A 144179-nucleotide genomic window follows, 5' to 3' on the forward strand; every position below is an offset into this window, starting at 1 on the left:
CTTGGGGGCACTTACGCGCCACTTAAAACAATAAATTTTCACCTGATTTGTATTAGATTGCATTGTATCGTGCTGAATTGTGTTGTGCCTCATTGCATTTTCCTGCTTCTGATGTACTCGTATAGTAAACTCCCAATTATATAGGTATCACCCTCAGTAAGCAAGTGAAGAACAATAGTGTTAGTGGAGGTGAAGGTTCGCAATGAGATGCTTCTTCAAGAGCTCCGTTGCCACGCGTGCGGCATCTCACGCAACAAGTCCCCTGTGCACTGAAACATTACACAAAGTGAAAAGCCTTCTTAGAGAAGAGAGCGGACAATAATATAGACAACAGTATGGAATGTAGCTAGAGCTCAAAAATATTCAATAATTATTTTGACTCAAGTTTTCTGAAGGTCAACGCAAGCCTACAAAGAACCTCTGGGGAAAAAAAAAGTGGAATGAAAAGATGTCGTGCCAATTAAGGAAGCATTGCGAAAAATGCCACTCTCGAGGAGGGGTACATCTTTACTATGATTACCTTGAGGAAATGAGGGGCGGGAGGAGAACGGAGGAGAAGGGAGGGAGGCAAACAATATAGCGCAAATTTATTCTTTGCACATATACGTGAACAGAGCCGCAAGATACACGTATTTGTTTCTTTTCGCTTTAACGCAACGCGTCATGCTTAGATTATGTTGCAGAACAGCAGAGTTCTTCGTCACCAGTAAAATATTTATGATAGTTTTTTTCGTATACAAACTATACCAACGCGTCCAGAATAGCTCAAAAAGTGATCTCGCGCCAGCCTCGATCATTTCGCACTATAAGCCTGAAATTACTGAAAAGGATTTGTAAGGCAAGGCGGGCGTACTTTGCCGCCTAAAAATGGATCTTCGCGCCATGGAATACCAGTGCAGTACAGTCGAACCCGGATATAACGAATTATCGCGTGTAACGAACATCTGTAAAATCCCCTTGAAATTTTGTGTATCAAATTTTTTTTTATATATCGAACTATTTCGCGATCCCCGTCGAGTTCGATATACCCGGGGTCGATATATCCGGGTTCGACGAATCTTGTTAAGTGCAGTCTTCGACCACTTTCGCTGATCGGCCACTGCAAAGCGCCATCAATTTCTCTTGATTTCATCAAGCGATGCGCGCTCCCTCTGATCAGAAGACGGCGACGTCCGCGCCTCGCTAGTAAGTGTCACCACACTTGTACGAGGCTCCGTATAGCGAGGCGAGGCCCGGCGCGTCGGGCTCGCATCCTAAACGCGCGGCATGCAGTCAGGCACGCAGACCGCGGCAGAGACCATCTAGCAGCGACAGCATGCGGGACTCCTTCTCCTTGGAGGCGCGACAGCGCTCATTGTGCGAAGCAGTAGCAGCGCAGAAACCTCCGTCGCCGCCGATGCAGCGGCAGCAGTCGTCAGAGCATCATTAGCCCAGCGACGGTGGTCGCGGCTGGACGAAGCCTGACAGAAAAACAATCATCGCCGGGAGAGTGCTGGCGCGTACCCATACACGAACGCGCCTACATCGCTGTCGGTGCGCGTGCGGTGAGGAACGTATATGTATAAAGCGAGGGGAAGGCAAGCACTACTATATGGAGAAAAGAAAGACACGCGTGTGGACGGCGGCCAGGAAAAAGAAAGAAAAGGTCGCGCGGCAGCCTGGGTGAGAAGCGCTCGTATAGTGGAATAAAGGAAATCCGCTAATGGAGACGACCTCCGTATAATACCCTGCCACTGGCTACTTTCCACTGTGTGATAGTTATGGCCTAGAGGGCGGACCGCGCGCTACTGTGTGGTCCTTTTGTGGGGCGCTGTTTTCCAGTCTCCTGCCTCCGGTCTTGCTGCTTGCTGCTGCTGCTGCTGCACTATGCGCCTCCACCGCTTGCGCAGAATGTGCTTGGGCTGACTTTCTTTATCATCGCCTCTCTGAACGATCGCCGCGTACCAAGTCGCGCGCAAGATACTCATAAACCTGGCAGAAGGGGACGAATTGAAAAAAAAAAAAAGATGGAGAGAAAGCTGAGAAGCTGGAGAAAAAAATACGTGTGGCGCTGCGCGAAGTGCGAGAGCTCTTTTGATTGAAACGTTTTTAAACAGGAAGCGGTCATCTATGCTGGAATGGCCTCGCTTCGTTAATAGCTTGACGCTATATTGTTGCGCGAGCTTTTCTTTCCTCGACGTAGGGATCTTTAACCACGCCTTCTATCGCTCACACCGCGAAGGTAGCTTATCCAAGGTTTGGGGTACTATATACATAGCTGCCAACTCTCCTTAATTGATTGTGAAGTTTACGATTTTGCGAATGTTGCGTCGAGTTAAAAAAAATGTAACCTTGTTTGCGAAAATGCATCGCATGTCGGTTCCCGTACGTTCCCTTGCAAGTCTTCTAATGGTGAAAGAATGCAAGAGGGATCGATGCTTGCTTCTAGCAAGTTTATACAAACACGTTCTTGAAGCAGGTGAAATTGGCGATAGCCTATAGTTGCTGAGAAAGTCAGTTATGTACAAACTGTTTGTCGCTTGTCAAAATTTGCTGTTTAAAGTTTTCTACTGCTCGGTGTGCTGCATCTATATGGTAAATCATCATTACTCAAGTGCATATGTACCCCTGAAAAGATGCGTGCTCAGGGCAAGCTTTAAAAAAAATCCGCCCTGTCTTCCCTCCATGCTCTCTACCTGCTAATTACCTACCTATTCGTACGCTTGTTTCTTTTAAGAAATTAGGAATTAGGAAGAAGCACAGACAGGAAATAAGTTTCTGTTCGTTTGTTTTTGTTGTTGTTGTTGTTGTTGTTGTTGTTGTTGTTGTTGTTGTTGTTGTTGTTGTTGTTGTTGTTGTTGTTGTTGTTGTTGTTGTTGTTGTTGTTGTTGTTGTTGTTGTTGTTGTTGTTGTTGTTGTTGTTGTTGTTGTTGTTGTTGTTGTTGTTGTTGTTGTTGTTGTTGTTGTTGTTGTTGTTGTTGTTGTTGTTGTTGTTGCTTTTTAGGCTCCACAGATCTTAAATAAAAAGACTATGAGTACAGCGACTGTGGCATTACTGAAAAGGAGTTGTAAGGCGAGGCGGGCGTACTTTGCCGCTGATATCGTCTGTCTGAAAATATTAATTAGCAAAAATTTGTTATGTAGCTTTTACGTTCGAACGTTGGGGGCAGTTTCTAATGTGGCATACTTGGAGGCAGTCACATCTCAATACACTGCAATTTTTTTTATCTGGAAAATCGCACCTAACGTGAAATAATATTCTTTGAATTTCAACTGCTTCAATCCAGGCAATATTGAAACTAAGCGCGTGGAGCACAGAAAAGGTAGCCCGTTGTTACGTCAGACCGAAACGCGCCATGACGACAAACGCGACTAAGTTTGAATTAATTCACTTCGCGGCATTTATTGATACATACGTTTTCCCTGTGGAAAGCATCTGCCGCGATGTGCTGTATCAATATTTGACGCGACATTCCATCATTCAAAACATTGTAATGCACTTCCTCACGGGGCGTTTCCGTTAGAGTTAATAGCGGTGCCGCCGTTTCTGCGCACCAAGCGCGCTCAGATATTGCCGGGCTTCAAAAGTTTATTCAAAATAAAAATGTACAAAAAGAAGTAGTAGAACCAAGGGATAAAGCCAAACTATTCAGCTTGCTGGCGTTCCACTCACCACACTTCAAAGCAGAAGACAGTGGTATGTGAAAACGTTATTTAAGCTGAGTATTTAAAGACAATCGCTATGATATATATATATATATATATATATATATATATATATATATATATATACAAGTTTTAATGATATGCCTAGATGTTCGCCTGACATGCTACTCTAGGTGCTGGGTGATGATTATGATATATACAGTGACAAACACTTAACAGCACACAGTCGGTATGATCGATGCACAAAGTCTAGGGGAAACGGGGAGTTACCGATCTAAGTAACAAAGAGTTAAGATCTAACAAAGATCTAAGTTGAATTTCCATCATTAATATTTCGAATTAGCTGCGTTTTTCTCAAGAGAGAGAGAGAGCAAGGAGAGGAAAGGCAGGGAGGTCAACCAGGAGAGCATTCGGTTTGCTACCCTGCGCTAGGGGTAAGAGAAAGGGGAAATAGAAAGAGAAAAATAGGGAGAGAATGAGCACTGAGTACACGTGGGACGATGTACAGGGACACGATAGGCGGTCTCTTAAACTGGTGCACTTCAAATACTGTACTAATTCACGCAACGCAACGCAACGCGTTTTTCTCAAGATATTTCATGTTTAAATAGGGGTGCATTGAAACTGTGGCTGCCTCCAAATTTGCCATGTAAACAACTGCCCCCATAAACACGTATTTGATAATTAGTCTCCTGAAACTTACGCTATTAGTGGCAAAGTTTATCTACTCCGCCCTAAACCCCTTTGCACAAACTCCATGCTTGCTAAGCTCATAGCCGTTTTATAAGAAATACGTACAGTCTAAAAACACCTTGTATATCGCTCGGGCTTGCGCCCTTTACACACCATGGTTCAACCCAGTGCTATAATGCCATAGGTACGGAGCTCTCGTATGACACGCCTTAACTACAAACTCCGTGAAAACGCTCACCAATGTTGTGCATCGAACGAAAAGCCGTTCCATAGTTAGCGCTGCTTCATGCATCACAAGGAAGCGCTAAATTCTCGAGCACTCCCGCCTTTCCACCGACGTCTCGTGCGCTGCTTCTGCGTGCGCCAGTTCTTTTCGGACATTGCGTCCAAAGCTTCGTGGCTACAGGCTGCGCGAAACAACCAGGAATACAACGAAGACGACACGGGCGCTATATATAGCGGGCAGAGCAATTGCCGCCATGCCTCTGCAAGGGTAGATTATATCCGTCCTAGATAGCACCACCCTACACATCCCCCTCGCTAAATAGTGTGCCAAAACCACAACCTGATTGTGAGGCACGCCGTAATGAGGAATGTTCACCACCTGGTGGTTCTTTAACGAGTACCCAATGTACGGCACATGAGCGGTTTTGCACTCAGACCCCCATCAGAACGCGGCCGCCGCGCCGGCCATGCTGATTTGCAAATTTGACGATCAGTCGCAATGCTGCCAAAGGTCTTTGCGGGAGATAAACAGTTTTATGGCATTTTATTAACCGCTTCACGGAAGTTTCGCTTTGGATCTGCATAAATTTTTGTCTTCTTTTTATGTATGTGATAGCCTGTTATGGGATCTTGAAGGTACTCGTAAATCTTAATCACCGTCTGTAATCGAGCCATTAGAAGTCGAAAAGAAGAAAAGATAGCAGATATCTCTAAGCTTTTGGCCCTGGGTCCGCGACATGAAAGCAAAGCGCGCTTACTGCTACGAGGCAAAGACAATTGCTCTTCACCCGCCGCGGTATCCTACTGGATATATGCCGTTGCACTGCTGGGTTCGAGGTTGCGGGTACGATCCCGGCCACGGAGGCTGCATTTAGATGGGAGAAAAATGCAAAACCGCTCGTGCACTAAATTTAGGCGCACGTTAAAGTGAGAAATGCCGGTGGTCAGAATTAATCCGGAATCCCCCACTATGGCGTGCCTCATAATCAGATCATAGTTTTGGCAAGTAAAACTCGAGAATTGATTATTTTTAACAATCTTTCTTCACATCTGCCCCACATTTTGACCTCACACAGATGTGCATCTGTCTTGTATTAAGCAAGGAAAGCTTCACCTAAAAAACAAGGTAGTAGCGTCTTCCTTTGTGAGGATCAAGCTGCCTGCCATAAGGACAAGAACATAAAGCAGCAAATATTCGCAACAGGGTGGGACCTCTGTCTGCTGCATAAGAAATCCGGACTGCACATTGCAATGTAATGCAAACATATCCATCCAGCACCGCACGGAACTTGCACAGCGCTGCGGATCAAAGCTGAGGAGAGCGTTAACTGGTTATGATAATCAAGGGATAATCAAGAGACGATTGGAGAGTTCGGGAGAACAAAGCAGGGAAGGAGATGGAGGAAGGATCTGCTCAGGCATAGGTATAACTTTACGAGATAAAGCAGAGATAGGACGCTAGATTATGACATACATGGTAACCCGTAAATAGCTAGCACAGACTACAAGTGCAATGGTCACCACCACATTTCACGTGGTATGCCGTTAGAGATCATCATCAGTGTCTGGCTTCATCTTCGTGTGCTGCCATTGAGCGGTAATGGTTTTGTGGAGGTTGTGTTCTACAAGATGTCCACGCCCATGTATGTCACTAGACAAAACGGCAAGCTATCGCTGTTCTACTGCTTTAAACTTTCGAGGAGACCGACCATTCTTTTCTTTTTCGTTTGCACCTTTCCTCAGTAGCGGAAGCAATATTTAATGTTTTCCGCAAATTCACACGAGTTAATGAAACAGGCGACATCTGTGCCGTGACGTTTACAAGTGGTATCGCATTTATCGTTGCATTGTTGCCCCGACTAAATGCATATAACGCAATTAGATATCCTTGTCAGCGCGTCGAATCGCTCGACGCAGGACATCTGTGCTTCAGCGAGGGTGATCACTAATCGCATATAAGGCGTTGCTGCAATCACGCTTATCCGCCCACACTCGTCACCACAAGTTTCTCACCCAGAGCAGCATGCTGGTTTCTTCGGTCGGCTTTCGCGTTCTCCATGAAGGTTTTTCATGTTGCTTGGTAGCGGCGACATAAGTGACAGGAACCGTCGTAGTCTCACAAACTGGCACGCGATTGCCTCCAGACGCTCTTTGAACATCAATAACTCTCTCCCTTCCCTCTCTCTCTCTCTCTCTCTCTCTCTCTATTTTTTCTTGTTTACTTCTAATCCACCTATCAAAACCCATTCACAGCAGCCCTCCAAGTGAGCAAAAAAACACGGAAACGTATTAACAACTATAACGTATAAACAGCAAAAAGTCTCCCTTGCGCTAAATTGCATAGCGGAATTCTCCATTTCGTCCGCGAACTTCACCTGCCGTCCCGACATAAAGAGGCCGAACCCGGGTATTATGACATCCTGGCTCAAAATATTCAGACAAATTACTAGCTGCACCGCGAGAGGACAAACTCAATGCCAATCCTATTGTACAATGGTTATGGTTCGCCATCCCAGGCTTACGCTGCGACACCGCAGCTGCCACATCCATGTAACAACGGCAGCGCGTGGGCGCTGGAGGCAGCGACGAATCGATGTTCTGGCCCTTAAATTCGAGTAGCCACAATTGAATATTTGCGTCACAAAACTCTGGGATAGTACGAGAGACGCTGTAATAGAAGGTTGCGAATGAATTTCGACCGCGTGTGTCTCTTTAGCCTGCCGCAAGGTCTTAATACACGAATGTCTTTGCATTCCGACTCCAGGGAAATGCCAGCGCCATTGGTCGCGAGTACCGAACCCCGTGTTCTTATGTTCACAACGAAACCTTACAGCCACTTAGGAACTGCGGCTGTTTAAATGCTCTATAGAGTGGTGGAGAATAACGACGGTATTGTCAAATGGTGGGCGAAAAGAATCCTAATGGGGGGAATGGTATTGGAGTCGTTTTTATTACGCAGGTATTTTATTTTATTTTTTTTTTTCACTTATCGCCCTACGTGCGCGGCGTTTGGGAAAGTGCAAACGAGACAACAGCGCGCTTCGCCACGCGCGGGCGGCCAGCACGCGCACATGGTGCCCCGTAGGAGCGCCAGACGGCGTTGACGACGACGACGTGCTTGTCCGCTTGTCCATCATTATGGGCGTGACGGAGCGAACAAGCGGTGCCAACGACAGGCCGCCGAGCCGAGACAGCCCGCCGAGAGGAAGAGAAAAGAAGAGAAAACGGCCCAAGAGGAGGCTGAAGAAAAAAGAAAAGTGTAATAAAGGTGTATCGGCAACAGCAGCGAGGGGCAGTCGCGGGATCGGCGACCATTACCGCGAGCCAGGGCTCACTAATGGCTGGCTTCGACATCCTTTAACGCGCAGTGGTGGGGGCGCCGATTTCTCTCTTTCCTCGCGTCCCTATATACGCGCTCACATTACGCACAGACGCTCAAAGAAGGCGCCGGTGTATCGGTGGTCGTCCCGACGGTCTGCGGGTGGCGAAAGGAAAGATAAAACGGCGCGGCTCAACAGACCCAACAGACGCACGCCCTCATGCACCGCCGAAGTGCACCGTGTAGTACATGCAAGGTCTCGATGAGGAGGCGGCCTTATCGCGCTTTTTGACTCCGCTGCTCCTCGCATGTGTCTCTCTCTTTACTTGCTCGACACGTCTCATGCTGCGGTCTTCTATACAGCGTACGCTCAGGGGCGACCGCGGCGCGCGATCGCGGGAGCTCATGGAGGCGCAGGGAGGTTGTTTCTGGTGTTGGCTGCTGGCAGTTATTGATGAGGAAAGGAAGGTGGGTATCGTCGTTACGCGCCAGGAACAAGCTCAGCACTGGTGACGAGGCTGAAGCCTTTCTCTCTCTCTCGCTTCTTACCCCTCCCCCCCTTCCCGTTACATCCTCCCCCACCCTTTTTTTTTTTTGGTCGCCGCTGCTTGCTGTGGAGGAGGTCGCGCGCCGTTCCTATCGGAGGAAATAGGCCGACACAGAGAGCCATGATCGATGGACACGCGTTACGTGTAGCGGAGTTCCTGCCAGCTTGGGCCGTCGCGTTGTTCGTGCATGCATACACTACACACCGAGCTTGGGTGAGCGCGCGCGCGGTATCGCGCTCGCTGCCTCTACGCACGTATACACACACCGTACACTCGCGGCGTTGTTTGGGCGATCGCCTATATAGCGGCTCTCCGTCATTGTGTAATCTGCTCTGATGGTAGACGGCTCGGTGCGTGCGGCGACTCTATTCAACGTCTGTTTGGGCGTGAAAGAGCGGCCGGCTGAATGAGTTGTTAATCTCTCCCGTTCCGACGGCGCTCGCTCTGTGGCGCTTGACGCGTTTTGCTGGAGGCCGCACGTGTGTCTGCGGGCCTATTTGCGTCCGCACAAGAGCTCATTAGCATCGGCAATGTTTCTCAATGACGCCGACTTGCGGCGACGGCACGCGGTACTTTCATGTGTGATTAGTGGTCGCACGGTGTCGTTGTTACGTGCTTTGTCTGCCTACAAAAGCGGGGCCCGGTAATTCGGACGCAAAGCCGCGAAACAAAGCCGTCCTGTGCATGGCTATGTGTGCGAAGCGCAGCGGTCCTTTGCGATTGTCAAGATCAGCTTCGTTACAAAAGTTCCTCTTCTTTTTTATTATTATTCGTAATCATATCTCTGGTATAATCTTTATTTTCAGATATGTAACATGAGGCATGAAAATAACTTCGCACAATGAAACGACCACACTCAGTCGAATAATGTACCTAACCATGCAGGTACGTTGACCTACTTTGGATGTCACTCATTGTGAAAAATGGATCACAGTTCTATGTACAATGCACAATGTATCCACAGGGCTCAATGGATGTATAGTCGTACATAAGAGGTATTCCGTGAGAAGTCCAGGAGCAGGCGCAAAAAAGAAAGGATAGATAGATAGATAGATAGATAGATAGATAGATAGATAGATAGATAGATAGATAGATAGATAGATAGATAGATAGATAGATAGATAGATAGATAGATAGATAGATAGATAGATAGATAGATAGATTAGATAGATAGATAGATAGATAGATAGATAGATAGATAGATAGATAGATAGATAGATAGATAGATAGATAGATAGATAGATAGATAGATAGATAGATAGATAGATAGATAGATAGATAGATAGATAAACAATGTAAACACAGGCTTCCTTGAGTCCGAAATAATGGTTTCTTAAGAGTATGTTTCTAACTAGGCCTTTCTGCTCTTGAGAAACTCACTGTTACTCGGTTTACGTTTGTAAACCAAGTTCCAATAACAATAATTGTTCACCCGTTTATGCTGCTGTCCTTGTCTCCGAACAGTAAGTTCATTTGCAACTTCAGCGCTCACGGGCGTTCTCTCGGGGAGCGTCAACAGGCGTATACTTTGCACTGTGTTTTCTTTTCTTTTTTTCTTTTTTTTTTCTCTTGCGCACTGCCTTTAAGCACACTGCTCACGTACTTGCAGTTCACGACCTCCCCTTTATACAGTGCATGCATTCGAATGAACTCACCCGTGCGACTGCAAGAACCAATTAACCGTCCCTTCAGAAGAAAAAAAAATACTCGCTCAGACGGGCAGCAATTTATTATTCCCTGCTGCCACACGCGGTCTTTTATACACAGGACACGCGCAGCTATGGTATCGCCGTAGAACGTGCAACCGTTGGTCACGACTAGTTAATTGCCTTCCTGAAACAAAAGCACGCACATCATACGCGGACTGCAGACGTGTTCGGCTCTATTGTAAAGCACGGGGCGAACATTATTTCGCGTAACACATATGCCGATTCGTTCGTGCGCCTACACTTGATGGCCTGGGGCCACCCTCGTCGGACCACCGTGGTCTCATTAGCGCGGCAAACAATGTGAGCCACAAATAAGGAGTATGCAATCACGGGCTCAGGTATACACATTGTGAAAGCTTACTTGCTGAAAAGCATGTCGTGATTTCTAACTCCCACGAAGCGCAGAAGCGCTGTGCCTCAGTTGACCGAGATGCGCTGCTTCTGTTCTGCTAAGTCCTCGTTGCGATAGCAATTATACGAACGCTGGATGCAGGTTTCACCCGTCGCCGTCGACGCCGTTGTTGCCGCCATGCTGCCACAGTATCGACGGCGCATGCGCGGTCAACGTGCAGGTGGCTAGCAGCAGTATGCTATAGATAGGAACACCGTGGCTGGAAGCTCTATACAGAGACGCGACAGAACCCCAGTGCATTTGCCTGCCAAAACGAGGATGTCAAGTGGACACATCGCCACGCTCTGCTCAATCGGCTCTGCAGGGGAGCTGTGTTCCGCCTTCCGCTGCAAGCATTAGCGTTATGGGCGCAAACACAATAGCGTCCCTGTTGTGCAGCTGCGTGCATACCAGACCGGGATGCATACACTGGTCTCTCTCTCTCCTCCCCATCTTTCATTCCCCCTCATCCCGCTCCCATGTGTAGGGTAGCAAACCGGTTGTGCTGAACGGGTTAACGTCCCTGCCTTTCCTTCTCCACTCTTTCCTTCCTGGTCTGAGCGAAATCAACAGTGAACTTTAACTTACAAGCCCCGACGGTTTTCATTCGGTTTCATCTCGTACGCCATGGAGCGTGGAGATAAACTACGGAGGGAGCATTACGTCAATGCACTCAGACTTGGCAAGCCAACTCTCCGTGAAGCCATTCCATTCGCCTTTTTCCGTCCAAGTGTCGGCCCAACACATGACCTCTGAGACTCACCGTATTGGCCGGAATTGCTTGGTTTGTGAAAGTTTTTCAATCGGTGCGCACTTGTTCGGCTGCCATGTCGCATGGCTCGGAGCGGAAGCACTAAATCCTGCAGCTCTCCTTTTGGCCTTTCAGGTGTTCCTTTCCAAACCATCTGTTTCTTGGACCCGTTGCCTAAGCAGGCGATCAACAAGTCAGTGCTTGTCCTTGTCGAGTGCTCATACCAAGTTTGGTTAGCGCGCGGTGATGCGGTTTTCGGGGGGACGGCCGCAGGGCCTTCATAAGGTGCTTGCAAAAGCGCCGTTGTTCATCTCGCCCGCGGGAGCGGCATCAATTAGGAGAGCAGTTTGTCGCCCTGCTGCGATTTTTAATGAGTCAGGAGGACAGCTCTCCATCAAGCTGTAATGGATGCGTTTAAGGCCACTCTGCTTGTCCGCGTGTTTGTTTTCTCCTGTCTTCATCCTCGTGTTTCGTTTGTGTGTGCGCTGCCCAAGAATGGATCATAGGTTCCAACTTGCTCGCATTTCAGTCCTTCTGCAGTTCCTCCATGTCGTACACCATCGAGTTTCGACGCCTGCAGCCCCGCTGGCGGATCTTCTCCTCATGACAACGTTGCGAGGCACCTGGCGTCAACCAGGGCACATTTCCTGTTAGTAGTCTCGCATTCTGCACCACGTCAGCGTGTCGTCTCCTCGTGTTGTTATAACACCGTCCGAGAAGCTCCAGCACAACACTTTCTATCGCTTTCAACGCTTCGCCCGTGGGGTGAAACTGGCCAATTATTTTACTCGTTCTTTTTTGGGGGGACGCGCATTTGATTATAGAGGAACTGTTCTCATCGGCGGCTTCTCTGGTGGAGCTTTCCCAAGCAATATGTGGGAATCATAAATAGAACGCTTGAAAGCTAGCTCCTCGATACCCGACCAAATTGAACAGAACTGTGTATTTGTCCTATATATACGATTACATAGTAAAATATGTCGGGCACGTATAGCAGCGAAGCTTTGACGATGAGACAAAGGCATTCTTCAAATCACGATCCCTCATTGTATTACGTCAGCGCTTACGTACATTTTACCTACAACTATACACTTGCTGCTATACATTCTTTGTGCTGGAGGTATTATGTGGGGTCTAAACTTTGTGCACTTCGTGCTCTTTAGTATCCCATCTCTCCCCTCTATGAAATGACTTTCTCGAAGGTATAACAACAGAACGCCCGACAGTCTCGTTCACTTTAACGGTTAAGACGCGTCTCTTTTGAGTAACTCGTTATAATGACACCAATAGAACAAGCAGGCGAAATACATTAAGTGGATAACTTATAGCTGGCTTCAGAAGCTGTCACCCCCGCTCTTTTATATAGCCCCGAGCGCGGGACGACTTCGCCGCTTTCTCAAAGATACGTGATAATTACAAAACGAGCAAAATCGCCTGATGCAGGTGTTGACCTCCTTTTCGATTTGTTCTTCTGTGGTTTTTTTTTTTTTTCCTTTTCTCTCGGCAGCAGTTTGTAAACAGCAGGACATTGTACGGATGCGCGGGCGTGCCTTTGTATAGGCGGCGGCAGCGGCATCAGGGGCTTTTTTCCAAGGCGGCGTTCACACAGGGGCGCGACAGAGGACCTCACGCGGTGAACGCGCATATCTGGCGCGGACGACGCGGTGCGACGCAGGTCGGTCGGTCGCGCGCGCGCGTGAAGTCGTCGCAGACAAAGGGCGCCGCGCGCTTCATCCTTCACGAAGGAAAAGCGAGGACGCTCTTACCATTCACAATGGGCTCCATTAAAGGAGAGCTGCAAATCCCCGACACGCGCTGCCGCCGCCGCGCCCACTCGAAGCACGCGCGGCTCGGCCCCGCGCGCTCGCAGCCGAGCCAAGTCGAGTGTTTTGCCGATCATTTGGGCGTGTGTACCGCCTCAACGCGACGTCTATGCAGGAGTCACGCTGTGAGGCTGACCACGACACGGAGCCTCTGTCCCCCAGCTGTAAAGGCATTGCGAAGGGCCCCGACGAGTGACAGACATCGGGCGAGCATGACGGGGAGGGTGTGCTATACAATGACTCGCTTCTTGTCGCTTGTGAGTAAGTGGCGGTGTTTCTCTCTGGGGACGAATGGCTAAGGGCGTTCGAAAAAAGAAAAAAAAAACGAAGTGTCGCGCACGTATATAGCCAGCGCGTTGCTCGTCCTGGTATATCCACATGAGACCCAAAAGCGGCTCAGGGGCGTAATCACTTTTCCAGTCCATTCTTAACACAAACTAGCCTGTTACAAACGCGAAAACCCCCACTTTCAATTGAATACCACGTTTTGATGCTGAAAGATGCGTCTCCGTGCCCGTGGTGAAAGTAGCTGGTTTCCTCACGTTTGGTATAGTATCAACCCCTTTCATAATACCTAAACGCAGAGACGAAACGAAATTCAACAAAAATGCAACACCGGGTGGTGAGTTGGCATGTTTGGAAACTGGCAACACCACACTGCAGTGGCTGCCATTTTAAGACACACTGGTGATTGTCATGGTCACCAGCAGAATGTTTTAACAGCGTCGAATTGGCCGGGAAAAGGAGAAACTTGTGTCACCTGAGCCATTAAGTGGTGAAAAACGGAAAGATAGTCCTCCTTGCAACAAGATGGACAGACGGGCTGGTTAGCTGATATTCAACTTTCAATAACTTTTTTTTAGAGCGCAACAAAACTACGAGGCTCAGATAAACGACAGGACAAGGCACCAGGATAAGCGCCCTTGTCCTGTCGTTTCTGTGTGTCTCGTCTTTTCGTTGCGCTTTATTAAAGTTCGTAAAGCCTCTTTATAGACTGGCTATCCCTGTTTCGTCAGCCGCTGACCTCTATTCTAACTACTATAATCACGTATTCGAACGTATAGCCGACATTATGAATAGCTGCGTGTGAAGCCTTTAATTCGTTAACGCCGTCAGTGCACTGGCCAAAACTGAAGGTGCGCACGACAGTTTTCGAGACAACGTTTAAGACTCTCCACTCGTTCGCAAGCATGTGATCGTGCTCAGCCGGGAACGCTCGATCGTGCCCTGACTCGCATCCTACGACAAAAACAAACAACCTAAATAAAGCAAACAGCATGCGGAAGAACGACAGGCAGCAAATATACTGCCAATAGCCAACCAACGCCAGAAAAAAAAAAAAAGATGAAAAGAAACGCACGCTTCTTCCTATGCATTAGGACAACAAATTGCGTGCTCGCATTACCACGCGCACCCGAAAATCGCCCCTTTCTATTCAGTAGGCGGGGCCACGCTTGAGCACGTACAATACTTAAAGAGCCGTGCGCGCTCCTGCAGCGCTGGCATTAAAGGGCGCTGGCATTCGCTTACGCTATACTATGACGGTAATCACGGGGCGGGCCCTAGCGCGAAACCGCCAAGTAAACTCCAAACGTTCGGTCTCTTTGTCCACGACAAGTGCGGAACGGCTGGCCAGGTGAAGCCCTTCTTGAGCGCATCTCTGCAGCGAGATCCACCGCAGAACAGCGCGGCGTGCGGTCGCGTCTTCGAGTCGCTCACCCTGGGTGGCCGATACGCCCTTCTGAAAAAAAAAAAAAAAAGGGCGAACGCTTAAGCATATACAGGAAGCGGTTGAATGGAACACCTTCTTGAAAGCAAACGAGTCCTCTTCGCTCTCTTGCGGAACTGCTTTCTTTCTTTCTTGAGCTCCGTAAAAGGTTGCGCCTTCGTTGCGCAGTGAAGTCTATGAAAAGATAATAGGCCGTTCGATGACTGTGATCGCTGGCACATTTCGACAATGGGCATTGGAGGCGTTCACATCTTCCCAACCGTACACGGATGGACGAAATAAGGGGTCCAAAGTAAATCCAAGTGTGCTTCAGAGTTCGGGTGATTTGACTAGCAATCGCGCGTCCACTGCACTCGAAGAGGGCCTCGATAGCTTCCTGTTTACTCAAGGAACGCTCAGGAGTATATTTCAAATGCGACGGCATTTGTTGGTCACCTTATCTGGACATTTACGAGTAGTTCGCCTGGAACGTTGCGCCAATCGCTGCACTAAGTAGACATAGTGACAAATGAGCAAATAAATTTCGACTAAATTTATCCGACTGTACCGAGGAGCACATACTAAGGAGCACGGCTACTCAGGAGCACGGCTGCTGGGAGTGTCTTGGTGTGAGAACATTGTTGGGACTCGGGTAGCGTTTAGGCCGGTGATCCTTCAGCCAAAGGGATGAGTACGTCCGGGAGAAAGAGCGATAGAAAAAAAAAGGTTTATTCTACATATTTACAGTGGCTCCAAATGTGGAAGCCCATTCCATTGGAGAGCACTTTGAAAGTGTCAGCTCACTACATGTCTGAGCACATATCAGAACACGTCAGGACACACCACTTAACCAAATGTGTCTGCTTATAAAACATTCGTCTTCCCTAGTTGACCCGACTAGGGAATCGGATGACCTTGGTGCGGCCAATCAGAGGCGTCGTTTTGTTTACACAACTCCGCCTCTAATGTTGCACCTTCGAAGCAAGGACCATGCAATCTGGAAACAGGGGATTCACACTGCTTCCACGAAAGTCGTCGACTTGCTTCTATCTCTCAGTGACGTTTGTCTTGCCAGGGTCGGGAGAGGGACCTTCGCGCTGGTCCCCGCTTCCACGAAAGGTGGCGGTTGTGGTCCCTTCGTGAGCTTCTTTGTCATCGGTGTCCCAACCGGTATCGCGCCGTGTCGCCAGGTAGGTGGCCGCTGATGAAGGGGGTGGCTTCGGGGGAAACACACAAACGATGCGCACTGCCGATTTGTGGTGCTTGTTTGCCCGTCAACGTCGGTGTCGCGCACTGTCGCCGTCTGGGCGACGCTGATGAAAGGGCCTGCCTCCATGGAAACAACCAAAGAATGCGCCCGGCCGATTCTGGACGCAACAACATCCCCGACAGATATTGTGTAAACCTTACAAAAACTACTTCCTAATAGGGACCCGTTACAAAGAGGCCGAAAACATGCTTCAATATGAAGTCCGGTGACGGCACTAGTTGTATATGCTAGAGTCACCATAGCTGCCGACGAAGTTCTGACATTTAGCAGGCATCGCCAGCGTGCTATAGTTGGCACGAATTCATAGCCGAGTTTATACGAGCGCGGCAAACAAGGAAGACAGCACAAGACTCGACCTTTCGTCTCTTCGTTGCCTCGTCCCTGTTTTCGTTTGCGCTCATGCAGCTCAGCTATAAAGTACTGACAACTGCGCTTCGTGGTGAGAGGAGATTATGTGGGAGGTAGCATAAAAGCAGATGCATGCATCCCTGAGGTAAAGGTAATTTCGCGAGTGCGTGCCGATACAATTTCCGCCTGCAACAGACTGTCTATTATGAGTTTAGAGTGATTACTGAAAGCGTATGCTGCACTATCAAGCCTCAATCTTGCCGAGCGACAAGAGGCGGAATGTCTAGCAAGGTATATATATATATATATATATATATATATATATATATATATATATATATATATATATATATATATAGGACACTGTGGAATATTCAGCCCCCGACTTTGTCGTTTTACTGGGCTACGTGGTACTAGGCAAGAGAGAGAGAGAGAGGACGAGAAGAGGGAGGGAGGTGGACCTTCAAGCAGACTCACTAATTCATGAGAGTGAGAAGATAAGTGTCGCTAAAGAGACCTTCACCGGCATGAAACATGAACGCAGCAAAATGCGCGCAACGGTCTTGGTCACGGACCGGACTCCTGGTACTCCTCTCCTCCGGTTAAGTGCTAGCCTTCCATCTCTTCAAAAAAAGAAAGTTCCTGGCTACGCCACTGGTTAGCGATGTCACCTTGAACACCTAGAATTCCGTTACGCAGCTTAATTTAGCCTAAACTAGTCTGTCTTAGCTTCGTTAATTTTAACCTAGATTCACTTTAATTTAGTAAACTATGCATGCTTCGTGAATGGCACAGATCGATGAGCTGCACGAGCGTAGCCACCAGGCCGGCAATTACATCAAAAACTATACCACTGTCGAGAGGTTCACTGCGCGGCAGTAATACTGCACTGTTACGCTTCACAACTACATCTTCAGCATTTCGTGTTGTGGCGTAATATTGTCGAAAATACCCAAAGCGCTACCGAGGTATATACAATTCAGGAAAGTTGTCCAAGCGCGGTAGTAGCCAGCTGGACGAAATTTGTTACACAGGGATTCTTGTGATACCTTGCTGCCACGTTAATTATTGCAAAAAGAGAAACGAAACAAGAAGAAAGCGACAGTTTTCTTTCTGATCAGTTTATAAAGTCGCGGATTGTTCTAGCGTGGCGACGACGTCGGTTATTATGTAGGAAACGTTTCTCACTGTTACTATAGTTTCCTGCAACGAGGAAACGTGCACGTTGCTGCAAAAGCACTGCAACAGCCAGGGACATGAAGAAACACGAATTCAGCACGTGAAAGGCAGTTGGTAAAACCATTTATTGAGAACTATGTATTATGAAGAAAGAAAACTAAAAATAATAATAACACACGCCAGAGAGTTCAACAGATGCACTAATAGAACTGTACAACAAAGGTAATCTCTCAAACTATTTGCCTTTCTTTTATTGTTCTCTTTATTGAAATAAAAGTGACGGATATTCCACGAAATAATGACTCAAATGCACGTGCTTGCTCAACGAGAAACAACTTTTAACGCGAAAATGAAGGCGAACTATTCACCATTGGAATGAATGGCACTTTTGAGCCTTTGGCAAGCAGTGTGGCGATACAATCACAGCAAAAACATGAGCCGACCACATGACTGCATTCGATTCATTTCGAGTCGAGCTGATGGTAATGACTACTCGTTGAGATGACTTTCGCTAGCTGACGCAAGCTTGATAGAATGGTACAGCGTAAATAACCTTACAGCACAAACCGGCCTATTAAAAAAATTGACGCTTTTAGGTCATATTACCCATTTAAAAGGCAGACAGGTAAACGCTGACTTACTCTGTACATTATATATATATATATATATATATATATATATATATATATATATATATATATATATCCCTGTAATTCCCAATGTATCATATAAGCTAAACTAAGTTTTATACCTTAAAATTTAGATTTAAGCACGGGAAAGGTAATATATAGCATACAGTAGCGTTTTGCTTCGCCTGAGAGAGCTTTCAGTTGTAGATAGTTCCCCAAACCAATACCTAAATAGACAATTATTAAACTAATTAAGTTTTAATTCAAATACGATTTGACTGTGTTTTTTTTTCTACAAAAGCATTCTGTGTGGCCCGAAATGAACGGGAATAAAAACTTCTCATTTTCATTGATGTGAAACCGTATTTGAGTATTACCGGGACATTCATATATATTAACGTTGACCTATGCTAATAAAATAAGATAGCAGCACAGCAGTAAGTTCTTATAATGATCCACGTGGTTTTCTGGACCAAACGATGTTAATTGTTGCAGTTATTTGCACAAGTGACAGCAGTTACTCTCAGTGAATGAATAATTGGCGTTCTGACCTTAACAAATAAAATCGCGACATGTTGCCTTGCGGCAATGCATACACTTTATACATCTATATGGGCAACAATCAACTTCAGCATGAGTTATCTGTCAAACCTTTATTTATTGTGTCCCGCACACAGCAATTTTGTAAAAGTGGTGAGTGGATACATCGCTTTTTGCACAGGAGTTAAACAATCCACATTCATAATATGCTTGATTTTTTTGCACAGTTACTCACAACAACTGAAAAAATATATTATGACCATATCACTCGCTTCCCTCTACTTAAAGGCCTGGCTCGGAGTTCAAGTTTCAACGTAAGCCATTTCGGTAAACCGCGATGGACCTCAACAATCGACAGTTGTTGGGCGGTTAATGGCATTATGCGGTACATGAGATAAAGCGGCCGCAATGTCAGCTGTTTCGAAAGTCTTTTGCTTCTGCTCAATAAATCCTGCGAAAAGCTATCGTTAACGCCACTCACTAATTGTTTTTTTTTCTTCCTTTTTTTCTGCGACATCACACGTGTGCTATTGTAAAGAGTGCAACGCAGAGCATACCGCCAAATGTGTGAAATTGACATTCATGTTGAAGAGATAAAGAAACGCCGGCTATTCTAAGCACTATTGCCATAGGCCTGGTGTGGTTGCCAGCGGTTTGAGTCGCATACATTTATGCAAGCATTTACAGCGACTTTCCCGTTCGCTTGTGCAGGAACAAGAGTCACTACGGAAGTTCCGATTGTCCTTTGTCGCTGCTCGTATACACAATGATCTCGTATCCTGTATGGTAACATTAAGTGCGTCTTAACAGTTCGCAGATGGACAGCACTAACTCCTCAAGACCGAATGTGGGCGTGGTGACGTTCTGAATTCTGTCAAGCTTGCGTTAGCGTAAAACCAAATTTAACTTCTCTCATTCTTCTTTAATTGCATGCACACGCACTCGCACGAAAGTCAGTACCTACGTGAGGCGAACAGGAATTATGATAACTAAAACAAACACACACTTCCAAACCCTATAGGTGGGTTTTGATTGCGTGCCGCGAAATGCTGACTAGAAAGTTGACCTCTGACTCGAAGGCGTGGCCTAAGTCAGACCACGTTACACTTCTGGCTTGAAATCTTTTGATGTTGGCATGCGGATGCAAAGTTGGCTCTCACACGTAAACGTTATGTGCGGGAGAATGACTGCGACAAGCCCGTGAGTCAAGAATGGTTACCTCTCAAGAATGACCAATGATAAGCGCAATACGATGATCGGCAAATAAATAACAAATAAAAATCAACACACGCAACATTCGAGCACGCGTGTTTACACAGCCAAAACTGAACCGCAACACACTCTAGCGTTGTCAACGACACGCATCCAAAAGCATTTCTGTCGAAGTTTCTCCATCATATAGATCGAACAAAATTTTCCAACTCCCAATGTACAACCTCTGCATGGCCGGACAGTGAATCGGGCGAGACGCTATAGCACAATGATTACTAGCAAACTTTCACGCAATGAAGCACTTTTCGCCGTCTTTACCAAAACGAAAAAAAAAAGAGAGAGGTTAGGAGGACACTAAGCAACAGACATATGTACTTTTTTTTTTCAGCTTGAGCCACCACTAGCCACTGTCAAGCACGTCGTCTCGGTTTTATACAGACGGCACAAGTTTCAAGCATATCCCGACTTATCTCATTGCTACGTACATGTACAGGAATCTTAAATTAGCCGCTACTTCCAGGCGCAGTTGAAACAATTCATTGCGTGAAACACTGTCTGCCAAAAACACGACGCATGCGCTTATGATCGTATACAGGTCACACCACTCCTCATCCTCCCTATCCTAAGAAGTTCTGTACAGGCTTGCCGACTCTAAGACACGGCTTTGACTTGACTCAACGCGTCGGTACTCAGCGCTCCCTTGATCCAAGCCTCGTCGCGGATTTCGCGTCTCGAAGGTGGAATGTGAACGATAACGTAAAATAAAACGCGCGCACCACCGTATGTGTCGCACACTTATGTGAAGGTGTTCACTGTCTCTTTGTCACCGTGTCCGTCGCGCGGCTGTGGCACATCCGGGGATCTGTCGCCGTGACGATGCCGCTGCGGTTTCCGCGCTGGCTTGCAGGCAGCGCGCTCATTGCGTGGCAACCGCTAGGCCTGCGAACAGGAAAAAAAAAGATACAAAAATAGGTATGAGGTAAATAATTATACACGCAGACAACATATTTAATGTCTTACTTCATGAATAATAAGCAATCGTCATTTTCACTGTCTTTTCCGATGGCGCATTCATTGACTCTATAATGTCCAAACTGCCTCGAAATCTTCTCGGTATGTATTATCTCTGGACGAGTTCGTTTAGAGCGAGTGAAATTCAAGACAATGTTGTGAATGTAAGTAATATTTGACGCAAGTACGATGCTGCGAACGTGAGCAATATGACTCACTTTTTCGCGACACTTTCGTTTGACACTTTCTTGCGACGCTTTCTGCTGACAACGGGAGCAAGTGCGTCAGGGGCAGGATGCCGACGCCATTTCACCCTCAATTTAGCCCCTATCAGAAGCAAAGTATCCCACTGGTATAGAAGCGTTCACACAGGCATGGGCAAACCCTGTTCGTGTTCTCTGAAAGCTGTGTACAACACAGGCAGGCTTCGAAAAGCAAGAAATTTAAGATTAATATCCTTGAAAAGAATTTGATGCTATTGGATGCACGATGACCCCTTTATGACCGTGCGACTACCGTGGTTCTGGCACCAGAAATCCCAGCATTTCATTTCTTCAGCCCCCTATAAATACTTAACACCCTCTACAGCCTCTATTTGAAGAAGTAAAAGTTAGTTAGTTAGTTGATTAGTTAGTTAGTTAGTTAGTTAGTTAGTTAGATAGATAGATAGATAGATAGATAGATAGATAGATAGATAGATAGATAGATAGATAGATAGATAGATAGATAGATAGATAGATAGATAGATAGATAGATAGATAGATAGATAGATAGATAGATAGATAGATAGATAGTTAGTTAGTTAGTTAGTTAGTTAGTTAGTTAGTTAGTTAGTTAGTTAGTTAGTTAGTTAGTTAGTTAGTTAGTTAGTTAGTTAGTTAGTTAGTTAGTTAGTTAGTTAGTTAGTTGGGTTAGTTAGTTAGTGATGTGCCTTTTTGCCCAAATACAACCAAGGTTACGATGCGCCACACATGATATAAAACAAAAAAGAAACCGCACACAACTTTCAAATCCTACAAAACTAAATTTTTTTCAACCTATATCCATTACAGCCATTGCACTCAAAGAGGGAATGTAAATATAATTCCACATAATCACATGAATACAATGTACAAAGACCAATACAAATCTGTATATAGATCACATAAAACTACTGGATACGGTCCTTGATCAAGAGTGGTCGAACAAGGAATGTTGCTGGAACCAACATTCTCCTCATTCTCCCCACTGAGGTCGGGGAGATAGGATAGGATATGATAGGGTAGGATAGAATAGGATATGTTGAGGTGATGGCTAAAGGCACGCCAACCCGTGCCACAAAAGTATAACGGTAAGGGGGCTAGTGAGCTACGGGTAGATATACGGTGCCAACATAGTGGGTGACGCTTCAACGATTATACCGCGAGGGAACTTACAGAACCAAGTTCGCAATTATTATCAGCATCAAGCAGTGGACTATCGTTAAGCGTCCCACTGTCTTTTACCTGGCTCACCCAGTTTATTTTCCTGTTGAGTCAATTGATTCTGTTCCATTTTGGCTGCGAAAACGACATTCACCAAATGGCGCTGAATGAAACCCTAAGGAAAGCCCTGAAGTCACACAGATCTGTAACAGCATGAACACGCCTTTTACCGAGAGCGAACGCCTGGGCATTTGCCGGGAAACGAAATAAATGTGAAAAGTCGGTAACGCGACACCACTACGAAATTCTTAACGCAATTCCCTGTGACGTCACAGAGTACGGCAACAAGGAAAGAAGAATAATCTACCTATGAACACCTGATGGGGCATCTGTCCTCAATTTTAATTTTAGCTTATTCAGACATAAGTACAACATGCCCACGAGATGCGACAAACGGAGGCAAGCGCTGCATTACTTCTGACAAAGGTAAACATCCTGCGTATCACATCGGACCCGTCAGTGGTATAAGCAAAACAGGATTATTAAAAAGAAAGCTCACTGGTATAGTGTGACAAGCAGGATACTAGCAAAACCAAACTAGTCGTTAATGGTCTAAAGCAAGTTTAATGGAAAAACCTCGTGCAAACGCAGTCAGCTATACAAATGCCAATGACTGGGCGCGCGCGCGTCTGACATCCGTGAGACAACTGCTCTCTGCCGACTGTGGCTTGGAGTATCTTTTACGAATGCGTTTGCTTGCCGCATCGGAATGGCTGACAGTGCTACCTGTGATAGTTGCGGCAGCGAGGAAACAATCGAACATATCTTGTGTCATTGTCCCCGCTAGAGCTCCCAGAGACAGACGCTCGTGACGACGCTGGCGCGCCTCGACGACCGGCCGCTTTCTGAGAAGACGATCCTTGAGTGCCGGCTGACGCGGTCTTCACACCAGAAGGCAATGAGCGCGCTGCTGAGGTTCCTCCGGACAAGCGACCTGCTTGAACGGCTGTGACACTGCTGAGTTCCTTTGTGTGTGTGTATGTGTGTGTGTGTGTGTGTGTGTGTGTGTGTGTGTGTGTGTGTGTGTGTGTGTGTGTGTGTGTGTGTGTGTGTGCGTGTGTGTGTGTGTGGTGTGTGTGTGTGTGTGTGTGTGTGTGTGTGTGTGTGTGTTGGGTGTGTGTGTGTGTGTGTGTGTGTGTGGTGTGTGCGTGTGTGTGTGGTGTGTGTGTGTGTGTGTGTGTGTGTGTGTGTGTGTGTGTGTGTGTGTGTGTGTGTGTGTGTGTGTGTGTGTGTGGTGTGTGTGTGGGTGGGTGGGTGGGTGTGTGTGTGTGTGTTTTCTGATCTTCCTCTCTTTCTATGTGTGTGCATTTTTCTTTATCTTTCTGTCTGCCCTTATCCCTTCCCCAGTGCAGGTTAGCAATCTGGATATTTACCTTCCTGTTAACCTCCCTGCCTTTCCCATCTCATTTATCTCTGTCTCTATAGCGAAGCTATTGTCTCAGCGACATAGCCATCCTACGCCATGTAATAAATCTTCCCGACAAGAACATGATGATTAAACTTAACGCTTAGCCTCGGCATTTGTAGCGACGTGAATTCAGCGAGTCAGGACAGCACAAGGCATTCTGGTGCAACGCCTGGGTCACAATTCACGCACATACTGCAGTGTCAAGCGCAAGCGATGACGCGCGCAATCGGCAGAGTGATTAGTCTAACATGCTTACAAAGAAACGAGGCAGCACTGATATTCTTTTTTTTTCTTTTTTGCTAACTTGACGCACAGCAGTGGCTCTTATATAAAAAAAAAACACCTGTAGCGTCACTATCGCTGCCGATATATCTGAAAACCAGCCGACTTATGTATGATGGGCCGGGTCACCTCGACCACGAGCAATAGCCGAGCAGCGGCTTCTGCGTGTGTTTAAGACAGAATTGGACCACATTTCGGAACATATTCTCCGTTTTGTCGTCGACCCGGCATCGAGGCGTTACTTTGGCGTTGCGCGATGTAACTCCTGTATCCTATAGGCCCGTATTCGCAAAAAAGCTCTTTTCGCTAAAATTATTCGTAAGAGAAAATTTCAGACAATACTGATGTTGGACATATCGTTAGCGAAGGCGGCTGGTCAGTGGCAACAAGCACTTACGAGAGGAAAGCTTTGTGAATTCGGCTTCAGGTCTGTTCTACGTGATTACCAGGGAGAGCGTATGACCCATAATTCACGCTTTTACACTCTCATTTTCCCCTCCCTTAATGCAGGGTAGCAAACCGAATATTTCGACCTGGTTAGCCTCCATGCCTTTACTTTATTCCTCTCTCTACGTCTTGGTTGTGAAAATAGAAAGTTGAAGCACGGTATACGAAACGAATGCGCCAGTCGATGCCACCTCAAAAAAAAAAAAAAAAGCGATGCAGATGAATTGCACGCATGTAGTTGCCGCTTAGGCGCTCTGTGCAACCGAAAATACCGCTTGCGTTGCAAAACAGACTGGTTCAAAAATCTGCGGACTCCTCATCACTTGAGTGAAATGTTATACGATAGCACCTGAAGGATTCCATCTATCGATGATCGCCCACTATAGATTCGTATGGAATGAACCTCAAGTTTTGAAGCCTTCATTACGCTACCTCGGGCAGCCGTCGGCGACTCAACAGTTTTCACCTTGAGAGCTAGAGGTCGAACCACAAGAGAGCATTAAGGCGCGTTTACAGTCCGACGTTATTGGCACGCGGGCGAGCGTCATCAGACGCCGGGCACGTCGGAGCGCATTGGCCGCGCGTACGGTTACGTTGGCGGCGCCAGTACGTCGAACCATCGGTCGAACTATAGCCGCTGTTGTTCTCGCCAACGTGACATAACGTGTGCGCGCGTTCACGCTACGTCGGACTATATTTAGGCCTCTACGGAGCCCTGAAAGGAGACATTGCCGCCGTTGCCCGAGTAGAGTTGAGCCCGGCTGCGAGTTGCAACCAAGTCTCACTACTTTACTGATCACCGCATGTGTCTTCATAGGCATAAAAATGATAAATAAACACTGCATTCATTGCAAACATGTCTGTATATCATTGCGAAACCACACATCGGCCATAGCTCGTCAATGGCCCTCGCCAGGGCAATGAAGCTTTCGCTATACACCAGTGTTAACCAAAGCTAAACCACACCAATTTTTTCATGGTATACACACCAATGAACTTTTCCTGCGAGAATCTCACATAGGTTTCGTTCATATCACCCTCCTGGTAGTTTTACATTCTTCCTGCGTATAGTATTTACATTCACTTTTATGAGTGCCACATTCTCTCTCGGATATACAGCAGGCGTGCCCCAAGTTGTTGCCCACTAAACAACGAATTAAACCATTTGTGCATAACAGATGCAAACTGATGAAGGGTTATTTTACTTTTAATTTTGTTCCTTTGCCTCCTCGCGGCTCGTAACCCTTTAAGTATAATTTCGCACTGCTTCGGTGTCTCGCGTTGACGCCGCTCTTTCTCCTCCGTTTACCTTGTCTCGAATAGGATGCTGCGATGTCACGTGATGCTGACGTAATCACCTGCGACCACCTTCCGCCTACTGTTCTCCAGCGACACGCTCCTTCTGACCCCATAACCTAATTTTCCCTCCCACCTTAAATATTTTCTTTCCTTATATTCGCCTCCACACGCCTTTGCCTGATAAGACACAACACCGAGCGCCATTGAATGAACCTCATAATGCTATTTCATTAAAATCTTGCACCTCACCATACTACTCCGCAGGCTGAATTGAAATCAAAAAGAACTTTGTTTCTTGAGTCACCGTCTCGTACGATAAAACGATTCAGGTCTAGTTACTGTCAGCGTTGATTAATGCGCGCATCATCGCTCCCGATCAATGAAGTACTTAATATCTGACTTGGACCTGACAGCCTGTGTTGATGTCGAGTGTTTGACAGCCGTTTACAAGCATGAAATTCCAGATTGGCCAGCTGTCAGAAGTTTCCGAGAAGTAATCCACAAACAAGAAAATGACTGTGGCAATCAACAACGGAAGCCACAGAACAATTAGCCCTTCCATTGTCAAATTAGGATCTGACTATACATGCGATTTAGAGAATCGAACCTGAGTACGCATGTAACGGGCAGGATGTAACGGGATGCAATGCACAAGCCCCAGTTGCGAAGCAACTACACACACAGCGAAATTTCATGCGCTGGCCCCGAGTCACATCTCCCACGTGTGTCTCTCGGAAGCAATAGCAACCAGTATTGAGTGAGGCGTCTTGGCGGCCGTATTAACGCGAAAGCATCAAGGGCCCCGTGTCGCAGAAAATCCGGCGTCGGCATCGGCGTCGGCGTAAGCACCGGCGTTCGTGGCAAAGAAAAACATCCCGAACCACCCCGACTACGCAGGCCCTCCGCATGGCGTAGAGGCGTTCGTGAACTAATTGGATTTCTCAAAGTAAAATACGTCGGAAAATCGTAAAAAAAGTACATTTTTTCATTATATGGTATTTAGGAGATGTCGCCTTTAATTGGCGCCGGCTACTGCTTTTCACGTAGAGATAAGGAAATAAAAAAGAATTAACCTACACGCATTAAAACTAAAATTCGACTCCAAATCACAATAACACAAAGTCCGGTCACATAAGTACACTAATTCCACGCTAATACTGAAAGTCAACTTAAAAACACAGCAACATAAGGTTCAGTGACAAAGGCGCATTAAAGTAAACACAAAATCCAGTCACATAAGTACACTAATGCCACACTGAAACTGAAAGTCAACTCAGAAAAACCGCACGAAAAGTTCAGTCACATAGGTGTACTAAAGTAAACATAAAGTCCGGTCACGTAACTGTACTAAAATCAGGGCACATAAGAAAGCACTGATTACGTTCAAATGACGGTACATGAACCCAGGTGTTGACCAAAATCAGATAAAATAAAAAATCCCATAGAGTGAGCTTATTACAAATAAACACTCCTATCAATAGTTTCCGAGAATATGTCTCGCTTCTAGAAATTTTTGGAGGGCCATTAACGCTCGTCTTTGCAATGAATGTGTTGGTCAAGGACCTAAGATCTTCCCGAGGCTGAAGGGTCTACGGTCTAATGCCAGTAAATCACGTGCTAAATGTTGTTTGTGTGTGTCGTGTTGCGGACATTTTAACAGAAGATGTTGTACATCATCATCCGCGTGGCCACAAGTACATTCCGGACTATCAGCTTTTGAAAATTTTTTGTAGAAAATGTTTTGTGTACGCGGTACCGAGCCGCAGACGGTGAATGAGCGTTTCAAAGGCTCTGGTTGTATGCAATGTGGACCGGATTTTGAATTGAAGCACAGGGTCAATGTAAAATAAATCTGAAAATTTCGAGTTCTGATCAAAACCATGTCGCTTTACAACCACGGAATGAGATCTGTCTTAGTATGTGCCGCAATTCGCCTTGCATTAGAAGTAGACCGTATGTGGCGTTATTAATATGCACTTGTCCAGCTGCCTTGTCTGCTGCAACATTCCCAGGGATATTGCAGTGGCCACGTATCCACTGGAACATTATTGTGTGATTTTTTTTTTCACTTATCTTTGTGAGTTCCTTTAGTGTCTCATAAACTAACGCCATGTTTTGAGAATTGCTGATATGCCACCATAATTGACGACAAAGCTGCCTGTGAGTCACAAAGGATGACCCATTGGTTCCCTTTTTGCATTAAATTTATGTATCGTAACAAAGGCAATATTGCAAAAAGCTCTGCTGTAGTTGATGATGTCGTGTGACACAGTTTAAATGTCTGTATTCGGTTCCATTCTGGAATGACAAAAGGCAGCTGTAGAAGAATTTGTGTGACAATAACCATCTGTCTACGCTTGAATAATCCAGGGTACCGAAAGTACTCGTATATCTGTTATAACGCGGGTTGTTGTGCTGCTAGCATAAACATGTCGCGTTTGCCAATAATTCCGTCAACCGAAAATTCAATTGTTGGGGCGACAAGTCGCCATGGAGGGTAGGAAATATCTGAGATCCGAAATTCGTGATGTGGTAGTAGATTCATGTGCACCTGAATCACAGTATTGAATTCGAGGGTTGCAATGTGGGCTTGTTGGTAACGCATCTTGGAGGGTTTACGGTGGCGTTAATAAAATACAGGACAAGAGAGAGAAAAAAGGTAAAGGAAAGACAGGGAGATTAACCAGAGGTTATCTCCGGTTGGCTACCCTGTACCGGGGGAGGGGTAAAGGGATGCGAAAGGAGAGAGAAATAAGTAAAAGTAAAAAGAAAAGAAAAGAAAATCACACACACACACACACACACACACACACACACACACACACACACACACACACACACACACACACACACACACACAAGCGCGCGCGCGCGCAGGATAAAAGCAGGCACACAGGTACATACACTAACAGGAGCATCAATACTGACAGTATTGATGTTCGCCCTGTCTCTCTTAATAAGTGTAATTGCTAGAGGGTGCCTTTTGTGCTGCACTGAAATGCGAAAGTAGGGTCGACAGGTTTCAACCGTCCTCATAATAGGGAATAGAGGATGACGTGCCTCTGCAATTTTAAAGGAACTTGAGGTTGCTGGAGGAACATCTAAGCATACTCTAAGGCTCCTAGCTATTAATCGTTGAAGTCGCTCTTCAGATGAACGGGAGATTTCATGCAAAACAGGTGAAGAATAAGCTATCTTTTGCTTTATAAGTGCATTATGTACTTTCAGTAGTGATGAAACCAACCCTCGCCATGTCGTGCCTGCTACACGGCGAAGAACATTTATTGTTGAGTTTATTTGTTCTTCGAGGGCTTTAAAGTAAGAATTTCAAGAAAGTTGTCTGTCTAGTATAACCCCCAGTAATTTGTGTTGATTTGCTATGCCTAAACGTTGTCCCTCAAGGCACAGCTCAAAGTCTTTTAGGTATCCTGTGGTGAAGCGTAGCACAGCCGTCTTACTGTAAGACAGCTCCATTCCTCATTCCTTTAAAAATTTGCCCACAATGTTTAGGCCTTCCTGCAAAATTGATTGAACAAGCCTGACACATGAACCAGAAACCCAAATACAAACATAATCCGCATATATGGAGTATTGTAGTGCAGGTGAAAGTCTCCGCGGTAAATCCGCCATTACACAATTAAAGAGAAACGGGCTTAAGACACTGCCTTGTGGAACTCCTTGAATAAGATTGTGAGAGGAACTTTTTCCGCTGCTTGTTTGAATAAATATTGATCTTCCAATGAAGTAGTTGGATAATCCACCGTAGCGCCCTTCCAGAGACTCCCAGTTCTAGCAGACCACACAATATATGAGCATGACTGACTGTGTCGAAGGCTCGATTAATGTCTAAAAAAACGCTATTGTGACATTTCCCCTAGCTCATTCATGTTCAACATAGGTGACGATATTAAAAATTGCATCGATGGTGCATCGCCGTCTTCGAAATCCGGTCATGTAATCTGGAAGTGCTTCTGTTTGCTCACACCACCATTGCAGCCTAGTGTCAATCATTTTCTCCATGACCTTGCATAAACAGCTCGTCGGGCTCACAGGACAAAAAGATTCAAGAGAGAGATTAGTTTTACCGGGCTTCAATATAGGTATCACACGTGCTGATTTCCAAGAGTCAGGGACATACTCCTTTTCCACACGTCATTCAGTAACTCCAAAAGTGCCAATCGACCATTAGGTCCCATGTTTTGAAACATACTGCATGTAATGGAATCTGGACTTGCAGCAGTATTTGTCTTGCAAGACGCAAGTGCACATTTTACCTTAATCATAGAGAATTCGTAGTCTAATTGCACATGCTGTCACTGAAAACACGCAAGAATTTTTTTTTTCTTTTGCCTTTTGAACTGAATATTGAAACTCAGCACAAGTAATACAAACGCTTATTCTAGTTATAACCTTGCAGAATTCTTCAGCAATGACTAATTCTGAAGTATCCTTGACTATTGAGAGAGCACGAAATAGTTGTGTTTGAACAACAGCGCCGCTTAATGCGCGAATAGTCACCCATACTCGGGAAACTGGCGTCAGGGGAGACGACGTATTGCAATGTTCACGCCACTCACTCATGCGTCTTCGCATGAGTGAGTGGACTTGCTGCGAATTTCTGTACGCTTCTATATTTCCACTGCAGCGGTAAGCTCTTTCTGCTCTTCTTCTTATAGCTCTCAAATGTTCATATTCTCCATCAACTGGTGGCTACTCATCAGGAATGGGCACTTGTTTCGTACACATTTTCATCGTTTCTGGTATCACTGATGTGAGTTTCTCTACGTCAGTTTCGCGATTCCGTAAACTGGACAAGTGTTGACGCAAGAGCTGCCAGTTTGTTATATCCACGTATCTTCGCTTCACAGTGCTTTTTAATCCTGGATGTGATATAAGATTGGTAAATGATTACTTCCACATGTTTCTGCGTCTGTTGTCCACCCAGCATCGGTAACAAGATCATTATGAGCACAGTGTTACGTCTATATGACTGGCATAGCGATATCCACGCATAAAAGTCACAAATCCATCATTCAATACTGACAGATTGCACATTTCCACGGCGCATTGAACGATATTCCCACGGGCATCTCAGTGATTACTCCCCCATGTTACGATGTGTGCGTTAAAAGTCCCCACATATGATAATATTAGATCTTGTGAGTGCTAAAAATATTAATCAAATTGTCAGTCGTAATACGTCTCGATGTTTGCAGGTACATGCTTACGATTGCTACATATTTTATTGCGAGATATACTTTGCAGGCTACATATTCAGGAAAATCCGAACTGCTTGATTGAATAAGGTGAGGGGGCAAATCTTTTCGAACGCAGAGCATTATTCTACTGTTTCCCGATGGATGAGACGATTTATATATTATGTAATTAGAAATACTAAAATCAGCACGTACACCAGCCTATTGTATGCACAATACAGGGAAGCTGTATTGTACAACTAACTTGCGAAAATCAGCAGATTTGGATCGAAGGCTATTAGCATTCCACTGAAATATTACATTTTCATAACGGCTATTCAGGATTACCATCCGGTAGCACTGATGTGGGCAGCTGACTCATTAATGGCACCATAGACAACAGTGTCTTTACCTCTGGAAGCTTGTTCGCCTGAGGTGTATAGAGCTGTGACAATTGCTCGAACTGCAGCAAACAGCATGGGTAGAATCCCATGCCGAGTCCAACACTGAGTGACGTGGTGTTATCTTGGAATTGCGATCTTCCGGCCGCCATTTGCGGTCATCGCTCAGGGGTGTTCTGAGAGGATTGGTTCTGCCCAGCTGCGTGGCATTTGCGTATTTTTAACGTTTGGTGCATGACGGTTGGGACACCCTATATATATATTCGAGACGCACTAACTTAAGTCCCAGCTGCATTTCAATGCAAATTCCTAAAGCATCAAAGCGTACGTAAAAGTGGCAGAGAGGAAAATTCCGAGACAGGAACATTAATACAGCCACATGCCTTGAAGAACGAAGGTGCATCAATTGTTTGCGAAAGGATATAGAAACACTCGGTTGACGTACGTGCGAGCCAATAACCTTTTCGTTTGACGCACAGCGTCGATTTAAATTTCCATCTATCTACTTCCCGGTATTTCTTTTCGTTCTAGCATACATTTCACGAAGAAAACGAAGGTTTATGATCTTTGATCTTTTATTGTCATGTGCTCTCACGGCGTTGTCGCTGAATAGATGTGTTATCTTCTCAATAAAACTGTTATACATTCGCAATAAAATCTTCCCAATAAAACTGTTATATCGCTTGTCGGGCGTCTCTCGTACCGTACCCCGCCGTCGTTATGGCTTTCTCCTGCTCACCACGATGACCCGAACTCGAGTCCCTGCCGAGGAAGCCGCGTTGCGATGAAGGCACAATGATGCGAGAACGTTCGTGTACCGCGCTTTCGGTGCACGTTAAAGAAACCCAAGCAGTCGAAACCAATACAGCGTCATTCACTTTACGGCGTATTTCACAGGCCGCGTTTATGCTTTGAGATGTTAATCATCATCAACATCATCATTGGTCATCATAATCATCAATATCATCGGCTTCATCATCATCGCCATCATCGAAGTCATCTCCACTAACACCAACACCAAAATTAATCCGGAGCCCTCCACTACGGCGTGTCTCATAATCAGAACTGGTTTTGGCACATAGAACCCCAGAAAGAAGAAGAACACCAACACCACACCACCGAGCAGCCTACTTACTATGCACGCGTGTACTAATATTCACCGCAACCTCAAGATTGTTTGGGCGATTATGGCTCGGAGGAAAGGAAAAAAAATATTGCCCGCGTATCTGCGTGCTTCACTGCAAATGACGTGTAAGCGCGTGAGCGTGAAGGTGCCACGTCAGTGCACGGTATGGGGAAAAAAATTACTGAAGGTATTTTACATTGTTGTCATGAAGTGGCACACTGTTTTGAAAGAAAGAGAAACGCGGTGGGAAAGGCAGCGAGGTTAACCCGAAAAGATTCTGGTTTGCTACCCTGCACTCGGGGAAGGGTAAGGAGATATGAAAGGCGGTTTTACACTGCAGCTACATTCTAGGGTCCTGCGCCCATCTTCCGCACAATTCGAATAAGGTTCCGCGTCAGTCTCGGCACTTCATTGTTGTACAAACTTGTTTTGCATATGGAGCAGTCCAAACTTGTTTTGCATATGGAGCAATGTACATGTACAAACGTGCTGGCGTCTTTTTCTGTGAATCTGGCTCCAAGCAGGAGACTTTGATTTAGCATAACAACTTGAACTGCGACATCATTCTAGCTTGAGTGCATTGACTTCATTATTTAGAAATTTCAATACAAGCTTAGAAGTAAGCTTAAACGAGAATTTTGTTGATTATTTAAATATTACAAACAAAAAATGTTGCAGTTTCGCCCGAAAGGCGAAGCATCAGTTGCAATAGCAAATCAGTAGAGAGCTATTCGGAGTAGGGATAGTAGTTTTATCGGCTGCATAAACTTGGACACATTCGCTTACTAACTGAATTAACAAGTGTGCACATGGTCACATGTCGCGCGCGCAAATTTCAAACAACTCCTCACATACGGGCAAGAGCTAAGCGAGCCACTTGTGGTAGAGAACTAACGGCGTTTGATTGCTCGTCGTGACTGGTGGTGAATGGACGGCGCCAAAGCAACCGGTGCTCTCACAAAGCGGACGGCGACGCGCAGTCATTTGCGTAAGAAGGGAGCTATATGATGCACTCGCTGAGGCGCCCACTCACTTCAATCTAACGCAGGCGTTTTCAGTGGCTGCAGGTGCCTCGTGAGCCCAGGGAGGCGTCTCCACGGAGGCGGCCAAAATCCTGAACAGCAGAGCAGCAGACTTCAAGAACGGCAAAATCACACCCAAATATCTCAAATGGATCCCGGCACGCATGGGGGAAATAACCACAGAAGATCCGAGCACCCCTCGCAACCTCCACGAGAAGGCCCACCGAGTCGCGCGAGAACTAGTCCGCCGTGGCTCGTACAGTGCCAGCCCGACACCCCGCACCCCCCGCGGAGGGGGTGAGGACTGCGGCGGAGGCGATGGGGAAGACAGAGGAGGCGACGACGACGAAGTAGCGATACAGGACGACAGAGACAGACTATTCACGTACCACGACATACTGACACACTATAAGAAACAAAGATAAGCATACCCACAACCGCACAAACAACTAGACAGATCTCAAGAAACAGATTGGAGAAGGATGCAAACCAGAACCTTCAGAAACCCAGTACACTTAACCAGAGTAAATTCCACACAATACCCAGAAGCGAGCTGCAAGCTCTGCAAGCACGAACACGCAGACATGGCACACGTCTTATGGAAATGCACAGAGATCAGACCAATATACAGAAAGGACAACATAGAACTGGACCTTCTCGAGGAGCGATGGCTAAGCGCTCTGACTAGCTCAGATCTACACGACCAATTATGGGCAATCCAGTGGGCCCGGGCAGCGGTGGAAAGGCTATGCATCACTGCACATAATGCCCGGGTGGCCGAGCCCGGGCCGGCAACCTCGCAGGTGCTTCAATCAATAAAGTTTTTTTTTTTTCCGTCCGTCCGTCCCAGGGCGAAAACCGCGAGCTTTGATTTAGACACGCTTTCCGGAGTTCCTTAGCGGAGAATGTGGATGAATGGCATGGAAGGAAAATAATGTAGTTTTGGCGTTTACTGAAAGAGCCAAGCCGCCTGAGTAGACAGTGTGTTTTAAATGCGATTATGGGGGGAGGGGGTGTAAACGTTGAATTTGTCTTTATTTTCTTGGGGCATGCACAGCGCTTTCGCGTATGTCTTCCCTTATTTCCCCTTTCTTCGTTCATTACAGACTCCCACGTCGCCGTTGACGTCATTGCTGGTAAACGGAGAGTCACGTTATAAATAACTTGTACGAAGAAGAAGAGGTAGGAGATGAACTCGCAAAGATGAAGAAGCGGAGGCTTATCTGGTCTGATCTCTCAATTACACATTAATTGTTTGCTCCCCGTTTTACCTTTTCACATTCTTTATTCGTTCGTGCACTTATTATTATCTACGCATAAAAACCACCCGATTCCAGGCCCGTCTATCATTGTAAGTAGGTGCCATGTTTTAAAGCCTGATCCTCATTATCATAATCATCATCCTTTCCGGACAAAAATAAACGTAATGGCTGCGGCGGTGAACTGGTCACTTTCGATTATGCAACATGATATCATTTAGGAAACCTGGAAAACGTGACACATAACTTGATCCTGTCATTTCGGTTGCGTTTGGAACTCTGCAGTATATATGGACACGGCCCCTCTATATTGCGGTCTCTAACACTGGCTACCAGAGCCAAGGAAGTGCTCTACAGAGATAAGGAAGGTTCCCGGGAACTGATCTAGTGACACGTCAACGACAAGCATCGCTCATATTTTGAAGAGCCAGATATACTTCTGGCTAGACAATTTTGTGACAATCAACGATACTTCTACGATACTTCTGTGTGAGCAACATCCTTCTTGGTGATTTCCGACTACATCGAAAATAAGAAACATGCTGGCAGATGAATCTAACTGCAGGCTTCGACTGTCCTCAGCCAAACCTGACCCACCATCTTCGTTTTCTGCATGCGCTGCTATGCTCCTATTATTCGCACATATGCCCAGTGACGTAAAAAGCATTTAAAGTGCGATTCTTGCAGCTGCGAATGTAAGGGGTTTATTTAGTTATTGTGACTCCAGCATTGACGCCAGTTTTCTGATTACACTTGCGTATAGAAGACAAAGCACTCAAGATAGTAAGTAGCACTTAAGGAGAAGATTTGCGTTGTATAGGTACAATATGAAGCTTTTTTTCATTGCGTTTTTTTTTTTTTTTTGCAGATATGAAGTGTTATATTCTGTGTTGACGTGTTACTTGTCGTTGAAGTGACATTTATTTTACTGTTCTCCAATTTAGAGTACTGCAACAGAGTAGCCTATTATCTATTCGCGGCTCTATATATACATTTGGTCGAAAGTACCGAACAACTTTTATTGAGGTCAGGAACCTAGAAAGGTGGCATGGGCACCTTTAGTCCTGTACCCTTTGGTGTTCGTGAGACGCAGTAAAACCAAGGACTCTCGTAAAAAAAAAGAGTAAGGTTAATAAGTCTATGTACTTGACGGCAAAATGTTTGAGTGCCGCTCTATAGAGCAATAGCCTTCTTCCCTGATGACGATAGTTAAAAGGGAGAAACGGAAAGGCAGGTAAGAACAACCGAACGGAGGGCGGACGGACTAATGATCTGAAGTTTTGAACAATAAACAGGGTGTGAACCAGGCACACGGTGGTGGTCGATCCGGCGAGCTGGCCTGATTTTAACTTCTTCGTTCTCGGTAACCCTGGCCTCTGTTTCACTCGCCACCAGTTATCAGCGCGGATTATTCAGTACTGCCCGTATATACTTTGAGCTTGCCTTCTAGTCGCGGGGTACTTCAGGTGACCGTAGCTCTTCGACGCCCTTCGCTGGCCATGGCGATACCTTTTCGCACTTTCTTTATCCTTGCGTGTGTAAACAAACAACCAGCTACTATTTGGGAAAGTTGGACGAAGACCCCACAGAACACTCGGAAAACAGGAAAGAGCCTGATTCAAATACGCCGGACTCAAGTCTTATCGATTTGATTATAAAGTTTACGTTCTTCTCTTCTTCCTTGATTCCCTGCATGCTGCTATACAATGCGTCCTACAAGTGTGACCTCGCAAATGGGTTATACGAGTATATTGCGACTCAAAGGCAGCCCTACAGAGTTTGCAATTAGCCACTAGACCAAAGAGCAACTGGTACAGGAGATAAGAAATGATCACCACCAAACTCTCGAGAAAGGGCACGACACAATATTTGAGTGGATTCCAGGACATACTGGTATTACTGGCATCGACTTCGACGACGAGGCTGCCCGGTCCGCCCATGAAGGAACCCGAGTGGTTCCGATCAGCCTATCGAGAACCAACGCCGCCAGTAAACTTGATTTCCTGGCTCAGACTATCACGCACACTTATTGGTCGTCTCCTAGTTCCTTGAAGTGTCGCCTGCTTAAACGTGATCCTTCTTTAAGGCTGCGAATGCCACAAACTTGTACGTAACGAAAAGATGCAATTAATTACTTGTAATCATGCAACTACATTTTCTTTAATTTTGTAATTTAACGAGTATTGTTATTCAACTACTTTTTCAAGTAACCAATTACATGTGATCAGTTATACTTTATTGACGAGACAAGCTGTATCAAGCGATGCAGCCTTGAGAACTTGAATTTGGTTGATAACTACAGTAGAACGCCCGAGATCGTGCCACGCAGCAGCCTCGCGAATGCGCATGCTCAGACAGGCAAACCCGGGGTTGCAGTATTTGTTTTCTCATCTTAACGCTTCACCAGGGGCGGTATTCTGTAAGAGTCCAATTAGTGGACTGTCCATTTCGGCTGTCGCCGATTGGCTGCTGCTTCACGTGCAGGAAGGAGACTGGCTGGCACCTTCCTGCACGTGAAGCAGCAGCCAATCAGCGACAGCCGAAATGGACATACCACTAATTGTACTCTTACAGAATACCGCCCCAGATGTTGGCCGACGAATTGAACAGGTGCTGGTATGTGTCGAAAGCAATGACCATATAGGACGTAACTTCCAGGAAATAACAAACGGACGATTCTTTTTTCAGTTTGTCATTGGCCCAACCAAGAGCGTCCCAACTACAAGCGTCCCAAGTCCCAGCTACAATGAAGCGCTGCGCTTCACAGAGCACCCAGATGCTGATTAACCACAATCTTGTGCGAAAGATCCGTATACGTTGCAACACCTCTATAACCCACAGCGCACGCACCGAGATAACTCGCTAACATCCCTGTCTTTCCTTCTCTTTTTCCTCCTCGGGCAAGTTTTCAGTGTCGCCGCTGATCTCTTCCCAACAAAAGCGCGGGACGATGACTTACAAAATATTAAAAGCAATTGCTAGTGCAGATAAGCAATCTGTAAAAAGCTGCGGAGGACGGAGTGAAAGTGCCAGGCGAGCTCGTCCTGTTTACTGTATCTACGCAATGTGAATAAAAGTTGAGAGGAAAGTAACGTAGAAGTAATTCATTACTGTTGAGTACTTCCTCAGTTACTTTCGTGGAACAGTAATTGTTTACTGTAATCAATTACATTTTCGGATTAAGTAATCGTAATTGTAATCTGTTACTTTTTTATCTGTGACGTGTACAAGTGTGAACTGCCATCACAAATTTCCCGCTCCAATGCAACTTCGTTATGCCCCCTCTGGATCGGGGTGGCACACTCACGAAAGCTTACTCGTTCCGCATTTGAATGGACGACACACGTATGCGCAACTCCTGCGGGACTGAATAAACTACTGAACACATCTTGTCCTTTTGTTCCCGTTATGATGTCCATTGTCCAGCGCCGCCCTCTCCGGGCAGCATGAAACTGGCTGGACTCAAGGCCGTTTTCAGAAGGCAATATCCTTGGTCCATGGCAGTGCGCGTCCCTTGCGCAGAAAGCAACGAGGGCGCTGCTCCAGTACTTGAAATTAACAGGTCTCTGCGACCGTTTATAGATTTGCTGTGCACATAGAAGGGTGCACGCAACTCTCTCTCTCTCTCTCACTCACTTCTCTCCTTTATCTCTTTTCGTCCCTTTATCCGCTTCTCCCAGTGCAGGGTAACAATAACAAATCAGTCGTGGGTCTGTTTCTTCCTTCCTTTGCTTCCTTTTCTCTATATGTACATTCAAGGGACCAGGCCGCGCACCTTACCACCGGCATCTTCATCATCACCGGTTGTATACAGAACGGTGAGTCGGATGAAGTACCGCAACCATGGAGGAAGGAAACAAAACAGGAGAGGCCCTGACGTCACTTTTTTTAAGCCGGAAGTGCAGTCATGTTGGTGTGTCACCTCTCTTTGCGCCTCCAATCAGGGGTTTTGCAGCTCGCCGGAGCAGATGGGCGCGAACTTTGAACTTGCATTGTTACGACCCGCCGGAAGTCTGTGCTCCTGACGCGCGTCAAAAGAAAGCCTACAAAACTTCTGTAGCAGTTTTAGTGAAGCAGACGCGCTCCTGTGTTTTTCCGTGGCACGTTGAAGACGACGAAGACCCGCGCCGTGATTGTTTGAGTGTATCTGTTGCTGGCCGACGCTCACACTCGCAGACCCAAAACACAACTTTCAAGCTTACGCACCACACTCCTAAGTCAGCTTTTCTCGCGAACAAAAGGTGCTGCGGGAAAGACACCGACGGAAAAATCTCATCTCACTTTTCAGAGACCGAGAGCAGCAGCAAAAGCTTCAGGAGCGCGGTTTCCATGGCAACGTTGACATTTGGGGTACCCGTCCCAGTGCTCCTTTGCGAAAAACAGCACGTGACTTCCGCCACACCTTCTCCAATACGTTCGTGCTGGTCAGGGCCTCTCCTGCGGTTTCCTTCCTCCATGCGCAACCAATAAATGGTTATCTCTCTCTCTCTCTCTCGCTCTCTAATACAAGTAACTTCTTGTCGGCTCTTTTCTCGTTTTTGGCCTGTCAGAAATAATGATCAGTTATTATGGCAAAAGCTTAATATGTCTCATCGTTCAGCCGACGAAGTTGAGCGAAAACACGTAGACGACACGAAAGGTACAAAAACTAGTATCATCAATGGCATCACCCCCGTAAGCAAGCAAGATGAATGATAAAGATTAAGTGGATGACTAAGCGAATTAAGAAGGGTGACTCAGTGAATTAAGAGGATGAGTAAGCAAATTAAGAGAATGACTCAGCGAATTAAGAGGGATGACTAAGCGAAGTAGACTAAACTAATTAAGGGGGATGACTAAGCGAATTAAAAGGGATGAATTAGCCAAGTAGACTAAGCGGATTAAGAGAGATGTGTACGTCATGTATCCGTCTTTAATGCATAGGCACTTGGGCTTTCGCCTTCAAGTCGTCTTAGGGATAACATACGAGACCCTGTGATTTTTTTTTTATATTTCTACCTGCCTCTCTGCCTTACTCGAACCCTTTTGCTCGACCTTTCTCTCTTTACCGAATCGCGAATTCTACGCAGGGCGCTGCGAATATGTTAAGCTTTGCAACTGCTAAGACTTCAGCCGATAGACATTAAAATGAAATCGAGATAAGCTTGCAGGCCCTCTATTCATGACGACACAACGACGCACGTGGCTGTGCGTCTCTCTTTACCTTTGCCAGGGACAACTATATATGGAAGACGTGACGTCAATGGCATGCGCACGCCGCTTGCTTCGGCGTTCGTGCTTTGCGTCAATTAGGGACAACGTTCGCTCGTGTAGCCGGCTGCGCCGCGATCGCTCCGGACTAGAGGAGTCAAACTTCTGCTCCGGCCACCTTGTCTTTGCGCTGCACAAGTCCTCTGGCACTGCTAAAATGCTTGTTAAACGCAATCTTAACACCCCAAGTCACCAACCTGGTTGTTCAAGCGCTTGCTCTTTGGTGTAGTACTCCGCACTGGGCTTTTTTTTTTTTTAGGACATAGGACATCAAGGCAGGATTAGGCCGGGATAACTTGCGTTTGTTTTACTTTACGTACTGTGAATGGATTATCTTACAACTGTCTTCCCCAAGGTTTCTTTATATATCCTCTGAACTTCCTTTGCGTGTTTCTAATTAGGTGCGGTTGGTTCGCGTCAGTCGGCTTTTATTAGATTGCGGTTACTTCCATTTGAGCAACTCGGCAACAAGAGCGTCATACCTAAATAAACAGCAAGAAGAAAACAGCTAATCTGGCTACACAAGTAGACATATAACTCGTTTAATATTATGTCCACGGGTGTTATATAGTTAACTGTGTTCTTCTCTGGCATTAAGTCCCTGTTGGAACATTCAAATTTTATTTCAGGACCTGGTGGACAGTTGGATAAAGTGTAGAGTGCGTCGAGCGTATAGTGGATGATCAAATATGAAGGAACGAAACGGTTAGGAACTTTTTCACTTGAATCACGCTCCATAGGAGCAGGAAGCAAGTGCAATGTCAGACGGAAGTATATGGACGAAACATGAATAATTGATCAAATGCCACCGAATTTTTCATTAGTTACTCTGCGAGTTATCACAGGCTTCTTCTGTCCCTTCTTTTTTTTTTTTTTTCGCGAGATCGCAGGTTTCTGCCCCTCGAGTGGTCGATTCAATTCACCCTATACGTCGTCCCTGTGCTAGCCTCCTGCAGTCAATCGAGTTGTTAAAGCGAGTGTTCTGTAGAGGCGGTGGTATTGAGTTGATCTTCAGAATGGGGAGTGTTTCTCTGAAATTTCGAGGGTCTCTGACTGCGGAATTCAACAGCAGTATGGGTTTCCTTTGTTCATTCGTGCAAATTTCATGTGGATGACATTTTTAAATGCGTAAGCATTTCTATCGTTACCCAACGATAAAACTGGCCGTGCGTCCGTCCTTCGCGTAAGACTATCGCTTTCAAGATAGAGCCAGCCAGCTGTGGAAGACGACGACGACGAACGCGCGAGCAGTGGCACGAGCGCCTCTGTGACTACGTGAAGTGTGCAATCAGGCACGCACTAGGCACACCTAGTAAGCCAGAACTGTGGAGCAGCCGTGACTTCGGATCGGAACGTCATCAGCGCAACTTAACAGTTCGGTGTTGTAACCACGCTTCTCCGTTTCACGATTATTTCATAGTCGTTCTCGCAATTATACCAAACACACAAGCGCTCGACCACTATACGCCACGTCGTTACTATACGAAGTGCTTACGTATCATTTACGGCGATTTTTTCCCCTTTCATTACACTTTTTTTTTCAATTGTATATAGACTCCGAATATCTAGTTTGGTTAACAAACCAGCCAAGGCATGTTTCGGAGTAAGAGTACCATTTCGCAAAGTAAGATCACAAACGGGAGTCTCCACGTGATTGATGGCATCTTCGTGTGATTCGCGAAATCTTCATGTAATTGAACCATTTCCCCCCCAAAAGTGTTCACAAAGAATTGCAGTAAGAATCTTTGCTCAATTTCGAACGCAATTTAACTTTCTTCTAGTGATAAGGAATGAGCTATCCCTGTGGTCAGACGCCACCAATGTTTCCGGCCTCGATGGAAAAACATGCGGAAAACTTAAGGTGGCGCCACCATGTCGCCTTTTTTTTCGTCTTTCCTGGATTACGAAGCCTCTGCTCACAGTAAATTGTGATTCACATTGTATACCAGACGTGTAACATACACACATAGCCTTACTTTCTGTTTCCTTAGTGTTGATTCTTTATTGATGCGATAGCATCAAATGGCCCATTAAGCGAAAAAGCCGGCGTCTGTAGCAGCGAAATGGCACCAAAATTCCCATTCGCTGCGACGACACGTCATAAGCGTGCCTCGTCGGAGCAGAGCGGGTGAAACGGTGTTGCGTGAGCGGAGAGGGCATAGGCCCGATGCCGCGGGGCGAGACGGCTTCTCGTAGGCGAGGCGTCACGTGACACACGCGTGCGGTTCACGCCGGCTCGCTCTCGGAAGCCGGCGCGCAGTCCGTATCTCTCTCTATCACCCTCACTCGGCTGAGCTGCTGCGCGCGCCTGCCGGCCTTGGTAGCCGCTGCTGATTCCTCGGTCTATCGTCGCGCAGGACGTCGGTGGAATGCGGCGTTGGCACCGCAGGCTGCTGTTGCGTCCTGGCTCGGGCAGCACGTACCGCTATGGTACATTACTCGCAGCGCAAAATTCGAAGGACCGCTCAGCGGCGTTCATCATCATCATCAGCCTATATTTATGTCCACGGCAGGACGAAGGCCCCTCCCTGTGATCTCCAATTACCTTTTCTTGCACTAGCTGATTCCAACTTGCGCCTGCAAATTTCCTAACTTCGTCACCCCACCTAGTTTTCTGCCATCCTCGACTACGCTTCCCTTCTCTTGGTATCCATTCTGTAACTCTAATGGTCCACCGGGGATCCATCCTCGTATTGCATGGCCTGCCCAGGTCCATTTTTCCCGCTTAATGTCAACTAGAATATTGGTTATCCCTGTTTGCTCTCTGATCCACACCGCTCTCTTCCTGTCTCTTAACGTTAGGCCTAACATTTTTAGTTCCATCGCTCTTTGTGTGGTCCTTAACTTGTTCTCGAGCTTCTTTGTTAACCTCCTAGTTTCTGCCCCATATATTAGCACCGGTAGAATGCAATGATTGTACACTTTTCTTTTCAACGACAGTGGTAATCTCCCAGTCAGTATTTGGCAATGCCTGCCATATGCACTCCTACCTAATTTTATTGTTCTGTAAACTTCTTTCTCGTGATCAGTGTCCCCTGTGAGTAATTGACCTAGATAAACGTACTCCTTTACAGACTCTAGAGGCTGAATGGCGATCCTGAATTCTTGTTCCCTTACCAGGCTATTGAATATTATCTTTGTCTTCTGCATATTAATCTTCAACCTCACTCTTAGACTTTCTCGGTTAAAGTCCTCAATCATTTGCTGTAATTCGCCCCCATTGTTGCTGAATAGGACAATGTCATCTGCAAACCGAAGGTTGCCGAGATATTCGCCGTATGGAGTGGCGCCTGACACCGGCAAAAAAAAAAATATCGCTGAGAGCTAGTGGGGCTATACTAGTCCAGGTGCCACCAAATTAGGAAGGCCCACTAAGGTTGAACAAAGTCACTCCCTCACCAGAACTGTAATTGACCTCCCTGGTGCAGTATTCGGCCACTACCTCCCTCATGATTAGCGGCGTTCAATTTGACATTAATGCTTTCGCATTCACAACTCATAAGGAGTGCTTAGGTGTCCTCGGATTTTTATATCAGCGCATGGATGTCGTTGTGAAAACGCAGTCACTGGGCCCTCAGCGCTGTACGCTTGTGACCTTGTGCCCGGCCGCACATCGTGTATAGCTTTTGAGCCACCGTATGCGTACGTGCGTATGTGTCCTTGTGGTCAAGCAAAGGACTTCAACCTTCCTCGTCTTTTTGGACTTGCGAAGCGTCAGTGAGCATCGAGTCAATCGTCTGAAACTCTGCTATAGGTTTTCTATCATTGTTTTCTCACGCGGACCATGGACGGCTTTTCTTCTTTCCCTTGTACGTGTGCACGAAATGGATACACACGTACAGTGCGAACAGCAACAACAATGAGTCGTTACTGCCACGATCGAGGGCAGGAATTTGGAAGACGCACGAAGCAACAACAGTGCCCGTATATATATATGCCACGTGTCTCACGACTTTACGGTCTTACGGTGTGAATGTGGCACGCGGCTTATGTGTGCACAGACCCACCGTTCAGAATTTCATGTAGAGTAAATATGACTTGTAAGACCGTTTATCTGATAAGTATACGCATTATTAAGCGCTCGATAGAAAATGAACAGGTGACGGGGAATTAGATTGTCCGGTCGAGCAAGTAAGGAAAGAGTCAAGTTATCTTCGAAGTTATCGGGCTTTCGCGCGCATATACCATACGCGCAGAAATTAACACAGAGTGCACGAAAGTACGGCCTGCATCTTATAGGGCACGTTATGTAGAGCGCGACGGGTTAACTGAACATGCCAATATGGCCCACGACAAAACTTTTCTCCCGGGGACATTTTGCGAGCTCAAAGTTCTTCGTGTGGCGCGGGTTTGACTCAAAATGGTTTACTAAACTAAACCCGTTTAGCCATTTTTTGTATAGACTCAACGACAGACCGCGGACAGCAACGCGCATGTGCATGGACACGTATCAAATATTCCGCACTATATACTACAGTCCGTTGGATAAACACACTCAAATGCTTATTTTCTACGCTTTGCGGACTATCTACAGCTGTGCATTATACAACGGCCTCATTCTTGTTGTCATCTTCAAGCTTTCTAAACTGGCACGCACAGCGCAGTGCTCACTGTCATGGCGCTATACAAGCTCATACTGACGATACATATGATGTGCTTACTTCCGCAGTGCGTGCAGTTACTTCTGAAAGCACGAATGGCAATCGCCGTATGTAGTTGTGGATGATATACACCACTTTTGCGCAGTACGTAAGATGAGATTTTATGCCTTCTCACTATAGGTACCACGTTGAAATAGTTTAACAGATACGTTTTATTATATTCACCAAAATTCAGCCCTGAGGACAACACATTAAGCTCGCTATAGTGTGGGAATTGCGGTAGTTAAAGACAAATGCAGTTATTATATTAGGGCGTGGAGCCTGGATTGAACTGAAAAAAAAAATCAGCTCTTTTTTGCGCGAACCTGAAGTGAACGGGAACGCTACGAACCGAAAATAAAGTATAACAGTTTTTGGTTCAGCCTGGCCCCCTCACCCGGAGCTTTTCCTCCGTGTTTTGGCTGCACTTGTGGCCCAACCATGCTACCTCATTTGTATATGCACACCAGCTTGATGTCAGGGCAGAAGTATACCAGCATGGTTAGTGCGGTTTTCAACGTGCCGCGTCGAGAGCCAGGCACGTTAGCAGTGCAGTCGTAAGCGTTTACATTTGGTGACCGTCGGATAGTTATCCGGTGGTGGGAGACATCAAATAAAATCGGTGAATCGCGGTCTCTTTTCTTCCCACTGTTGTGTAAACCGAAGTACACGTGATAGAGACGACGTATTGCTTTAGATATATTATTTCTGGCTGTGCCTTCAGCAACGTGACCTTCTTTTGGAACTACTTGCGGCCTGAAGAACAACACGAATGCCTCTTCTCCAGTCTTTCCAATGCAGCTCAACAGCGCCGTCGGGTTTTTTTTTTTGTACAGAATAATTTCGTGCATGCAGTTTCCTATTCTTAGGCTATGCAAACAAACATAGACCAGTTGATACCAGTTTGAGTCGTTATTTTTCGGTGCTGGAGTTGAACCGAAACTGAACGGTTTTTCGTTGAACCGAAGAAAATACCGGGGGGGGGGGGGGGGGGGGGGGGGGGGGGGATAGCTTTGACAAACTGATTGACACTACTACTGAGTTGTCTACACATTTCTGTATTCAGCCGCCTTTTGTGCAGACATATTGTACATGAAGCACAGACTCGACTATATACTTTTAATGGATATTTGTTAATTCTTTATTTATTGTTTGCGCTTGCCTGAAAGAAAGGAAATATATTCCTTCTTTTAAGGCAAGCGAACACAATACATAAAGAATTCACAAATATCCTTTAAAGGTATAGCTATACGCGGTGAGAAGCGTCGAGTCTGTGCTTCATGTAATATATATATATATATATATATATATATATATATATATATATATATATTATATGAAGCACAGACTCGACGCTTCTCACCGCGTATAGCTATACCTTTAAGCAAAAAACACAATATATATATATATATATATGTACATATATATATATATATATATATATCACTCGGCGAAAAATTGGGAGTAATCGTTTTCTTCCTCGTGCAGTATATGAATCGCTGAATCGATGTCACACTGTAGTAAACTCTAAATCGTTCCTTCATGGTGAGAGTCAGGAACAATGGCTGCATCGTCGAAACTCAAAGGGCAGCACGGTAGCATGTAGTCGTCAAAGGGCACGTCTTCCAAGATAAGTTCGCGTACAGCTGCCGGTCGCCTTTTAGGTGGCAGCAACTATATACTTGAGCATAGTAGTTTGCCCGTTTGGCAATATAATCGAGCGAGTCAAGATTTCTCTCTCTCTCTTTCTTCTCTTTTTCTGTGAGCCAGAGGACGGTGAAAAGCAACAAAAGGGTCGCTATTCTAGAATAACCTTCTTTCGCCCGTATACCACGTCTTTTGAGCGACCGCATAACAATTTATTGTCATGCAGAAGTCTTCGATTCACCTTGCAAACGCTGTTTGATTTCATCAAGAATAAAATAGCACTTAAGACGCACTGCGCACCTCCCCCCCCCCCCCCCAAAAAAAAAGAAAAACTTGGAGGACACTTAAGATTTGTCGTTAAGAGTGGAACGCGATAGCATTCAAAGATCCCTGAATGCTTGTCATGCTTCCCGGCAACTGCAGCTTTCTTTTTTCTCCACCTTCGCCTCTGCGCGCTGCTATCGTTTTACGCTGCCGAGGCCATCTGAATGGCGCCATCTGAATGGTGTTTACGCAAGTAACCTACCCGGGCGCGCCGCTGTTGGTATGGTAGAAATGCTGGAAAAGGGGTTTGTGTTTGAGTTTCCTCGTAACTTTCTCATGCATTCAAATTACAATCCGACGCTATCATGTGTGTATGTTCTAGTTAAGTCGTACTTTACCATTTTTCTGACGGATTTTGCTTTGAAAAACTCAATTTTTTTCACTGACGCCTCTGCGCCACGCGGAAAGCCTGCGTGGTCGGGGTGGCTCGGAAATGTTTTCTCCGCCACTGACGCCGGCGCTTAGACCGACGCGGACGCCGGATTTTCTGCGACACGGGGCCCTTAACGCTCTCGCGTTAACAAGAGAAAAGAGAACATAAAAAAAATCAAAGACCACCCTCTTAGATGCATTTGGCCTCCTCAAGTCATTTATGCAGGGCATATAAAGTTGTGTGGTGTAATTTTGCAGTTCCACAAAGTTTTGAATCTGTGAACAATTTGTAGGTATTATTTTTACTTTTAACCCGTTTATTTCTAGTATCCCATCGCTAATATATATATATATATATATATATATATATATATATATATATATATATATATATATATATCAGCAGCAGCAGCAGCAACCTATGTTTATGTCCACTGCAGCACGAAGGCCTCTCCTGTATTACCCCTGTATTGCGCTAGCTGATTCCAACTTGCGCCTGCAAATTTCCTAACTTCATCACCCCACCTAGTTTTCTGCCGTCCTCGACTACGCTTCCCTTCTCTTGGTATCCATTCTGTAACTCTAATGGTCCACCGGTTATAGCACACCTCATCGTTTTGATCTGTATATAATCGTCATCGTCCCAGATACTCACGGCGAGTGCTATCTTCGACCTCGCATAATAAAAGCGGTCGTTTGCCTCCGTCCTATGAATATATATATATATATATATATATATTCATAGGACGGAGGCAAACAGTCATTGCATTTTCGCCGATGACTGTATAATATACCGACCAATCACCAGCTTTGAGGACCACCTTATGCTTCAAGGCGACCTTCAACACATTAGCGACTGGTGCAACGCCTGGAAAATGACACTTAACTCATCTATATGCAAGGTAATGACTTTCACACGCAAACACTTTAACTCAAGTTTTTTCTTATTATATAAATGCGGATCTAGTATCCGAAGCTTCACTGTACAAAAATCTAGGCGTTCATCTCGCACCAAATCTTTCCTGGGCCTCTCATATAACAAACATATGCGCTAGTGGTTCAAAAACACTAGGGTACATTCGTCGCAACCTACGAAATTCTCCATCTGACATCCGCAAGTTAGCCTTCCTGACGTTCGTCCGTCCACAGCTCGAGTTCGCGTCCCCGATTTGGTCTCCTCATCACGAGTACCTAATCTGCATGTTAGAAGCCATCCAAAACCGAGCTAGTCGTTTCATTTCCCGCAATTACAATAGGCATAACTCGAATCAAACTTGACCTTTCGCTTCCTGCACTAAGCAGTCGTCGTGACGTGGCATTGCTGTCCTTGTTCCATAAATGTGTTCATCAATTGAAGTCATCGTCTTTGCTGCTGGAACGTGCAAGTTGCGTATCACGACGACTGGATAATGATTTAAGTTTCACTCGCATCTACGGAAACACTGATGAATTTAATTTGTCGGCTTTGCCACGAGCCATCCGCTTGTGGAATTGCCTCCCTGACAGCGCTGTGATGCAAACGGACAGAGATAAATTTAGGAAACTCCTGAACTTGCAGTTTCTGTCCTAAAAGTGTGTCATTCTGTATGCCATGCTCTCTATTTGTATGTACCGTCACGCTGACTATTGTTTCCCATTCATGCTTTAAAGTAAACTTTTCTTGCACAATGTTTGATTATATGCGTGAACAATGTGCTTGGTAATATTTATCTGGTATTTTGTACGCTACCTTGAACTGTTATTTCTGTTTATCTACGTATTGTTTGTATTGTTGTTGTTTTTTTTCTTTCATACTTTGAAATACACATTTTACACGATATTCGATATGTGCGCGAGCAATATGCGTGATAATATTTGGCTGATGTTTTGTACGCTAACGCGTCTTGACGATGATTTCTGCTCATTTTTGTGGTCCTCGAGTTTTGTAATTCACGTGTAAAACTGTCTTGCAGTAATGCCTCCCTTACTGTAAGGTATTTTGAAATAAATAAATAAATATAATCATATCACAAGAAGCCAACAAACAATGACACCAAGGACAACATAGGGGAAATCACTTGTACTTACTAATTCATTTAAAGAAAACGCTCGTGACACCTGCGGCAGAAAGGATGTTCCGCATCCGCCCCTAGGTTTGTGAGTGGTGGCGCTGGCTAACACTCCCAGGGTGAGTTCTAGCTGTGAAACATAAATACCCCAGAAAGTGAATGGGAAAACGGCTCCGCGGTCAGTTGCAGACAGTTGTTTCAGTTGGTTGGACAGTTGGTCAGTCAGGTTCAGTTGGACGGTTGGTCAGTTGCGGACCTGCGGACAGTTGTTTTTTCATCCACTTTAATTTCTGTTAATTTATCATTTTCTTTAATTGAATTAGTAAGTACAAGTGATTTCCCTTATGTTGTCCTTGGTGTCATTGTTTGTTGGCTTCTTATGATATGATTGATAAAAAAATCGAGCCCCTCGGTTCCCTTTCTTCTCGTTCATTTATATATATATATATATATATATATAGAGAGAGAGAGAGAGAGAGAGAGAGAGGTGGTGTTTCTGGCTCCATTCTCCCTCTTCCTGCACCTACGAGCAGGCTCCATGGTAGCAAATACCAGATTAACCTTTCTCTCTCTCTCTCTCTCTCTCTCTCCATAAATTACAGTAATTGGGAACACAGCTGTCGTTTCCGGTTTCGACATTAACTCACATTCACCATTTCGCTTTTCGGTGTTCGGGATGTTGACTTTGCTACAGATTTGGCTCGGAGCTCTTCCGGAACGACTTTGTAAAGCAGTTAAGGGGGAAATGAACTCTAGATTCGTCTGCCAAGCCGACGAAATAAAACTCGTTGCATGATCACGAAATTCGCAGCATTTTTCATGCGGCATAACTACTCTATTACTGCGAGCCTAAAATTTAGATACACTGATGCTCACTTTACAATAAAATATGAACCGCTGCGACGTTGACGCGTGCGACTTTTCTTTACCGAAAAGAAAATTACATCGTTCTGTCACGCTGGCAGCTATATGACATTCGATGGCATGTCCTTTATGTGATAGTAGTTAGCGTTGGAACTAATGATATGTATTGTTATGGTGGTGACGTCACTGTCGCCATGAGCCCCCTCGCTCGGCAGCATAGTACCTTTGTACACGGAGCTTCACACATTTTGCTTGGAGGCAAAGGCCGCGCTGGCTTCGTGCATTCTTTCCTTCTCTTTCTTTTTAATTTCAGAGTGCCCGTTGAAAAGACAGCGAGGATATATCCGCAAAATAAAAAACAAGATGTAGGAACGCCAAGCATTCTTTGTCACTGTCATCGAACATTTCATCGATGCAAACATAAAGCGAAATATAATGAATGCAGCTGTAAGCTCTTTATCCCATTGTCGACAACGATGTAATGAATGCAATAGTGCTCATCTTCCGAACAACGCCTACCGGAAAAACCGTGGCATTTGTCTATGTTATCTGCTCGTCCGGACGCACAAGTTACGTGAAGCAAAGGTCCATATGTACTGTATATAGTTTCTTTCAAAGTCCTCGAAACCGCATCGCCGGCACCGACAGCGTTTATTTTCGTCACATTACTGCCCCGACTAAGGTGTACCGTGGCTCTCCCTTTCCTCGTCTTAATACTCCTGTTCTTCCCTTCATTTCAAAACAGGTTGGAATTGTCTATACAATTAAACCATCAACAGGGTAATCAAATCTCAATGTGTTCAGCCTATTTGAACATTGGCTCCTCTCACACGTAACTTCCCGCAGACTTCCACAGGTAACCTCACTCATAGTACTTTGAATAATGAGGCCAGTCTATGAGCACTATATGTGGCCATGTCCTCGGCTGCCTAAGTCCAACTGGTCAGTATGTTGTGGTTTTGTAGCGTTAGCTACACTGGCCTAGCCAAGCCCGTTTCGCGCGGCACATCAAGAGCCGTGCTGCGCATGCGCAAGGATCAGTGATGTCACACGGCTTGCGCACCGGAGCCACCGGAGCCGGCACCTCTCGCGCACTCCGCCGCCGCCGCGCGCGACTCACCGCCGCCGGTCTGCGCATTCCAGAGGAGTGACGTCGTAGCCGTGGTAGACGCACTGGCGCCGGCGCGCGCTCGCTGTGCAGTCGCCGTCTGACACTGCGCTGGAGCCGCTGCGCTTCTGACTGGCGTTTGCCAGTGTGGTATAGCCATGGAGAAGGAGAGCGCAAATGCTGCTCAACAGCGCAGAAGAACGGAGAAGCTTGACTCATCGGATCCCGAAGTAGTTGCCTGGCAATTAGCGGTTGAGCGTAGGAGACAACCAGGAAAGCTAAGAATAATCAGCTGAACCTTTGCTAACGCTACGTATATCCTGGCATAGCCGAGCTAAGCCACTGCAACTTTTTTGATCGAACCATCGCCGCGTATAAAAGTGGTGTAGAGTTCATACGGCACAAAGAGAAATGGGACTCCCGCTCGTTTATTTAGTACAGGTTTCGGTGCTGCAAGAGCGTGTCGATGGAGGCTAGCAGCTAGAACCTATGAAAAGGTTGCGGTCCGACGTATGTCCTTGTAGGCAACACGGGTCACATGATCAGGCCGGAGGAATAGCCACACCGGTGGAACAGGCATGTTCTTATATACGCCTTGGCACGCTGGTATGGTGTGAACGCACAGAACCGGTCGCGTACATGGACGCTCATGCGTGACCGCACATACCCCGATGAAATCTGGCGCTGTACGGCAGGAATACCGCGGGATGCACGATCTGGTGCAGTGCTTATAAAAGCGGTTCAGGAACGTTCTCTTGCACCACTGTTTCAGAAGTTTCCTCAAGAGGAAAGTTCTCAATGCAATGGCGCAAGTGCTACATCAATGACCGCTACGCCATCAAAGTTGGTCTCTTCGAGCCTTAGTGGTGCCACGGAAGATCGAGGCTCCGAGTCTTCAGCTTGGTGCGGTGTGAGTACCTGGACGCCAATTGGAGACAGATGCGGAAGGATGTTACGGCATCCACACTGCTGAGAACTACTTCAGCAGGTCGGCAGTCAACTGCCAAGATGTGTTGATGTCGGTATGTAAGTCAGTGATAAACGAGATATGACGGACCTCGTGTGGCGTGTGTGGGCGCGTTGATCACGTGTTCGTGATGCGTGCCTGCGGTAACGTTTCAGTTTTTGAGGACCTGCCTGAAATGAGAGACATGCAAGGTGGCATGTATAGCAACGCTGGAACGAAAGCGCTGCAGAGAGCCAGGTTAGCTGGAGGGAGCCAACGCACGCACTCCGTAAAGCCTCTTGAAACAGAAAGCAAGTGGTTGCCACAAATGGCAAATGCGTTGCTGTATAGGGCCACCATGACATCCAGGCTTGACGGTCGTCTGTCATGAGGGCTAGTGGCACCTAAGGTTCAGATGCGCTGGATATGCGCCATCGGCTGAGACACTGTCGATAGCTTCTTTGGCAGCGGCATTCAAAGGCATGGAGAGCAAGTAATGGAGAGCAAGCAATGTGATGGCATTATTTGCCTTGCTTGAGAGGGTATAACAAGCTGAATGCTGCTAACGGCGTAACCAACCCCTAAATTTATTTTGAAGAGAAGCTTTCTTTCCTACCCACAACAGAAGAAGAAGTGAAGCGAAAATATTTCAGTAAAAATCAAATAAAGCGTCTTTAATCCCGGATTTTCGACATGTGCGTGAGATCCGACAATTTCTTTTTTGTTGCAATGCGGTCAGAAAGCGTTTCCTCGCTTCAAGTACGTACATATGGATACGGACCGTTTCTTGAATTTGCACTAGAGAAGCTCATGCTACAGTTCCCATACAAAACTGTAGATAAGAAACAAGATGACGGATGAAATTTTTATTTCATAGAAGCCCATTTATCTTGCGAATTTCTACAGAGCTCGTTTATTAAAGTGCTGCCTGCTTGGTTCTGTGGTTGGCATGGTATGATCTCCAATAGTATGTGCTCTTCAGCATTTCCAACTAATTGGGTGGGTCCTCGTTACGGAAATTTCCAAACTGCGAACAGATCCATTTCGTTCGTACTAAGTATAGCGCGCTAGAAAAATCGCTGCGCTGACGTAAGCATAGGGGGCGACGATTCCACAACTCCGGAATCCTAGCTCGCCACCTGTCGAACCACGCTCGCGACAAACAGGGCAGCTTTTCGGGACGGCCTTATCCGAAAAAAAATTGTTCAGTAACCACTTTGTGGAAACCTTTTCATGCATATCTACAACGCTCGACAGGCATCGCATAAAGAAAGCAAATATATTGATGAAACTTCACCAAAGGCGTGGTTCAGTAACCAGTTTGTCGAAACACTTCTGCATCCACAATCTTCTCGCCCACCATATGAACCCGTATGAAGTTAGCAAATATCGGAAATTTTCACGGTGACATTGCCCCAAAGGTTGGTGGTTCATTGACTCCACGTCATACAGAGACGACTCTGATGATTTTCTCCCGTGCGATTCACCTGTGTGCATGAACCATAGTGTTAAACGTTCAGAACTAACCTAGCTACTAAAATGCCTTCGTGAAGCAGCTGGTTGCTGCGGCCTACAGCGTCCCTTTCAAAAGCTGCTCGACAGTCGACGAACTGTTTTAACACACGCGTTCACTACAGTTAAAGAAAACCATTCCGACGGCATTACGGGCGGCCTTTGCCAAGCGTTCACAACAGACATTTTTACAAAGAAAATCTTTGTTCTTTGAGACGTCCGAAGGAACTTGTCTCGAGCACAAAGAAACAATGGACTCTCCGAGGTATCAAGCGCGCGAGCGAGTCTGCGACATTACATCAAAATGGCTTCGGCGAAAGCGAATTATCATTGTGGTATTCGTTTACTAAAGTGTAGAGAAATATATTTGCGATTAGAATCGGGAGAAGAATTTCTAAACGGCAAGCATGTTGCTTCTCAAGCTCTTTAAATAATTCACCATCTGAATGGTACGCCAAGATTTTGAAAGAGTGCTGCTCACGCACTTCCCGATTACAAGGAATTTCGAGATTTTTTTTTTCTTCTTTTCTTTTCTTTTTTAGGTTCACAGTGCCCATTTTCTTTTTCAACACTCAGTCGTTGCTCCTTTGTTCTCTCTGACATTCCTGCCAGATATTTCCAAAGTATTCCGATCTCTAAAAACCTCCTGCGTGCACAGCGCCAGATGTATGACGCATATATACCGCGGCAAATATTCTAATCAGGCTTCTCCAGAAAAGAGCGTCAGAACTAAATTGAGAGAAAGGAGAGTGGAAGTGAGAGAATGTTCGGTGTGACACATGACGCACGAAACTGCCGTTTTCAACGAGCGTCAATGATGACAGTGAAGCGTTTGCAGCAAGCTCTCGTTGAACTCAAGTTTGAATTATCTACGAATAGCGGCGAAGAATACAACGCTTACACAGAAAGACAACTATGAGGAGAGTTGGAATAGTCATTAAAGCATGCATGTAGTTTAAAAATACGCGTCTTAGCAACAAGCGTCTTGACATACGCAGATAGAGCAGCTGTCGACGTGCGTGAAAAGTTTTACCTCTTGAGCGAAGCTTTCGGCATCGCAGTGGACAACTCGAGCGCGCAAACGGGGCTGAATTGACGCATGGTCGGTGTTTACTTGTGGAATGTGCACAGTGCGACCTTTATTGAACCGCTATAGATAGACAGCTTTTGGCAGTGGGAGCATTTACTTTCGTCCTTGCCTTTGAAAGTACTGATCTACGCGATGTATCGCTGGAATGACACCTCATGCACGAACCCACAAGATATGCGGACGGTTGAGCAGTGATCTACACGTATTCACAAAGGCAGCGCTTAACGGCCGAAACTCTGCTTAGGTAGAAGAAGAAAGGAATTACTGCATTTCTATTAAAAGAGCTGCGGAGATTTCAAGCCTTCCGTGAAGCAGTTTGCTTGGTCTCCCATAGAACGACCTCGAACGTGGACATTGTCCGGTTCGGCGGTGGTATAGTCAACTTTTCGAAACTACATAGAAAACTACATTTATCTAAGCAAATAGTTGCAGGTGACCTGGATCGCGAAAAGAAAGTTTCACACGAATAAGCTCGAGTAGCGGCTCACGTCACTATTCAAAGCGCACTGGGATGCATTGGGAGGCGAGGACATGTTCTGATGGGTTGGAATCGCAGATTATGGAGTCCGCGGATGCTTGTGCAAGTATTCCCCAGCGCGGGTAACCTGTGACGTAGCAGGCTCAAAAATAGGGCGTTGTATGACTGCAATAGTTACTGTAATTAAGCGCCCGAGGATTTCCCAAATGCGAGAAGGTCCGCAATAGCCGGCAATCAAATTGTCAAGTAAGAGACATAAGGAATCCAAGAATGCATGTGTAAATCGATTATAACGCCAAGAAATCGGTTCATTGGCCTGCTGGGTGCTATTTGGTGACTAATTTGCGAAGCATACGGTGTGATCGCTTTGCGAGCAAGAAACGACAAGGGAATGTTTTTCAGGTGAACGCTCCAGGCATTACCATCGTATACGTACTTCGATACTGCCTTCGAAGCCAGGTTGCCAGGTTGTAACGGAACAGAGGCCAAATGCACAAAGCTTTTTCGTTCGGAAGTAGTTGTTTCCTTCCTTCTTTCTTTCTCCCCCCCCCCCCCCCCCCCAATGACCGACCTTCTTCGCTAACGATATGTCCAGCATCATGAATGGCTGAAATTTTCTTTTAAGAACAATTCTAGCGTCATGCAACTACGTCATTTCCTTCTTTACGGAAGCTCTAATTTAAGCAATAGCAGTGCATTATTTTTTTCACTGAAGCTGTTAGCCTCTAGTTGGTCGGGATTTTTCGTGGCGTGCTCACCCAAAAAACGGCAGCCGCAAAAGCGGATTGTGTTTGAGTTACCGCGTTACAGAATTAAGTTTCCTCGTATATTATAATCACAATGCGATGCTATCATGTCCGTAGGTTGAGCGCAAGTCGTACTTTAGAGAATTTTCTGACACATTTTAATCTGAGAAATTCAATCAATTCAATAACGCACTTGCGCCAGGAGGGGCCTACAAGTAATGAGGATGTATGATGCGCTGACCGTAACGCCGCCTAGCGGCAGTGGCCACTCTGGCAGACCTCAAACGGCAGCTGGAAAAAGGGGCTTTGTGTTCCAGTTTCCGCGTAAGAGATTTGTGTTTTGTCGTATATTCGAATAACAGTCCGAAGCTATAATGTATGCAGATTGCGTGTAAGTCGTACTTTACGCATTTTGTAACGCAGTTTACTTTTAAACATTCATTTAGTTCAGTAAGGCACTTGCGCTTGGCGGACGGCTTCGAAGCACGAAGATGTATGCTGCACTTCCGCACACGTGCGTGCGCGCGTGATGTATACTACGTCGCTTGTGGTGGTGGTACGTGCTTGTGTAGCGGTCGTCTAACGCTTGCACCATGCGGCTTCGGTGGAATGGAGGCGGATATTTTTTTCTTTATTGGAACGCAAACTTTTCAGATTTAGCGCGACTACAGTTTTTGCGTTTATAGTACTTTTTCTTTAATATTTTCGCTGCCACTAAATTCTCACTTCTACTGCCATATAGAGCACGCCGTTCTAATAATACTCTCTCAGTCGAGGCAGTACAACCGAATAAATGACGAGTTGTGAATTTCCTTACGATTCTCCGAGTTAAAATCTTTCTTTCTAAGCGACAGTATATTAGAAACTTATCACGCTAACGCGACGTGGCGTCAAAACGCTACACATAAAGCTCTTTTCAAAGAGGCAAGAATGCGTCTCCTTCGCACATATACTTCCACAGCCTTCAAACAAATGACAATGGGCTGGCTATGCCGACGCTATGAAATGTAATTATTCAAAAATTAAAAAAGAAATACCCGCATCATGCGTTGTAGCAGTCTATAGAGAAATGGCTCGGCGTTCGTTTTAACGTTTATAGCGTGCTGTTGCTATCGCCGCATCGCTGAAAGCTTTGCTATGCAAGGAATGCTAATTCAAACGCTTGCTCCTGTGCATGCATTTACTAACCGAACAGCTGTAATGTGACGCTCTTGAGGGTGATTCTCCATACCACTCGCGAGAATTGAGAAGGCGACGCTAAAGGCATTTCGGGCAGTACCTTTACACAATCCCGTTAACCGTTCATGTGACACCAACGCGGCATTCGCAGAGCGATTTGACAAAATTTTGAAACACCGTTGCGACCCTTGGAACTTTCTTCCCTCGACTTTCGTTCTTCGCACACTTCGTCTGTCGACGTCACACATCTGACTTCAGCTTCGCTTCGTCGTCTCAACTTCACCGATTCAACTTCACCCTGCTGACTTCGCCGCGACGAAGTTCAGCGAGCGTGCACAGCGTGCCAAAGCTGCAGGCAACATGCCCACGTAGTCGCTCTTCGGGGCGTTGCGGTCGCGAACGCCGACGAGTGTTTGAGGTCAGCCACGCCCAGTGAACTCTCCTAAGTTGTTTTCCTCGGAAGGCCTAAGCACTCCGTCTGCTTGCTGCTAATGCATAAAAGCCAGAAAAAAAAAACAGTTTACTTGCTGGTTCTCTCGCGTAAGCGTGTTGAGCAAACGCGTTCGTCAACTACCCGGGCACCGTCAAATACACCACGTGTTAAGCGAGGAGCTTATCACCCGTGTGTTCTTTTGAACAACTTCTGAAGGCTTAGCACGTCGGCGCGACAAAAAATTAAAAAAAAAAGACGTTCGTAGTTTGGTCCCAAGGAGAATCATCGAAAGCGATAGCCAGGTTTAACGTCGTGCTCGTACTTCTCACGGTGTTGTTCTAAGACCGAAGGAAAACCATCGGCTATTGTCAGTGTCAAACGAAAGGAATAGATATACTGCGCTTGACGCGTATATTGTCCGTTCCGCTCAGACCAGTAATCGACCCGGTATGATATGCACACCGCAGGAACGCTAGTGTTTGTGTGCCGCGCTGGCTAAGTCAGGTAAGGCGTTGCGCTGCTGAGCACGAGTTCGCGCATCGAATCCCGGCCGCCGCGGCCGCATTTCGATGGAGGCGAAATGAAAAAACGCCCATGTGCTTGCGTTGTAGTGCACGCTAAAGAACCCCAGGTGGTCAAAATTAATCCGGAGCCCTCCGCTACGGCGTGCCTCATAATCAGAACTGGTTTTGGCATGTAAAACCCCCAGAAAGAAGAAGCGTAACGCTCATCATTCCAGCAGCGTATAAGGCTGGTAAGGCCAAATTACATGTACGCTTGCCGGCACGCGAAAGCTCGCGCACGCGCGCCAGCACATGCGCAGACGGTGAGGGACAGATCGTACGCGTCGAAGAGCAGCGCAAGCACAGATATCTTCTCCAGGCAAATGTGGCTGCTCCGGCTGCCTCACAAAAATAAGGAACGATATTTACCGAGGCGAAAATAGTGAGCTAATTAGGACACGCGCTGGCACGCGTCTTGTATATAGTTTCAAACCGCCATTCCTCACGAGGCACAACAAACGCTGGGCGCTATAGGGCGCGAGCTCTCGCGCGCCGGCAAGCGTACGTGTAGTTTGGCCTTTAGGCAGAACGCTGCCCTGGCGCCGCCTCACAGCCGATTGAGCAGAGCGTGCGGATGCATTCGGCCACATGTGCTCCGTCGCTTTTGCAGTCAAGCTCACTGCGCGTCTTTCGCGTCTCTGAATCGAGACCTAACCCACCACGCGCTGGCCGCACATGCGCCGTCGATGACCGGACATCACGACGGCGCCAACGGAGCGTTTTCCCCCCTAGTGTCTGCACAAAAGCTGAAAATTAAAAACCTAGAGAAAAAAAAAGGAAAAGCTACGCTGTCAGAGCATGTCTCAAGAAGCTCCGTCAGTGAAAGACGTACGTATGAGAGGCAGACAATAAGAGGCGGCTGAATGGCTGCTTCTTACTGAGTGTCCGCAGAGCTATAGAATGAATAAGCGTACGATTCCTACGACTCGAGCGCGCTAAGAAAAAAAAAAGGAGATACACATCGACTTTCGCATTTGAAATGCAGGAATAAGAAACGAAGAACAGAATCAGAGGCATGAAGACGCACTGCACGGCTTGTAGAAGCTAGGCAATGCTCTAAACCAGACATTCGGATAGCCAGACAAGCTCTCGGACGACAACAAGAGACGTCCTGAACTTTTCGCTAAGGAAAATTAAGTCCCGTCTACTCGCAGTTACGCGCAGCGCCGCCTACGATCTCTGTATATAAGTCTTATCTGGAGCCCGGCTGTGCGACTGATCTATACAGCACTTGTGGCAACGTCCTCGAATAAGCCATGAATGACGCAGTGATATTCTTAGCGGAAAAACGCCAACAGTTCGAAGTGCCGCTAGTGAATTCATTAATATGTATGCGTACATCTGTTATTTCTTGATGTTTGAATCATTCGCCGTTTCGCTGTATATGTATAGAAGATACGATTGCTTTAATTCTTTCTTTATTCCAGTTGTGTCAAAGTGTTCTTTCGCCTCGCATAATGTATTTTCCTCTCTCTTTTCATCTCTCTTTCATACTCACTCACCGACTCAACCTCTCGTATCGTTTTATCGGTGAGCCGAGAAGGAAATAATAGACAGCTTCGTGCTTCCTGTCTTACTTTACACGGCGGCACATCCACAATGGAGCAAACGTTAGTGCGCCCGTTTGATAAATGTTAAAAAGACATCCTGCCATTCTCACGGATAATAAGGGACGGTGGACAATGTTTTCCTCTGGAAATTGTGAACGCCAGTGTTCGTTACGAAAGGAAAAGTAAGCTCAGCCGGCAGGCATATATCATGTCGGAGAGTAATATTGTTGTAAATATTAATTCGGTGTATACCTGAAGAATACGGGTATATAGAGCTCCGTGCACATTGACTTTTGACCACGTATTGAGAGCCAACACATATTGTCTTGGTCGTCGTCCTCATCAATATTTTTTAGAGAAACAAAGAGAGAGAAGGGATAGGCGAGGAGGTTAACCAGGCGCAACTCACCAATCTGCTACCCGGCAAGGGAATTGAGGAAAAGGGGGTTAGGAAGAAGGGAGGTGGAAAGGAAACGCCTTATCAGTATTTATGAAAAACTGGTAACGGGGTATATAAATTTACGGACATTGATTATACGCACTCACACAGAAAACCATCTGAATGTAATCATATTAAATAAATAATGAAAAGGTACTCCGGTGAAGCACTGTAATGAATACCAAAGTAACAGTGCACCTATGTAATATGAATTCTCTAGATTTTAAGCGTGCTGGCCCATCGTTTATTTTATTTTCTTAGCTTTTTTTTGTGTGTGTGTGTGTGTGTGTGTGTGTGTGTGTGTGTGTGTGTGTGTGTGTGTGTGTGTGTGTGTGTGTGTGTGTGTGTGTGTGTGTGTGTGTGTGTGTGTGTGTGTGTGTGTGTGTGTGTGTGTGTGTGTGTGTGTGTGTGTGTGTGTGTGTGTGTGTGTGTGTGTGTGTGTGTGTGTGTGTGTGTGTGTGTGTGTGTGTGTGTTTTTCGAGCGTGAAAGAAGCCTGCGAATACACGCAAAATTGCCAAGCGATTGGCCACTCGAGGCACTTTGCGTGCATTCGCGGGCTTCTGTCACGCTCGGAAAAACACAGTTATGTAGCACGTATTGAGCAACAGAAAGCTGTGTCGGAAGGTTTTCATGTCGCTCTACAACTTTCTCATTGACACTTTTATAATTAGGACCGTACTTCTCGAGTTAGGTAATTAATTACAATTATCTAATTAAAACTCCGTAACGAAAAAAATTACTGGCGTTTTGGTTCACTGCAATGGAAACAATATGCGGTAGGTTTTCGTCGAGTAACGTAATTTTCCCTTTTTTGAAATCTTGGTGCATTTATTATTATTATTATTTCGCAGTTATACAGGTCACACAAGCAGCAGTTCCACATTTCTTTCAAAAGAGGTGAGAGAATTCGCAGCGCAAGGTTGCCGGGGTTTAAGATTATTCCAGTTTACAATTGTTCTAATTAGAAAGGAGTATTTAAACACTTCAACTCCGGGCGAGTAAGGCATACACAAATTAGGACGATTTGTACGCCTAGAAACTCTGCCAAAGAGCCGTATAGGTACAGGCTGGGATCCAAACTTACATTTCTTGCATGCGATTGGTAGAAACATTTTAATCCAGCAATTTTTTTTTTTTACGCTTAGCACGACTCGAGAGATGTTCTCTGGTAAGTAGCGTTGCGACGCATAGTTTTCTGCCATATTTCGAATAGAGAAACCTTACAGCTAGACGCTAAAGCTCCTAATGTTTTGCGCAACTTAGATATACCACGCAAAACACTGAAAGGTTCGCTGCACCGTATATACAGAATCGACTCGCAGTTTAGGTGGAACTGTGCCATCTTTTTTAAAAACAAGGTTAATAGCATTTTCTCCCATTTTGTGACCACGTTGCGCCGCTTCGCATCCACGTTGCTTCCGTCTTGTATTTCGTTCAATTTTCGAACCCCACACAATTTGCTCTGTCTTTCCGGAGCATTCATCCTGGAGTTTCCTTCATTCGATACCCCTGCCTCTTGCTGCGTTACGCTTCTCGCATTTCGTACGCACAGTTCTGCGGCACGTCGGTGTTTCCTGTGCTCGTGCAGCCAGGAGGCAGCGCGATGTGTCAGAGCATGTCACGAAGCCCCGTTAAACGACTACGACAGAATAATTAAATGGCATGGGGTGAGATGTAAAAGCAAATGCAACCGCTTAATAAATCATAGCCGCCCCCTTCTGATACTTTTCATTAGCGAGATCATATTCACAAGTGCCGAGTGATGCTGCCTGCTCTTTTGCTCTTGTGCAAATCTTTTGTTTGGACCATATGTGCAGAACATTCATCAATAATTAGTTTACGCACGCTTGCTTTCGTGCAAAACACACGGCGATTCAAGAGGCACCATGTGCGTAACATCAGAATACGACGGGTAAGTGATAGGTAGCGGGAATCGAGCCATCAACAATGTGATTCCGGGGGCGTACGAAGAAAAACTGCGTATAGGCGGTGGACAATGGCACTTCAACATGAAAGTGACAAGCGCGGCACTGGGAAGAGGGAAGACAAAAGTGAGATCTGTTTGACAGTCCAGTGTGGCAGCAACGTCCGGCCGTAATGCACTTACAAGAGAGAGAGAGAGAGAGAGATAGAAACACAACACTTTTTTTTTTACCCACAATTCATAAAGGGTGTGACGTCAAATTTCGTGAATTTTATTGCGACTGTGTGATCTACACAGCGTTTGCGCGCGTTTTTGGATGCAACGCGATACATTTCATCCTCGCTTAGCCATATCGTTGCCTCTTCTTTTGCTTATATGCCATCAAATGAACTGCGTTCCGAAATGTCTTACGTAATACGCTCCTTTGTTTACGTTATATCACCCAGTAGTGAGAATATGATGATGATGATGATGATGATGATGATGATGATGATGATGATGATGATGATGATGATGTATATGATGCTGATGAAGAAAGAGAAGGCTGTTCACATTCGGGCTTTTGCTGCGCCACTTCGTCAGACAAGACTAATGGCCGTCCTCTTTCGTGCAAGCTCTATTGCATCCTGCAGCTTCGATTCCACACAGCGGGTGACGGCTAGGCTAAGTTTAGGCGCTGCTTTCGTATGTTCGTGGCTTCGCAACAAGAATCGCCGAGTGAAACGAATGGGCGGGTGGTGGCTAAATTATTTCGGTTTAATTAGCTACCATGCCTGTAGTGACTAGGGAAAAAGAAAGGACAGCTGACTATCAGAGGCAACGATCAATTTTAAACACAAGATATCTGGTTGTCCTTTAAAGAAACTGCACGAATAACCGCACAACTCTAGAACCTGGTTGTAAACGAGATTTTCGAAAAAGAATGGCTGCTGTATGACTATAGCTTTCCAAAACCGGCTATAAATAAACGGTTATGAAGAAAGGTCAGAAGCTGCTTTAAAAATGTCGCAGTTTCACCCGAAAAGCGAAGCATCAATTGCGATAGCAAATTACTAGAGAGCTATACCGAGTAAGGATAGTAGTTTTACCAGCTGTATAAACTTGGACATGCAGCAGCACCAGCAACGCACAGAACTGTTGTCGACGCCGTCGGCGTTTTGCCCGCGTTCGCACCGAACGCGGGCGGCGTTGGTGACTGTTGCCGGTGCCTCTGGGGGCGGCTCGGAGGTTTTCGACGAGATCAGAACGGGACACTCGTCGAGCAGCGCCGGAAGTCTTTACCACCTTCTCGCCTCACAACGTTTTTATATAAATATGCATTTGGTGCCGCAGCTAAACGTCGCCTCCCCTCCCTCTCTCCCATCCCCCCACGGCCTTTCGCGCGACGGAAGAAGTCGCATTTGCTCTCCGCCGTGCGTTCGCTCCCCGTGAAAGCACGCGTCCCCCGCGCGCTTTCACTCGCACATTCAGCATACGCGCGCGGCGACGTTTTCATCACCGTTGGACTCTATACGGAACGTCACGGCAACGGCTACGGCGACGCCGACGGCAAAAATCCGCTTGGAGTGTCCATATAATTGATATCGCAATAAATATAATTGCTATCGCAAAAAGGAAAAGGAAAAACTGCTGAAGCACATGTGTGCGTAGACACGTGTAAAACGGCCAGTTGCGAGGAAAACATCACAGGTTGTAGAATAAAAGATAAAACTGAGGCATGACGAGACTGCCAGAAACACAAAGTGACAGACGACAAGCAAAAGTAATAGGTTGCATTGCAGGTTTCCGCCGCGACACCGAGAACAAAGCTAACATTACCCATTTCGCTTTAGCATTGGTTCGAAAAGTTTTGTCGTTTTCTCGCTTCTGATAATTTGCATACCTGCCAGCTCACCCAATGTTTTCGTAATGCTTACAAATTCTGTACCGCTCTACAAATTTTGAGTCCCACTTTACAGAAAACAAAATTAGTTGGCGAAAAATACCTGCTCGCCGGTCTTCGAACTTTCCTTTGGAAGTCTGGATGGTGAAATGACGCAAGAGAGGCACCTGCTTGGAGCAAGTTTATTCAGACAAGTTGCGGAGGCAGGTGAAATTGGCAACAGCAAAGTCGCTGGGAAAGTCAGTGCGATCTAAATGCAATCTGTTTCTTGACAGTCTCTGTTGTTCTAAGCTAGCTGCTGCTTGTATGTCCAGGGCAAGCTGAAAGAAATGCGTGCTAAAGACCACAACCGCGAAAATTGCGGAGAGATATACCGACCTGCACTTGTCAGGTATGTAATAACAGGGCCAGCAACCCTAATTCACCTCTACCAACTGCATTTTCAAATGCATCATCACTATACCCTTGTAATTTGGACTAGTAGCGGCCACTACAAGCGTAGGCGTCTGCCCTGAGCAGCTAGTCAACATTGGTTGATAACGTTGAATAATAATGATATTTTTATTGGCATTTCCCTTTGAAACGAGGCGGCGACAAAAAGACCTTTAGCCTGCTTGAGCTTATCATAAGCTTTCCCTGCATTCATTGCAGTATACAGTATTTTGTCTATCTCTCATACGCGGAATACGAAGACCTCTCATGCATTTGGGGCAAAAAGTGCCCCTCCCCTCTCCCTCTCTCTCTATTATTATTTTTTCTCCAGCGACTCTTCGCGCTTGCCTTCCAAAATAATTAATTGACTGCTCGTCGGACTTTCTGCGTCACTATTCAGGGCGGCCAATTTAACACGCGCAAGATATAGCGCAACTGGGCCAACAAAATGCGTTTGCTATAACGTATGCTTTAATGTAGACGAAAAATTATCGCATTGCCTGGCTTAATTTTCAACCTGCCATGCTACTGGTGGCCAAAAATTTGCTGGAACACCATGCTTAATGAACTGCGCCCGTAGTACTTTAGTACCGCCTTCAGTATACGAGTATAAATCACTTGGCAAAGTTGTCACGCGTGGTCCTATCAAAAATCCTCGATCATCTCTGTTAAATTCGGGCGCGCTCCTGACAATTCCCCGAAACGTTTTAAAGGAAGTTTAGGATGATGCGAGTGCTGCGCTTGTCTGCAGTGAACATCAAAATATCGTCAATTGAGATACGAATAAAGGTATTCCCGTAAAGGGTGACCCCGAATGCGTGGATAACGGCCCAAGCAAAGAATGCAGCGCATGGGGGATAAACAGCCTCGAATGATTGACAATATTCGCATCATTAAGCCATTTATTTACTAAGCTATGCTAGTCAGACAAGAATAAACAGACAGAAAGAAATTATTACACTATTAGAAAGTTCATAATATTTCGTTACACAACAAACTCACTCGTGAGTAACCCTGTCAAACGCTTGTTCCTGATCAAGTGATGTCCAATGTCCTGAGATAGCAGTGTAGTCAGTGTAAGGCAGTAGGTCGATCTCAAGGGTTACGGCCGAAAAAAACACGCACAAAGGCCTACATGGCTTGAATGTAGCTTGAATGTAGCTTGAAAGGCTTTATAACTGCGTCACATGTGGAAGAGCGGCAGAGTGGCTGAAATTCGGCTGGGACGCGATAGTAGTAATGCTATGAGGCTCGTGTGGTTAAGCTGCGCAACGTATCTAAAGACTGCGAAGACCCGATCTGTTTCTCTACCCATTAGTGCTCTCTTCAACGTGAAGACCACCTTGCAGGACAGCGAGGTTGTTGCGAATAATGCGGCTGGTCCGGAAGACGACAAACCGAAAGTTCATTTCAAGAAGAATAACTACTTTACGCTTGACACAGACTCACTTGCGACAGCTAGATGAAGTTTCCATTTTCTTTCTTTGTCGCGAAGCCTTCATTTTGTCAGAAAATAATCGCTTTGTATATTTTTTACTCATGTTGTAAACCTTTGTTCGTGCTTCCTGCCTGAGGTTTCCTTACAATGATATTAAACCGGCAATGTCCGACGTATATATCACATACGGTACACCGTTTGGACCCCTCAAAATTCTTATTTAAGCACATAAAACTTAACGCATCACCTACCGTAGCATTTTCGATACACTAGAGAGGGTTTTCAGTTATGGATAGTTCGGAAGACCAATTACTAAACATTTATTTATTGTGCTAAATAACTTAATGCTGAAATAGCTAGCATTATTTTTTTTCTTGCAGATGCATTCTTCATCGCCAGAAATAAATGTTAACAATTTCTAATTTTTCATCATATATGGAACTGTGTTTGGCCATAACTGGGTGAAAAAAAATATAAAAATAAAGTATTAATAACAGACGCGATGCAAATGTCAGTGAAGCCGCTCCGCGCACAGTTGTTCCTTCACCCCTGGTGAATCATTGCTCTCATAAAAACAGGGGAGTCGTGCCGGAAATTAGCTGCAGTGGAAAACGGGGCCCCTCTTCAACTGATCATCAAAGCCCGTTGAATCGCAGTCTTCATAAATGCCTGTTCCGTAGAGCATCTACAACCTTTCTTTTTTTTAAACATCGTATTCAAACATACTGTTCCTTCATTATTCCGCTGACATAAAGTCACTTTTCTTTTTTTGAACATTCGGAACAGCTCTCACGTCAGCCTTTCAATTTCTGAGATACGTCAGCCTGCTTCGTATTGTTCGGATCTCGATGTGAAACCGAGGAACGCACCAGACGGTTCGTGACATTTGCTGCGTGCGCGTTAGTGGAGCTCGTATATACTAAGACAGCACATTCGAGCGTTGTCTCGACTTGAGAGGAAAAGAAGAGACTAAAGAGAGGAAAAGAAGAGACTAAAAAGAAACAAAGACGTGCAGAAAGAAAGCAGGTGCTATAGTCAACAGAAACGTTGTTATACACACGTCAGTGGACTTCGCTTTCCTCCTCTTTAGGGTTACAGCAACTGTTGAATAAAGCTGCAGTTCTTATTCCTTGACGTCACCTGGGAAACGTTTCATTCGGTGCTTCCGAAATACCGAGAAAGATAGTTGAAGGTCGGCTATTTTTTCATATTTAGCACGCTCATGTGCGCATGCATGGCAGCGTACCGTACGTAGATGCATCTCTACCAAAATAGGCTTTCGTTCATGCGCATGCGCATGAACGAAAGCCTGGGGTGCCTATGGTTGTGCCGTGGCGTGCTAACGCGATGAAGCATGTCGCACTAATAAGGCGGCAGCGCTCTTCATCATGTACCTGGCTCCATTATGAGCGCACAAAATGTGTTCTCAGTGTAATATACTTGACAAATGTGCTATATTGCATATATAGGGTTTTTATCAGCCCCGTTTCGTCCCAGTGTTTAATGTTTCTGCTCGATCGCAAGAATGTTTTCTTTTCTTTCTTTCTTTCTTTCTTTCTTTCTTTCTCTCTTTCTTTCTTTCTTTCTTTCTTTAATTTTCTCTTTGTCGTGATTGGAAAATGGGACTCGATCTTTTTAAGCGGCACAATGAACTAACTGCTCGTGTGGTTCATCGATCATAGCCACTGATATTCAAGCAACGCTTTGTAACAGCAGTTTCTTAGGCAACTCCCTCGCTCGCGCTTACTCGAGCAAGTGGTCTAGAACCCCATGATGGAATTGGCATAGCGCTTCACAACATCGTCCCCCGAATCCCATGTCTGGGATTCGGGGGACGCTGTTGCTAATAATTACTAATAAAATAATTTCTCTCTCTCTCTCTCTCTCTCTCTCTCTCTCGCTAGTTAGTACAGCTATAGTATCCGCACACACATGCTCACGCACTTACGCAAGCGCAAATATCGTTGTCATTTTTCTTTTATTGAAATGAAACAAAAGACAGAGATGTAGTCCACTATTGCAATGGTGTCGGCTACTCCTCTTCGTAAAGGAGAAGCAGCAATATATATATATATTGGAGCCCAATCATTCTTAGTCAAATCATAAGAAGCCAACGAACAGTGACATACAGGACAGCAAAGGGGAAAGTAATTTTGTAGTTCATAATTTCGCCTGTGCTGTCCTTCTTGTCATTGTTTGTTAGATTCTTATGACTGGACTGTGTGCGTGCACGTGCGTGCGTGCGTGCGTGTGTGTGTCGACAGAAACGCCATGACGTCAGTAAATGCTCTTCAGTGCAGCCCCGCGTCGCACTAGATGTCACGAATACCGTGATGCATTTCACCGTATAGCCGAGTTACTCTCAAGTTATTCGCACGTCTCCGCTTTGCCATTTCCTTGTCGATCTTGCTGGCCTTTACAGGACGTTTGCTGCGATGTTTACATGTAGGCGAAATTTGCTTACACATTTACTGAGACGAATTTTAATGAAACTTTTATTCAGACAACTCTGCTCGCTCGCTCTCAAAAGACTCAAACGTGCTTCAACTCCGTAAACGCCGTAAGCATATTTTACAGGGGAAAAGAAGGCCTGCGGTTTGGAGGGGTCGGTCGCGAGGTCATTAGTTGGCGGCAAGAAGGAATTCTCGGTCAGGTCCGCGACACGCTCAGCTCCGACAATTGAGCTTTGATTTTCGATGCATTTCAACGGAGCTGCCAAGCGTCCTTTCATGCATGCGAAGCACTGCGTCCTATAGTAATATCGGCACGTCGACCTCGCGCTGTATATCGTAACCGATCGATCGACTAGAGCACGGCACTTCTTGTTCGTCGTCCCCTGACTTATGCTTTCGCTGCAAAAGCTCGCATTTCACTCGAGTAGCCTTTTTGCAGTCACTCGCCACGATGCCCTGCGGGCAAGCCACCCCTGGAAGCCACTGCCGCGGTATTTGTCTCCGACGAAAGCTATGCGGTCGCGACCTATCCGCGACCTGTCCGCGACCTTTCGCGCGGACTCGGGCCCCGAGTCTGCTCTTTCACGCAGTCGCTTAAAAATCTCGACCAAACGCAGCTCGACGCGAAGCACCTGCGAGGGCCAAAAACCAAAGCCCGCATTCACGAAAGGCTATTGTACCTAAGAACAAATTCCAGATAATCCTGATTCTGCACATACAGTCGAACCAGGATATATCGAACGTGAAGGGGATCACAAAAAAGTTCGTTATATAGGTAATTCGATATATAAAATACAGATCTTATACAAAAATTTTCAAGGGGATTTTACGGCTGTTTGTTGTACACAATAATTCGTTATACGTGTGTTCGATATATCCGGCTTCGACCGTATTACTATAACGAAGGTGGATAGCCAATGGCAAAAAAAAAAAAAACTTATGAACTAAAAGCTTTGTGAATACTGCTCCGGAGCCCTTTTTGAAGACAAGGTTTCCTTTATACTTGAGATATGGGTATCTGGCCACGTTCGTCTCGTCAAATTAGACGATTTGGGGCCTTCTGGTGCACACAATGCAACAAAAAAGGCGTCAAAATGAAGCTTGAAACGAAAAAGCCGCGCCAAGTTACTCAGACCTAGCTATACGTGCGGAGCCGTAATATAATGCCGTAATTAGTGATCAAATGGCCGAAATTAACACCAGATACGCTCGTTCAAACTGTGCGCGCCTACAGCCGGTGTCGCAAGTGTGGCTTTACTCAACGAACAATATGGGACTATCCCAGACATAGTGCAGTATAAAAACGTGGGCTGATCTCCAGGGTAGTGCAGTTTAAACAATAACCCACATGGTACTCTAATGCGCCCAAGAAGACCTTGTCTTTTGCCGACGTCAACCGCTGTTGACTCGCCTCTCTAATTATGATGCCTTCTGATGAGTTCCATGCTGGGCAGGCATGTTTTATGGACAAGAATAAAACCAACGTTCTCATCAATACAAAATACAAATACAACACAACATCACGAATAATAAAGAAATGAGCAGAAACCATCAGAGGATAATTGTCATGTCAAACGATATCTTCCCGCTAAAGCTGCTGAGATATGCTGCCAGTAACACTTATTTGTTAGCTCTGTTATTTAACGCTAAGAAACGCGTGGGTGCTGCGTGTTGCGCTGTCTCCACGAGGCTCTCTCTCGACATTTCCTTCAATTTCTGCAGATTCAATTATACTTCTTTTTAACAACACGAAAGCAACAATGGACTTTCAGCGCGAACTTCTGCAGGTTTTGATTGCCACATGTTACTTCCGTATAGAAGTGTCCTAAACAAACGTCTAACCTTACGGAGCGTTTCTGCTTTTCTTGTAAGAAAGTACTACAGAACGCCATTGTGAATTAAGCTCTTCCCGCGCGAACGAACTCTTCGCGCGATAGGAGCAGCGCGTAAATTTCGCAATGCAGCCCAGATGTTTTTCGTTTAGTTTCTTTTTTCTCAGCTTGATTCTTCTGTCAGTATTCGTTTTCCTGCCCTCCTGCTTCTCTCTATATGCTCAAGTCAATACTATGCGCTCATACGAGTTGTCTAATGCGCAGAATAAAAGAGAACGTAACGACTAAGGACACAACCGACACTATGTCCATAGGTGATGCATAACAGAGCCGTCACACAGTCGACCTTCGATAATCATTTAACCGGCTGAGATATATGATGTCATGTTTTGACAAGTGAATGCAGACGGAGTGGCGTCAGCGAGAAAGCTGCACGAAGCACAATCCACTTCGACTAAAATGCAAGAAGCAAGTCTGATTTAACAACGTGGCAGCTTATGAGCGGTTAAGATTGCGGATAATTCTCAAAGATCGAACGAACAAAACCGAAAGTATACAGGGACTTTGGAGTACGCGCACTTGGGACAGTCCTCTTATCGCACCCGTAACCCGTTAAATGTCACCCCACGGATCTGCTGTACAGCTAACACAATCGTATGCATCTCAGGGCAACAAACTGTCGTAGCAATTGCTACAGCTTTACGCTATACAGCCTGCCAGTGTCCCATACGTGGAACTCGAATTTTCGTTCGTTGTAGAGGTTACAAGCACTGCGCATGTGCTTAAGACTTCCAAGATGTGCTTCAACATCGGAAACAATCGTGCTCGCCGAAGATAATTCGATCCCATTATACATGACTTTAGGTCGTCTGAGGGCGCGCATTTGTTATATTTCCCGTTTCCCCGATCACCACTTGGCCCTCTTGCCCTCACGACTACCCTGAGCTACAGTTTCTGAGGTTATCGTCACCCACCAAGGTTGTCTTCCCTCAGGATATAAACCAGCAACAAGGCCTTAATTTTCACTGTGGTGTCTCCAGCAGCGTCAGGCACGCCCTAAAAGTCCGATTACCCAAGAATGGCTTTGAAACAAACGGCGATGCTAAATACATCCTGCTAGAGCAACCTCGCATGTGGGACATATTTTGCGACTTTGAGGAGTAGCAAATATGCAGTTTGCCCTACATCACATAACTCATGAGCAGTGGGTATACCTGAGATAACAGAGGACCACCATCAAGCTCACGAAAAAGGACAGGGCATCATATGTCAGCGGCTGTCAAGACACACTGGCATGGCTGATATGATGACTTGGTCGACGAGGCTGCCCGGTATATACGCTCATGAGAGAACCCGAACAATTCCGATTACCCAACGAGAACCGATGCTGCAAGAAAATTTTATTTTTCTGGCTGAAACACCTGGCATGCTGATATGACTTGGTCGACGAGGCTGCCCGGTATATACGCTCATGAGAGAACCCGAACAATTCCGATTACCCAACGAGAACCGATGCTGCAAGAAAATTTTATTTTTCTGGCTGAAACGATGACTCATACTTAGTAGTCTTCTCATAAGCTCTCGAACGGTCATCTGCATACACTGGATCCTTCCATGAAGCTGCAAGCACCATCAAAAGCTTTCCACTCTGATGCGACATCCTTGTGCCACGTACCTCTGACTCGGGGTGGCGTGTAGATACCACAAATGCTTACTCGTTCCTAACTGTAATAGGTGACACGCCTATGGGCGACTCTTGCGGAAGTAAAGAGACTATACTGAACACCTTTCGGGCATTTGTCCTCATAGTACGGACCTCTTCGGACAGCATTAAACCGACTGAACTCAAGACCGTTTTCGTAAGCAAAGATCATTTTGCCATTACTTTGGGCGTTGCTGGCACAGAAAACAACGCGGTGCAGTATCTCAAGTCGACAGATCACTGCGGCCGTTTATATAGAGTTGGTGCTCACCTTCATGTGTGAGCATGAATACTGCTCTCTCTGTTCCCCTTATTCCTCTCGTTTGGTGTATTTATCCCCTTGCCCCAGTGCAGGGGAGCCATTCGCACGTGCGTCTGGTTTACATCCCTGCTTTTCCCCTTTCCTCACTGCCTCTCCCTCGCAGCATGCTATACAATTCTTGCTCTCATAACAGTTACTCTGAAGTTACTACATACGTCTAAGAGAAGTAAGGACATTCGCCAAGTAGCAGGAACTAAGGCGAAGCGTTAGGCACCTGACCTGAGAGGGGAGTATCCAATGAACTCGGAAACGGCACCGCAAGGCGACCCACCTAAGCAAATATACTAGATTACAATACGAACCCATCGCCGTACAAGGTTCGCGTTAAGACAGCGAACTGTTCGAGCTACTGAGCTCATGTGAGTCACAGAAATCATACAGATCTAAGTGTTGAAACACACGCGTTTATGTTTGGTTTTCCTTCACTGGGTGGCACATTGCCACTGCGGGAGATAGGCCAAGATTCTGATGGCATTATGAAAGAAGGTTCGTGTAATTTTTGTTTCATCTTGTCCCTTAATTCCTCCGAAACCGATCTCCACGTATCAGCTCTGTAAAACACACCTTATACATGATATAAAAGTAGACCCTTAGCGCTCACCGCTCGCAATATTCGCGTGGGCACTGCATCGCACGGTCTCTGTCTCGTCTAACGTTTTTTTTTTTTCCTGACTGTTATATTTGTGTATACCTCAACTATATATAGTCGCCATGGCACGCCACACTATGCAAAATGACGCTCGCTTCCCTCATGAGCGCTTCCTAGGTGAGCTTGGATTTGAATGAAATTGCGAGCTGCGTACAGTAAGGAAAAGCAGGATAACGATCAGCCCTTGTTGTACGTACTTCTCATTACCTAAAAGGTAGCCAATCCCCCTCGTGTAAATGAGCCATGATTTGAGGCCACAACAAGAACAACCAGTCGGCCTCCTATGTCACCTAGACGGTAAAATAGTTCAGCTTCCCCAACATACGTCACCGTCAATGTAAGTTGGCCAGAACACCGTCACTTTCACACCTACACGTTACCGCAGAAATAACAGCGCTCCTTGCGCCATCCGTTGAGGATGCATGCCTACAAGCTCTCCCGAACTTTTTGTAATGTTTACGAGTTTTGAGCTCGTTCTACTACTTAACCAATGTTGCACCAAATTTTACGAAAAATGACTTCTGTTCGCGAAAATGTGTTAAAGGCATTGAAAGACTCGCACGGTGCAAGCTTGGAAAGAAATTCCTAGGAAAAAGAAATAGGCAATGAAGCCTGTGCCGCACTCTGGTGGCAGCGCAAGACGCCATATGCCAGAGGGCTACTTGTTTCGAACAAGTTTATTGAGACCGCCAAGTCCCTGGAGCAGGCAAAGATCATCAACATCACTCAATGTCTCTATAAGAAAGTAACCGTGATTTTAAAAATTCCAATGCTCTGCTTGTCAATACTGTATGTTCTAAGTTTACTGTTACTTGTTTACTTCGCCTAAAGACATTTCATGCATAGTTATTAAAATGCTTATGGATTCTAGAAAAGGTGGATGCTCAGCTTAAAAAAAGAAAAGAAATTGTCTGCTTGAAGAACAGTCGTTATAGATTCTTCTTGTCTAGCGCAACATTAGCCAGCCAAATATATAGAGCAGAGAACTGTCACTACGTCGGCGACGTCAACAGGGGATGTTCTCTCCTGCTTTTAATATTTTCCTCCCCTTTCTCCCTTTCTTAGTGCAGGGCAGCCAACCGGGCTCAGTCCGGGATAACCTCCATGCCTTTCATTCATCCATCTTCTCTCTCTCTCTCTCTCTCTCTCTCTCTCTCTCATAAAATACCGAACAGCTGCCAGTAGCGCGCTTACCTTCTTTAATCTGAAAGCCTGTTCACGATTGTCTCAAGCAGTGTGACGGCGCGATCATAGCGCGAGCCACTGTTAATTGCCTTCAACGCCCGCGCTCTGTCGATGTTGTCGTGGCGTAATTGGCTTGTGCGGCAATTTGGGGAGTGAACGGCGGTCCCAGCTTCGACAGTGGTTATGGTGCCTTCGTTTCTTCAAACACCAAGAGTTCGTTTTCTGGCTACATGCATGACGGCCGCGGACGGAGCACGGCTGGACAGTTTTGGCGCGCTGTAACCTGCTCGCTGTAAAATACAAAATGCAACAGCGTACCCCCCCCTCCCCCACTCACTACTTCCGGCACTACGAACACAAAGAAAAGAAGCACCATGTTGTCATGATGACGATGATAACAATTAGGACGTTTATTTTGAACAGTTAACGAATGACGCTCTTGTGTTCGCGCGCTGCTGCGCACGTTCCATCAGCTTTCTTCTTACCTGCAATTTATCGAAAAGCCCGAAAAGTACAAATGAAATACAGAGAAATACAGGTAGACTGACAGTACCTATAGATGCCTTGCACTGACGTCATCGTAGCCGCCATGCTGGTGCACCGGCACGGTGATAAGCTGGGTCCGTGACATCACATGAAAGCTATCAATAAGATTGCTTGCACTGACCTTACTCGTAGCCGCCATGCTGGTGCACCGGCACGGTGATAAGCTGGGTCTGTGACGTCACGGGAAAGCTAACAATACCTTATTTCGGCAACACGAATTAGTTTTGTGACTAAAGAAATTCCTATTCGCCGTAAGTTTACAGAAATAAGAAGTGACTCACTTATTGGATTAATATGCGGTCCCTCCCAGCTCCGCTCATTTTTCTCCCGCAGCACCCCCCCCCCCTTTCATTTTTCCAGTTGCATTATTATGCAGCTGAACTCTGGTTTGCGTACCGGCGTTCACGCGGTAGCTCATATTGTATTTTCTTTAGGGCGGACTATACGCCAGTGACAGCGGGGGAACATGTGCTGTATGGGTGCTGGCCGTGAGCTAATAAAAGGCTAATAATATGGCTGACTGCTTCGACAGTATATATACTTGTGTCACACAAGCCCTTCCAATCACAGCATTTCCTACAAAAATTACTATAGTTACTATATAGATGGGGCTGCGATCGCTCCGCTTTAACGAAAGATTTGTGGGCGCAAAGAAAGTGACAGGAAACACAAGAGGAACAGGATGGGACGGCAGTAAATGGCGTTATCCTGTCCCCCTTGTGTGGGCGTGTCATATCCCGTCTCTCTTGTGTTTCCTGTTACTTACTTTGCTCCACAAATCTTTCGTTAAAGCTATATATGCACCAACTTGCCCAACAATAATTACACTCTGCAAAATCGTTCAGCTACCGTGGCAATGATAGGTACATGGAATCGTCTAATCTTCGTGCTGCGTTAGAGACACACGGACAGCCGGCCACTATCAAAACAAAATATACTAGGACAGTGGTCACAACGGACGTATACGCGCTAAAGGCAGCCATATAGCACAAATATAGTTCCCTTCCTTTGGTCTGCGGGCGTGCGAGATAGGGTGTGATTGTGACGTGTGCCGCCTCAGAATTTTCTGCGGCAATTCCCGTTTATATACTCGTCTTTCTCATTTCCTATCTATTTGAATCCCTTTTCTCTTTTACCCCTTGCAGGGTAGCAAACCAGACTTATTTTTTAGTTACCATTCCTGCCTTCTTTCTTTCTTTCTTTCTTTCTTTCTTTCTTTCTTTCTTTCTTTCTTTCTTTCTTCCTTCCTTTCTCTCTTTCTTTCTCTCTTTCTTTCTTTCTTTCTTTCTTCAGTAGTCACTGCTGAGCCCGACCACACGTGTTCGATCGCCGCGCCTGTCTCGCCCTGGTGGTGGTGGAGCGCAACAATACCCCTACATTGCAGTTGCCGTTTCACCTAAATTAGCTTAATGAATGCGAACAGTGGTACGTCGTACGTTTAGAGGCACGTGACTTTCAGAGTCCTAAGTGATATCTGTCCTAGACGTCAGTCAGTGGCGTGTGGTTATCATTCCGCTGTCTGCACCGTTGTGACCATCGTGTTATCATCGTCGAGCGGGAGTCGGTGTCATCTTCGCTGTCATCGCCTCGTCAGTGCCGTGTGTGTCTTTGTGTCTCTGTCTTTTTTAAGGGCCCTGCCTAAACCAATAAAACCGTGATTAACGAACTAACGGGCAAGATCGGCGGCCCTTTACCTTATGTCTGCTAAGCGCACTAAAAGGCAATTAATATACTTGGATTTAGCAGCACGGTAAAAAGAAACTCCAAGTGGTCTAAATGAATCTAGAGCCCACCAGTACCTCGTACATCATCATCGTTAGTTTGGGACGTTAAAGTAAATCAATGAATGAATCAATCGATCGTCATTGAGCTCTACCTCAACTGCATTTTCGAAAGCGATCACACCAAGGCAACATTGGGTTCTTACTCAATTCTCACTGACGTGCTTGACTTGATACCACTGTGCACTATATAAGGATCGCTAAAACCATCGGACGCAGAAAGCTGTAGTTTCGAAATTGTCTTGTCATACAGGTCAAGCGCAAAGTAACGGCCGTGTTACTATAGAACATTTTCAATTATTATAACATTACCAGATGTGTTCCAAGCCTGATTCTTCGTCGCAGTTTGGTATCTTAGTCAGGGTTACGATAACGTCTTTCGATAGAGCTCGTAATTACCTCTCGCGGTTGCCGATGCGTGTTTATGAGTGTGTACCATTGGCATTGACTCAGATGCGATTTAAAGTGCCGGGGTGACAGGGTGCTTAAGGAAGCAGTTCTCAAAACGCTGAGCATTTGAGGCCTACGCTTCAGTGTATAAAGACGACCCCACCTACATCTTCGTATGTATTGCTTCTTTTATTTACTTCCAATCTCATGAAACGTAGAGACTTGGGCATGTTGGTAGTTCATGGTTAAAATAAGAACAGCGCGAGAGACAGGGACAAACGAAGAAAGACACACACAGCGCTGTGTGTGTCTTCGTTTGTCCCTGCCTCTCGCGCTGTTCTTATTTCATCCAATCTCATATTGACTGTGAATACAAAAAATATTCACAGCGAATACCATGCGCTTTTGCAATAAATATGAATATCTTATTTCTTCCACAAAATGGTCAATATATTACATGTCATTAACAATCGACTTGCTTTGGTGTACGGTAACACTGATAACGACATTAGATTAGAATGACAACGAAAGGAAGAAAAACTGCGCACCAGGATGTTTGTATATGTTACGCACGAGTATGAAGTGTATGCATCGAAACACTCTTGGGAAAGGAAGAGGGGGGGGGGGGGGGGGGGGTCACGAAGTCTAAATTGTAGGGCTTAGGGCTTCCAAGAAAAGCAACTTTTTTTATAAGTTAGGCAACAGAGTGTCTGGTGTATAACACAAATCTTCGTTATATAGCTCTGGTGACCAAAGCTCTTAAAAGCGTCTACGAAACGAAAGCCTCCTCATCAAGTGGTAGTACAGTGTGAATTACTAAAGCTGGCAACAATAATGAACTGTCCCGTACTTTGCCCGCGTTGTATGTATAAAGTGCAGTCTATTCTCGATGGTGGCAATGTGCGGGCAGTAAAAGCAATATAGCAGAAATGCTTCTTCAGTTTTGTCGTTTAAATGCAGCTGACGCTGGACAGACATCTATGCATAAATAGTCCCACATGTCTTCATGACCTATCGCAGCTGTATCTGACGGCGAAATACTTGGTCAACCGTAACGAATAGTACATCCAGTGTGTTATAATCGCTGTCTGCTCCGATCTATAGAAATCGCATGCCACTGCGCTGTCCGCTACTCTTGCATACCCGCCTAATGTGGTGATGGTAACCTTCCACAGCGACGTCTGTGTTCACTGCAGAGCGAATGAAACCTCCACTTTGGCCTTTATACGAGTGGGGACTAATTCGTAGAAACAAATCCTAACAACAAAGAGTGCTGTTTTCGAAGTCTACATGCACGTGCCAGCGCCACGATCGATGACCTAAACGCACGCACTTTGTCCACGTTAGCTCAGTCAGAGGCAGTGTGATCTCAACGCATGCGTGTAATAATTATCGACGCTTTTTCTCGAATAGGTGCGAATGTTCACAGTCACGCCCCCGTCCGCGTTTTCAGAGAAGCGGCGACAATTACACGTATATATTACGCGCGCACCTCACAAGGGCTCGAGAGAAGAAGCGCCTACCTCAAGCCGGGCGTCGTGCGGTTTGGGCCTGGCCAGTGACGAGTAGAGGCCGAGCAGGTGGGCGGCCGCCGACGGAGACATGGACTGCGGATCGTCGAGCAGGGAGCCTGCTGCAGCCGCGGCGGCAGCCGCCGCAGCCATGGCCGCGTGTCCCGCGTAGCCCGGAGGCAGACCGGACTCGACCGACTTGAGGAACGGATTGAACGCAAACAGCGACGACGACGACGTCGACACGGGCGGAACTGGCGGCGCGGGCCCCAAGTGTTGCCGGCAGTTGGGGTCGGCCGCGCCTCCGGCATACGGCGAGCCGCAGCCGCACGGCATCAGGTATGACAGTCCAGCTGCTGAGTAGAACGACGCTGCTGCAACGGCTGCGGCGGCTGACGACGTCGTAGGGACGTACGGCGACGCGTACGAAGGCGGCAGGAACGCCTTGAACGCGGGGGGCGCCGCGGGGTCCGACGTCGGGGTTGTAGACGCCGAAGATGCCGGGGGCGACGACGAGGAGGCGGTCGCCAACAGCGAGGACGGAGAACTCAGCTTGCGGCCACCGGAGCCGATGACGACGTCATCGCACGATGACGGCCGGTTGTTGTTCTCTTCCGTGTGGCAGGACCTCGGAGAGGCGGACCTCGCATGCGACGGTGACGGTGATGGTGACGGCTGCTGCTGTTGCTGCTGCTGCTGATGCTGATGCAGCGAGGCCATGGCTGCCGGGTGCTGCGGAAACGGAATAGCGATCCGCGGATGCGGTGAGAAGAGAGAGCGCGGCAGGCCCGCGGCCAGGCCGAGGTAGTCTCCCGGACCCGGGATGTACGGGAGGGCGAAGGGAAATCGGTGGTGGTGTGCGTCCTTCTTCAGCATGCTCTTAGGCTTCCGGCGCGGCTTGTACTTATAGTCCGGGTGCTCCTTCATGTGCAGTGCCCTGAGTCGCTTGGCCTCCTCTATGAAGGGCCGCTTGTCAGACTCGGACAGGTGCTTCCACTCGGTGCCCAGCCGCTTGGAGATCTCAGAGTTGTGCATCTTGGGGTTCTCCAGCGCGATCTTGCGTCGCTGGGCACGCGACCACACCATGAAGGCGTTCATGGGACGCTTGACGTGCGAGTCGGCGGACGACGAAGAGGACGACGACGAAGAAGGTACCGACGTGAGCGGCGCCGGACGGAGCGGCGAGGGCCCCCCTCCGACGGAGGTCGGCGGGATGGACGACCGCGCGCCCAGATCGCCCATGGGGCCACGGTCCAAGAGGGACAACGGGATGCCATGCGGTGCGCCGGAGTCCCTCGGCGTCGCCGGAGGGGGCAGAGCTCCGTACGGAAAGCGATAGTCGAAGCCCGCGAACGGGAACGCGGCCGACACGACGGATGCAGGGTAGGACGCAATCTTGACGCCTTGCACGGGGGGGTTCCCGCGAAGCGGGATCCGCGCACACACAGGATCAAATTACCAACACACACAACGTTCTCGGAGCAGGAGCGCCCCAGCCTCGTAGTCCTCGGATCGAGGCCGCGGCGTGCGATGTGGGGGTTGCCTCGACAGGCGGCTCAGCTGCTACGTCAGGCGGCAGGGGCGTTGAACCGCGGCTGAGTCACTGTCATCGTCGTAGCCGGTGGCCAGGTGATGCCGACGTTCATGCCAGAGCTGGGCTGGGATGTCTCTGTATATCTTTCAGAAAAATCTTGGCGCGAGCAGTTGTAACACGCCTCAGCGTTAACTTCGCCGTGCACGCGCGAAGCGCAGGTGGGCTCAGCGAGCCGCTGGCGGGAGGAGAACCGCTCACTCAGTCAAGAGCAGACTGGCACGCGACCGGCGTCGGTGCAGCGTCCGCGGACCGGAGACAGCGGACGACGTGTGCGACTAGTCGACATCGCGGCGTCAGTCCGAAGCCAAAGCAGCAGGGTGAGAAAGAAGAAAGGGTGGTGGGGAAGAGGAAGGCACCCCCGCGACGCGCGCAACGCTCGTGCCACTACCACAGCCGCCGCCGACGCCGCCGGCTGCTGCTGCAGCCACCGACGAAACAAGCCAGGGATCCCCGCGTACGAGAAGCAATGAAAAGGGCGGGAGGAAAAAAAAAATAAACAGGAAAGCGGCGCGTCACCGACGGCGGCGAAAACAAACGCGGAATCCGGCGAGATTCGCGCCGCTCTCTCTCCCACCGCGCGCACCGCGCGCGCAGATTGATTCTCTTGGAGCGTCGCTTTGTTATTGGCCTGTTCAGCCGTCGGGAGCCGGTCGCGTCTGACGTCACAGGGTCGGCGGGGCCAATCATGTCGAGTGGCTCAAAGGGCGGGATTGAAGGCGCCGCCACACAATGCCATTGGGTTTTTCAGGAGAGGGCGCAAATATAAGAAGGAGAACCGGCAAGAAAGGAGGAGACAAAAAAAAAAAAAAAATGCGGCGCGCGCTCGGCGCTCGCCGGCACGCGCCGCAGCAGCCATCGCGGCTGACGCTCTCGCAAACGATCGACGGCAAGCGGCGCGCTCTGGGTTGCGCGCGAGCCACTTCGCTGGCGCTACCTCGTTGAGGCGTGCTTCAGATGAAACTGTTGCACCTAAAATTTTGTTGGTGTTCTCTACCTTCAGCTTGCACCGTGCAAGATCAGAAATAGCATGCTTCCTTTTTGAAAGATAGTCAGGCCGCTACAAGCCGCAAGAAAAAGGGCAGGTGTAGAAATGAGACATGGAATAATTGTCGACGTACACTGAACTTCTTGTTTTGAAGGACTGCTTCATGTTATGCTTAGCCTAGGTTGCCCTGTTTTCTGTGACACTCGGCTGGCATCAAACTTTGACGGCACCCCCTATAAAGGCATTCTTCACTCTAATCGTCTACAAAACCTACTCTACTTTGACCGAGGGGCAGCGTGATTTTTTTTTTCTTTTTGTCCGCGGCTCCCTCCGACGTCAGTCTCTCCTATTACAAAGAGCTCCTCACCAAAATGACCTCTCTGCGATGGTCGTCAATGAACCGACACGACGTGACCTTTTCATTCGGCGATATGCTCCGGTGTCAAGTTATCATCGGACATGTGCACCGCAGGCTCGTGCGTTTCTCGTGTCGGACATAGGCGCCAGTGCTATAATGTGTCTTGTTGCCTTTCACGAAAGTTTGCTTGTGTATTGTTTTTATAGCGAGACTATACATCTCTGAGACAACGCCCCAAGGGCAATGTTGTAAATGTCATATTACTGAAAGCTACAAAGCAGATAGAGAGAGAAAAAAAAAGTGAATAAATTGAAGTCGAAAGCTACGTATATGCACAGTTCGAGAGGTGCAGACACTGAAATCGCGCATAGAGGCATATACAGAGAGTCATTTATGCTACGATGCCTTTTCAACGTTATCAATACAGAGGAGAATTCGCAAAACTGGAATACAGTTAGGCGTCGTCTTCAATAACGCTGCGTGTTGGCCGTGTTGGCGATCGATGCACTGGCTTGGAGAGTCAAATGCAAACGTGGTCCATTTTCCATAAAAGATTCGACGTAAAGACAACTCTACAAGATCGTCATTCAACCTACAGAAAGAAAGAGAAAACAATTATTATTATAGACAATCTGAGTGCATTTTGAATGCCTGACAAACTATAGGCCGTTACCAGCCACTTTTATGCCCGTCAGCGACAGGTGATGATCCGCAACCCCTAAATTTACGCTGCCACCAGATCGCTAAGCGTAAGTCCCGTCCTTCATCCATACAACTTCCACACAATAGCCGACGCCGTTGTAACAAGCCACCCACCCACCTCTCCTGCGGTGGGAAACCATGCATGTTTTCACGCAATGTTAAATATCTCCCCTCTCTTTCCTTTCTGCCTTGCCGTTCCTTATTGTGTAGTCTTTTTTTTTTTTTTTTCATTACGAAGGCAAACAAAGCCCACCCCGCAAGCCGTGCAAGTGCGAAGGCATCACGTGTATTCCTTCCGCTATTTGACCACGGGAGAGGTGCGGACGGAGTGAGGCCATAATGCGTAGATCGTCAAGCCGCCACCCCTCCGGTGTTTGCACGCCAACGCCCATGCGGTATCGACGCGGCCAACATTTCGTATTGGCTTTCTTTTTTGTCTTTTTTCCTTTGCCGTGTTTTCTGATATGTTGTCCTTCTGATTTCTTTTCTGTAGACTTCGCTTCGATATACAATCGCCGATTTTGAGAGAGGAATGAATGTAACCTCTGCGCATTCTAAATTCTCTGTCCCTCTTTAAACACCCCCCCCCCTCTTTTTTTTTCTTATCTATTTTTTTTTTTTGAACTTGTGTATTTGTAGGCCTGAGTCCTAAACGCGAGAACTGCTTTTATGGTCCCCCACCTGTCCTCGGATAGACAGATCTAAAGGCATGCACGTTGTCGAAATTTCAATTTTAAGCTGAAGTGCAATGTTATTAGAGAAGTTTCCATGTCGATTTGAATGCTATGACACACAAACACATTAGAGGAGATAAATACCGAGTGTGAGGAAAGAGAGAAAGACAGCAGAAAGGGGAGAGGCCGGGAGGTTAACCAGAGGGAAGATCCGGTTTGTTACCCTACGCTGGGGAGAGAGGTCAGTGAGAGGTAAAGTGACAGGAAAGTACAGATAGAGAGAAAGAAAGCGAGCACAGATACACAATCACAGTCGGTCACTGTCACCGCATACAATCACTGCACAGCACAGTAGCACTTTAAACATCAGTTCAAGCTAGGAACTGATGATGATGAGGTTGTGGAAGAAAGAGGTGGAGAAAAGAAGAAGATAAGGTAGTGATGTTAACCAGAAAAACCTCTGGTTGGCTAGTGCCTTCAGTTGAGCAGCCACACATTCTCGCATGTTTGATAAACCAGGTTTGCACAAACTATCGTTAAACGAGTGGATCCGTTCAAGATTCACACGCGGCCACCGGGAAGCCATATACGACAGCTTGCTGCTGTGCCCGTTGACGAGAGAAACAATATAATCTAGGCGCCTCGCCGGAAGCACCACAAGGGTTTCTATCTATTTATGTTTTCTTTATAGCAAAAGGGAGAATAGCAAGATGACAGAGAGTTAGTGTGGAGGAAAATACGCGGTAAATGTGTGCACGTGCTTGGACAGCACCACGCAGTTAAAGGCGCTCGCACAAGCCAGCTATTGGCGTTCTCAAAAAAAGCACAAATCTTACTTCTGGGCCGATTACGGTGTTCCAATACCGTCTGCACGGACAGTGGGCGATCGTCTGCTTGCCCCAATGCGTTAAATGTTGGTTGTCTTTGTATATCAAATCGACGACAGTGGGGAATGAAAGATGCAAGAAACAAAGAGGGCTGAATCGCGACGTTGGTGAAGCAATCTGAATGTTAGCGGATTCCTGACTATTTTACTTGCGTCGCGTGAATCTCGATCTGCTGCGCATGCAGCGGATGGGCAAGCATACTTACAGTGTGCGTATACGAACATAATTTCCAGTCAGCGAGCAAGAGCACTTTGTAACTGCTCCGCTGTCTCTCTCGCGAGCTTTTACACCCACTCTTGCGGTGCAGCTTGGAGGCCCAAGCTCTCACGAAAACACTTTTCGAGTTTCTCTAAGGGCTCGCCTTCACTGTGGAAGCTGCCGCTCCTATTCGAGTCGATCAACTAGTGCGAACGGACGAAGTCAACCATTGCTTCGTGCACGCACATTAAAGTTATTCTGTACAAATGTGCATGTTCTAAGATTATCATGTTTCGCAACCAACGTTATAATGGAAGTTGATCGGGGACGTATTATGAGAATAGTACGTGTCGACGAATAAAATGAAGGTGCGTTCGTTTTAGTTCCGTAACCAAAGCAATGCCTGTCGTGTGCCGGCCGCTTCTAGTTCATATGTGCTCTCCCGTGCTTATGAATCTCGCCGGCAAGTTGTCTGGCCGACGCCACGGATCAAGCGCTGTATTACTTCAGAAAATAAAGCTGCTGTTGCAGAGAGTAGTTCGTTTTTCAGCTCTTTCGAGTCGGAGAGGGGACCTTGCACAGGCAGTGCGCATATTCTTTCAGAGCGTCGCATGCGTATACGGTTGATCGTGGCACATATTCATGGCCACTGTCATACCAGATCGTTTTAACCATCGAGTACTCCATGTTACTTGCCCTTCCGGATATCTTATTTTACAGTTCATTATTTTGTAAAGCTGGATGCTCTTGTGTCAGGTAAACAATGCTTAGGAAATCGTACCGCGAAAACCTAAGGAGCTCGAAAGCTAGCAAAACGTGTTTCCTCGGAGCTTTGCTATTTTCCAGGATTGGGATTTACGCATGGTGCGGCACACCGCATGGCACACGAAGACACCTCTGACTGTTGTCACCTGAGTCATGCCATAATATACAGAGTTCAAGGCTAGACATACAATAATAACACGTTGCGCGTATTTTAGGCATCGACAATGTTCAGGCTTCACTCGTCTCCTATTTCGATCGCGGGCAGAGCTGTCACAGGGCCTCTATATAGGCCCGTCACAGTAGCGCACCTGACAGTTTGCCAATATCATCTAAACAGCACTAATTTCTATTTCTTCACTGGAAATTGTCAAAAAATGCGCTTTTTGCGAGTGTGCAGACGATTGCGCGTCTTACATCTTAGTTGCAGTACTCAAATGCGTAAGGAAAGAAAAGGGGTTAAACAAAAGGGGGGGGGGGGGGGCTAAGTCGGCCTCAGGGGGGGGGGGGGGTTACAACCCCCGAATCCCCCCCCCCCCCCCCCCGTCGGTGCGCCACTGGCCCGTCATTAATCGATATTGCGGCTATATCAAAGTTCAAACCTTAGTAACAACGTGTTAAGAAGTTTCTTAAACGCAAAAACGTGTTGAGACCTCTCAGAAAACGTGAAAGCTTCCCACTGGTCGTCAATAGCACGTTCGCTATATGCACCTTCCTGCGCGATCCCACATACAAGCATGGCGCCGTACGATAGACGGTGCTGTGATCGCAAAATGGCGGCGCCCTCGATAAAACGGTCTATATAGGAGTCGGAATGGGCCATGTACGAGGAAGTGTCCTAGTTGCTCACGTGCGCGCATCCCAATACAAGTGCGTTATAATCGTAATATAAAAGCCGTCGATTCTAAGGATTTCTCCAAGTACTAAGCATAAATCTAGCAAACTTACTTTTTAGGATTTTTATGGCAACCGAAATCGGCGCTCGTGAATGGCGGCCAGTTCTTTATGCCTGCCGCAAAGCTCCAGGGAAGTATTCGAAATGTGACAACTATACACAGTCGCATCACTGCTGCTTAGGCACGCGCATTCACGGGGCTTTCGTCAAACGTTAATGCGTTTTCTCCGCATAGCACAGCTGCCTAGAGGGAAGCGCTGCTTATATTTAATGGGAATGTCATAGTGCCGAACTTTCAGCTGTAAAGATGCGCGTCTACTGACAATATACATATGCTCGCACACATTCTATGATGTAAAATGCGCAACGTTCAAACATTTTCTTCTTTTCTGTACAGTGCATTGCCATGTTTCAGTGTATTGGTTTTTATACGAAGAAGCCGTTTTGACGCTCCTGGATGCTTACTGTAAACCGATCGCATTTACAAGGTTGAATAAAGGAAGTGTGAACAAACCAAGAGCAGAAGCGGCACAACTGTTTAGGTTTAGTTATAGCTTTAGGAGTTATACGACTACAGAGTCGGACAAGCAGCCCTAGCCTGAACTGATGTTTACAGTGCTACAAGTGCTACTGTGCACTGTAATGCACAATCAGTGTCCCTGAATACAGTGATTGTATGCAGGGACAGTGACCGACTGTGATTGTGTGTCTGTGCTGTGCTCCCGTTCTTTCTATATCTCTACTTTGCTGTCACTCTACCTCCCCCCTCCCCCTCTCTCCGCAGCGTAGGGTAGCAAACCGTATCTTTCCCTCTGGTTAACCTCCCTTCATTTCCCCTTTCTTCTGTCGCTCTCTATATCGGCGGCGACGCATTTCAACCTTCTGTCAGTTTTAATGTGTCGTAAATTGCAGCCCGCGCTCGTAGACTGGTGGCATTCACGAAGAACCAACGGTAGTGCTGCCTACCTAACCCGCGTTTTCCCGCCCAAACACCGAGTATATTTGTTCGTATTTTTTTTTCTCTCTTTGGCCGTACACGTTCTATTGGCGTATGGTGGCACCTATACCTGATACTTCAGAAGCTGTGAGATTGTCGTGTGAGGGAGTAAAGTAGAATTTACCTACAGTATAGCCCCTAGAAACCAAGACCAAATTCAATCCCGAATCGCAAAGCCACCGGCCCACCAAATCGTTTTTTTTTTAATACCACTGACGTATTGTTCCGCTTCCCCATCACAACCCGCAGCTCCAGTTTCGTGTGTAAAAGGTCAAAGTTGGGTGCGTCGCGCTTAGTTGAGTCGCGCCTGAAAGGTTGGAGTTCAATGGAGCTTTCCGAACGCCGGAAAGTTCTCTTCCATTTGAGAAGTTTTAAACCTTTTATTAGGGTCCTTCACTAGGGTCTTTCAAATATAGACGGACCATGCTTTTATTCTGACACATTTTCGTCCAATGGCATCCCAATTTTCGCCTCGCGACGTTGTCGGAACGCGCTCCGAGAAATATGTATACGGTAAGATCCCTGGCCTGAAATCCTGTTGTCGCTGCAACAGCATCATCTTCTCTACAAACGCTGAACTCAATGCAACACATATGACAAAGAACGCAATTAGACGTGCAAAAAAAAAAAAAAAAAGATGAAAGGCAGAGAGATTTCCAAGACTAACCGGCCGGTTGGCTACTCTGCACCGGGGCAAGGGGAAATGGTATAAAAATATGACGAGAAAAGATGAAATGCTGACGTGACAAGACCATGTCCGCAGAAACATGTCCAGAGATTTTGGACATTGGCCCTTTGGTTATCTGTCGAACTTCTCCAAATTGCACCAGCGTAACTGAGTGGGCAGCATTTTCACAAAATGATATTTCAGAAGGCCGCCCGAATTTCAACTTTCAGTTGGCAACGGCGAATGGGTACACCCTTGTTAGCATGCGTATTTCCGGCACTTAGTCGTAATATCTTTGCTGCAATATAACAAAATATTGGTCAGAATTAAAAAAGCTGCTATAACGCCACAGGCAGATTACGAATACGCGTGCCCCTAAATGCGCATGTCATTAGGAGGGAGTACCCTCTCGACGTTGCTGACTGACAAATTGTTGCAATTCGGGCGACCTTCTTAAACATGATCTTTAAAAATGCGGCCCATTGGCTTACGCTGGTGCCTTACGGTGAAGCTCGACGAGAGACCGCAGGATGGTCCAAAATTCTTAGCAAGGAACCTGACAACAATTATAGTCTTTCATACAGTCCCGATGCTTATAAAAATAAAAAAAAAGATTCATTTGTTTCTCACCGCGCAGGAGAGAGGGCCTTCGACGCGTGAAGCGTTGTCTTGTCTTCAGTGTCATGATCGTTATCGTCCTGCCTTCGTCAGCATTGTCGTCGGCGTGCAATAGTCGTCGCCTGGACGTTGCCCTTGTCTTCCTTTCGTCATATCCGTTGTTGTAGTTGGGTGAGCTACCACTTCTCTGGGAGCAACAAGTGATTTCATTTCGCTGGCCTTCTGCATTTTTTTAAAGTTACAGTCCAATGTAACTGCTTCCTGGCGCATTCACCATTATACTTTTTTTCGTCAAATATTAAGCATAAATTCGGCTCAGTTTAACATTAGCACAATAGCTTATAACATCGTTTTGGATGCAATTCGATCGTAGCAGGGAGAATGCCGTAGGAGGCAAAAAATGAAATTTGCAAATTGAGTTTAGTTATACTGATAAAACTGTCTTTTACAAAACAAGGAGTAAATGGGGGCACTGCCGTTTTCAGTTTTGACTCGATGCTGAGTTGCGTTGTGTACGTGGCTTTTATTAACGCCACCGCAAATTAGACAATACGGCTAATACGGCCAATACGGCAATACGGCCAATACGGCTATGATGCTGGCGCATCATAGCCGTATTCGCTTCTGAGCCATTAAACCCTACATGACTAAGTAACTATAAGTAGTGAGATGCAGGAATGCGAAAATACTCAAGGTTTGGTGCTGTCTTGCCATAGCTGCTGCAAATTCGGGATGCGGCTTGAGTTTAAACAGGACCCGTAATTCATTTGTTGCCTTTTACTATTTGAATTAGCGGAGGCGCATACGACCCCCACGGTTCCTCTGCTGCGGCGATGTCCACCGCCTTTAACTTTCGCTTTGTGGGAACGTTCGAGAGTCAGATTTTAGAAAACACATATGTATCATGTGTGGTGACATTGCATACGAGTGCGACGCGTATGCGTGTCGGAATAAACAGTCGGCGAGCTGCGCTCTAGGTGACGAAAGGAAAGAACCCCTGTTTATTGTGCTGGCCGACATAATATACACTCTGGGGGACGTCACGTGGTAAAAGTAGCTTGGCGCACGCAGTTGTCGCCCAGATATCTGTCGTGACGTCACACGCCGAACACAGGCAGGCGATAACAGCACATCATGTACCTAAATAAAAAAACTCGCGGTTAACCGGCGAAGCTGAAATGTGCGGCCCCGGTGTTTATCACTGGGTTAATCCCCAGGGTTAATCAAAGTATTTCTCAATTATGAGGTTGCAGACACGTTCGGCTGCGACGGAGAGAACGACGTCACTGACGGTAGCCCGCAGTCCAGCGTTGTCGCTTGCGTTCGATGACTCGAGTTTGCTCGGCGGCGCGGTTAGCTAGCAGCATTCGCCCGCCATTGCCGCTTGCAATTCTCCGAAATTAAATTGCTTCAAAACTAAATCTGTTCGTCACGTAAGACAATGAATGGCTCATACCTCCTTAAGCAATGGCTCATACCCCCGTAAACGCGGCCTTCCCATTACGACGACAGAAGAGAAGTGAAATTCTACGCTGGAATGATGAGCGGCAACGCAGCCAGCTGTGGAAGAAGACGACGACGACGAACGCGGGAGCAGTGGCACGAGCGCGTGCCGAGAACGAGCACGAGTGCAACCCGAGGCGTGCCAATGAGCCAGCTGCGGAAGACGACGACGCTCGAGCTAATGCTGGTGATGATAGTTTTCTGTACACAGGCGATTTCGCCTAGCCATATAAAGCTTCGCTTTAAAAGAAAGTAGGGCACACACCATCGAGAATGATTGTCAATGTAAGCGAATAGAACAACAAACGAACGAACAAGCACGCCTCCCCTCTCCTCCCCCCTACTTGGTTGCGTGAGAGCGCGCGCCCTTTCCGTCGGCGCCTGCATCGCAACTATGACCACCGACCATCATCAGTGTCTCTGTGCATCATCTCACGTGCACTCACTGTCTCACTCTTTTCCTCTTTCTGTTCCCCCTTTCCCTTACCCCCAGTGTAGGGTAGCAAACCGGATGCTCCCTGCCTTTCTTCTCCTTGCTCTCTCTCTCTCTCTCTTTTTCTTCATACCCACGGTAATGCGTGCCGTCGGGCACGCCGATTGTCTATGCGTGATGCATATACGTGCGGCTTCTGCCTCTGTAAAACGTTGATTTTGTTATGATTGTTTTTCATTCTTGTGTGTTTAATCACGACGGCGGGAAGTTAAGAGAACCGCAGTTGACCGCGTGACATGCCCAAAACATATGACAGCATGTCCAAATTATATGACCAAGTACAATTTTTCCGGGAGAAGTTAGAATATGTACATTTCACTTTATGGGACATATATTTGGGCATAGTTCCTCTTATACAATGCGCACAAGGCATGGATATCAGCATGGGAACCAGCTGCACGTACCCATTTCCTAATTTCTCTAACAGGTTCTTCAAGGTGTTAACTTGTTACATTCAAGGTGTTAACTTGTTACGAGGTTATGAAAATAGACATAGGGCGACAATGGGAAGGTAAGAACAGGGCTTCGTTGTCTACATGCCTTCGTAACATCATCTATTAAGCGCAAGAGAGTATTAAGCGCAAGCGAATAGCCGGTCCTGTCGGCACTTGCTGTCGCGCGAGAGCTTCGGGTCGTCTGAAGGTTTAGATGCGGTGGTGGAGCGCTCGGGAAAGACAACCCTTCTCTACTCCCGCCGCCTTCTCTTCCTGTGGCGACTGCAGGAGTGGGCTCCGGCACCACTACAGATGCACGGGTTAACGGCTCTGTTCTCTATACGGAATAACGCAATGAAACAACAAAGATTACCTAATAAATATAGGCCTCCAAGCACCATCATGCTTTTACTAAAGCGAATAGCTTTCTTTCTATGGAAACCTATTAGTAAGCGTCAATGCAAGCGTTAGGCTATCGCCTACATTGACAGTTGTCGTCGATTGGTACTGCACAATTTTCCGTGTTTTTTCATGTCTCCCTCTCTCTACCTTCTTTCCAACCATTTTTTTTCCACCGCAGTGCATGGGTACAAACCGAAAACTCTCACCTGGTTAACCTCCTTTCCTCCCCCCCCCCTCTCTCTTTCTCTCGGGCTGATGCTTTCACTTCACTGAAACCAGCGGTCTCCCCAACTCGTCTTAAGCGTATACAGAGTCAGAATATAATGTATACGACCTACGTGTGTGTGCTACGCTTCGTAACAAGCTATAGCACACTGAAATGTTGCATAGGCTATACGCTATTCCATCGAGTGGATCCAGAACGGCAGTCACGCGGATACGCCCGAACGGCTATAGTGCTGAACGTGCGTATGCGGCGACCGCTCACCGACAGTGTGCGAGCCTTTGGTTACACCATCGGTGGCTCGAGAGAAGTGGACCGATGCTTTGCTGCTCTGTGATGCAAACGCACACTCTGGCATGCCGAGTGCGTACGTGCGTGCGTGTATGCATAGAGGCGCATTCAGTATACAATAAATGTGGACGCCACCGAATCGTTTCCTCCGCTCTATTCTCCGGTCGACCAGTCAGGGCAGCTGCGAATGCGCCTGCCACCTGGCGACGGCGATTGAGCCTAAAGCGCGAAGCGAGAAAGGTGCGTATATCCCCCCCCCCCCCCCCCCCCCCCCCGTGTCATGCCCTCGTCGTGTATACGAGTGCCCATTGTCGCTGAAGCAATCTCTTACTTGTTTTTTGTCCTCCCTTTCTTCCTTTCTTTCTTCTTCTTCTTTACCCCCCCCCTCTCCTTTTTTTTTCCTCGTTGTAGTAATGAACCGCAATAAGGCAAGCACAATGTCGTGCTTTTTGAGAAGTGTTTCTTAAATCTGGCACGTCCGTATACGATAAGTACAGTGTATGTAAATTGCGCAGTACTTCACATTCTTCCTTTCTTTCTTTTCATCAAATCACTTTCAGCAGGCGCTACGCGCTATACTTTACGTGTAAGTACTTTCACCGCTATCTGCTCGCTGCGCGTGAGTAAATAGCACGTCAGTATACAAACACGTCCGCACTGTATAGTCACACCGCATGTGGCATAAGCTCGCCGATGCCGTTCGTGCTCACGATATTCCCTCGTACCATAATGCCGCGCGATAGTGCGCCACATAACGGAAGGCATCCGGTCGACAAAGGTTAATGCGCAAAAGGCGGCGCAGTAACACGCATGATGGAGCGCGCACATAATGCTCTCTGCACCCGCCCGTCTATCTAAACGCCGATTAGCGCAGGCTAGCCGGAACACCGTTCGACCTCGCCACTCATCAACTGCCGCGACGACCGTGGCACGAAAGGGCGAGAGAATGAAAGGGTCCAGAGGCCCCGACTCGCCATTCGATATAGTTCATCGACAAATAACATAAAGAAAAAAAATGAACGTGTCTCGGGCATTCTCCCGCGTCTGAAAGATACAGTCGTCGCGCGGGCCCGGGCTAATAGCACCGAAACCTGATGACCGTTGGGCGATTAGCTGCCGGACGGAACGGGCTGGAACATTTCGCGCGGGGGAGGGGAGCTCATGGGAACCGCGGCCGCAAGACCGGCAAGAGCGACCGCCTTCTAGAAGCAAGAGGAACAGACGGATCAGAAGAAGACGAAACCGCAGATGAAGCTGTTCCGCGCAGCACATATAGAGAGATGCTGTGCAGTATGAAGAGAAAAGATGAACAGGCCGGGCCTCAGTGGGAGGCCTGAACGTCTCTGGCCACCCGCTTCCTCCGCGATGACCGTATCACTTCCGATGTTCCGCCGCTAACGACTCGTTCATAAAGAGCGCCTTGCTCCCCTCCCGCGGAGTGGTGAAGCTCAAAAGTCGTCGTCGTCGTCGTTTCCCCGTCGCGCTCACCAGGCGGCGCATCATACCGCGAGGAGTGTCGTGCCCTCTCGACGCCCGCGCTTTGCCATATATAGGCTCGTGCCACGCGTTATCTGCTTCTCATTTTGCGCCGATAAGTGAGGAGGGTCCTCGTCCGTGTCACGAGGCCGTATACACGAGCTTGTCCGCACCGAACGTGCACGGCGAAGCTCATCAAGCGCGCACTCTTTCCTGTCATCCACTTCCCCCAGCTCGCCCTCTTGTGTTTCTACTGGTCTCGAGGAACTGCTGTCTGCGGTGAGCGCGAGCTTGCCTGGAGAGGGGTGAGCGGTACGCAAATGGCTGCCCACCAGGCTGACATGTGTGGACCAAGCACTTAGACAACCAGCGTGTCATTCCGTGACTTCTCGGTGTATATACGTGTGTATATAATTACACGGAGACGCTTATGGTTAACAGCAACCTGCTGCGAGAGAAATATATCGTGGTAAACCGTTGAGGTCTCAGCTGTAGACGTTTATCGGGAGCCTGCTACATCGCGATCGACCACAGACACTGTCGGGTAAAAAGCAGAAAGCGAACGATAAAATCGAGCACGAAAACCTAACCACTGGCAACCCAGTCAGAGATTGAGTTGCTGTGTTTGCCACGTCTTTGTACAATCGTTTTAAAGCAACTTACTTGTCCTTCAATCTCTGCTGCATGCTTGTGGCATCCTTGCAAGCTGAGGCACAAACAACGACCGATTTCCACATATATACGCAGACGTGATCAAACGAGGGCGATTACCGCATAGACGGAACTTCTCCTGTCTCTCGGAATCGACATTGGTGAATAGTTACCCTTATTCTTGGAATTATTAACAGCGGAGCTGTTTAAACTCTTGGTTAGGCCGCGTAGTGTGAACAAAAACTGTGGGTCGATCCTGAAGGTAGTGCAGTAAGGGTCCCAGCGCAATGGTACATACCCCTGTGAACTAGCGAAGCTGTTTAATCTCGAGGATGGTCCGTCGAGTGTACGCCGCGAAACCTCCGCCTGGCGAGGACGTCACCATGCATCGCCCCAGCTGCGCCGACCGCGCCGAGCCTCGCCACAGCTGCGTAAGCCGTGACGTCATCGCGCGCGCCGCATCGCTTCGCCTTAGCTTTGCCGAGCCATGACGTCACCGCGCCGTGCGGAGTGGTTGCCACGGCTGCGCAAACACGAAGCTAAGCCGTGACGTCACAGCGCCGATCCACGGGATATATAGCTCCACGTCACCGAAGCGGCGACACCAAATCCCCGCCGTCTCCGCGCCGAGCACATCGCCGCGAAGATAGGGCGACCGAATAATGGCGTCACTCCCGAAGCAGAGGAAGCACGGCGCGAAAGCCACGGCGCTGCTACTCGAGAGCGAGTGAGACGACTTCGGTCCGATCCCGAGTATCGCGGCGCCGAATACTCGGGATCGGACCGAATTGGTCTCACTCGCGGCGGCGAAACGTCGGTTATTCGCTGAAGATCCGGAGTTACGAGCCCACGAAACCGAGCAAAAGCGTTTAAGCGTCCACAAGCCTCGAGATACTTTAATGACCGAGTGTTCGTTGCTCCTTGGGCTGTCGATGATTCCGGGGTGATCTTGCGCAAAACGTGGCCGAGTCTCGAAGCATAACCTCGCAAAAACTTGGCCGAACCGAGATAAAGCTAGGTGGGGTCGCCAGCTTCGCTGTTTGCCCAGTCTTCGTACCACTAGTGTGAAGCTGCCCAAATTTTTCTGAAGAATGCACTAAGCACCTCGAAGTTAGCGTTCTACACAGTACGCATACGTTCGCACCGCAAAAATTTTACTATGCGCTCCGTCGACAATAATGCATTCCCTTGACTTGCTGGAATGCAACAAACCGTCTTCAGACTCTCGTGGGGTCTTATAGACTCTGGCAGACACGCAGTTCTCCGCCAAGAGGTCCTGAGTCTTTCCTCGGCAGTCCCGCGCCCCGCAGTAAATTGAAAGGAGTCATACCTTCTTGAGAGCAGTACGGAAGTTTTGGTTTAATTTCCTTCAATTCAAGCTACTATGCATTGTAGACTCTCGCATTCACTATTAGCTTCTCCATGGCCCAGAATAGGTCATCTCACAATATTGGCTTGTTCGAGTGACTTAATTTAATTGTATACTCCGCAAAATTCGACAAGATTTGTTAGATATGACGTGCTCAAATGCCATATTCATGGCTTTTACCGCTTTGAAGAGATCTTATTGAACCATCTACGTGAGTGTAGGAGGCCTTCACAAGGAACAATATAAATATTCCCTTGCAGTATGGCTGACAGTCTTTCATAAGGGTTTTGTGGACACGAAGTTACTAGGCGCTTTCTCCGCTTCATTTCCGTCCCTACATCCAAATACGTCATATGATTGATTCATCGATTGGTTTATTAGTTGATTGATCATTCATTAGCCTGCTTCAAATGTGGATGCCACACCTGCGACCTTACACTAAGCAGCAGACTAACGTAGCCATTCGGCTACTGCGGATGGATTATCAAGTGCGAGCTGTATGTACAATAACCACGCGAATTAGGACGCGGGAAGAGATATATATATTCATAACGACTTCACTTAAAAGATTCGCTGTATGGTATAGGTATAGTTGTGTCGGATATCGGGTGGAGATTAGTCACTCGCAATCTTTATCATGCACTGCTTGATGTGGAGAATTATATATAGTTAAGTCGTAGCTGTCGTATGCCAGGTCTGGTAATCATTTTACGCCTCGAGAGGTAGCATGACGTCGAACAGGTCGTATTTATGAATATGATAGGTTGAACATGATGGATGAAATTTTACAAATACAGTTGCTTTTAGATTCAGTGAAATAGAGCGACAGGCGTGTAAGAAAGGAATTAGAATTAAGAAGACACAGGCCCCGTTACTCTCTGCGTATAGGTAAGTCATTAACGAATAGATGCATTGAAGGAGCAAGAGTGCTGATTTTTCATGCACTCCTCTCTGTAGGCTGCCGGAAAAACTCCCCGTATCTTGTAACGCGTCTGTCAATGACGTTGCCTTCGAACGATGTTGCCTTCGAACGCTACCTCTGAACTTCTGGCTTTACTTGAATAACCGGAACGCTGTGCCTCACGTTTACAGGATGTGCAACACCTTCTCTAAAAACTTTCTTTTTCGATCATATCACATGATGTTTGCTTCTACGATTCTAGCCGCTACGTAAACACGCGCAAGCGCGCCATATCAGAGCATCATATATGCAAAGCGAAAATGCTCATGACGCCCTCCTGTCGACTTCGCCATACACCAGCTGCCAGTCCAGCCACGTCAGGTGACAGGACAATGCCAGCTATTGTAGGGAGTTCCGGGTATACATACAACGCTGAGCGTGCAAGGAGGGCTCGTTCGGTTCCCGTTTTCTCTTCGCTCACAGACAGTGGCGCCAATCATCCTAAAAAACAAGAGATATACGTCCGGCCAAAGAATGCAGCGAGAACACATATGCGCGCGCCACGTACACAACAATGGCTCCTCTTTGACTTCTTTTGCTTCGCGGAGCCGAGAGCCCTGTAACATCTTCCGCAGCAAGTGTCTGTTATCACGTGAACAAAGCCGGCAAAGTTCTGACGAATCATGCGCTGTTTGTTTGTTGATTTGCAGCCTGCCCGACGACCGCGTCCAAGATTGATTGTTATCCATAGATCGCGTACCGCATCGCAGGGCACAGTGCGACACATGCATTCAAGGTGACTTTCGGACAGAGATGGCAATTGTTTTAGCCGCCGCGACATCCAGAGCATGGCGTCATCCGTTCCAGCGGAAAAAAAAAACCGCAGTATTATTTGATATAAAGCAAAAGCAGGCGCACGCAATAACCTATGTTTGACGACTTCCTTTGTTACACTCGCCTTTTCAAATGGTGCGTACAAGGCCTCATAACGTGAATCCGACAAGCACGGGTCAAGTCGACTTGCATATAGCCTGAAATTTGCTTACACGTCGAATTCATGTGAACGCTGCACGCGCACGCAAAAACATGGTACAAGAGCAAGAAAACACCAGTTAGCAATGTTTGGGGTATATACACGATATATAACGAAACCCGAGTGGTCAAAATAAATCAGGAGGCCCTTCACTACGCCATATATACCTCGTTACCTTCAGGACGTTTAACTTTACATGCAGTTCTGCTTTTCTTTAGAAACAAATATAACTGCATTGCCCATTGCAACGACCAATACGATGCTGGTTCTCACTTTCTTTGAGAAATTGAAACAAATAGACCCTGCTGGCAATGCATCCAAATCAACAACAGCTCTGTAAAATCTGTGTTTAAATCCTTCGGTATACGAGCGAAAATCGGAGTCAACAAATGTTTACGGAAGCACCTAGTTCTCCTTCTTACGGTTCGCTTAACACATACAGGTAGCTAGGTTAATGCTTAATATAGCGATTTACTTACAGCAGAGAGCATTCGCCTCGTTCGCGTGACGTACTGATGTCGAATCCCGGCGGCGCCAGAAACTCGCCGGTATTTCTGCTCGGAAGAGGAGTTGCCCGAGCTCGTGCTCGGTCACTCGTAGGTGTTCTCATCACAAAAGAGGGCCCTGCAAAGATTCAGTTGTGCGGTCCTTTCGGACCCTTTTTTTTCCCTAAACGAAAGGCCTTGCGGCTGAACAAACGCTGAGACTGTTGAGATAGGCCTTCGAAAGAAGACAGCGCTATAAGAACGGGACTAGAGATAGGCCAAGATTACCAGATTACCAAAGATAGGTCTGCAGAGCTGTCACCGAGAACGCACACGTATCTTGCGTGCCGCGTAACTTGCGCCATTTTTTTTTTATGTGCGAGTTCCACGTAGCTGGACAGAACCAAAGTAATGTTCTTTGCCGTCGCTCGGAGCAAGTCAGACAATTTTTTTTTGTTTTTAGCCTAATTACATATTTAGTTATTATTACTTAACTTCTGAAATATTATAACCAGAGCAATATTATCAATCAGGAAACTCTACGCAATCATGAAAAATTCCCGATGCTTCTTTTGCTCTATGCGTGCTACATAAAAGTTTTTTTTTCTTTTTTTTTTTTGCAAGCGGTAAAGAAAGCCCGCAAAACACAAAAAAGTGCCGGCCGACTAGTCGTGCGACAATTTTCGCATGTTTTTGCAACCTTTCTGTCTCGCCATCTACGCGACTTGATGTAGCGTCTAGGGTGGAAAGTGCTACGAACGCGTGACAGACTAGAGCGGTGGGGCATGGTCCCATCATCGCTATTTTCCCAGTTACCCCCTTCAAGAATCCAGCAAGCATGTGCGGTAGCAATGCGTCGTTGCTAGGATATTTTGGAGGGCCGTGCATGCTGGTTTCCACGGCCTTGGAGTTAACCGCTTTATCACATCTGGTCGTTACTCACGTGGCCGCTTCGCGCGACATTTAATTGCTGCGCGGGTCTTTTGTCTGTGCCGTAACCGGTGCGACCCAGTTGCCACGGGATAATATCACCGCACTATATTAGCACCTCTGGAGGGGCTCTACTGTCCTGACGTTTCTGTCGGAGGAATTGTTCTTACTTCGACAGTGGTTATGCTTTTTCCTGTGGGTGTCTGACGGACGAGTATGTCTTAATTTTCGACCAGCCCGAATCTTGTAGCCAGGTCATGAAAAGTATTCATTGAATGTACATAGTTGTAGGTGCCCGTGATTTCTGTGTGTGCGTGCTCTCATATGCATGGGAATGTTTGTGTATGCACATCTCATACCATCACTACATAATTATTTAAAGTCCCTCTGCCACAACATCATTGTACGTAACCATTGCGTACGTTGTACACATTCAACATCATTTTATATAATGTGACATTTATTGTATGTGTAACTGTGCGTTTCTGTGCGATAACATATACTTTGTATATGTTATCGTCCTGGTGGTATTGTGCCGTCATTGTGAGTCAAAATGTTCGTATCGTCGTATGTTGAAATAAATTCTTTCTAAACACAGCCAGGCAGCCACGCCACGAATGTAGCCAAAGAAAGCTTCGCTTTAAGAACTGCGTTTCCTTTAATAAAAACACAATACCTCTTGTGGACAGCGTCTTGCGGACAGTGTTCGAACAGCGCAAACGTCAGGAAGGAACAAAGACGACAGGACGAGCGCTGAACTTGCAACTATAACGTTTATATCGGACACTGGCCATTACTTCAATGATAGAGCAAGAAGTCACATTGATGATGCCCGCAACTGATATCGTAGCGACTTGGCTGAACACTGTAAGTTTGATAAAGCTACTTTCTTAAAACAAAAAAGAAACTAAGAAAGCAAGTGAACTAGTCGAAGCTTACTAAGTGGTTCGTTCTGTCTTTACTATTCCATAATGGAGATGTGGCATGTTGCACAAGGTATTTGTATATGAAGGTGACTGTGTTCAAACTTTTCTTTCTTTTTCTTTCTTTCTTTGTGTGTGTTTTCTTCTTCTTTTTCTTTCTCTTTTTTTTTTCGCGTGGGCGCTTTATATTGATCGTTCAGAATAAATGTTAGCTGTAAGTACAGCGCCTGCTCTGCCGTCTCTGTTCCTCTTCGTATTCGAATTTTGCTCTGTCAGAACGTCTCTGTCAGGCGTTGCTCTGTCAGGCGAGTGTCAGAATAACGGCAAGATGCTAATAACAGCATCTTGCCGTTATTTATCCTCCGCGTCTCTAATATTGTGCCGCCACTCTTTTATTCAGCTCATCAGCAACGCCCTGACCTCATACTGTAATACCTACGCATCTATATCATTTATTTTCTGGTTAACACGTACAATATCACACCCTGGATATTATTATGATACCATGTTTATGAACAAAAGAAGGAATGTATCAGGCTGCAGCCAACGTTTCGACAAGGGGTAGTCGTCAGACATCTTTGTTAGACCCAATTGGCCTTTGTCAGGCCCTTCGACAAGTCTCCTAATCCAAACGTTGGCTGCAGCCTGAGACATTCCTTGTTCGATCACTGTTGATCCCTACAAGTAACCATCCTCCTATGAACCTGTGTCACGTTTTGACATTTGTTGACAATAATATTTTATGGGTGGAGAGAGAGAGAGACCCCTTATTTCGAAACACAGGGATTTTTGCCGGCGCGTATACAACCGCTGGCGTGCTACTCTGTATAGGGATGAGGAATAGAATTAAAAGATTCAAGTGGAGAGTGGGAAAAAAAAGAGAATAAAAATAAATATGAAATGCTCAAGTGGACCTGATACTATTACTTACAGGTGAGATGGCGGGTAAATTTAGGCTTTTTTTAAATGAAATGGCGAATCTTTAAAGCTTTCCGATTAGAACAATTTCTGACAGGTATTTGGACAATAAATCCAAAACCCGCCGCTGTTTTGAAGGGCCGGGCATTGGACCTAAGATGCTGGGTAACGTTAACGGAGGGGCAAATCATGTCCATTTGTTGCTCAAAAGAAAATGTCTCTCGACGCGATACGCGAGTCATTATGGGTGGAAAATTTTATTTTCCTTCAACATTACAATGTAATTAAGCATCAGTACTCATAAACTTTATCATTCTTAATACCACGATGATTATTATCTCTCGGTGGGCAACTGAGCTGTCCTGAGAGCGCGGAGAAGATAAAAAAAATAACAGAAAGGGTGACGAGATGGGACAGGACACTTAAAATAAAGGCGTAAAAGAGCCAGGAGGATAGCAAGGAAAAACAGAAAAAAATATATACATCATGACCACCTACAAAACATAAGAGCAACTAGTATACACATGAATGAAAACTGAGGTCATGGGATTAGATCCCGGCCGTGGCGGCCGCATTTAGATGGGGGCGAAATGCAAAAACGCCCATGTCCCGTGCATTGGGAGCACGTTGAAGATCCTCTCTTGGTCAAATTTCATCCAGAGGCTATTTCATCCCCACTATGACGTGTCTCATAATCGAATTGTTGTTTTGGCACGTAAAACCCCAGAATTCAGTTCAAATCAATGAATGAAAACTAATATGAATTAAGGTTAACGTGAAAAAAAGAGACTAAAAGTAAATGTAAAGAGTAGCTTCAGTTGATTCGTTTTTATTTGGCTTTATATATATATATATATATATATATATATATATATTTCGCTCGATCTGAGGGGGTCCCCACCTGACACTCGGAATGCCACAAAGGGAATTGCCGCAATAGAAGGAGTCTCAGAACACCTTTTCTCGAGGTTATCAGTGCACACGCGGAGTTTTGACGCGAGCTTGAATGGCCCGAGTTCCTTTCCCTGGCGGTTCATACACGAAACAAAGCCGAGTGTCGGGCCGTGGAACACCTGCACTCACCCGTTCTTACCGGGGTGTCACAGGATCCAGCAGTTCCCGATGCACGAGCTCCGGATGTCGAGGGGGACGCTCGTTTCATGCCGAGCACGTCGCATGTAATATTCATTAGTGAAAGAGTTGACAATTAGGATGTACAACAGTTGGTACTTGTGTGTTCTTCCTGCGTCAGGCTTGTGTCAGGCCGGAAGCACTACTGTAATTGTTTAGTTACATGTTTCTGTATAATACTTCAGGGGGCTGAGGTTATACTGCAACGGGCATACATGGAATTTATTAGTCCATTTTTTCGTTTTTTCTTTGGCTTTCTTAATCCGCACATTTCTTACCAGGTGTTCACCCCAAGGATTTAACTGCGGCGCCTTCTTCTGCATTAATGAGCGTTATTCATTCGTGTCATGAACGTTATTCGTATATAGAAACTCATTCGCGAACTCAATGGACGAGTTGGTAAATCATTTTTACGAGAGATGGCGCAAAAAACGTCAAGACAAAGAAGAAGCACGTGCATACAGAGAAAACGCTGTGCGTTTATGTGGACGTATCTGTTCTTTTGTGTATCGTGGTTTTGGCGCTGTCCCTTGTAAAAATGTTCACGCCATAAAGGAATACTTAAGTGACACTGTTCGACCTGAAAACACGGAACTACAGTATAGTTTATTTTGTTACTCAGCATTCCCATCGTACCTAGCCTTATTGCTACAGGGCGTCAGCAAATTTTGCTCTGTCATGATTGCACGATGATGTCTATGACGCCTGAGAAGACTTCAGTATTAAATGTTTCCGATAATTTCATGTACGAGCTTTCTTACTAAGCGTCGTCAATTTTGCGTGAAACAAGCGCGTGATAGATTTCTGCAACTTCAAAAATATGCGTACTCCTCTAAGCTAAAATGAGAAACGTTACACATTAATAGGCGTTCGTTATTTTGACATCGAATAATACGACCCACCCTTTAATTCGACTGTGCGCAAAACTTTCATAGGTTGGGTTGGTTTGTTAAGGAGTTTACTACAGGCGGTTTTAGCCTGGATGTCTAGGCGGGTAATTTCTCTGGCTGTTCGCCTATTTCACCGTTCAGGAATCTGCCACCATGTGTCTACTTGTTCGTATCGCGTGGACACGCGATTGGAAGGGCGTGAGACCTCCTTACGAACTATTGTCGGCCCTTCGGAGAACCGTTATCTGCTGCGCACACGAATTTGTAAATTTTCTTTTTTGCAGGTTGTATAGTCTTCCTTTCATCATTGAAGCGCCGAGAGGACCAAATGAAGTGTTCCACGTGCACACACTCATGCACATAACTTTCAAATGCATCCTTAATTTCTACACACGTCTTCAATGCTCCCGCCCTGCCGTTGTAAAATTGCTGGAATTTTTTTTATTAGCGAAGCTGTCTAAGCCAGCGGGAAAAAGTGCGCGTTACACGAAATTATCATCATCAGCAGTGGCTCGAGCGTCGTCGTCTTCTTCCGCAGCTGGCTCGTTGGCGCCCCTCCGTTATAGCGCTCGAACTCGTGCTAGGCACGCGCTCGTGCCACTGCTCCCGCGCGTGTTTCACGAAACTATCATCATCAGCATTGGCTCGAGCGTCGTCGTCTTCTTCCGCAGCTGGCTCGTTGGCGCCCCTCGGTTAGCGCTCGTGCCACTGCTCCCGCGCGCGTTTCACGAAACTATCATCATCAGCATTGGCTCGAGCATCGTCGTCTTCTTCCGCAGCTGGCTCGTTGGCGCCCCTCGGTTAGCGCTCGTGCCACTGCTCCCGCGCGCGTTTCACGAAAATATCATCATCAGCATTGGCTCGAGCGTCGTCGTCTTCTTCCGCAGCTGGCTCGTTGGCGCCCCTCGGATATAGCACTCGAACTCGTGCTAGGCACGCGCTCGTGCCACTGCTCCCGCGCGCGTTTCACGAAACTATCATCATCAGCATTGGCTCGAGCGTCGTCGTCTTCTTCCGCAGCTGGCTCGTTGGCGCCCCTCGGATATAGCACTCGAACTCGTGCTAGGCACGCGCTCGTGCCACTGCTCCCGCGCGCGTTTCACGAAACTATCATCATCAGCATTGGCTCGAGCGTCGTCGTCTTCTTCCGCAGCTGGCTCGTTGGCGCCCCTCCGTTATAGCGCTCGAACTCGTGCTAGGCACGCGCTCGTGCCACTGCTCCCGCGCGTGTTTCACGAAACTATCATCATCAGCATTGGCTCGAGCGTCGTCGTCTTCTTCCGCAGCTGGCTCGTTGGCGCCCCTCGGTTATAGCGCTCGAACTCGTGCTAGGCACGCGCTCGTGCCACTGCTCCCGCGCGCGTTTCACGAAACTATCATCATCAGCATTGGCTCGAGCGTCGTCGTCTTCTTCCGCAGCTGGCTCGTTGGCGCCCCTCGGATATAGCACTCGAACTCGTGCTAGGCACGCGCTCGTGCCACTGCTCCCGCGCGCGTTTCACGAAACTATCATCATCAGCATTGGCTCGAGCGTCGTCGTCTTCTTCCGCAGCTGGCTCGTTGGCGCCCCTCGGTTATAGCGCTCGAACTCGTGCTAGGCACGCGCTCGTGCCACTGCTCCCGCGCGCGTTTCACGAAACTATCATCATCAGCATTGGCTCGAGCGTCGTCGTCTTCTTCCGCAGCTGGCTCGTTGGCGCCCCTCGGTTATAGCGCTCGAACTCGTGCTAGGCACGCGCTCGTTCCACTGCTCCCGCGTTTGTCGTCGTCGTCTTCTTCCACCGCTGGCTGCGTGGCCGTTAATCATTCCAACGTGCAATTTCACTTCTCTTCTGTCGTCGTAATGGGGAGTCAAAGCTTGCACTAGACCGCGCAAAGCTCGAGTCACAACGAAGCTGACCGATCAATTGCGTCTCCTGGTAGTAGCTAGGTTGAACTTGGTTATGTCGAGGTTCACTTGGTTGTATCTAGGTCGAACTTGGTAGCAGCTAGGTTCGGCCTTGGCTATGCCCGAGTTGAGCTTGGTTATGCCAGGTATCTCATAAGTTATGACGCAGTCGATCGGTCAGCTTCGCTGTGTCTCGAGCTTTGCGTGGCCTAGTGCAAGCTTTGCCGTTTTTTTTTTTTCTTCTTTGTATATCGAGTATTTCGCATGGCCCAAGAAAACCACGTTAAAACCTGACTTAACCGTGTGGCTTAGTGTATTTTTTTTTTTTGAAGGCCGTTCATTTCTTCGACGGTTAAAACCTGTCAGGCGAGAAAAAGAAAAAAAGACAGAGAGAAAGCTCACGTTGCAACATGTCGATATGCATTGCATCCTTTGTTCTCCTGAATGACAGCTCGAACGACCACACGTCGTCACAGTAGGGACTATAGCCTGCTCCGTCAACAAGTCAAAGCTGAGATCACCGTAACCCCAGCCCCGCTAGCGCTGCTCGTTCCTGACAGATGGATGGCTGCTACGGCTCTGTTCTGGTGTGGTGTCTCGCAACCGACGACCAGGGCACAGCGTGATTTTACAGGGAGAAGGCAGAGACGGTATACGCCAGAGCTTTCGTATGTAACAGTTCCGTGCATTGCTGTCGAACCTTTTAGGTGGTGAAGAAATTATAATTCCGCGCGCGTTTTCTTGATTCTGGCTCAGTGTCTCCCGAGCCGCGGACTTTGCTCTCAAAGATTGCCTCGGTGTGTATAAGCTCAAAAGGAATTTTCTGCCTTCGCCCTGTATTACCGAGTTGAAAGCGTCTGTCGGGTGCGGGGGGACAAACGAACTGAGAACTGTGTCAAGGGATTTTCCAGATCCCAGTATCCGCGCAGATCCTGAAAGCTGCCGTATCGTCTTTGCAGGCCCCTGTGCTTTTTAAGACTGGCGTTTCTTTCAATATCGGTGACCACACCGGTTTCGCATTTGCATACTTCCAATGTATGTGTCTGGCACTATAGGCCCACACGTGTCGGCTTAGGGCCAAATGACAACAGAAAAAAGGAAGTCACAGCTTTTAATAAAATCACACCAACTTATGAAACCTCCACGCGCGCTCAACCCCGATTGCGTGTCAAGCAAGTATACTAAATTCGAACGAGAGAAGAACGTCGCAAGAAGATGGAGACGGAATTGATATGAACAGAGGGCCTGGAGTGAACATTTCGACAAGAGGCCTTGTCCTCGTCAGAACCCTGACGAAGCCAATGCCTTCCCTGGCTGAAACTTCCCTTCTTCACCCACTGTTGATGAATGCACTACAGAAAAAGAGAGAGCAAATTTGAGATGAAACGCAGAGGCGTTAACTATATTAACTGTGATCTACTCAACTGTGCACTGGAGAATTGGGAAAGGGTAGAAAACATGAGGATAAAAGAAAAGATAAGGTGTCAAGACTACTGAATGTACTAAATTGGTGTTTATGTCAATGTACTAAATTGGTGTTTATGTTTATGGTGTTTATGTTATGCGATGTCGTGAAGCATCTTTTGCGTCATTCTCAAATTAGCGTTTTTTGACTGGTATTACGACAATTGATCCCTTTGCACCAAACCTGCCGGTCGTTTATGCCTTTCTTCTCTTTCAGTAGGTCAAAACGAGCTCCGGTTCAGCTGAATCACCGGACACTGCATGTAACTAGTAGCACAGTACGCTAGCGTCGTCACAGAGCTCGCGCGGGGGATCCAGGCGGCGCGTCAGTCGTGCGCGAGGGGGAGCGCGACATACGATGCCCGGCTAATTGGTTCTGCCGTGCGTCATCCATCGGTCACGCTTCGTGAAGGTGTCAAGGCCTCGCCTGAACCTCCCCGCTATAGCGGGCGCTTCCCTTACGCAAACGGGAGTACGCGCCGGGCCCTCCTGCGTTTAGTCACCCACATCGAGAACCGCGGCGAGTGTGCAGTGAGGAACCGTTTTTCGGTGTCCTCTCCTTCACGGACGAGAGCGCGCCGGCGCCGCAGCCAGCCTCCGCACGCCAGTAGGGGAGGCTTTTTTTGTTTAGAGAAGTGATTGATGCCAGCGTATAATGCTCCGCGTACGCGATTGTGCATGTAATATTGTTTTCATTGCCACGTCGACCTGCTCGCTGTTGTATTTTTTGTTCCTCTTTTTCTTTTCGCTTTCTTTCTTTCATCGAGTGCTTACCGTCGACGTGTCTGGCTCGACAGCTTGTATGCCGCGGACGTTGTAGTTGTAGGTAGGTGGTCGCTGTATCGCCTGGCTATACTGATGTCAGTCACTCTATGGCTGCGGAAAAACATCGCATCTGTCGGGAGTTGACGGGGCGCGCATGTTGAATGGACGACTCCATACCACACTTGACTTCCCGAAGCTTACAGCGCCGCGTTGTTCACAGAGCCGATGGAGCGTAGCAACGCTAAAGTATGTGTGTTTTACCAGCGAGGTAAAGAAAGACGATATTAACTCCTGTGTTAATGTGACAGACATCCTGCAACGGCAAGGACGTGCGTCGAATCTGAATTTGTCGCCCGGCTTTCGAAAACTGCACCGAAACGTTTCGGCATTCAGCAGACCTCGCTCTGTGCGGCTGAACAAGCTTCGGTCATCAGCTTGGTCTTTCACAATCTTCGAGTCATTGGCTTCTTATTCCTAAGAGGTCGGACTTGAAGCCTTTGCGAGCTTTCTTTTGAGCCACGAGGCTTGATGATTACCTGCAGTGTTCGTCCTCTGATGGTTTGCGCCGTGTTGCGCTGTGTTCCCCCTCCTCTATTTTTATCTTCAAGCCGATCGGTGTGGTGAGTGTTTAGAAACACGGTTAATATCCTACTATTTACCTCCTTTCGTGTAGTATATATGTATTCATACATCATCATCACCACCAGCAACAACATTCGATGAACACATACATGTATATCTTCTTTTCTAACTTTGGAAACGACATATATATACCGCATACTAAAAAGCGCCCTCTAAACGGTATACTGCTTGGAGAGTCTCCTTTATAAGCATACGAATTCCTACTTTTACTGAATGCTTGTGTTTTCAGCTGGCATTCGTAATAAGGAAGGCGTAGGTCACATGCGCATAAACTTGGGCCGACGTCATCATATCATCAACTCTGTAATCTCACATAAAGCACATTCCTTTCGAGTGCTTATTCAGGGTATAGTGTCACTCCCACTTGACTTCCGAATGATTTCATTACTCCCGAAGGTGTTCGGTGCCTCCCTTCGCAAAAACTACTCACTTAATGCCATTATCTCATTTATTCGGCCCTCTACTGACTGGCACATCTATACTGATTATCTCAAGTGCGATTCAAGTGACCAGAAATCCTTGCTCACAGATTTGCTGTACAGCTAGATCGCCCACATGTCACGAAGGAAACGTTCTTTTTTTTTTTTTTTTTTGTAATCGGCTAGCCTTACAAGCGCACCCCAACTTTTCTCGCAGTCTGCTCTTGTTCCAGTATCGTAGGACCAACAGCAGCTGTAATATATAGAAAGCAGGTTCAGCCAATACACACGTTCTCGCAGGCATACACCGCATTCGCACTCACGGCGTCTTCTTTCACCTTCTACAACGGGAGACGGCACGAAGAAAGCGCTCTGCGCGAAGAAACGCCCGCAGCCAAAGCCACTGGCCGTGCGCGGACAAAAAGTCGCGCGCACGCGCGGTGCGTAGTCGTCAGGTCTCCGCTTCCGCATCCTTATTTCCTTTTCTCATCCCGGGGGCGGCGTTATAGGCAATACGTGCGTACCCGCATACAGCGTCGGAGAAAAACGCGCGAGATGATAAAACAAAGAAAAAAAAAAAGGTGGCATAGACGACGGGAGGGCCTCGCACAAACTGCATTGGGGAGAGTCAGCAGCAGAATGGGACGCGGCCGGCCTCGCGACTGACTCGCGCGCGCGCCGCGGAAGCGATAGCCTTGAGTCGCGCGGGGTGAAATATGGCGCAACGGCGCCGACAGGAAATGGTGGCGGCGAGTTTGTGGTCCGCATCCGGATCCACACGCGCTTTTTGTCTCTTCCCACCCGCGCGTTTCTTTCTCCTCACCCGCACACGAGTCCTCGTCGCGAAGACACGCGCTGTTTGTTGCTCGACGCTATATGCCACGGCCTTATGCGGCGTGGTGTCCGGCTGATTGCGCGGCAGTACGGCCCGGACGCGTTCAGTGTGACTGCAAAGAATAGGAAGCCACGGCGGCCGCCGAACGATAAGCGAAGATCAGGGCAGCCCGACGTGAACCATTGAGCGGCGGTTATAATGTGTGGGGCCCAAAGCACGGCTGCCCGTCACGCGCCACGCGATCTGTGTGTCAAAGGGTGGAGGGAGCAAAGGGTTTGGTGGCCCAGCCAGGAAGGAAGCATCTGTTTTCGGACGCGTGGGGAGAAAGATGAGCTCCCCCCCCCCCCCTTCTCACCGTGCCCTGGCCCACTCTCTCCCCTCTCTTCATTCTATATTCTTTCTTTCTTTCTTTCTTTCTTTCTTTCTTTCTTTCTTTCTTTCTTTCTTTCTTTCTCGACTCGTGTGCTGAGGCGTTAGTCTCGTCTTCCGACGTGCTCCGAGCGCCTGTTGTTCGCAATCTCGTTTACTATACTGAGCCACTGTATACGAGAATGACTGCAAGGTCTCCCGGTCAACTGCACGAAACACTGTGCTCTTTCTATAGCTATGCGATTCGCTCTGCAGCTTTGTCGCAGAACTCGGTAGTGTCCCGGCGTGTCGATGGCTGTTGCGGCATATATTATATGTGCCGAAATGTTTTGCTTGTACCGTATTTGGAGAGCAAAGCAACACAGCGATTGATGCATGCAGGCGCTTTATTTTTTCTTTCTCTGTCTAGGTCTTTTTGCGGGTCCATGGGGTGGTAACGTCGATGGTTTTGCACACAGGCACACAAAAAAGAAAAAATAGCGTAGCTTGCGCTGGAGGCGCAACGCTAAAGAAACAGCGGAACTAATGGGCACCAAACTAGTCCTGGCTTTTGGAACTACCAAGCACTACCAAGTCATTACTACCAAGTACTAAGCACTAACAAGTCATCCCCAGCATTTTCCGGAAGTACGAACTATCTTTGGGCGTCCCATGGCTTCTACTGATCGAGCGCCGCCACGCACACGCTTACATAGCTGTTGCCTCAAGGTCAGCGCATGCGCAGATCCAATCATTATCACGGCGCAAGCGCAGATCTCGGCGCGGCAGCGGAAACCGGTTGCGCGCAGTGTCTCCGAGCTGCTGCCGAGCTGCTGCCAACGCCGCCCGCGTTTCCCCGGCGCGAACGCGGGAACCGGGGAAACGCGGGCGGCGTCGGCAGCAGCTCTGCGCGTTGCCTCGTTGGTGCTGCTACAATTTCTTTCTCTATCTCGCTCTCATTTTCTCTTTCCGTCTCCCGAGCATTGCGCGCGCCGCACGCATGCTCTCCTTCCCTCTCCTTAACGTCCCATGTCAAGGCAACATGTGCACGGCACTGAGAGGAGGCGAGGCACACGCCGCTCCGCGAAGTGGTTGCTAGGCAACGCAGTGACGTAGTTTTGCGCCAGCAGGCGACACTTTTTACAGTTAGCTGGAACAGCTTCGCTGTTGAAAAACTCTTCATGCAGGAGCTTTCCCTCAGATTTCTATAGCTGACAGTTAGTCCTAGCGCGCTCAGAATCAGTAGGACTGCATAACTTTTTTTTTAGTTTCCTGTGTGTGCGTGCTACATCTTGTGCGTCCGAAAACACTGCTTACGCAGCTGTTGTCCTTGTGCTTGAAACACGTGCATTCGTGCTTGCAGACACGCACGTGCTTGTTTGAGTGCAAGAATAAGAGCGGCGTGAACGGGACTTTCATATATTTAGATGCCAAATAAATCAGCAATGTTAAATTATTGTTTTCTTTCTTTTTTTCATGAACATATAATAATATTTATGGGCTCATTTATTGCACCACGTTGGCGATTATTTTATTGCCACAGCAGTGTACACAGATAGCGTCCGCCTTAACAGTGTTCGCAGTGTTCTTCATGAGCCTTAAGTTTATGCATGATAATGGTTTCGTCGTGGGCTCAGATGGGTTGGTACGGCAGTGAATTTCCCATGGACCTTAATTATTTTCGTTCCTAAGTTTTAATATGCGCGTTTGTACATTCAGCTGCTTCCGGACCTAATAAATTTTGAGCTTCTTCTTGCTGTAAGTGCCATTTATTGTGTGCTTACCACACCGTGGTGCATACGCTGGTCTGGCCGGAAAGAACAGTAAACGTCGGGCTAAATCTAGCTCTGCCAAACGCCAAAAGGTTTACCAGATTTGCGTCTGTCTCATCTCCTGCATGCACCATCGAGGGGCGACACCAGTAACGCCGTGGCCAACATAGCTAACGCTAAAGCGCACTTGACACGCCAGGTACCTGGCAGGGCGCTGTTCCTGTAGCAGCAGCAGCAGCAGTATAGTCTCGCGCGCTGCGCAGCGCCATGTCGCCTCCGCGTGTTGTCAGAACAGTGTGCGAGGAGCTGCAGAGCGTACCATTAAACCTCGTTATCGAAAGATGTCAATGCTTCGCCTTCTGGTGAAACTGTGACCTATTACAGCGAAGCTGTATGTGGCTGTATGCGGCGTGCAGGCTTTGCTGATGATGATAGTTTTCAGCGTACAGGCTTTCGCCTGTACGCTGAAAACTATCATCATCAGCAAGGGCTCAAGCGTCGTCCTGTTCTTCCACAGCTGGCTCGTTGGCACCCCTCGGCGCAACCGCGAGAACGCGGTCGGGCCACTGCTCCCGCGTTCGTCATCGTCTTCTTCCACAGCTGGCTCCATTGCCGATCATTCCAGCGTAGAATTTCACATCTTTTCTGTCGTCGTAATGGAGAGGCCGCATTTACGGGGGTATGAGCCATTGCTTAAGGGGGTATGAGCGATTCATTGTCTTACGTAACGGACAGATTTAATTTTCAAGCAACTTAATTTCGAAGAATCGCAAGCGACAATGGCGGGCGAATGCTGCTAACCACGCCGTCGAGCAAGCTCCAGACTTCTAACGCAAGCGACAACGGCGGACGTCGGGCATACCGTCAGTGACGTCTTTCTTTCCGTCGCAGCCGAACATCTGTGTAACCTCATTTAGAAGACGTAACCAAATAATTGAGAAATACTTTAATGAACCGTCGGGAATAACCCAGTGATAGACACCGAGGTCGCACGTTTCAGCTTCGCTGCTTAACCGTCTGTACGGAGTGCACCTAATTTTTGGGGTTTACAACATAAAGTGTACGCAAGAGTTTTGTGCACTTGTGTACAATAAAACACCTTGCCAGAAATGTTTAACCCCGGTTTTGTTTCTGTCGGCCTTTTCGGTTTTCTCATGTTATATATGTACATGTGCTCTGTAGGAAAAAGTTGTTCGCAATGTTTTATTGCCACTGCATGCAGTTTTATTGTATTCTCTCAGAATTATAGACCGCCGAGATAATAAAAGCTTTAAGGCATGCATACACTAAGTTCCTCCGGTGGGCCCGAGCTGGGCCTGGTCATGCAGGTATTGGGTGCATAGCAGGTTGCAGGTATTGGGGCATAGCAGGTAACATTAGTGAATTCTACAGCATAAATGAGAATGTAGCGGTCGTAATAAAGCTGAATAGGAGGTATAGAATGAAGGTAGTACAAGCCTACGCCCCAACCTCCAGTCACGATGATGAAGAAATAGAACAGTTTTATGAAGATGTCGAATTAGCAATGAGAAAGGTGCAAACTCAGTATACTGTAGTCATGGGCAACTTCAATGCAAAAGTGGGGGAAAGCAGGCTGGCGAGCAAGCAATTGGCAACTACGGCATCGATTCTAGGAACACTAGAGGAGAGATGTTGGTAGAATTCGCGGAAAGGAATAGGCTCCGAATAATGAAGACCTTCTTCAGGAAGCGCAGCAACAGGAAGTGGACCTGGAAAGGCCCTAATGGAGAAACAAGGAATGAAATAGATTTCATACTCTCTGCCGATCCGAGCATAGTGCAGGATGTAGAAGTGCTAGGTAGGGTAAGGTGCAGTGTCAATAGGTTAGCGAGGGCTAGGACCCTGATCATGAGTAGGGAACTTACACAAGAATAAAATTGGGTTGAAGTGCATACGGCAGGCATTACTAAATCATGACTGAGAGCTTACCACGGTCGTTGAAAAGAAAAGTGTACAATCATTGCATTCTACCGGTGCTAACATATGGGGCAGAAGCTTGGAGGTTATCAAGGAAGCTCGAGAACAAGTTAAGGACCGCACAAAGAGCGATGGAACGAAAAATGTTAGGCCTAACGTTAAGAGACAGACAGAGAGTGGTGCGGATCAGAGAGCAAACGGGGATAGCCGATATTCAATTCACATTAAGAGAAAAAAAAACGGAGCTGGACAGTCCATGCAATGCGTAGGTATGGATAACCGGTGGATCATTAAAGTAACAGAATGGATACCAAGAGGAGGGAAGCTCAGTCCAGGATAGCAGAAAACTAGGTGGGGTGATGAAGTTAGGAAATTTGCCGGCGCAAGTTGGAATCAGCTAGCGCAAGACAGGGGTAATTGGAGATCGCAGGGTGATGTCCACTGTGTCCTGCAGTGGACATAAATATAGGCTGATCATGTTGATGATATCCACAAATATATCCGGCGAGGCAACGACGACGTATGCCAAACTCCGGGGAGGAAGCAAGGAAAGGTTATAGCTTTAAAACCATTTCACCCCCACATGTTGTTTTCTCTATTGTAGCACTAAAGAAGGTGCCCAGTGGTTAACTTCCCTGTTTGTGCGGAGGTTGATGGCAAGACAGCTTTATTAAATTATATGTCTCTGCATGACCTACCCATCATAAATGATCGGGGTCCATGTTTTCAAAAAACGAGCGCGCGCTTGAGAGAGAGAGGTAGAAGAGAGGGATGGCAGGGAAATTAACCAGACGCATGTCTGGTTTGCTACCCTGCACTGGGGGAAGGGGGTATATGGATGAAGAGAGAGAGCACAAATGGTCGCCGAGACCTGTCGATTGAGATACTGCAATAACGCTTTCGTGGCTTTCTGTACCACTGATGCGTACGGCCATGGTCCAAGGATCTGCATTTCCGAAAATGGTCTTGAGTCCAGCCAGTTCAGTGCTCTCCGGAGAGCTTCACGCTCAACGTCTGTCTGGGTATAGAGACATAAGATGTGTTCAATCGTTTCTGTAGTTCCACAAGAGTCGCACATGGGCGTATACCCCATTCCAATGCGCTCGAGCGGTTCTGAAGTATACAGGCACGTCCCACTCGTGTCATTCTGGCGAAAGCAGCCAACGAGTGACAAAGTATCGTTACGAACGAAAGGTTGTTAATTTTGGCTCCTGAATTTGCGAAGTGCCATTCTCCGTGAAAAAAAAAATCGACGTGCTCTTACAGAGAGCAAAGTGTTTAGACCGTGGTTACACCTGATAAGCAGAGGCGTGCTGTAAGTGCCCTTCGCGATTTTGTAGGGGAGACAAATCTTACAGACTGTTTAAACGATGAGCAACACATGAACAAGGTGAGAGCAGGAGCCAACGTTTCGACAAGTGGACTTCAAGTCAACTTGCCTTGAAAGAGGCAAGTCCATTTGTCGAAACGTTGGCTCCTGCTCTCACCTTGTTCTCGTGTGGCTCATCGTCTTGAATGTCCATCTCCCGCATTCCCCGTGTTTTCTCTAGACTGCCTAAAGGTGACATTAGTATTTTGTCTTCTACACTGTGCTTCTTATTTAACGAGCTGATCTTGCGGTCGTCTTGTCCTGATGTATTTTATGAAGAGACTTGTGTGGACTCCTTCACGCCTGTGTAATGAGTGACCGTCCTATAGTTACTGGACTGTGCTTTCGGTGATGGGGCCCGTAGATGAGACAATCATTGTACGCTTGTATTAGTGTGTCTATCATGTTTTTCATATATAGTTTCCTCTTTCTTTTCCTTTGTTTCTTGAGTAACGAATTTGGGATTTTGGCATAGCTGGCTCTGACGTAGCCTACCTTCTCACGTTTCTAATCTAGAAATAAAAACAAAAAAGGAATGCTTGCGGGGCACCAATCAAGCAAGCTACTTGTGAGTACACGTAAGCACTGCATCAAAGTAGCGAATGGGTGGCTTATTTCACTACGTTTCCTCTGCGCACGTCTATACGCGATACACGACGAGCTCCGTGATGGTTCACATCAAGTAATTAGACAGCGATTGTGTTCTTGCTTCGAAAGTAAACATAACCCGAAGACGGTGATGCGCTTCGAGAGGTGAGGTAAAAGGTGTTTTTCGCAAACTGCATTTCACATATATATGCTCTAGTGACTTTTCATGACTATATGCTCTAGTTATTTTTATCTGAATATTATTTTTTTTATTTTGCCAAAAACATGTTCTTGATAACAAATCATAGCCTGGTCGACAATGCAATGAAAAGTACGTATACGCTAAATTTAAGGTAGTTGAACGGTATCTTTGAACGATCATCCCCGAACAGTCGTCGTCGTCGTCGTCGTCGTCGTTGTTGTTGTTGTTGTTGTTGTTGTTGTTGTTGTTGTTGTTGTTGTTGTTGTTGTTGTTGTTGTTGTTGTTGTTGTTGTTGTTGTTGTTGTTGTTGTTGTTGTTGTTGTTGTTGTTGTTGTTGTTGTAGTTGTTGTTGTTGTTGTATTGTTGTTGTTTAAAGACAATAACTAAAAGAGGACTTTTTTGATGTCTTCATGTCGCGGCCATGTTGTCCTTTCCGCGTTCAGGTTTGAGTGCAAATACAGATGCTGCAAGTACGTACAGCCTTTGTCAAGACTACACGGGCTACTCCGAGTCATCGCCATATTTGTCGCTCGGCTGTGTGGTGCGGTTCCAGCGGCGCTCCTGGCACTCTAGACATCTGGATAGTGACTACGAGAGCTCCTTTCGTTCTCCAGGGTGTATGAACCTTTTTGCATACTACAGCTAGGAACTCCTTTGAACAGCCATGGCGGTCACAGGAAACGTAGCCCATGTACTTTTGACGAAGACTGTGCATATACACGAAATGGCACATGAGGGCCATTTCGTGTATATATATAGTGTGATGTGTGACTGTCCCAAGGACTCGACCATGCTCCCTGTGCAGGTGCTCGTATAGTGACATTATTTTCATTTGAGTGCTTGTGAATTGCGTTCGTGTGCCTATTGCGTGTTGATATTTTCTTTGCTTTCTTTTTTCTTCTTTAGACTCGGCTTAGTAGTGCATTATGGGATATTGCGACATACGGTCCTACAGAGGCCTGCCTTCCCATTTTTCTACTATTAAAGATAAAAAAAAACTCGTGGCCTTCGTAACTTTCACTCCTGTTGGTGGACACCTGAACTGTCTGCACGCACCTGTTCCGAAAGATTCATCATTTAGCGTTTAAGCCATGCTATGGAACATTGAGCGGTGTACGTTTTCCAAGGAAATGATGTGTTCGTCTCGCACGCCTACAACAAATCATGAAGAGCTAACGGAAGCTGCTTGAAATTTGTGGCAACAGGTGTTATATAACTGGACAGTAACTGAATATATTAAATTCCTTCAGTAATATTTCATTTCAAACTCACTCGGGAATAGGACTTTACTGTATAGCAACAAAGAGTATACCTGTTATAATATCTTAGTATTTGGAAAGCGCATATACGCGCACAAGCGAGTCCGCAAAGGGATATAATCCGGCAGAAAAATCAAGTGTACGAAACTTCACACCACGAAAGAAGCAAAATAAATGCAGCCGCCTAAATGCAAATGTCATGCCAACCTTTAACTCAGCCAGTGCGCTCAGGTAACAGCATGAAACACGGGAATCCTTCAATTCTATGCGGCGGGAAGGAAAGACTACTTTGATCCGAGAAAGGCCGCAAAGTTTAACCCTGTAAGTTGGTTTGAAAGGCCGGAACCTCCTTATTGTTTATTGCCTTGCTTGTGCCGCCAAAGTGACGGAATTGTAAAGGTTAAAAAACGGATTTCTCTTTTTTTTTTAATTCCCATCTGTACTTAATGAGAAGCAGCGCGTTTTTCAGTCATTGAAATTCGTTAAGGCAAACTTCAGAACTTCTGAAACATGGAGAACGGCTAGCAAAGCACCCCACCCCCTGCCCTCGCCTATACACGCGCACTCAAGCAATTCAAGAAATTAAATTCATGAATTCAGTGTTTTTTAGCATTTCTTTAAGAACGGAATATGAAGGGTTCGGCGTGGCACAGTTTAGTATTAATAATGTTTCATTCTGACCGTGGGCTAACACATAGCAGGCAAATATTGCAGTCACGAATAAATGCAGCCGCATGAATCGGTTGTATCTCTCTCTTTTTTTCTCTCTCTCTCTCTCTCTCTCCGTCTCGATTGAATGAAGAATAGCTTTAAGTTCCAAAGTTATGGTGGGATAGCGAGGAGGAGGGAGAAGAATCCCATGATGGAGAGTTCCAGGTTAAGTTTGAGAGTAATCGGTTATTTATCGTGCACTTAAAGTGGAGCACAAGAATGTCTTCTTCTTTTTTTCCCGTTTTCGGTCGTATTTTTTTTTTCTTACCTGCACTTTATCGAGGCCACACGGCCACATGAAACAAATTCGAGACATTGTTCTCAACAGAACACCACTACGATTAATATTATGGAAGAGCAGAGAAAGAAATGAGGACGAGAAACACATTCAGAACAAAATTAGCAGATCTATAGGCAACCTCCTAATGGGCGTGAAAGAAGAACGCTGTCGGCTAACGACGAAGTCCTTAAGTCTCGCAAGGATTTCCGAATGCAATCCTTAGCTCATGCTGCATTCTTCACCAACATCACTCAAGTCTGCGGAAGCTTTCGCGGAAACCCTTATGAACTTCGAGATAACTTGCCACTGGCAGCCGCAGGGCCCACCCGCCACGGTACCTTGTAGATTATCGCGTTCTATACTGTTGCGTACGAGGATGCGGTTCGATTCCCGACCATGGCAGCCGCATTCCGATTGGAGCGGAATGCAAAGACGCTCGTGTGTGGTACTGGTGTAGTTAAAGAACCCCAGGCGATCGAAATCAGTCTGGAGCCCTCCACTACACTGGTGTCGCTCATAGTCAGTTTGTAACTTTGGGATAAACCCCGTTCAGCAACGCTGGGGACGAATTACAACAAATGAATGATGACCTTAACCGAGAAAGTGTAAGAGTGGGGTTGAAGATTATTATGCAAAAGAGAAATATAATGTTCAATAGCCTGGCAAGGTAACACGGATTCAGGGCTGCCAGTCAGCATCTAGAGTATGTACAGGAGTGCGTTCATCTAGGTGAATTACTCACAGGGGACTCTGATCATGAGAAGGAAATTTACAGAAGAATAAAATTGGGTAAGAGTGCATACGGGAGACATCACCAAATCCTGACTGGGAGCTTACCACTGTTGTTGAAAAGAAAAGTGTACAATCCCTGCATTCTACCGGTGCTAACATATGGGGCAGAAACGTGGAGGTTAGCAAAGAAGCTCGAGAACAAGTTAAGGACTGCACAAAGAGCGATGGAACGAAACATGTTAGGCCTAACGTTAAGAGACTGGAAGAGAGCGGTGTGGATCAGAGAACAAACGGGGATAGCCGGTATTCTAGTCGACATTAAGAGGAAAAAATAGAGCTGGGCAGGCCATGTAATGCGTAGAGTAGATAACCGGTTGACCATTAGAATAACAGAATGGGTGCCGAGAGAAGGGAAGCGCAGTCGAGGACGGCATAAAACTGGGTGCATGGGGTGATGAAATTAGGAAATTTGCAGGCGCAACTTGGAATTAGCTAGCGCAAGACAGGGGTAATTGGAGACCGCAAGGAGAGTGGCCTTCATCCTGCAGTGGACTTAAAGATAGGCTGCTGCTGATGACGATGACGACGATGATGATGATGAGCCCCGCCAAATGGCGGCATCCGCCCGCTCTATCAAGGCTCATTGCAAGTTTGTCAATCAAAATTAAGATGCTCACAATTTTACTGCGCACACTTTAAGGGCTCTAACGGTGTCGGCGCATGCTTTGCTCAGTGTCCGCAATGTTTCAATCCGACAACTCTACTCGCCTGCTTGTGCATATTCTTCGCAAATCACCTGCAGTCAGCGACACCGGGGCTGAATATGACGAACAGATGCGACAAAAAGTGAATGAGTTCGTAACAGTTAAGATATTGAAATGCTAAAATAGGAAAGCAAGAAAAGTTAAACACTACACTATACGTATACACTAGGTAGACTCGCCGTGGTAGCTTAGCGACTACGGCGTGGCGCTAGTAAGCACGAGGTCCCGGGATCCAATCCCGGCAGCGACGGCCGCATTTCGATGGGGGCGAGATGCAGAAACACCTGTGTGCCACATGTGCATTGGGTGCGCGTAAATGAATCCCCAGGTGGCCAATATTAATCCGAAGTTCCCCCACTACTGCGTGCCTCATAGTCAGATCGTGGATTTGGCAGGTAAAAAGCCCATAATTTATCTTTTTGAACCTCCTCCTGCATATAGTTTGTAAGATGTATTGTTTCCTCTCTTGGCTTCGTCCGCGATTGCGCTGTGAATCTGTTAATATTGTATAAACTTCACTACGCATACCACCTGCGTCTTTCTAGACCAACTATGCTTCGCCTAGTAACGGCTAATATACTTCACTGCGCATACAACCTGCATCTTTCTACGCCGACTCTGCCTTGCGCCTAGTAACGGCCAAGACAAGGCTCGCTTTGGTTGCTCGCATCTGTATACAAGCGCGTCGCTGCTACTTGGAGCAAGTTGCCGAGTGTATGGATCCGCTTCCTGTCTGCTAAAGCCCCCTGCAGGAGAAAGGCGCCCTCTCTCGCCCTCGTAGGAAAGCGTCACCTGCGGCTGACGGCACGCGTCGGCACGCGCCGTCTCTTCCAACGAGGCCGGCGTGAGACAAGCCGAGCGGGCGCCTGGCGTCATCGCGCCAAGCCCGGCGGCGCTTGGCGCGTAGACAATGCCGTTGCCGCCGGGACCAGCGGCCTGTTGCTTGCGCTCCGTTCCCTATTCGTCCCCTTATATCCTTTCCCGCCCTTTTCTCTGGCTCTTCCTCTTTTCTTTCCTATTTTTCCCGCGTAGCTTCGGGCCTCGCTCTTGCCACTCTTCCGCTTCGACCCCTATACAGCCGGCGGTACACGTTACACTGGCCTTGTTTCTTCTCTTTAACTTTGTACACAAGCCCATTGTGCTTGTTCTTCCCAGACTCCCCATCCATTGCAGGTCCCCATTTTTCTTCTTGAGGCCTTTGTGTGTATCTCTCTCTCCCTCCCCCGCTTGTTTGTGCAACTTCTTTACGCCCTCTTTCCCACCGTGCTTCTCTGGTGGCACCTCTCCCGTCCGCCATCCGTCCTTGTTTGTCTCTGACGGACGTATCGGGGAAGCGCTTCCGTCAATCGACGACGTTTTTGTGGCCGACTCGAGTGCGTGCGTCAACAGCCCAGCAATGCAGGAGCCGCTGTTCTTGGCCCTTTTGTCTTGCGCCATTTTCCTTGCTTTGTTCGGGCCGGTTTCGCTTCCCGTCCTGCACGCAAACGCTATGTGGTGGGCTTCGCTGAGGCTCCGATTCTGGCCGCTATGCGCGCTTGTCAGCTGAACTTTCGTGGACCGCTGGACGGTCGCGTGGCAATGGGAAGAGATGACGAGATCCATTGTGGGTGAGGTGAGTGGCCCGTTGGTTTGTTGGGAACCTGGGGTTTTTATGTGCGAGAAAGAGCGGAGGAAGGGTGAAGGGAAGCGCGTTAGGCCTCCCAGCACTGGGCGCAGCGAGTTGTGTATATATACGCGTTGGCGGATCTCTGCGGCAGCGTAATCGGGGGGTTCTTGGTTCTGACAGAATTCGGAAGTCGACTAGGAGGAAGGAAGAAGCAGAGAGCGAAGCGTTCCGCTGGCTTTTTGTTTTTGTCGGCTCGTCCTTTTCTGTTGCTTCCGCCGCGTATTTCCGGCGCCGAGAGAAAAACTAAAATAAAATGAAGTCTACACGGGAGGAAGCGAAGTGTTGTGGCATCGTCAGCCGGACGGATTCATTGTTGTGAGCCCGGTTGCTGGCTGTGTCAGCAGTTCCTGCCTTTGTCTACGAAGGGGAAGAAAACAGCCGCTCTCTCGCGGACCTACCTCGGTGGTTTTCGACCCAAGGTGATTCTTTCTCTCGATGCAGCGACGACGACGCTGGTACTGTGCACTGGATCCGGTGGAAGCAAGATCTTTCTTTTTTTTTTTCTTTTCCCGCCTTTGTCGGGGCTTTTAGTCGAACGACACTGAAAGGCGGAAGTGGCTTTCTCTTTGCACTTGAGGAGACGTTCTGTAAAAAGCCGATCTCTAGCTTTATCGGGCCTCTTGTTCTTGTTGCTTCCTTTCTTGGAAAAGAAACAGTGTAAAAATGAAACTTTTGGTACGGAAGGACCGCTTATTCAGCAGTAAAAGTCTGCATCTGCCTCTTTTATATATATATAATTTATTTTTTGCGTAAAACTTTTTGGGTGTTCTAGACGCAGCCTAGTCTGGACTAGACGCAGGAGAAAAATAGCAAACTGACAGGTTTTCATGTCGCACCTCTAAATGGGCAGAATACGTGGCAGAGTTAGTGCTTGGCATTAGGTACCATACTTAATTCTCTCTGCAAACGTCGTTAGCGACTCTTCTTCGCCAACCGCTCTTTTCCTCCACTCCTACAAGCCTCGGCAAGACAATTTGAACATGTTGCACACCCATCGTAATCTCCCGATTCACGTACGTTCTACAAGATGCGGTATAATAACAAGGACTTATAGTGCCAGTCAGTTCATCGATTACAATTAATATCGTGATGATTGGAAATGAATTAATTGTTATTGGAGTGTTTTAACGAGCACTTTCTCTTGGGCTATTCCATGGTAGAAGAGGAGTCAACAGCACTTGTCGTTCTTGGGTATCAGCCACCCACAATGCTGGGTAGCCTGGGTAAATTTACGAAAACTGGTGTATTTACTGTGATGTACCACGCGAGGATGCCATCTTTATTTATTTTCGTTTGATGTCTGCGTTTTGCTAGGAGCTTCCCATACAATTACTAGCCCCTTTGTTGTTTTACTAGTAGTCAAAACATCTCTTTACGCTCAGCGGATGCACCTGTTTAGATATGAACGGCGCAGAGTGGGGCATTACCTGCATATCAACCAGCTTCGGCTTTCATCATTGGGAACTCATCTGTGCGTAATTCAGAATAACAGAGGTGCTTAAGACTGCAGTTTACGATTGAAAGTGTTTGTTCAGTAAACGCTTAGTTTTTACATCTTCAGTTTTCATAGCCCACGTACGCAAAGACCATGTTCTTTTCTCCTGTATATCGGTCTGCACCGCGTAGCACGTATACTGCAGAGAAGAGTGTTTACAGTCGATAAACCTAAACACAATTCAGGTGAAACGACGAGATAAGCATAAATTAATTTCAAACATATCAACTTGTCCAAGAACAGACCGGAGTTGAAATTTTTCTATTGGTATCTATGGTTATTAGAAGTTTAAATATAACACGAGTGCGCTTTCAATTGCGCGCCATGGTAAGCTCGCGAGAGTGCCCTGTGAATCATAAATTCGAAGGAAACTACATAAACATTTACTGCAGTGAGGGTAGTAATGAATAAAAAAAGTTCCACAGCTCACTACGAAGAACTACAAGGGAATTGTTACAGGTGGTGATCACGCACACAATCGAAGGCTCTCCTTTCGACCACTGCCACCGCGCCCCATTTGTTGCATCACCACTTCTCGCGTCGAACCATCGCCATGGACCACCATACAGCACAAACTCGGCATTACAAGTTACTGGGCTTCTGAACGCTGAAATCAGCACCCATTCCCAACAGGCAGTGGGCGCAATAGACTGCAGAAGGATTGAATATTGAGCTTATTGGTAGTTTGAAACTTTTGGAGGAGCTCTGCACATTAGGGTGTAGGGAAGCGCCTTGGGCCACCCAGCACTGGTTTCTAGCGACAGCCAGGCTGCGTCGCAAGAAACCAGGTTCCCTTAGCGTAAGCTGAGCTTATGGGATAGTGTCACAGTCTTACACATCCTCATGAGAGTGCTACACTAAACCAATCAATGATACGAGTTTGAAGAGCTCGCAAGGCTTACCGGCGTATGTGCTTGTAGCTGCGATGCCAGTATTAAAGAAGGCATAGTAGTTCCAGCGGGACACCCATAAAGCGATACGTTGAAACCACTAAACGATGTGAGTGATATTCACCCGGACAATAACAGGCAGGGTCGTCTAAATTTTTGCTTGTGAGTAGCACTCGGTTCATCGTGGTGCATTGTGTGGTTCGAGCCAACCACCTGGCTCGAACCGCACGTGTGCGTGTGTGTGTGTGTGGTGGGGTGTGGGGGGGGGGGGGGGGGGGGCGTTCTTCATAAAAAATTGGCTGTGGCTTCACTCAGTTATGCCTGGGTGTGCGTAGCGAGAGGTACGGTTAATGTTATTGTTTAGCTTGGTTCTCTCTACGGTTACATCTTTATCGTTTAGCTTCGTACGTCTGAGTTTTTAGGTTTGGTTGTTACCTCTCGTTAATTCAGGGTTACATTAAAGACTAGACATTTTTAAAGTGTAACGCATTTATTTTGAAAATCTTCCTCTTGTTGTTTCTCAATTGCCACAAAGACGGCCCGATGGCCGGTGAGGCAGGAGGATAAGGGGTTGTCGTCCAGTGACTTGAACACGTTTCGGGTGCTATCCTCATCTGAATCCACTCGCCTGGCCGCTTCGTACTTACGACGCTTCTCGAGGCGTGCGCCTCGTTCTTCCTCCGTCTCCTCGGCTCCCTGCCTCCTCTTGGTTTCGTTCCGACGATGAAGCCTGGCTTCTTTCAGTCTCTCCGACTCACTTTCCATATGTGCCGACGAATCCTGCCGAGCCGCCCCTTCTATCTATACGATGCAACGCTGGCTCCTCCTCTATTGCAACGCGATTTCACCAGCTCCTCCTCTGACGTCATGCGAGATGGCGCGGCGAGCGGCGCTGCCAGCTGCGGCGGTTGCTAGGCAACGGTTCACCTCGCGGTGCGGCCACCGGCCACAGCGAAACGGCGAGAATACGGCCAATGTAGGTCTCGCTACAATAAATCGGCGTATGATCATGTCATCATGATCATCTCCATGAAAGCTTTCCTAATTCACAGGCTCAAAGATAAATTATGTAGACACGAAAATTGTGAACGAAAGCTCGTGTTTTCTCAGCAGGCTTTTTCTCAGCAGGCTTTTTCTGTGTAGTCTGATATCTCTCTCATTTCTCTTTTTCTATCACCTATTTCGTTCTCCTGTCTCTCTCTCTCTTCCTCTGTGCACTTCACCCCTACACCTTTCACTTCCGGCGCAGGACACCCATCGTGCCTATAGCGCGCCCCGAAGCTAAATCGTCCTCTTCGTTTCCACGGTCACATCAGCACACAACTATGCACCGGTGCCCCTTCCTTTTCCCGAGTCGGATGACAAACCGGGAGGCACCAAAGGATGACTTCGGGCGCCTGACAAGCCAAGATACAGCCTTCGTCTCGTGTAGCACAAAGAAAAAAAATGTAACCAGAGAAAGTGCCCGCACCGCCGGCCCCGTATTGCTATTCCTTGCGTCTATACAGCTCGCAGCGCACCGTGCGTGCCATAAAAGCCAAGGGGCTGTCGCCTCCGAACCCGGGTACATCAATATATCCACCACGAGCGATCTTCCATCGCGAGCCTGTAAACTCCCTTTCTTGCTCTCGTCGCTGCTCAATAAGGTGTCCCGTTCCAAAAACAACAAACAGTCGCCTCCCTGTCGGAGCTGTCGCTCTCCGAGGAGAGGGTTGAATCCGGCCGAACTAATATCAACATGACCCGAGGCCTATGCACGGCGGCCACTCAGGGGTACGCCGGCCAAAGCCGCCCGCCTACTTTCCGAGCGCAGCATATATTGGCCATCGATGGCTCGTGTATGCAGATGCGAGTCAGGGCTGACTACGCGCGGCGTAGATGTTGCTGCTGCTTCAGGTACAGCCTTCTCCCGAAGGGTTCCCGAGAAGTGCTTTCACTGAGACCGAGCATGCGGTTAGAACGATAGAAAGGAAACAAAAGCAGAACAATATGGGCGACAGGTATGAGTTTCGGCGTGCTGATAGAGAGGTTATGCATACTAACGAGCGCGGAGCAAGAAAGACACGATTGAAAAGCTGTTATTACATTTCTTTTGTTTCTTTCTTTTTCGCCTCCAAAGTATGTTTGATGTGTTTCGGGTAGCTTTCGTGGAAAAAGAAAGGACCGAAAGTGCGCGCGGAGAGAGTAACACCAAGAGATAAAGTGCTAGAGTTCAAACAACTTTAGTTCGGGCAGCCGTGACGCCATCGTAGCGCCACTGACATTTAGCAAGCTTCAGAATGAGACATGTAGCTAAGGCGTCCCAAAAACACATGAGCTGGAATGTTCTAACGTTAACTCCCCAGTTATGCGCAAGCTTGCTTCTCCTGCGAGACACTCTTTGTGTGGCAAAGCAACCTTTACAAACGACCAATATGTAATGTTAATGAGTAGGCCGCTCAAAAATCTCGACCATATTGTATGTGCACCACGATAGCACTTTGGCAATGTTAAAAAATGCCTGGCGCCAGTCTGAGCCGAGAAAACGACGATGTAGCTCACAGCAGATCTACAAATCCACTACCCTACGGACGAGTAGAGAAAAAGGAGAGAAAGCGTATGCGTCGTCAAATTTGCCTTACCAGAACCACTAGCCAGCTAAAACGTAGCATTAAACAAGTTCATGTGTGAATAATAATAAAGCTGACACTAACTGATACTTCGACGCAAAAAAAAACAGATAATAGCCGATTGGGCTCAAGTTTGACAGTGGAAGCTTTGAGCGAGCGCGCTAGGACGGCACAGGGAAGTCGCGTACGTCCGAGAGGAAAACCCATGAGGGTTTGCGGGATGATTGTGGTCAACGTGGAAAAAGTTTCATGGACGGCGCGCGTGAACCTCGTCGCTTCTGAGCAGCAGCCTACCGCAAACGTCACGCGAAGCCCACGGTACGTGAAAGATAGACAATGGCCACGACAGTGCCGTCGACTGTCTTGACCACGCAAGCGTCCTCAACTACGCGCGTATCGTCCAGGCCCTATTACTCGTATTTTGTACCGAGCCACGCATCGGTGGATAGATGGACGGGTTTTCACCGTGAAACGGCGTGGTTCCTCACGCCACCAAGCTTGTTTCGCTTACTTTCCTGCGGCCTCTATTACAAGCACTCGAGGTTCGCGGTTCGTTCTAATTAACATACCAACGAATCTGAGAGCATCATTATTATGCCATAAAAAAAGTTCGTATCAGTTTCCGTTCGTTCAGGGTGTGGCTTCCTTTTCTCGTCCAGTCTTGCGACCTGGGCAGGTGTTCGCAACGATCACTGGAAACTTTGCAACATGCGTAATTTGGAAAGAAAGTTTTGTTATTTCAATGCGTCTCGTGTGAGGGACGAATGCGCTCTGTTATCGCTTAGTGGTCGAAATCATCACATCACCATCAGAACCGACACCAGAGTCTGGTTATTGTAAACAGCTATGGTCATGGAGGTTCTTACTGTGAAGCGCTTAAATTGTCATCAGTGCTCATTATTCGCTTTCGTGTTTGTTTCAATTTTCAATAGATTATGAGTGCTTAAATTAGGCATAGTTTTGCTTTTGCTTTTATGACTAACAACTAAATGTTTTCTCAATCTGACAGCCCCTGTACGACGATTTTGCTACCTAAACGAAGTATAGCTCAACCTCGGCTATCGAGGACGCCGACCGAATCTCTAATTCCTTATCTAGACAGAGAGAGAGAGAGAGAGAGAGACAGCATATTATTAACAGCAACGAAAGGTACAAAAGCTATTAGAGGTCTCTCGCACAGTTCAAAATCTGCTCGTACGTTTAAACAGAGAAAGGGTCTGCTGGCGTCAAAGAATGAACGAGCGAATACTGTCGGAAACCAACATTAGTCGCGCTCCTTTATTTGCTCTCAAATTTGTCTTTTTTTTTTCGACCGACACCACTCCCACCCAGTCACACTTTCTCCCACACTGAGCTAGTTTATTGCGCTTTCGCCTCTGGCAAGCGGCGGAGTCGTTGTTCTTCCGCGCTTCGCACCAAGATAGCTCACCCACGGCATCAGCAGCAGCAACAGTCTGCGAGAGCAAAACGCGCTCAGGAAACGGAAGCTAACTCACTCCCGCCTCTTTTTACGCTGCACGCTTCGGAGCGGAAGCGTTGTAAGGGAGCACACAACGACGGCTGCGCCAGTTTCTCGAGCGCAGTCATACACCCAGCCGTCCCCCACAAAGGAAAACGTGCAAGCGCGCACACGGACGACAGAGACAGAAGAGCCAAGCGAGAGAAAGTGCGATATATTCTTTACCACTCCCCCCCCCCCCCTCCACTCCCCTTCATCTATTCCTCGAGTGAATAAACTCTGACTAGTATTGTGCCGCATTGCAGATGTTACGGAGCGCTATGAGGCGGTCACCAGTGCGCACAAGATGGTAGTGCAGAGATTCCACGGCTCTTGGCTAGTAAAGCACATGTATTCTCCAGAGCTTCTTAGTGCCACGCCGTCCGTCTCGTGGCGTCATCTCGCTTGCCGATATCGATAGCAGATGACGTGGCAGGTGGATTCGTGCGCCGGGAGATCCGGCCTCACGATTGGCTAGCGCTAGCTTCCATAGCTTCAGCGATGGTGCAGCGTTTTAGCGAAACTGAGACTGGCATGACGTTTCTCCTTTGGCTTGGCGTACACGCGTGCGCGCGTCGGGAAGTAAGAGCGGTTTTCGGCGTACGGCGGTACAAAAAGAGAACTGGTCGTCTCTTCTTCTCTCTCTCGCGGCGGAGGCGCAAGAGAGATAGTTCAACCGAGACCACATTATGCCGCGCGCCTTTCCATACAAGTCATTCTCTCCACAATGCACGCGCCCCCGCGTCTTTCAAGGAGAACACAGAGGACCAACCACGGCCACAGTGCCGCCTCCAATCTCTCTTTCTTTTTTTCCCGGAGCAACACCCGAACCACACACACACTGTACTGCCGCCACCACCAACCAACTGCCTTATCTCGTCAGTGGCCGCGCAGCAGCCGCCGCCGCCTATGGCTCGCGCCAGAGCCATTTCTCTCTCCGGCACAAAGGAACACGCGTCGCCGGGCCACAAAAAGAAAGCGCAATTTAGAAACGAACGCGAGGGAAAACTTCCGCGCACACTGCTAGTACCTCTTTTCTCCTGTCTCTTCTTTTTTTGCCACTCGGGACTTTGACTGCGGAGAAGATGGCTCGTTGCGAGCAGAGAGAGAGAGAAAATCGCAGTTTCAGTTTATGGACCATTGTGCGCTGCTTGCACCTGTAAACGACTCAGTCTCGCGCGCGCCCGTTCCCCGGCTGTAGCGAATAAAGCTCGCATTGTGCGAGGATTTTCTTGAAAAGGAAAAAAACGCCACCATCTTCCTGCGCGGTGTATGTACTACACGTGTATATGATATCGGGCAAGTCTCGCGAGCTTCATTCTCCCGTGGGAGCCACTTCGCCGTAACGCTTTTTCTTCGGGGCGGCTCCACCGGTATGTTTTTTTTTTTTCCTGGCTCACGAAAGCAACCGCAACAGACCGGACGTCGAAAGAAACGCGATGTTAATACGGTGGCTTCACTGACACTACAAGTATGTGACGCGCGATGTTGCTTCGCTGAGGCAGCGAAAGACTCCGGTCGCGGACAATGCATTGCGACGGGCCGGCGCGAATTCATTCCCACGTGACTGCTCGCTCGCTCCCCCACCAATCTCTCTCACTTCTCTCCACGTTCTCTTATTCGCACGATGGAAACGTTGCTTTCTTTGTCATGTTCGTAATGGACGCCAGGACTGTGGTAGCCACCCTTCTTGAGATTTAATATACGCACCTTTCTTTTTTTTTATTTTGAGCCATTTGTACGGCGTATCTATAGCCTAATTCATCCCGGCGCTGTCTGTAGCCCAGCGTATTGTGTGTTATCCCATTCTGCATCTTTTGTATGCATGTTATTTACAATGCCAGTAATAAGTTATTTACAACGCCAGTAGTAGAACCAGTGGACCTGTATGGCTCTTTTTTTTTTTTCCGCGGCTGTCTACACGTTTCTACGTCCCGGTTCTTCCCTATTTAATGCGTTTATCTTATTTTTCACTTCACAACTTCGCTATAATACACGTACTGTCCGCTATAATCCCACATTTCTTTTATTTTTTTATCGCTCTTACGCGTTTTTCCGCGACATATATATCGTCAAGGCACAGCTCGGAATCGCTAACGCGCTTCCCGTCTTGTTATTACTCTCTCACCTTTCCCGTCCTTATCAATTCGCTTTTCGAGCTCGTGACCAACGCAGTTTAAAATCGCGAAGAACTTGCTTAACACCGCCGCCGCAGCTACGCTTTTCTCATCCTCTCCCCTTTCTCAAAAAAGGCGATAGCATAGAGACCAACCCGCCTCATTGTGAACGTTGTATGAAAGAAAATATACGACACCGCGTCTAGAAAAGAGAGATAACGGCCAACGAGTCTGGGTTTCTTTTGCCGCGAACAGAACGACTTGGCCGTAGAAATTGGACCGCTGCTGAACTGGGGGCGTAACAGCCGACTGGCGCTACAGTCGGCCAGCAGAGATAGTGGCTCGCCCAGCGGGTGCAAGTTGGAAGGAGGAAGATGAAAAAAGGGGCGAGGGGGAGAGGGGGGGGGCAGTCAGTTGTGACGTCGTCTCACGGTTCCGCTTATCAGTAATGCTTCCTGGAGGCCGTCTCACTATGCCCTTATTGAGAGCATCCACTGTCGAGACAATTATGTTTCCCGTGTCTGGTCTGCGCGCAGTTACTACAGTACGCCCGTCTTCACTATACACACACCCGAAAGTTCAACAAAAGAGCATCGCTTTTTTTGGGAGAATCAATGGCCTAAGAAGAAGGTGCGAAGGCGGGAGGGAACGCAGGGCCATTTTATGTGCGCCGAGCAACGGCTGCGATCCCCACAATGGGCTACGATTTCGGAAGAGACGAGACCGAGATATTGCTTCGAATCCTGACGACGCGGTGACCGAGTCTCGAATTGTATAAGTACATAGCCCGAGACTTTAGAACTCGAACGACGCGAAAACTGCCCGAAAGAGAATAATAATAAAGAAGCGTTTACAAGCATGCCCGGCTGCCGTGAAAGACGAGGACAGAACGCCGACGACTTTGTTCCATTGAAATCGTTAGTGTAGCATTTCGGGTGGGCTGAAATCGCCGGGAGATTAGGCTCTGCCCGTATGTCGACGGCACCCGTACGCGGGTAGTAAGCTAGCTGAACAAGCTGTGTGAGCTGGCAGTGATGCGTTCTTTTATTTAATGTTTTCTATTATCTGGCGGTTTAGAAGCTGCGAAGAGACTCGTAAAAACTGGAAGTCCTTGCGATTTGGCCACCGATATCCTCACCCTCCAGTTCCTTTCTGTTGTGGCCCGTTTTAGCAGTGGCACTTTGTTAAGCGTGCTTTCGTGTATATTTTTTTTAGCTCAAAACTTGCTACGGCCCGCTCCCAAGTCTTTTGAGTCGGCACTCGTTCTCGATAGCAGTGTACGCTTGCACAGCGAAAGGCATCTAAGAAGCCAATAAAACGAAGCAACCATGAAAACTGCACGCCTGGCAGTTTCCTCTTGAATGGTCCCTAGAGTCGTTTCGAGTTTACGTGTCGTCCACGGACTGCCGTATAATAAAGGTGTCGACTGGTGTACCGGCCTTTCAGAGTAGAATTCGACCAGTGTAAGAATACATCTTCGCTTAGTCGTCGTCCAACTCATTTTACGTGCGTACAACGTACTTCGCTTGAGAATACTGGCGATGTAGACTAAAAACTAATAAATATATACAAGTACAGGTTCTGGTCACTCTGTTCTATTTTTAAGGCGTACATGGCGGCCCACTTACCTATATGCTGTTTCGTTGGCACATACAAAGGTTGGTTTATGCTACCTTCGACAGGCAACATGTACATCTCGTTTTGTATCTTTCGGTATAGAAAACTAGATATCTTTACATTAAACTTGAGTTCACGCAGAGGATTCAATAAAACAGCTTCATGCTGTACAAACGCTTTGCTGACGTTTTATTTCGTGCATTTACACTATCAAAATTGCGTGACATCATAGTTGCACTAATTGAACTAGTTGCACTAGTTGCACTTTCTGGACAAGCGCGCGACACCTTTTAATAAGCACGAGCGTGGGAACTATACGTGTCTCCTAAGCGTGCGACAGATTGCGAACACGTGTGTAAAGGGGTATAATAAAGAATAACTTCCACGCTCCGAGTGTTAAAATGCCCTCTAAATCTTACACCTACCGCGCTTTCCTGTTTATCTCTTAATTTCTTGCTTGCGCCTGTCGTAGAAAAACAACACGAGCGAGCGCAGCATCGCGAGAGCTCCCCGAGCACTTCACGGAGCGAAATTTACGGCCTCCTTTGAAACTCATAAAACTAGTTGCCTCGCTCCAATCCGCCCCGAGTATAATTCCGCGCCACCCCCATATCTGGCCTACTTAGCTAATCGGTACAGGCCCGCGACAACTCCCCGTTAGTGCTCCTCTCTGTAAAGGCGGGGTTGCGACGGCGGTGCGTTACTGAAGAGAGAAAGAAAGGTGGGAGGGGAGGGGGGGGGGGGGGGGGCGCTGGCCGCCGACTCGCGTACATCCTCGATGTACCGCTGCTGTTAAGTTACGATTTATTTTCTCTTCCTTGTTTTGTTTCTTTTTCATCTTTCCTTTCGTCGTCACTTTATTGTTTCTCGTTAGGCAGTGGAGCTCTCCCTTCAACGACTGTCACCCTTTCTCTTTCGTCGCCCCGGTAACACTAAGTGAGCGAATGCATACGCTCGCGAAACCAGCGACTCCACGGGTATTACTACCCGGCTAACTACCCGGGAAACGAATGGCACGAGTATTATTACGTGACTGACTACAGTCACTCAGCGCCCTGAGCCATTCTAGCCACCCTAGCCCGGCTCCAGATTTTTTTTTTTTTTTTTCAAAGGATTCCGGCCGGGGCAAGGGTTTGCGGCGCGCGCGAGGGCCCCATAAAAGCCCGGTCAGCAACCGTTCTCGCGTTTCACCCGGCAGCTTTAAATCTGCTGGCGAGCAGCCGTAAAGCGCGGATTTTCGTAGCCGGGATCGCGTCTCGAGCGGACTTATAGAAGGTGGTGATCGTATATACAGAAGCGAGTCTTGCAACGCCGGCGAGAGTAACTTGGCCAACTGTTTCCAACTCTTCGACCGTGCGCGTTAATGGGGTTTAACTTTGTCGGATTCCCAAGCGTCGTAGAGGCGCACCCGACGCATTTGGGGAAGAGGGAGCCAATCTCTTAATTTAGGTGTGAATGTGCCACTCTTAATCGCTCGTTCCGTGCTTCGTAGATATATAGTTGTGCGAAACAAGCGCGTGCGGCGCGTGAACGGGTTACGGCGTCGTGATTTTATGGACGTCGTTATTTCGTTCCTTTATTTATTTATTTATTTCACACGAGGCTTAGCACGTTATACAGAGTAGGCACATCCGGGAAACTAAACTGAAATAGAGAGATTGTGAAAGAAGACAGTGAGACAGGAAGAAGTTGAGTAGGCGTATGGGCGTGCATAAAATAGGGCGCCAACTTTTACGTGAGTTAAGTGGATTACTCTGTTGCCAGCGACGATGCTGTAAAGAATGCTCGTGCGAAGTCGGACGTTATTCCTAGTCGTAGAAACCACTATAAATGCTAACTGCGCTGCCTTGAACAGCAATTGTGACGCAAAATATTTCTTACAAGCTTCAGCTCAAGTATTCACGCCTTGGAAGGTGGAGTGACCGACCATCTATTTGTAATGCCACAGAGTGGTGGGGTATGCTAAGCAGCTTTCCTGCTTGTCGCACATTGGCACGCTTGGACGTAATAGACCTCATTAAACAGTGCGAACGCCGGATGACCGGAGGCTGGACTGCACATTATTTTGACTTCCAGCGTGTCCGGGTGCTCGTGATCCCCGATGAACTATGCTGTATGTGAAACGATGGTCTGTGCTTGCAGTCTGTGCAGTTGTTTATTGGAATATGCAGCGAGAATTCAGTGCATTCATGAATAAAAATTGTTAGAAGCAATGTCACGACGAATTTCAACGCTATAATGTGATTAGCATTGAAGAAATTCAGCGACACCGTATTGCCACCGCAGAGACGCATACGTATACGTTCAGTGGGAAGCGCTTCGCCATCTATTGGCGCCGCCGTAAAGTTTGCGGATGGTGCGTGTTAATTGAAGAGGTTAATTGGAGAACGGCACATACCCAAGCTGGTCCGATGGTTGATTTCGAACGCTGTTACCTCGGCACAGTAGCCCGACGCAGTACCCATTAGAGCCCAGACTACCCAATGACCCAAATTGGCGGAAAGATAGCGCGGCGGATAGTCTGCTGAAAGGTGTGTGAAGCTCCCAAAGAATGTTAACCTAATTTTTTTAAAGAACGCGAAGAACAAGGCCAGCTTTGTGTAATATACATATTAATCCACTGAGGACAAAAGGCCACCAGCTACTGAACATGGAATGTTATGTCCCTTTCTTCCTGTCCGTCAGCAGACGGCAAAACTCGGAGAAAGAAAAGGAAGAGCCTTAATAAACCCGAAGTTCAACAACAGAGATGCCACAACGACAAACTTTACCCCGTCTAGAAGAGCATCTCATCCGCGAAGACAAATTTCTACGCGAGCGCGCAAAAGGCTTTTTTTTTTTCTCGCCGCACGAGCGTCGTCGCTTCTCTCTTCCGGAGCATGCAGGCACGGACAGTGGAAGAACGGCGCAATGATTCCCAGCACCATTCCCCACCCCTTTCCTTTCTCCCCGAAACTGTCTTCTTGCCCTCTCTATGCCACCATTTGCCATCTCTTCCTGCCTCAGCGCATCTTCAAACGGGAGCGCAGCTTCTTTTCTCCGATTGTGCGAGTACGAACGCGGCGGCACTGTAGTCCGCCCGCATCGTTAATTTGCATATATATCTACACCTGAACTCGACCGTCTGCGCCTTTTAAAGGAACCGTGGACGATGGGCTCTTCCCCATGGGCCCGCAGAGCAACGGCCAGAGCACCCCCCCCCCCCCCCCCCTCCCCACTCCCGCTGAGTCAAGCGCGGAAAGAAAGGAGGGGTGACTACCAGGCCTTCAAGGGTTCTCTTAGCGGCGACGCGCTCGCGCCAAGAGAAAAGCGAAAGCGGCATAATTGAGCCGAAGGCGTCGACAGTCCATGGAGTGCCGCGCCATTTACTAGATTGGAAAACGACTCCGAGGAGCGCCTTCTTTTCAGACGGTGCCATTCGCTTAGAATTCAAACGTTCGTCAACGAACGTGAGTATGTGCGTGTGTGCGCGCGCGGAAGCAGTCAGTCGGTATATGTAAAGTAAGCTTAGCGTCGAGGAACAGGCAGCGAAAGGGCGTTTATACCGTATACGGGACCCGCATGCACCGCGCGCGATTGGGGAGACGCGCGCTGGCTTTGCTATAGGGGGCGCAATTTACTGGGCGCATTCGTCGCAATCTTCTCGGCGGCACTTTTTCCTCGGCCTTTTGTGAATTATCGCCTGTGGAATTAGCTAGCCTTTCTGTTGCTGGTGTCATCTCTCTCTCTCTCTCTCTCTCTCTCTCTCTCTCTCTCTCTCTCCTTCTCCTTAAGATTCTTGCGTCGTTGCTGTTTACCTCTCTGTCATAATTTTTTTTTTCGTGATTGGTGTCGCATACTGATGTGCTTGGTCATGTCACGTTCGTCCGTTCTAACAAAGCCATACGAGTCGGATGATCTATTGGTTTGGTATATATAAACAGTGGATGGAACATTTATAATCTGACTAATCCTCCTGTATTCTTTCTCGTACTTCATATGCCGGTTTGCAAAAGCGCAAGAACCAGGGAGAAATTTACGACTATAACGACCAGTAGGCAACTATAGGATAAATGGATATCGAAGTCATGCAGAAAGAAAAGTCTTGAGATAAAATTTGAAGAATCTGTGTGCGTGCGTTCGTTCGTACGTGTGTGTGTGCGTGCGTGTGTGTTTGTGGGGGGGGGGGGGGGGTGTATATGTCTATTAGAAGGAGACAAAATAATGAATCGTATTTCGTAGCTCACTGAAGTGTGTCTGTCATCTCTAAACTCCGTTTTCGAGGGTTCGACTCCCACCACAGGTCGTGGGTTCGAGTGCCTTAATTAACTCTTATTTAAGGCACTAGAACCCACTACCTTTTTGTTGGCGCCATGGTGGCACCATGTGACATGGTGGTACCATGAATTTTGCTGCCATAACGCCTCACAACGACCCATGAGCCACCTAAGGCTTTCGCCTTAAAAAGAAACAGCAGTCGGCACAAATACACATTTATTCAATGTTACATTGTGCCCGAGAGCCATGAAAAAATATCACGCAGCCCGCTCAATGTTCCAGGTCTAAAGCTCACGGGCCCCTTTTTTTTTTTTTTTTTTCCTTCGACTATAGGCCGCCGTCCTCTAACCAACTGCCATGTAAAGCTAGGGCAACTCGTCTATGCCTCAGCACCTTTCACACAAACTGTAGGCAGGCATAGTGAGACCAAGTGCTAAGGGTAGAGGGAGAATAAATGAGTTAAAGGAGAGGAGGCACCGCTTTCCTGAGCTCTCTCGCCGAGCGCGCTCACAAGCGATGCCCATCTAGATGCAAATGGCATGGCGTCCATCCTCCATAGTCAGTGGGGCATTCCTTTTTGCGCGGGCCGTTTCGTAGGCATCTGTCGCTTTCCTGCCCCTCCTGAGAACTTGACCAGATCTTAAACGTGCACTTGCCTCCCAAAAGGTCCTCCTTTTCCTCTGAACTGCACGCCAATGTGCCAACGGATATGCAGAGTTCGTCTTTGTCCGGAAGGCACTTGACTCTGAAGCCCCCGGCATATTTTGAAAGGAGAGAGCGCAAGGGGCGTACGTTCAAGGGCCGTTTTCTCAGTTCTGAGTGTTTCTGCCAACCGAGTCTAGTTTACTTCATTAGTGCCGATCATTTTGTAATAAGCCAGAACGCCACGCGAAGTTGTATCAGGCAGTGAGGCTTAGGGACTATTCTTCCATTAAAGTAAGTAACGAGTTTCTAACTTTATCTTCTTTATTCTTCGCTATAAGTGTACGTGCGTGCGTGTGTTTGTAGGGGGGTCTAACAGAACTTTCATTAATTTTTTATATTTTTCATAGTTACTGCATGAGCGGCGAAACTTGAGAACTTCAACTTGGAGCGTCGTGTTCACTGCACCTGTTGACACGGGGTCAACAATTACATCTAATAACCTAATATAATAAGTAGAAAAGACACGACACGCTCTCGGTATTCTTACTTCATAATTTTTAATTGTTATTCGAAAAATAACGTAAAATAGAACGTAAATAAAAGACGTAAAATAGAAACAATCGCAAATACAGGGGAAATCATTTTGTCCGTCCGTCCGTCCGTCCGTCCGTCCGTCTGTCTGTCTGTCTGTCTGTCTGTCTGTCTGTCTGTCTGTCTGTCTGTCTGTCTGTCTGTCTGTCTGTCTGTCTGTCTGTCTGTCTGTCTGTCTGTCTGTCTGTCTGTCTGTCTGTCTGTCCGTCGTCTGTCCTGTCTGTCCGTCCGTCCGTCCGTCCGTCGTCCGTCGTCCGTCCGTCCGTCCGTCCGTCCGTCCGTCCGTCCGTCCGTCCGTCCGTCCGTCCGTCCGTCCGTCCGTCCGTCCGTCCGTCCGTCCGTCCGTCCGTCCGTCCGTCCGTCCGTCCGTCCGTCCGTCCGTCCGTCCGTCCGTCCGTCCGTCCGTCCGTCCGTCGTCGTCCGTCCGTCCGTCCGTCCGTCCGTCCGTCCGTCCGTCCGTCCGTCCGTCCGTCCGTCCGTCCGTCCGTCCGTCCGTCCGTCGTCCGTCCGTCCGTCCGTCCGTCCGTCCGTCCGTCCGTCCGTCCGTCCGTCCGTCCGTCCGTCCGTCCGTCCGTCCCGTCCGTCCGTCCGTCGTCCGTCCGTCCGTCTGTCTGTCCTGTCCTGTCTGTCTGTCTCGTACGTCTGTCTGTCCGTCTGTCTGTCTGTCTGTCTGTCTGTCTGTCTGTCTGTCTGTCTGTCTGTCTGGTCCTGTCCTGTCTGCTTCTGTCTGTCTGTCTGTCTGTCTGTCTGTCTGTCTGTCTGTCTGTCTGTCTGTCTGTCTGTCTGTCTGTCTGTCTGTCTGTCTGTCTGTCTGTCTGTCTGTCTGTCTGTCTGTCTGTCTGTCTGTCTGTCTGTCTGTCTGTCTGTCTGTCTGTCTGTCTGTCTGTCTGTCTGTCTGTCTGTCTGTCTGTCTGTCTGTCTGTCTGTCTGTCGTCTGTCTGTCTGTCTGTCTGTCTGTCTGTCTGTCTGTCTGTCTGTCTGTCTGTCTGTCTGTCTGTCTGTCTGTCTGTCTGTCTGTCTGTCTGTCTGTCTGTCTGTCTGTCTGTCTGTCTGTCTGTCTGTCTGTCTGTCTGTCTGTCTGTCTGTCTGTCTGTGTCTGTCTGTCTGTCTGTCTGTCTGTCTGTCTGTCTGTCTGTCTGTCTGTCTGTCTGTCTGTGTCTGTCTGTCTGTCTGTCTGTCTGTCTGTCTGTCTGTCTGTCTGTCTGTCTGTCTGTCTTTTTTTATTTATTTCTTCCTCTCTGACTGTCTTTCCTTGTTTCTTGTTTTATTGACGTCACGTGAACATTTGTCTTATATTTATATAAAATCACCCCGTAAAACCCGGTAGACAAAAAAATCAGTACCGAGTTTGAGCTTAGTCAGCCGCAGATCCAGGAGGGATGTCTCGATTCCCTGATCCTGCTATTAGATGCGATGTCTCGTATTGCGTCCTTCAGTGGCATTTTTGTCTCCAAGTTCTCTACTGAGATGACAGTATTGATATGCAGAGAGCTCACAGGCATTCGTTTAGGTGACAAATACCCTGAATTGTGCTAAGCCTTTCCAGTCGTATACCGAACAGCTCCCCAGCATTAGAAAAAAAATGGTAATCTAAGCCCCTCTTTTGTTAAACATGGCAAACTCTTCTTCTTCACCATCATGATCATAACCAACGTCATCAGCATCATAATCACTGAGAACAATACTTCTCCTTCAGCCTCAGGCAAAGAGCCTTAATCCGTCCAGTGTGCTACCGTGCCCCTTTTGCGTGTGTTCTCTGCTTTGCTGCTGTTTAGCTAACAGCTCAAATGAAGGACACAGGACACAGTAACACGCGATGAGGACAAGTATTGACTGCCTGGTCTCCTTTATATATAGTGAACGGTACATTTATAGCCCGCAACAAACTAAGCGAGAAAAGGTAGAATCGAAACAAAACCAAAAATATCAACATTCACATAACCCAACGCGCATTCACGGGCTTTTCAAAGAGATCAGTTCTTTGTCAGAAAGAGCAATCGGTGGTTTGCAGCATAGTTCTCAAAGACTGCGTAAAACAAACTACTACTACATTTGAGTTCAGCCTCCCGATTTCATCTTTTCTGGCCCGTTAAGCAATACGTGTGCGCATAACGACACAATCACCGGACGCCTTGGCCCCCGCGGTTAGGCACGCAATTATTTTTCACATCGGGAGATGTTATGCCAGTTAATTGTATGTACAGTGAGCGACAGTGATAACCACTGTATTTCATGAGATCATGACAATTTTTAAGCTCAGAAGTACGTGGTATAGAGCTTGCATTTCCTCTCCCTCTCTCTGCATGCGAGCGCTTCCAAAAAAGTAGAAACAAAGAACGGTTGTCGAGCGAACAAGACGAAACTTGTCTTTGACAATACCGTTCATGGTATCGCGTTTCTTTGAACGAAGTCCTTCCTTACTACTTTGTCTTCAAGTCATCGAGTCGCTAGTTTAATGATGTCGCTCAAGAAGCATGCTTTGGCATGGCTCATCCGGAAAAGCAACAGCAAAATATACTCAGCTGTCACGCCCGAATGCACCGAAGTAGTGTTTGTTTTCTTTCTTCCTTTTGTTTTCTTTTTAATTGGAACACCAGCGCGACTCAAGGGAGTTGGACGCGTAAGAAACGCAGGCTACGAGATGACGCATAAAAAATATACACAATTTATTTTTTACCCACACAATTTGTAGACGCTTCACTGGCCTTCTTTGAAACGCGTAGCTCGCAGGAACAAAATTAATCACCGATGTCTCTGGTTCCTGTCGCTTGAAATTTTGTATTGTTTAGCGGTTCCCACGACAATAGCTCGGCTCAAATCTCAGAGGCACGAAAAATAAAAGAGGAATTTTTTTTATTCTTCTTGCGCAACACCATGGGTGCGATAATGACTTGGGCAGCGTAAAAAAATTTCGCTCCTCGCTTTTGTCTGGCCCGACGGAGATACATTAGTTGAATAATGACGCGTCGCTCATTTGCCTAGGCTCGGACGCATATTCTGTGGGAGTTTCTTTATGAAAGATACCTCATTGTGACGAGATTCTTAAGACAAAGGGACAGAAAGACAGGTTCCTCAAGGCCTCGCTAGATTCGTAAGACAGTGAACCAGATAGTGGTGTTGCAAGAAAGCTACATGCGTTATTCGATTTCTTATTTTTACTTCTTATTCAAACTGAAAAGACACTTCTCCTGCAGTCTTTTGTCTGAAGACTACATGTACATGAAATTTGCATCCGAATGAGTGACGTTCTTATTCATTATTGCTCTCTTGTTCAGAATCGTTAGCGCTTCTTTATTCTGTTTACTGTTTCAAAGGGTATAGTGGTGAAGTGTTCAGAGACTGTTCTGTCGTATAGCACATAAACATCACATTTTCACTGTTAGGTCATTTGTTTTGCTGTAAAATAACAGAAATATTGTTGTTAGTTGCGCCTGTTGAAAGCCACTTGCTCTACTTGAAGTCATGTGTTGTGTGGTGAACGACACAAATTCGGACACACAGACAGATGGACACATTCATTACTTACATCTCAATTAGACTATAGATGTGCAATATGAAGGTGTGAACACACACACACACACACACACACACACACACACACACACACACATATATATATATATATATATATATATATATATATATATATATATATATATATATATATATATATATATATAGTAAAGGATACGGTCACGCTGCGGCTTGCCACGCTGTGACTTTACATGCTGCCGAAGATGGTTCTGGCGGCTGTCAGGGTGCGCGGGTGGTGAGAACCATGGTCGACAAGACTGGGAAATCATCGTCGTTGAGCCATCCAGTGCATGCGCTACCAGCTACTCTGGCGGCCGGCACTGAGTGTTGCGCTCTGATCGCTGGTCTCGGAGACGATTAGCCCGTAGCTCTTGAAAAACTAAGGCAGGAAATTCTTGACGCCAAACCACACTTTGTAGCACTGAACGCGGATGGTCGCATTGATCGCGTTCGGTCGCAATGCATCGGTGTGGTCTACGACGTGGCTTCTTCAATGAGGAGGTGAGAATCTGTGCTCGTATGGGACGCAACTTGCGCTTTTTCAGAGTTGCCACTGACGGAACAAGGCTCGTCAAGGTGCTCGAACCGGGAGATCTTGTAAGGACGCCGAGTGCTACGCTGCCTTCCTGGTCAGTGTTCATGCCATCTGCAAGAGATAACTGGCCCTCGATCTGCACTGCGTATACTGCATACTATAAGAACATCTGGGCCGCATGGGAATGATGATGACCTTCGATGATGATACCTGCCTTCCTGGTCAGTGTCCATGCCATCTGCAAGAGATAAATGCCCCTCGATCTGCATTGCGGAATGCATACTATAGGAAGCTTTGGGCCGCATGGGAAGGTCATTAATGATGATGACCTCGGACCCACTCCGGTCTTTAGTATTGGTGATCCCAGCCGTGGTGGTCTGCTTGGCTCCCTTCAGAGAGACGTCGCTAGGTGAGGCATGAACGTCTCCGCATTCGGCCAATGACTGTTGTGAAGTCTGGAGGTGTGAGTCCGACTGGTCTTAAGATCCGTGGAGATATCGGTGTGTTCCTAAAGTGTTAGCTCTTCATCATCGGTGCTCGATACCACGTTGTGTGCAGTTGAGCTGTCAAAAGTTCGAGGTTGGGATACTAGGTGGATCTAGCGGAAGCGGGATAGTAGTGGAAGCGCTGGTGCGCCCGGCGGTCCCCACTAATTCGGATGGAGCCGACGGCGTCACCCGCTGAGACGGTGCCTTCATGTGCACATCCGATGGCGAGCTTGAAGGCCGCGTCACCGACGGCTGGGGATGGCAAGTGGTCTTGGCCTGATGTGTGATGTCAGTGACCGACACAGAGTTAGAGACATGTAGCGGCAACTTCAGGCTTTGCAGGGGGTCTGCGGCGGACCTCTCTGTCAGAGGGCTGCAGGGCACACCTGCCGCAGCAGCGAAGCTGTAGTTCACCGGAGTGCCATGCGCAGCACTTCGCTGGTTGGACTCACCACCGGCATAAGGAAGCTGGCCGAAAGCAGCGATCAGAGCTGCACTCCATTCAGGCCACGACCGCTGCTTGATGCCTTCGTAGTTTTCTCATGCCTTGGCGGCACCGCAAAGTCATTTTGCTGCAATCAGCCATCTTGTGTGGTCACGCCAGGCATGGCGATCACCCAAGGCATTGATAGTTTTAACCCAAAGGGTGGCGTCGTCTTGAAAGCCGCGGAACGCTGGTATTTCCATGAAAGCAGGCTGTAGGGAAGCGTGGACGGCGTTCCCAGGCAGGACGCAACCCCTGACGGATGCGAAGGCGCTCTTCATAACCTGGAGCTGTTTTGTCAGCTTGGTGATGGCGTGGACGAGGTTAACGTTACAGCCCTGTCCTTTAGTCGCCAAGGAGGCTTGGACGCCGGCCCCGGACGATGCAGTGGGTACTTGCGACGCTGGTAGGGTGGCGGGCACCATACCTGAGGAAGCGTGTACGGCATTCCTGGGCAGGAGGGACCCGGCACGCCGAAGAACCGGGCGAGGAAACGCTTAAGGCTGGAACGCCTTAAGGCAGGTTCGTTGTATGCTGCGCCATTGTAAAGGAACAGAGAGCCAACCGCACCAGAACCCCTGGTTAATTTACCTCTGCTTCCTCTTCTTTTCACGCGCCCGCAGTCCGAGCGCCTCTTTGTCTTCATGAGATACCTTAAACCACACACACACACACACACAATATATACAGTATATATATATATATATATATATATATATATATATATATATATATATATATAAGGAAGAACAATCCACACAGCACCCTCTATGCAATGCCAGCAGAACGTCATGGTCCAGGAACTGAACGTTACACAGTTCTCGTGCTTGCTGCTCATAAAGCGTACAAGTTAACAGTACATGTGAGATGCCCTCGCCTGGTTCTCCGCAAGCACATGATGTTATTCAGCGTGGCCTATTTCAAGCAGGCAGTAGTTGGTGAAGGCCACACCTAGCCGAACTCGATGCATCAAAGTTTACATACCTCTCTCCGAAAGTCAACAGAAAGTCTGAATTTTAGTTTGAGGTCCACTGCATAAAGAGTATAAAGTGCCTACTGTAATTGGAAACTTCAAAACATCTACAAAGAGGCCCCTCATCATCTTAACTATAGTTCATAAAAGACATCACGCGACAATGATTACGTTTTAATATGTTCTTACGAAAACTGCAGAAGAGAACTGAAGAAAGCAACGGCGTTGTCAGTAATACGGCCCCGGTAAAACACTAAGCAGCAACTTAGCGATTCAGCTGACTTTCGTCTGCTTCTTTTCAATACGTCCTCTCAATGGCGACAGTGTCAACGGTACAACAAGAGAACCGAGTGGGGCAATTTATTCGAGAATCTTCCTATCGGGGAGCTCCTCTTTATCTCCTTCTTGTTCTTTGTTCTTCCTCATCTGTTCCCTCTTTTGAACGGAGACAAAACGAGATTACGTTTTCAAAACAATGCCCCAAAAAGAGCCGGCGACGCGCGAAGCCACGGCGGAGAAAAGAAGAAAAAGAAGAAGAAAAAAGAAATGCACTCATACGCGGTACAGACGGTCGGACACACATTGCAGGAGAATAAAGAGAATTTACGAACGAAGACGATGAACCAATAGCAGAAAGTGAAATCTTTACAGTAACCAAAAAAGGTAAAAGAAACGAAACAAAGCGAAATAGAATGAGGCACTAGTTCTCCGAAGGAGGAGAAGACCCTCCATTGTTCGCTAAAATCAGCTTCCAAAGAGACAAGGGGAGGTCGCGAAGCGCTCTCCAACCAAACATAACGCTCCTCTTTTTATATTTCGTGTCGCGAAAATACTCTACTTTCACGAGCGACGGATAGTGAGACAAGAAAAGACAGCGCCCAACCGACCCAGCTCCTGCTTTTATTTCTTTTTTTTTTTTCATTTTTGGAGCCTTTGAGACAGAGACTCGATCGGGGCGACAGAGAAAGTACAACACTGCCCGTGTCTAGCTTTCTCTCTCTCTTTTTAACAGAAGCGCGCTGTGCGCAGAGAAACAGCAGCAGCAGCAGCAGAAGCAATCCGCTTCGTCAATGAGACACATGGACTGCGCACTCTCGCTTTCCTCTTTTATCCCTTTGTTTATCCCGTTCGCCTTTTGCGTTTCCTTAACAGAGCTCTCTCCGGCTGCGAGCTGATGAATTCGCTTCATTTCCACACCGGCTGTCGGAGAACAGTGGCGGAGAAAGAAAGCCAGCGCGGCCTGAGGGCCAGACGAAAAGAAAACGGAGGTGCCCGCGTCGCTTTGCTTTGAAAGAAATCCGGAGCCCTCGTCTTTTCTCATCCAAATTTCCTCCCTTTTCGGTAGCACAATGCCGTCTATATAGACACAAATGCGCGCGCGTGCTAGCGCGCGAATCCTTATACGCATTTACGTTTGCCTCTCTCTCCCTCTTTCCTCCTCACATTCCTCTGCACCCCTCTGCTGGCGTTCTTCAAGTTCCGGCCGGATTGCTACACTTTTCAGGGGGGGATGCCATTTTCTCCCTTCCGCCGCAGTTTCTCTCGCACCCTGGTGGCCAACGTGCGAACGACCCGCGGGCAAAGCGAAGTCCAAACCGTGAGAAGAGAGAAAGGCCTAGGCTGGGGCGAGGAGAGGAGGAATGCAAAAGAGGAATTCAATGACATCGCGTGAAAGCAAGCCCAGTGCCTATATACGGGTAGAAGCTTGCCGCCAAAACGCCACTCCGCTTCCCTTTCGCCCAGACACTGCCGCGTGCGTATACGTTTTTTTTTTTTTCTTTTTTTTACACATCTAGCAATGGGGCGAAAGGAGGAGGTGCGGCTGCACGAAGACTCCACGCACGCACACACACACTTAGTATCTATCTTGTATATGCAACTCGCCAAAAAAAACGCCAGTCTGTTCACTTTTCTTTATATGTGGTAATTTCTTTTTCTCCTCTCTCTCTCTCTCTCTCTCTCTCTCTCTCTCTTTCGATCTGTCTTCCTATTTTTCATTTCTACGTCCCGTCGTTTCACGCAGCCAACGTGCGAGAAACCCTTTCGCTCGCCCGGATTCGCTGCGTGCGTGGTGAAATTCCCGTATATTCGTGCCGCTCTCCGCTTGTTTCGGCTCTATTTTCCGTCTCCCGAAGCATTCGATCCTCGCGAGTGCGCCATTCTTCCGCCCTTTGTGCTATCCCATTGTGTCTCACTAAAGGGGAGAAATCTCTCCTCTTTTCTTCACCGTCGGCCTCCACACCCGTTTAATCTTTTATTTTCTCACTTTCCGTTCACTTATATTCACTTTCTCTCCCCCCTACTGGGTGCGCGGACGCGCGCTTTCTACGTTTTTGAGCGCGTCTGTCTCGAAGCGATGCTCGGTGCGGAAGTGCGCCGTTCAGCGCAAGAACGGTGACCGGACGGACTGCGGGGGTGGGGGAATTAAAAAGGGAATGAAACGTACCCGGAAGAAGGAAAACGATGAAAACGGAAATTAAATCGAGAACTATAGTAAACCCGAGTAAGCTTTGAGCTAAGTGAAAATGGCGCACACGAGGGAGACAAGAAACATAAAATAAAGGAGGAGACGCAGGCGCTGTGCCCTTTTTTTTTCTTCTCAATCGAGCGAAATTGAGTGAAAATGAGTCTCTCGCCGTTTCAATTTGGTCGCTGGTCTCGCTTTCTCGATAGAGACGAGGTTCGGCAGGCGAATTCGAAAAACGTATAGAAAAGAGACGAAACAAAAATTTTAAAATAAGACGCTTGTACTTGAGCCCGGCAACACTGCTGCACAACGCTTGCCTTGATTTTTATGTTCTTTCCTCCACTTTCTTGTGTATGTTTCTCGCCGATGCTGTTTCGTTATTGAATATTCCTGCGCCCTTCCTATACCTATGTTCTTTCTCTTTTTTTTTTTCACTAACCATTGCAGTAATAACATTACGGTGTAAAGAAGCTACAGTAATTGATAGATCGATTTTATTGATAGGGGAGGCAGAGCGGTCGACCTGAGCTAGTGTACTCTAGTCTGCTACTCTGCACTGGGGAAGAGGGACGAAGAGTGAAAGTACTGGGATGGATGATGATGATAAGAGGAGTGTTGAGTGCTTATCTACATTAGAAGGTGACCCTACTAGAGCCTCTCGTCTAGCTTCGTGTCCTGCAGACTCTTAAACAACGCTTTAGTTGCCCGCACTGAATTTGCAGTTGCACTGAAGTTGCAGTCCTCCGCCAGTGGTTGCCAGCTAACCCTGGCTAGGGAACCTTCCGACGTCCTTCGTTCCATCATGTA

General features: G+C 47.3%; 1 protein-coding gene across 2 annotated transcripts; it reads right to left on the reverse strand.

The window, feature by feature from the left end:
• Nucleotides 1-17710: 17710 nt before the first annotated feature.
• LOC119442116 (transcription factor Sox-14-like) lies at nucleotides 17711-80160 on the reverse strand. Of its 2 annotated transcripts, none has more exons than XM_037706866.2 (2): nucleotides 78153-80159; nucleotides 17711-20929 (listed from the first exon to the last, which is right to left on the reverse strand). In XM_037706866.2, exons 1-2 carry the CDS (start codon nucleotides 79380-79382, stop codon nucleotides 20924-20926), a joined length of 1236 nt encoding a protein of 411 aa, XP_037562794.1. In that variant the 5' UTR covers nucleotides 79383-80159; the 3' UTR covers nucleotides 17711-20923. The 2 variants fall into 2 exon arrangements, with proteins under 2 accessions (XP_037562794.1, XP_037562795.1); XM_037706867.2 differs by lacking the exon at nucleotides 17711-20929 and adding an exon at nucleotides 74299-74397 and having other exon boundaries at nucleotides 78153-80160.
• Between the last annotated feature and the right edge of the window lie 64019 nt (nucleotides 80161-144179).

Source organism: Dermacentor silvarum, chromosome 2 (genome assembly GCF_013339745.2).
Source record: "Dermacentor silvarum isolate Dsil-2018 chromosome 2, BIME_Dsil_1.4, whole genome shotgun sequence".
Lineage (NCBI taxonomy): Eukaryota > Metazoa > Arthropoda > Arachnida > Ixodida > Ixodidae > Dermacentor > Dermacentor silvarum.

Coding starts and splice junctions, on each gene's coding strand:
- LOC119442116 (XM_037706867.2), bottom strand. CDS start 79,382: ATGGGCGATCTGGGCGCGCGGTCGTCCATCCCGCCGACCTCCGTCGGA. Junction 74,398..78,152: donor CGCACGACGCCCGGCTTGAG/GTAGGCGCTTCT, acceptor GATAAATTGCAG/GTAAGAAGAAAGCTGATGGA.